This window comes from Arachis stenosperma, chromosome 6 (genome assembly GCF_014773155.1).
Source record: "Arachis stenosperma cultivar V10309 chromosome 6, arast.V10309.gnm1.PFL2, whole genome shotgun sequence".
NCBI classification, from domain to species: domain Eukaryota; kingdom Viridiplantae; phylum Streptophyta; class Magnoliopsida; order Fabales; family Fabaceae; genus Arachis; species Arachis stenosperma.
The window spans coordinates 1,548,423-1,668,876 of NC_080382.1; the positions used below are offsets into that span (position 1 = coordinate 1,548,423).

General features: G+C 34.9%; 12 protein-coding genes, 1 long non-coding RNA gene and 1 pseudogene across 18 annotated transcripts; 9 read left to right on the forward strand and 5 right to left on the reverse strand.

The window, feature by feature from the left end:
- Positions 1-2,550: 2,550 nt before the first annotated feature.
- LOC130936363 (arachin Ahy-3-like) lies at positions 2,551-4,730 on the reverse strand. The gene is made up of 4 exons (XM_057866427.1): positions 4,442-4,730; positions 3,901-4,196; positions 3,205-3,810; positions 2,551-3,129 (listed from the first exon to the last, which is right to left on the reverse strand). Exons 1-4 carry the CDS (start codon positions 4,728-4,730, stop codon positions 2,740-2,742), a joined length of 1,581 nt encoding a protein of 526 aa, XP_057722410.1. The 3' UTR covers positions 2,551-2,739.
- Positions 4,731-16,665: 11,935 nt separating this feature from the next.
- On the forward strand, positions 16,666-18,842 carry LOC130936352 (arachin Ahy-3-like). The gene is made up of 4 exons (XM_057866414.1): positions 16,666-16,954; positions 17,197-17,492; positions 17,583-18,188; positions 18,264-18,842. The coding sequence occupies exons 1-4, from the start codon at positions 16,666-16,668 to the stop codon at positions 18,651-18,653; spliced, it is 1,581 nt and encodes a 526-aa protein (XP_057722397.1). The 3' UTR covers positions 18,654-18,842.
- A 3,252-nt stretch (positions 18,843-22,094) lies between these two features.
- LOC130936568 (arachin Ahy-3-like) lies at positions 22,095-24,137 on the forward strand. Its single transcript, XM_057866659.1, has 3 exons — positions 22,095-22,383; positions 22,813-23,111; positions 23,196-24,137. Exons 1-3 carry the CDS (start codon positions 22,095-22,097, stop codon positions 24,135-24,137), a joined length of 1,530 nt encoding a protein of 509 aa, XP_057722642.1.
- A 2,844-nt stretch (positions 24,138-26,981) lies between these two features.
- On the reverse strand, positions 26,982-29,442 carry LOC130932427 (11S globulin-like). The gene is made up of 4 exons (XM_057861752.1): positions 29,124-29,442; positions 28,441-28,682; positions 27,959-28,366; positions 26,982-27,386 (listed from the first exon to the last, which is right to left on the reverse strand). Exons 1-4 carry the CDS (start codon positions 29,440-29,442, stop codon positions 26,982-26,984), a joined length of 1,374 nt encoding a protein of 457 aa, XP_057717735.1.
- A 5,423-nt stretch (positions 29,443-34,865) lies between these two features.
- LOC130936592 (uncharacterized) lies at positions 34,866-35,698 on the forward strand. Its single transcript, XM_057866684.1, has 2 exons — positions 34,866-35,093; positions 35,165-35,698. Exons 1-2 carry the CDS (start codon positions 34,969-34,971, stop codon positions 35,487-35,489), a joined length of 450 nt encoding a protein of 149 aa, XP_057722667.1. The 5' UTR covers positions 34,866-34,968; the 3' UTR covers positions 35,490-35,698.
- Positions 35,699-37,456: 1,758 nt separating this feature from the next.
- On the forward strand, positions 37,457-43,364 carry LOC130935620 (mitochondrial import inner membrane translocase subunit TIM44-2-like). Its single transcript, XM_057865448.1, has 14 exons — positions 37,457-37,678; positions 37,837-37,943; positions 38,423-38,506; positions 38,646-38,721; positions 39,071-39,115; positions 39,197-39,598; positions 39,690-39,758; positions 40,015-40,079; positions 40,203-40,271; positions 40,371-40,443; positions 41,236-41,340; positions 42,127-42,198; positions 42,314-42,376; positions 43,052-43,364. Exons 1-14 carry the CDS (start codon positions 37,604-37,606, stop codon positions 43,181-43,183), a joined length of 1,437 nt encoding a protein of 478 aa, XP_057721431.1. The 5' UTR covers positions 37,457-37,603; the 3' UTR covers positions 43,184-43,364.
- Positions 43,365-44,159: 795 nt separating this feature from the next.
- LOC130932438 (pentatricopeptide repeat-containing protein At4g01570-like) lies at positions 44,160-47,026 on the forward strand. The gene has a single exon (XM_057861763.1). It carries the CDS (start codon positions 44,160-44,162, stop codon positions 46,551-46,553), a length of 2,394 nt encoding a protein of 797 aa, XP_057717746.1. The 3' UTR covers positions 46,554-47,026.
- Positions 47,027-47,132: 106 nt separating this feature from the next.
- Positions 47,133-51,044, reverse strand: LOC130933437 (pre-mRNA-splicing factor SLU7-like). 2 transcript variants are annotated; one of them, XR_009067723.1, is made up of 11 exons: positions 50,845-51,044; positions 50,288-50,451; positions 50,056-50,168; positions 49,450-49,860; positions 49,206-49,341; positions 48,809-49,108; positions 48,405-48,621; positions 48,148-48,251; positions 47,793-47,861; positions 47,437-47,698; positions 47,133-47,354 (listed from the first exon to the last, which is right to left on the reverse strand). XR_009067723.1 is itself a non-coding variant. In XM_057863051.1 (10 exons), the coding sequence occupies exons 1-10, from the start codon at positions 50,858-50,860 to the stop codon at positions 47,621-47,623; spliced, it is 1,608 nt and encodes a 535-aa protein (XP_057719034.1). In that variant the 5' UTR covers positions 50,861-51,044; the 3' UTR covers positions 47,168-47,620. The 2 variants fall into 2 exon arrangements, 1 of the variants encoding a protein (XP_057719034.1); XM_057863051.1 differs by having other exon boundaries at positions 47,168-47,698.
- Positions 51,045-54,337: 3,293 nt separating this feature from the next.
- On the reverse strand, positions 54,338-57,122 carry LOC130933169 (uncharacterized; annotated as a pseudogene).
- LOC130933170 (uncharacterized) lies at positions 56,991-59,609 on the forward strand. Its single transcript, XR_009067632.1, has 3 exons — positions 56,991-58,131; positions 58,917-59,028; positions 59,109-59,609. It is a non-coding gene; the product is annotated as an uncharacterized LOC130933170 (long non-coding RNA).
- A 21,512-nt stretch (positions 59,610-81,121) lies between these two features.
- LOC130932790 (RING-H2 finger protein ATL3-like) lies at positions 81,122-82,310 on the forward strand (the record flags this gene model as incomplete). Its single annotated transcript, XM_057862206.1, has 1 exon — positions 81,122-82,310. A coding segment is annotated over one exon (861 nt), but the record flags the coding sequence as incomplete, so codon positions are not given.
- A 3,426-nt stretch (positions 82,311-85,736) lies between these two features.
- On the reverse strand, positions 85,737-91,928 carry LOC130936739 (pumilio homolog 23). The gene is made up of 10 exons (XM_057866882.1): positions 91,647-91,928; positions 91,216-91,579; positions 90,664-90,960; positions 90,153-90,320; positions 89,585-89,728; positions 88,531-88,650; positions 88,128-88,313; positions 87,168-87,316; positions 86,764-86,946; positions 85,737-86,426 (listed from the first exon to the last, which is right to left on the reverse strand). The coding sequence occupies exons 1-10, from the start codon at positions 91,793-91,795 to the stop codon at positions 85,991-85,993; spliced, it is 2,196 nt and encodes a 731-aa protein (XP_057722865.1). The 5' UTR covers positions 91,796-91,928; the 3' UTR covers positions 85,737-85,990.
- Positions 91,929-103,505: 11,577 nt separating this feature from the next.
- LOC130933469 (uncharacterized) lies at positions 103,506-111,703 on the forward strand. Of its 5 annotated transcripts, none has more exons than XM_057863102.1 (11): positions 103,506-103,819; positions 104,257-104,525; positions 104,734-104,835; positions 104,984-105,140; positions 105,242-105,421; positions 105,845-105,979; positions 106,190-106,272; positions 106,545-106,638; positions 106,731-106,828; positions 106,957-107,082; positions 107,547-107,786. In XM_057863102.1, the coding sequence occupies exons 2-9, from the start codon at positions 104,260-104,262 to the stop codon at positions 106,803-106,805; spliced, it is 1,092 nt and encodes a 363-aa protein (XP_057719085.1). In that variant the 5' UTR covers positions 103,506-103,819; positions 104,257-104,259; the 3' UTR covers positions 106,806-106,828; positions 106,957-107,082; positions 107,547-107,786. The 5 variants fall into 5 exon arrangements, with proteins under 5 accessions (XP_057719085.1, XP_057719086.1, XP_057719083.1 ...); XM_057863103.1 differs by lacking the exons at positions 103,506-103,819; positions 107,547-107,786 and adding exons at positions 111,310-111,383; positions 111,472-111,701 and having other exon boundaries at positions 103,830-104,525; XM_057863100.1 differs by lacking the exons at positions 103,506-103,819; positions 107,547-107,786 and adding an exon at positions 111,472-111,703 and having other exon boundaries at positions 103,830-104,525.
- LOC130933468 (pectinesterase 3-like) lies at positions 108,793-112,473 on the forward strand. The gene is made up of 2 exons (XM_057863098.1): positions 108,793-110,049; positions 111,472-112,473. Exons 1-2 carry the CDS (start codon positions 108,993-108,995, stop codon positions 112,152-112,154), a joined length of 1,740 nt encoding a protein of 579 aa, XP_057719081.1. The 5' UTR covers positions 108,793-108,992; the 3' UTR covers positions 112,155-112,473.
- The last annotated feature ends 7,981 nt before the right edge of the window (positions 112,474-120,454 follow it).

Here is a 120,454-nt window from a genome sequence, read left to right on the forward strand (position 1 = left end):
AATAATAATAACATAATATTAGAAGTAATTTTACACTATTAAAAATATTAATAATAATTAATTAATAATTAAAAATTATCAAATTTATTAGTTTTAATATTTTTTATAAAAAATATTAATAAAAATATCAAAATTTATTATTTTAATTTTATTTAATATATTATAATAAATAAATATTAAATATATTAAATTTAAGTTGTTTTGATGGATTGTTTTTGTTTTCCAATGTTGTTACTCACTTAAATAGTTACATAGTTGAATTTGAGAAGCATTATTGCTAAATCTACTTTTATACGGAAACCTTCACCGTTAAATACGTGATTTTTTTAATTTTTGAATTAATTCCAAGAGTTAAAGACTTAATTATTAAAAATAAGAATTGGAATCAGAATTTTATTTAAAAATTATTTTTTAAGTTGTTGCAGATAATATTTTGTCAGTCAAAATTCAGTAGAGTAGAGATAAATTGTAATAGAATTTAAACAAATTCAAATACTATAATACAGTTTTAAATTACAAAATTGACTATTTATTTCACCATCTGCCTTTAAAATTTTGTCCTACTTATATGCAACAGAAAATACCGTAGATTGATTTATGGAAGTTGACCTTATCTCACAAAATTAAGCTATTTATTTAAAAAGCTCTTCATGGTCGGCTTCTGGTGCTGGCATCCCATCTATATTGCCAATATGCTTTTGCTGTCATGAAACAACAGAAACAATCACTTATTGTTTGATCGATTGTTCTAAAATTAAAGAAGTATATATGGTCTTATAGTTATCTTCGTGACTGTCTTCCCCCTCAAAATTCTAACAATTTTTGGACATGGTGGGCTGTATCAACAGAGATGTTTAACCCGTTGAATAATGGTGGCCGTAATCCTCAATTGTTGAAACTGTTGGAAAAGTCGCAACTAACTAGTTTATTTTTTAAAGTTCTACTTCAATGTCGTCTGCTATTCTAGCAAGTTCTATCAAATTGTTCCATAAAATTCAAAGAACTCCCAATTTAAATAGTCATATCCTTGAAGCAAATTCTTAGTTTTATTCAATTTGACTTATTATTCTTTCTTTTCTAAGATTTTTTCTCATTTTTTAACTATGCACTATTGGATGAATACTTTTAATGTACTATTTTTAAAAATTCCCACATTTTATTATTCTGTTCTATTTTTAGACATTTTTTTATAATTAATAAAATATAACTTACTATCTCTCAATTTTTTTTTTAAGTTTTCTTTTACATATGTGTAGCCGTGTAGGACACAAACGAATTCTCAAGGCTTGATTATGGAACTTTATGCCGCTAAATTAAATCATTTTCTTCTTTTATATTCTTTCCTATCCTTTGCCCAATTTTGTAAATTTCCTTGAGTTTTAAGTGTGCTAAAATTTGAGATGATTAAAATTTTAGTGCCCACCAAAGTAATTAATTTAAAACTCTAAAAAATTGTAATTCTAAAGAATTTTGGAATGAGTATTAATGGAATCAAATAAAAGTATATTTGACTTTAAAATTTTTTGTTTTTGCTATGATAAAGTAGTGTAGTAATTTTTTGATAAATATTGTGATTGAGTAATGAACATGTACGTGAAATGATTTTACTATACGGTCAAATTTGATTTATTCATTTTTTGGTTAAAAATTTAAATTTAGTTAAATACTAAAATCATGATTTAACTATATATAATCAACCATTAAATCAAATTATAAATTAACTCTAACCATTGTATTCATTTTTCAGGTCATTAATGAATGGATGGGATTATTTATATATTTTTGAAGAGAGAGAGTACCAATATTGATTTTAATAACATTGCAGTCAATATTAATATAAGAAAAAAATTTAAAAATAAAAATATTTGAAATTTAATTAAAAGAATCTTTTAAAATTAAAATTCATACAAATTTATTTTTATTAGATTTTATATTTGATTTATTTAACAACTTGTTATAATATTCACCGATATTCACCGAAGACCATTGATTCTTTAGCATTACTCTTTTAACAATTAAAAAAAACAACCATTAATAGTAAAAAAAAAACCATCAATAGTGTTTTTAATTGATGTGCAATTATATCCAATAATAAAAGATTATTCGCTTTTTTTTTTTTTATAGTTAAGTGCTGACCACAAAACATAAAAATTGATGCCCTAAACTTTTTCATCTTTTATTTAGGCAATGCGAGAGAATTGGTCTCACACCCAACACTTGGCATCTAAAATGTAAAAATTGGATTTATGTGGGTAAGTTATCAATGATCATAAGCAAGGCTATATGTACCATATATGCATGCATGTTAAAACTGAATTGTCACGATTTTATAGTGCTTGACTAGAAATCCTAGCAAATCATCTGTTAATAAGTGTTACTTGGACATTCGGAGTTAATTCAAAATGTGAGCATATTGTGTTGTTGATATTCGTTTCAAGTTTGTTTTACCAAAAACAGAAAAAAGAAAAAAGGAGGAAACAAAGACAAATCTGGCTGCGTTAAAGCATCCCTTCTTTTATTCATGTTTTTCCCGCAAAAAGTTTTCTCCACATCGATGCACATACATTACATTTCGATCTTATAGCTTAAACAAAAAGGCATGAATGCCCCTTTGTATTCTTATTGACACTACAAAATTAAAACTACATTATTCTCGCTCGTTATTAATATGTATTATTCAGTAGTTGTGGCAAAAACACATAGATGTCACGCTTTCAAAAGGTACTGTACTGGCTGTTTTCAAGCCACAGCCCTGAGAGACTGTTGGGACGGTGGAACGAAGAACTTGAAGGGGTTGTTGTTCTTAAGCTGCCTTGCCTGCTCCCTTGGGAGGCCATATGAATTTGCAACCACCTCCTCCGGCAAGTTATCTATGATGGAGTTTTCACCGGCGAGGTTGGCTATGCTGGGCCTTGAGTCTGTCTTGAATGCCACGTATTCAAAGTTGTCGCTCTGGGACTTTCCAGCGACGGCGAAGTTCTGTGGCACCACAAGCACGTGACCTTCTTGAAGCTCCTCGTCGAAGACTCTGTCGCCGTTGCTGTCCACGACTTGCACGTGAGCCCGTCCCCTCAATGCATATATGATGCTGTGTGCGTTGGTGTTGTAGTGAGGGACAAACAATGCATTCTGCAATCACATTTGAATATGTAAATAAATGTCTAGTATATATTGGTAAAAAAAGAGAAAGTACAAACTACAAACCCTGTAGAGATTTCCATATTCAGCACTAAGTCCAAGCCACCTAAGGATTAGAAGGTTGAGATCGTTGGCAGTTTTGAGTGAACCAGCTTGAGGGTTGTAGATGTCTGGGGATCTGTTTCTACCAATGTTCTTTTTAACACTTGCGGTGCAGATCGTCTCTTCAATACCATTCCCCCTGCCACGCCTTCTCTCCTCTTCATCGTATTCATATTCATCTTCATCGTATTCCTCTTCTTCGTCGGCACGTCTCTTTCTATCTGGGCTCAAGATTCTGAGGCCTCCCCTCACTGTCACAATGGCTCCCTCTTCCTCACTCTCGTTCTCGCCTCTTAGGTTTTGCACTATCTGTCTGTCGTCAACCTGGAAGGCTTGTGCCAGGAACTCCGGCGTGAAGCCGCTGAAGATGTTTCCACCTTCGTTTTCTTCTTCTTGTCCTGCTCGTTCTCTGCGGCTGTGCTGTCCTCGAGGGCTAAATTCACGCTCTTCTTTTCTAGGCTGACTTTGCGGGCTGTATGGGCTATATGGTAAGCTTCTTCGTCTGCTTTGTCTGCTTTGTTGCTGGTATCTCAAGAACTCTTGCTCGTGGTTTCCAGCCAAATTGAATCTCTGTTATGTATTATTAAATGTTGCATGCTTTATTGATGACTCAATATTCATGATATATATGCAGATGCCAAAAATAAGGAATATATATACCCTGGGGAACTGATCAAGCTGGTTGTCGTTGTTGTTGGTGTCAGTAAGAGAAATAGCAACAACATCAGTGTCATGGTCGTTGTACATCCAGAGAGCAACACCGGTGGGAACTGCAATGAGATCACCCTCATCGAAACGGCGCACCTTCTGGTGACTATCCTGTTGTTGCTGTTGGCTTTGGTCTTCTCCTTCAAAACGTCTTGGTGCTCTTTGCGACTGATGACGGCGTCCTTGTTGTGCAGGCTCTTCATATGTGCTAGGACAACCAGGGAATATCAACCCAAAGTATCCCCTTCCTGTATGTCATCATTCAAAATGAAATAGGAAATAGGAAAAATATAGATATAAAATGAAAATATTTTTCATTTTATTATGTGTATAAATGATTATTTTAATATTAAAATTTAAATAGTTAATTTAAAAATAATGTATTTTTATTATAATTAAATACTGATATCTAAACTTTATTATAATTAAATTCAATTATTTGAGGGAGAATAAAAAATAAATGACAATAATAATATGAAAAAGTAGTAATAACCTTGCTGGATGAAGATCTCCTGGGGAGCATTGGAGTAGAAAGGCCTCCGAAGGGCGTTGCGGCGGAGGACTAAGCGCGAGAGGGCGACGCCGGCGCATTCGAACTCCTGGTTGTTTGGGTTCCAAGTCTCAATGTAACCGCCCTCCGATTCAATGCGGTTGTCAGGCCTCTGCGCATTGAGGCGCTGGAACTCGCACGCATTCTCCTCCGGCTGCTGCCTGAAGGAGATGCTGCTAGCTCCCAGAACTAGAAAGCAAAAGCAAACAGAAAGCGCCAGAAGCTTCGCCATGGCTGCTATTATTGTTATTGCTGTGGTTGTGATGAAGAGAAGAATGAGAAGCAAGTGATTTATAGGGACGAGAGGAGGTGAAGGAAGGGACACGTAGGAGAGCATTTGTGACACTCTTCAGCATGCATGGCTATGCCACCCTTCCTGCGTTACACCTCACGAAGCATCTCTATAAGATCATCATAAGCGTGCATGCATCTGAGGATTTCTGCACAAAGGGGACCACGCATGCACGGCTTCAATTCTTTTCTTTTCTTGCTGATGCCTAATTTTCCGGTTAGATGCATTGTTTAATGCAATGGAATACTCTGTTTCTCTCCAGCACCTGATGGGGCGCGTTACTAATACTTTGAGTAGCAAGAATGCAAATTGCATTTGGAAACGATATGGGTTTAGGCTTGCCCATTGCCAAAATTGAATCATTAGAGTACTACAATAATTGAGTAATTTAAATAAGAATAATTTTAGATAATTAAATTTTTTAAAATTATTTTATTTATTTTAAATTTTAAATTATAAATTTTTAATCTTATATCTTAAGTTATCAATATTAAACCTTAAAATTTATTAATGCTAGCTAGTTAATTAAAAAGTTAATTATTTATACTTTTTCTCAGTAGAATTACATAATTATTGTGCCTATCTATTTAGCTACCAATTCCTCTATTATTAATTAGGTCTAGTGTTAAATAATGCTTCTGATTTTTCATTTATCTATTTTCTCTTATTTTATCATGTTTAATTGAATAAATAAACTATACACAAAACATGAGATATTTGGCATAAAAAAATAAAAAATATTAAGTATATAATAAAATTAGTTATTAAAATTAATTATTATATATTTATATATAATATATATATTATTTAACTCATTTTTAATATATATGTTAATAATTTATTTTCATATACGCCTAATATATTTTATATTTTAATATATATTTTATGTTAATAATTTATTTTCATGTACACCTAATATGATTAAAAAAAATCATCCTAAATTTAGTTAAAAGTGTTTATTATTGTAAATTTACAAATCTTGATAGTTGATACTACTATTGAAATATTAAATTTTGACTAAAACAGTAAACTTGACATTTTGTTTGAATTAATGAAGTTTATTATTCTACTTTAGTATTATTCATATAAAAACTATTATTTGTATATGAAAATCAGTCGTTAAAATCAAACATTATATATTTTCAACCAATGTTACAAAACTAGTACCAAACGATATTGGTCGCTGACTCGATCGCTAATATAATCGGTCTCTAAACGGTGACCATTTTTTTTGTCGCTAAATTGGTTACTAAGAAAATTGGTCACTAAATAGCGACCCATTTTTCGGTCGCCAAAACGGTCACTGATAAAATTGGATGCAGAATCAGCCGCTGATGTCTAATTTGAAAATCTAAAATCAGTCACTAAATCGGTCACTGTTACTAATTTCTTAATTATTGATTTTTACTAATTTAACATATACCACTATTAAAACTTGATTTTCATAAATAATTATATTTCAATAAAATGTAAACAGAATTAAATATAGATCAATTTTTTAAATAAATACAAAAAATAATCACAGTATCTATATCGAAATATAGAAATTAAAAGAGACAAAATTCATAAATACATTAAATTTATGGTCCAAAATCCAAATTTACATTGATGGTTTTATGGACAATGGTCCCAATGAGCATATTATAAACTAGCAAATCAAAGAGGACAAATGTGTGAAGAGTATTACAAGAAAATAAGAGTTTTATCTTCTTGAGGATAATTATTAGTAGGTTTAATTATTCTGTTGGTCCCTATAGTTTTACGAAATTTTTAGTTAGGTTCCTGTATTTTTTTTCTTTTAATTGGTTTCTGCACCAAATTTTTTTTCAATTAGATCCTTCTTGATAATAATTGACTTAATTGTATAGAGATTGAACTAAAAAAAAGAAAAAATTAGTATAAAGACGACCCAAATAAACCAAAAAAAGTGTAGGGAGCCAATTAAAAAAATTTAGTACAAGAATTCAATTAAAAAAAAAATATAAAAATCTAATTAAAAATTTTACAAAACTATAACACTAAGAGAATAATTAAACCTTATTAGTATTACATGCATCACGAAAGCATTGTGCACATTGATCCAGAAAACTGAATTTTCTTCATGTTTCAACTTTCCAGGATTTACTTCTTCTAATCGACTAATAAGTAACCTGAAACAACATTAAAAATCAAAGTTCATGAAAAGTTAAGTTAATGAACTATGTACTATCTTTATTATTCATTGGAGGCCTGTATCCACGTGCCTTTTCTAGCGTGAATCTAATAACATACAGAAAAGGAAAACAACAACATCAATTTTATCATAAATCATTCTAGGGATATAGTGCCTGACACACCATCATTACTCAACAAGATCACCATTCTTTTTCGAGTTCTCAACTCATCATAACCATCATTAGCTCACAATTTTATCAGATTATTATCAACTATTATCAGCTTTTAAGTTCACTGAGTCATCACCAATATAATACTCTGCCAGCTCACCTACAACTGCAGAAACCTAAGTCTCCGTCTTCTAATTTCATACAGAAATTCACCTATTCAAGTAGTCTCTAACTCATCTTTAGTAGTATTAGGACCTAAGCACTAGATAGTATTCTTAAACGGCACTTAAAGAATGTTTGGAAAGCTCAAGAACCTTTGAAAACAAAGAAAAATAATTTTTCAGCAAAACAGAGGTCTCGCGTACGCAAGCCCCTGTCTTGCGTACACAACCACATGCTCGTGTACGCGAGTGTCCCAACCTGAATGGGTTGCTCGCGTCGCGTGTTAAAGTTCGCGTATGCATGTAGTGTCCGCGTACGCGAGATGTCCAACCCAAATGGAATAGCCACGTCGCATACACTGTGTCGCGTACGCAACCCTCCCCATACTTAGAAAATCTTCAAATTTGCAGAATTTTTGTTTTAGACACCAAACTTTAAACATTCGTAACTTCTCCTACAAAAATATATTTTTCTCAAATTTTATATCAATTTAAAGCTCTTTGAATCATCTTTAAATTAAAATAAAACCCAATCAATTTTGAAAATCGAAGTTCAAGTTATGATCCGCCAAAGTTAACCAAAAATATATTTTTACCAAATTTCACAAGGTTCTCTATTTTTCCAAAACTCAAAACCAAACCAAAACATTTACAACCATAATTCATTACCAAAACACTACCACAAATTTACCATTATTCCTCAATCATATCTCAAATATTTCCATGCCTAATCACTCAATTCATTTTCAATCCCTATTCGAAATTCCTCACTATGTTACCAAACCTCATAGTCCGCATCATTCAACAACACCACCACTATACACTACAATTTCTCATACATCCACATCATTAATCATGACCACTCATCATATTCATCAACATTCATCAAAACTTACAACCACCATAATCAACCACACAATCAATGCCCCTCCTCATTATCAACATTCAACACCAAACATCAACAATCACCATAATAATTCATCAAAATCATCATAATCATAAACAACACTAATACTCATCATATTATTATCATAATGCATATATCACATATTATAACATTCCATATCATCCTCTTCATTGTCAAACATAAATTCACATATAATTAATCATACACCAACATCATTCAATCCTATCTTAGGTCAACTAGCCTAAGATTCACGAAACATTATATACTACATAAAAGAAACCGAAACCATATGTTGGCCGATTTCCAATATGCACAAACACCCAAGGCTTGATTCCAACAAGATCAACAAGCCTCAAGCACCAACACCACTTCCAAAACTCACCAACTATCAAACTATACACATATAACATACCAAGAATCAATACTATGGCTAAGCAAAATATCAAACCACAAGAATTTGAAGGAACTTACCTTACCCAACGAGATTAGGGACAAAATCCAACAATATTCCAAAGCTAGATCACCCATAAAGAACCAAAACACAAAGAAACTCAAAAATCCAAAGCCATTTTTGAGTTTTGGAATAAGGCAGAAAACTGGAGCTAGAAAAAGCATTTCTTACCAACAAAACTTCATTAAAAATCACAGGCTCGACAAGAGTGACGCGTGGCCGTAAATGGCTCGTCAATCGGAGCACCATAACTTAAGTTATGTCTCAAATAAGGAGATAATGAATAGTGTCAATGGTGGACACTCTTCTCTCTCAATCTAACGACCCTCTATCCCTCTTGTGCTGAAAATGAGCTTTCTTGGTGGGCTTGGACCTAACTTGGGTCTGGTCCAACCGCGTAACGTTTTTGGTTCATTTGACCCAATTTTGAGCTAAAACCTTTAGAATAAGCGTCCAATTTGCTATTTTAAAATCTCTTCGAAGATTTTCTACTATTTTATTCTCTCTCACGCAGTATTAGACAGACTTAAGCTGGTTCTGCCAGCTAATATGCGTTTTTATGCGAAAATTTTTAAAAGATAACTTTTTTCCGCTTAGAAAAATTCACTAAATCCAAATCTCACAATTATATTTATAAATTTTTTTTATATTTTCGAACCTATTCTGGGCAATTAAATTATTCTATTCTACTTAAACGATTTTTCGTAAAAACTCCGATTCTTACACTTATCAATAAACAATAAGCCGGATTACAGTTACTATAGATTTGTTCACAAGGAGTTCAATTTGTTCCGTTATTACTATCAAATAACCTCCATTTATTCAATTTGTTCAAGCAGGTACTCTATTCCCTATTCCAAGTTACGATCCATTCTGTTAGGACTTTTTTACCATATATATTTTGAAATCTTCTGCAACTACATAAATCCACTAATTAGATTTTTTCACTAGAAGAACACATGAGCCTGCAAAAATAACTTACGATAATTTTTTTTGTTCTTGTTTCTTTTGCAAAAAAAAAAAACTTTAAATATACTGAGTTATTATGAAGCTTAAATTTGCAATAAGGTTAACCACAAAAAATGCCTCCTAATTATTCAAACACTAACAAAAATGCGCCTGAATTTTATTATTGTCAAAAATGTCTTTAAATAATTTAAAAATGCGACAAAAATATCCAATAATAAATATATATATATTTTCAAAAAATACTTTAGAGATTGAATTTTGATGTAATTTTTTTCAATCATAATTAAAAAATGAGATATTATTATACTTAAAATTTGGTAATTTTTTTAGGTATATATTTTTGTAATTTTTTAAAGTATTATTATTTATTAACAAAAAATTACTAAAAAATATATAATTAACGAAAAATCACCAAATTTTAAGGATAATAATATCTCATTTATTTAATCATGTTTGCAAAAAATTGTATCAAAAAATATGTTAGATATGTATTTCTCAAAAAATACATTAGAGATTGAATTTTGATGCAATTTTTGCAAACATGATTAAAAAAAGAGATATTATTATTCTTAAAATTTGGTTATTTTTTGTTAAGTATATATTGTTTTGTGATTTTTTTAAAGTATTATTGGTTGTTAACAAAAAAAATTATAAAAAAATATATACTTAACGAAAAATCACCAAATTTTAAGTATAATAATATCTTATTTTTATAATCATGCTTGCAAAAAATTGTATCAAAATTCAATCTCTAAGGTATTTTTTGAAATATATCTCTTTGTTATTTAGCTCCACATTTATCTAGAAGTTAGTTTAGCTAATGGCAAGAATAAGATTGAGATCTCTCTCTAGCTCTCTGCACATTGCAAAATCTTAAAGCTTCTTCTTTGTTCTTTCTATTCTCTCCTCACATAAGCTCTATTTTAATTTAGTAATTTATGTATTTGGTATTTAGTGATTTTGTGTTTTACATATCATTTTTTAATAACAGAGATTACTAGTTATAATTAGGGATGTCAATGGGGCGGGGCGGGGGCGGGGGATGCTTCCCTACTCCCCGTCCCCGCCCCCAGAATTAATCCCCGTCCCCGCCCCATTCCCCGTCATGGGGGGATAATTGTCCCCATCCCCGTTCCCCGCATTCCCCGCGTTCCCCGCGGGGCCCCATTCCCCATCTCCCTATGTTTAACATTCATATGGAAATTATAGTAAAAAATATCAAAAAAAAAACAAAAAAACAAACTAAAAAATATTATTACAAACACACAAACATATCTTATCTAAGATTATAAGTCCAGAAATACAACATAGCAAATCATAGTCCATAAAATAAAATCTTAAAATGAAACTTCCATTATAAAGAAAGCAATAAAACAAAGTCTTTAACATCAAATATTCTTTCATTGTCGGCATAAAACTTCCAACAAACATCTCCATGTTCTCTGTTAAAACAATAGAGACAAATATGTTAACATACAGTGACGAGAATGGAAGCAAACACGCAGACGCAGAAGTGGAGAGGAGAAGGACGCCGTGCCTGAGGAGCTGCTAGGGTGACGGCGCAAGAGTGGCCGGTGGCTAGCTGTGAGGGTTTTGAAGTTTGAACAAAGTGGAGAGTGAGTGAGTGACTGGAGTCTAGAGAGTTGGGATTTGGATGGGAATAGAGAATTAGAGAGGGCGCAGCAACAAAGGTGAGAAGGGAATATAGGGTTAAGGTTTTTTAATGGGTGAAATTACTAAAATACCCCCTATGTTAGAAATAAAGTAAGAGTATTTAAGTAAGTTTAACAATTCGGGGAATTATCGGGGATAGGGCGGGGATCCCCGCTCGGGTCCCCGCGCCTGTCTCGGGGGAATTTTGCTTCCCATCCCCGTCCCCACGGGGAAAATTCCCCACCATCGGGGCCCCATTTGGGGCGGTCCCCGCGGGGATCCCCGCCTGCTGGGGATTTTTGACACCCCTAGTTATAATAGATGAGTTTGAAGCATTATGACCTGAATTTAAACTCCTTAAGAACAAATTGAACAATTAGAAATAAATCCTAGTTATAATAGTTATAATATTATTCTACTCTCTTACTTTTTGGGGTCATTGCTTCTTTGCTACGTTCTCTCTTGTTTGTAGTTTTGCTAGGAGAAACCTTGAAGGCATGCTTATAATTTCATGATCTTAGTGCAACTTTTTATCATGACTCTTCTGATTTTTAATTCTATCCTTTTCAAAAGCTTTAATTTCAGGATCTTAAATGCTTCTTTGCTTTATCAGGGTCTAGTGCCTTTCTGAAAAAATCAACTATAGTATAATTATTATTAATGTATATATTAGTATGTGACTTCATAATTTGTCCCTTGTTAGATCTTTTTATTTTGTTATCATGATAATTATATTAAGAGAATTAAGGCATTTCTAGATAAATAAATAGAAAGAAAAAGAAAAGGTATTACTATTTACAACTTTCATTATATCAATGGAGTTCAGACTCTAATTAATTAGGGTACTGCGTCATTTCTTCTTGGCTTCTTTTTTATTTTTGTTCATCACTTTCATTTCTATCTATATATGAATGAATTAACACTTCATTCAACTCTTATTTTATCATTCATGCTTTTGCTTGCAGTCGTTTTTGGTCATCTATCAAAGTGTTCCTCTATCATATCCTATTTCAATTTGCCTCTTCTCTTTGCAATCATGCTAAATTTGGAGTTGAACGATTCTTATGATTATTTTGCAGCTCCGTGATGTGGTTTCCAAAGGCGCAATGCAGTTCAATACAATGGCTCATTATTGTCGATGCTCGTGTTCGTTGCTTGATTTATGTATAAGATGTATGTGTTTCTTAACCGGCTTCTCAAGAGTTATGTTTCTTCTTCGGTTCTCATTGTTAAATTTATTTTGCTTTATGAAGATCAGAATTGCACTCATCATTTGTTTTTGCAACAAGTATCCGTTAAGCAAGCCATGTTTAAGCATAACTGACACTCTTAGTTTGCTAAAGAATATTATTCAAGTTCCCAATAAAAACAACTGCATATAAATTTTAACTTACTATAAATAAAATCTTAATTACCTGTACTCCAGTGATTCCATTAACTTGAAGGAGTTCACCACCTTTGAGCAATTTGGTGGGCCAGTTTACAGGATTCACATAGAGTCAATAGAGTATCTGTACAATGTATATAATAGGAATTTAGGAATGTTCAATTCATTAGGATATCATATGTTTATTATTCCTGGTATTTGAATAGTTATTCTGGATAATATGAGTGTATTATGTTTGAGAAATTAGTAGTATTTTACCTTGAATATTCATTTTTTAACTTATATTGAGTCAAATAAGTAGTCCATTAGGTAGCGTTTGTTTGGAAGTATTGGGACAAAAACTGAGAGACTGAGAATCAGTATTATGTTTGTTGGCTCAGAAACTGGTACTTAAATTTCTGTCCCTAAAATTTCAGTATTTCAATACCTCTAAAAAGTGAGGACATAGGAGATTGAAATTTTTAGAGATAGAGACTGAAACTTTGATAATATTTTATACCTAAAATACCCTTATTTCAATTAATTAATTTCAATTTTACCTTTTGTACAAATTAAATTAGAATTTCATTCTTATTTTAATTTCTGTCTCTCACTTTGCACCAAACGGAATACTGAGATTTATTTCTATCTCTATCTCTTAGTCTCAATCTCTCAGTCTCAGTATTTCAGTCTTTGTCTCTCCACCAAACACTACCTTATACACATTATACAAATATTTTATTGGCTCTCTAGCGGGATTCTTTCCGAATTGATGAAGCCAGATAGATCTTGGAATAGTCTGCAAATTAAATTAAATGCACATGCAGATTAATTCAACCAATTTTACCCCACTACTTTGAATATACTATTTTGGTCAAACTCAATTTATGCAAGATTTATACAAACTTTATCATAAGAAATTGCACTTACATGAATTGTCTTAACTTGTATTTGCTTTAACTATCTGCAAATCCAACTTGGATTGTCTGCATTTATTCGTTGTATAATGCATTTCTGGTTTTACAAACATGGGGGTTTTGAGTTTATGATGTTTTTCCTTTTTCTTTTTTCTTTTTCGTTGCAGTATTGCTTCTTCTATTGCTTCTGCTTCTTTATGCTGTTATCAAATTTGCCCGACAAAAAATCTGCAGCAAAAGGAAGCCCGATTGATCGACACACATAGTGTTAAATACACAGCTCACATAATTAATTAACATCAGTCATTATAGATCAATAATAAGATGTATAGGGTAGTATTCTTATGTTGTTTCCATTAATGAATTAATCCTAAATGAAAACAGCTTATAGTTTAAGTTATTAGTGAAATTTTAGTTATTTTCCTTCTTGTTTATTTGACTTCTTTATCTAACTACTTTCACTGAATTTATATTGCAACAATTAGCATTATTATTCTAATATGGTGAAGGGAATCCAAATGAACACTTTTTTAACAATATCTCTTTTCTTTTCTTATATCTATCTTTAATCATAAATGATCAATTAATAAATGATCAATCAGCATTTATACAGTAAAATAGTAAATTTTTGTGCTAATGAACAATTAATATCTCTGTTCACGACTTCATGTTCAGGTTGAAGAGCTCGAAAGAAAACTTGAAGAGCAAGAGCAGAACTCAGAAAATTTGCTTCAACAAAATGTATTGAATTATTTTTCTCAATTTGACACTTTCTTTTAATCTATCACATGTTTTATTTTATAATTTATTAGATTCACGCTAAAAAAGGCACGTGGATACAGGCCTCCAATGAATAATAAAGATAGTACATAGTTCATTAACTTAACTTTTCATGAACTTTGATTTTTAATGTTGTTTCAGGTTACTTATTAGTCGATTAGAAGAAGTAAATCTGGAAAGTTGAAACATGAAGAAAATTCAGTTTTCTGGATCAATGTGCACAATGCTTTCGTGATGCATGTAATACTAATAAGGTTTAATTATTCTCTTAGTGTTATAGTTTTGTAAAATTTTTAATTAGATTTTTATATTTTTTTTTAATTGAATTCTTGTATTAAATTTTTTTAATTAGCTCCCTACACTTTTTTTGGTTTATTTGGGTCGTCTTTATACTAATTTTTTCTTTTTTTTAGTTCAATCTCTATACAATTAAGTCAATTATTATCAAGAAGGATCTAATTGAAAAAAAATTTGGTGCAGAAACCAATTAAAAGAAAAAAAATACAGGAACCTAACTAAAAATTTCGTAAAACTATAGGGACCAACAGAATAATTAAACCTACTAATAATTATCCTCAAGAAGATAAAACTCTTATTTTCTTGTAATACTCTTCACACATTTGTCCTCTTTGATTTGCTAGTTTATAATATGCTCATTGGGACCATTGTCCATAAAACCATCAATGTAAATTTGGATTTTGGACCATAAATTTAATGTATTTATGAATTTTGTCTCTTTTAATTTCTATATTTCGATATAGATACTGTGATTTTTTGTATTTATTTAAAAAATTGATCTATATTTAATTCTGTTTACATTTTATTGAAATATAATTATTTATGAAAATCAAGTTTTAATAGTGGTATATGTTAAATTAGTAAAAATCAATAATTAAGAAATTAGTAACAGTGACCGATTTAGTGACTGATTTTAGATTTTCAAATTAGACATCAGCGGCTGATTCTGCATCCAATTTTATCAGTGACCGTTTTGGCGACCGAAAAATGGGTCGCTATTTAGTGACCAATTTTCTTAGTAACCAATTTAGCGACAAAAAAAATGGTCACCGTTTAGAGACCGATTATATTAGCGATCGAGTCAGCGACCAATATCGTTTGGTACTAGTTTTGTAACATTGGTTGAAAATATATAATGTTTGATTTTAACGACTGATTTTCATATACAAATAATAGTTTTTATATGAATAATACTAAAGTAGAATAATAAACTTCATTAATTCAAACAAAATGTCAAGTTTACTGTTTTAGTCAAAATTTAATATTTCAATAGTAGTATCAACTATCAAGATTTGTAAATTTACAATAATAAACACTTTTAACTAAATTTAGGATGATTTTTTTTAATCATATTAGGTGTACATGAAAATAAATTATTAACATAAAATATATATTAAAATATAAAATATATTAGGCGTATATGAAAATAAATTATTAACATATATATTAAAAATGAGTTAAATAATATATATATTATATATAAATATATAATAATTAATTTTAATAACTAATTTTATTATATACTTAATATTTTTTATTTTTTTATGCCAAATATCTCATGTTTTGTGTATAGTTTATTTATTCAATTAAACATGATAAAATAAGAGAAAATAGATAAATGAAAAATCAGAAGCATTATTTAACACTAGACCTAATTAATAATAGAGGAATTGGTAGCTAAATAGATAGGCACAATAATTATGTAATTCTACTGAGAAAAAGTATAAATAATTAACTTTTTAATTAACTAGCTAGCATTAATAAATTTTAAGGTTTAATATTGATAACTTAAGATATAAGATTAAAAATTTATAATTTAAAATTTAAAATAAATAAAATAATTTTAAAAAAATTTAATTATCTAAAATTATTCTTATTTAAATTACTCAATTATTGTAGTACTCTAATGATTCAATTTTGGCAATGGGCAAGCCTAAACCCATATCGTTTCCAAATGCAATTTGCATTCTTGCTACTCAAAGTATTAGTAACGCGCCCCATCAGGTGCTGGAGAGAAACAGAGTATTCCATTGCATTAAACAATGCATCTAACCGGAAAATTAGGCATCAGCAAGAAAAGAAAAGAATTGAAGCCGTGCATGCGTGGTCCCCTTTGTGCAGAAATCCTCAGATGCATGCACGCTTATGATGATCTTATAGAGATGCTTCGTGAGGTGTAACGCAGGAAGGGTGGCATAGCCATGCATGCTGAAGAGTGTCACAAATGCTCTCCTACGTGTCCCTTCCTTCACCTCCTCTCGTCCCTATAAATCACTTGCTTCTCATTCTTCTCTTCATCACAACCACAGCAATAACAATAATAGCAGCCATGGCGAAGCTTCTGGCGCTTTCTGTTTGCTTTTGCTTTCTAGTTCTGGGAGCTAGCAGCATCTCCTTCAGGCAGCAGCCGGAGGAGAATGCGTGCGAGTTCCAGCGCCTCAATGCGCAGAGGCCTGACAACCGCATTGAATCGGAGGGCGGTTACATTGAGACTTGGAACCCAAACAACCAGGAGTTCGAATGCGCCGGCGTCGCCCTCTCGCGCTTAGTCCTCCGCCGCAACGCCCTTCGGAGGCCTTTCTACTCCAATGCTCCCCAGGAGATCTTCATCCAGCAAGGTTATTACTACTTTTTCATATTATTATTGTCATTTATTTTTTATTCTCCCTCAAATAATTGAATTTAATTATAATAAAGTTTAGATATCAGTATTTAATTATAATAAAAATACATTATTTTTAAATTAACTATTTAAATTTTAATATTAAAATAATCATTTATACACATAATAAAATGAAAAATATTTCATTTTATATCTATTTTTCCTATTTCCTATTTCATTTTGAATGATGACATACAGGAAGGGGATACTTTGGGTTGATATTCCCTGGTTGTCCTAGCACATATGAAGAGCCTGCACAACAAGGACGCCGTCATCAGTCGCAAAGAGCACCAAGACGTTTTGAAGGAGAAGACCAAAGCCAACAGCAACAACAGGATAGTCACCAGAAGGTGCGCCGTTTCGATGAGGGTGATCTCATTGCAGTTCCCACCGGTGTTGCTCTCTGGATGTACAACGACCATGACACTGATGTTGTTGCTATTTCTCTTACTGACACCAACAACAACGACAACCAGCTTGATCAGTTCCCCAGGGTATATATATTCCTTATTTTTGGCATCTGCATATATATCATGAATATTGAGTCATCAATAAAGCATGCAACATTTAATAATACATAACAGAGATTCAATTTGGCTGGAAACCACGAGCAAGAGTTCTTGAGATACCAGCAACAAAGCAGACAAAGCAGACGAAGAAGCTTACCATATAGCCCATACAGCCCGCAAAGTCAGCCTAGAAAAGAAGAGCGTGAATTTAGCCCTCGAGGACAGCACAGCCGCAGAGAACGAGCAGGACAAGAAGAAGAAAACGAAGGTGGAAACATCTTCAGCGGCTTCACGCCGGAGTTCCTGGCACAAGCCTTCCAGGTTGACGACAGACAGATAGTGCAAAACCTAAGAGGCGAGAACGAGAGTGAGGAAGAGGGAGCCATTGTGACAGTGAGGGGAGGCCTCAGAATCTTGAGCCCAGATAGAAAGAGACGTGCCGACGAAGAAGAGGAATACGATGAAGATGAATATGAATACGATGAAGAGGAGAGAAGGCGTGGCAGGGGGAATGGTATTGAAGAGACGATCTGCACCGCAAGTGTTAAAAAGAACATTGGTAGAAACAGATCCCCAGACATCTACAACCCTCAAGCTGGTTCACTCAAAACTGCCAACGATCTCAACCTTCTAATCCTTAGGTGGCTTGGACTTAGTGCTGAATATGGAAATCTCTACAGGGTTTGTAGTTTGTACTTTCTCTTTTTTTACCAATATATACTAGACATTTATTTACATATTCAAATGTGATTGCAGAATGCATTGTTTGTCCCTCACTACAACACCAACGCACACAGCATCATATATGCATTGAGGGGACGGGCTCACGTGCAAGTCGTGGACAGCAACGGCGACAGAGTCTTCGACGAGGAGCTTCAAGAAGGTCACGTGCTTGTGGTGCCACAGAACTTCGCCGTCGCTGGAAAGTCCCAGAGCGACAACTTTGAATACGTGGCATTCAAGACAGACTCAAGGCCCAGCATAGCCAACCTCGCCGGTGAAAACTCCATCATAGATAACTTGCCGGAGGAGGTGGTTGCAAATTCATATGGCCTCCCAAGGGAGCAGGCAAGGCAGCTTAAGAACAACAACCCCTTCAAGTTCTTCGTTCCACCGTCCCAACAGTCTCTCAGGGCTGTGGCTTGAAAACAGCCAGTACAGTACCTTTTGAAAGCGTGACATCTATGTGTTTTTGCCACAACTACTGAATAATACATATTAATAACGAGCGAGAATAATGTAGTTTTAATTTTGTAGTGTCAATAAGAATACAAAGGGGCATTCATGCCTTTTTGTTTAAGCTATAAGATCGAAATGTAATGTATGTGCATCGATGTGGAGAAAACTTTTTGCGGGAAAAACATGAATAAAAGAAGGGATGCTTTAACGCAGCCAGATTTGTCTTTGTTTCCTCCTTTTTTCTTTTTTCTGTTTTTGGTAAAACAAACTTGAAACGAATATCAACAACACAATATGCTCACATTTTGAATTAACTCCGAATGTCCAAGTAACACTTATTAACAGATGATTTGCTAGGATTTCTAGTCAAGCACTATAAAATCGTGACAATTCAGTTTTAACATGCATGCATATATGGTACATATAGCCTTGCTTATGATCATTGATAACTTACCCACATAAATCCAATTTTTACATTTTAGATGCCAAGTGTTGGGTGTGAGACCAATTCTCTCGCATTGCCTAAATAAAAGATGAAAAAGTTTAGGGCATCAATTTTTATGTTTTGTGGTCAGCACTTAACTATAAAAAAAAAAAAGCGAATAATCTTTTATTATTGGATATAATTGCACATCAATTAAAAACACTATTGATGGTTTTTTTTTTACTATTAATGGTTGTTTTTTTTAATTGTTAAAAGAGTAATGCTAAAGAATCAATGGTCTTCGGTGAATATCGGTGAATATTATAACAAGTTGTTAAATAAATCAAATATAAAATCTAATAAAAATAAATTTGTATGAATTTTAATTTTAAAAGATTCTTTTAATTAAATTTCAAATATTTTTATTTTTAAATTTTTTTCTTATATTAATATTGACTGCAATGTTATTAAAATCAATATTGGTACTCTCTCTCTTCAAAAATATATAAATAATCCCATCCATTCATTAATGACCTGAAAAATGAATACAATGGTTAGAGTTAATTTATAATTTGATTTAATGGTTGATTATATATATAGTTAAATCATGATTTTAGTATTTAACTAAATTTAAATTTTTAACCAAAAAATGAATAAATCAAATTTGACCGTATAGTAAAATCATTTCACGTACATGTTCATTACTCAATCACAATATTTATCAAAAAATTACTACACTACTTTATCATAGCAAAAACAAAAAATTTTAAAGTCAAATATACTTTTATTTGATTCCATTAATACTCATTCCAAAATTCTTTAGAATTACAATTTTTTAGAGTTTTAAATTAATTACTTTGGTGGGCACTAAAATTTTAATCATCTCAAATTTTAGCACACTTAAAACTCAAGGAAATTTACAAAATTGGGCAAAGGATAGGAAAGAATATAAAAGAAGAAAATGATTTAATTTAGCGGCATAAAGTTCCATAATCAAGCCTTGAGAATTCGTTTGTGTCCTACACGGCTACACATATGTAAAAGAAAACTTAAAAAAAAATTGAGAGATAGTAAGTTTATTTTATTAATTATAAAAAAATGTCTAAAAATAGAACAGAATAATAAAATGTGGGAATTTTTAAAAATAGTACATTAAAAGTATTCATCCAATAGTGCATAGTTAAAAAATGAGAAAAAATCTTAGAAAAGAAAGAATAATAAGTCAAATTGAATAAAACTAAGAATTTGCTTCAAGGATATGACTATTTAAATTGGGAGTTCTTTGAATTTTATGGAACAATTTGATAGAACTTGCTAGAATAGCAGACGACATTGAAGTAGAACTTTAAAAAATAAACTAGTTAGTTGCGACTTTTCCAACAGTTTCAACAATTGAGGATTACGGCCACCATTATTCAACGGGTTAAACATCTCTGTTGATACAGCCCACCATGTCCAAAAATTGTTAGAATTTTGAGGGGGAAGACAGTCACGAAGATAACTATAAGACCATATATACTTCTTTAATTTTAGAACAATCGATCAAACAATAAGTGATTGTTTCTGTTGTTTCATGACAGCAAAAGCATATTGGCAATATAGATGGGATGCCAGCACCAGAAGCCGACCATGAAGAGCTTTTTAAATAAATAGCTTAATTTTGTGAGATAAGGTCAACTTCCATAAATCAATCTACGGTATTTTCTGTTGCATATAAGTAGGACAAAATTTTAAAGGCAGATGGTGAAATAAATAGTCAATTTTGTAATTTAAAACTGTATTATAGTATTTGAATTTGTTTAAATTCTATTACAATTTATCTCTACTCTACTGAATTTTGACTGACAAAATATTATCTGCAACAACTTAAGAAATAATTTTTAAATAAAATTCTGATTCCAATTCTTATTTTTAATAATTAAGTCTTTAACTCTTGGAATTAATTCAAAAATTAAAAAAATCACGTATTTAACGGTGAAGGTTTCCGTATAAAAGTAGATTTAGCAATAATGCTTCTCAAATTCAACTATGTAACTATTTAAGTGAGTAACAACATTGGAAAAACAAAAACAATCCATCAAAACAACTTAAATTTAATATATTTAATATTTATTTATTATAATATATATTAAATAAAATTAAAATAATAAATTTTGATATTTTTATTAATATTTTTTATAAAAAATATTAAAAACTAATAAATTTGATAATTTTTAATTATTAATTAATTATTATTAATATTTTTAATAGTGTAAAATTACTTCTAATATTATGTTATTATTATTTTTATTTTACGGATTAAATATTAACTTTTTTTATGGAAAAGTTTAGGGGGTCAGCAGTTTTATTAAATTTTGGCCAACATATAACCAGTAGAGGAAGGTAAGCCATTGAATGAAATCTCACATCAATCTCATACCATCAAATCATCATTGATGGTTAGTTGATGGCTAACAATTACAAAAATTGCTGGCCCCTAACATTACTCTTTTTTTATTTATCAGATATTTCGGAATATGAATATGCTTAAGCAAATTTACATTCAGTGAAGTCGATAGTATCAAGGCATTTAACCGGTAAAGAAGCAAGCCATGAGCAAGAAAAGAACGAGAATTACTGTACATGTGACTATGTGAGTGCATGCGTGGTCCCCACCCTGTGCACCACCGTTTTCTGCCTTTTCAATATCTGCAGAAACGGCAAATGCATGCGTTCTTGCCTTCTTTAGATGAAGACAATCTTTTTTTTTTTTTTAATTTTTTGTATGGTTATGGAGATGCTGAAGGCTGAAGCCACCTTGCAGTATGATACTGTATTAGGTGTAACGCACAAACCCTTCCATAGCCATGCACGCTGAAGAGTGTCCCAAATACTCAGCACGCACTTACGTGTGTCCTCCTTCACCCTCCTCTCGCCCCTATAAATCACCGCGCTTGCCATTCTCCACTTCACAACCACAACAATAACAATAATAATTAATAAACATGGCTAAGCTTCTTGCGCTTTCGCTTTGCTTTTGCGTACTGGTTCTGGGTGCCAGTAGCGTCACCTTCAGGCAGGGGGGAGAGGAGAATGAGTGCCAGTTCGAGCGCCTCAATGCCCAGAGACCCGACAACCGCATTGAGTCTGAAGGCGGTTACATTGAGACTTGGAACCCCAACAACCAGGAGTTCCAGTGCGCCGGCGTCGCCCTCTCTCGCACCGTCCTCCGCCGCAATGCCCTTCGCAGGCCTTTCTACTCCAATGCTCCCCTCGAGATCTACGTTCAGCAAGGTCAATACTCTCTCTATATATCTTTTTAAATTTATTTTTTATATTAAAATATTATTATTTATTTTTCTCTCTGTTTACTAAAGTAGACATGATATTCAAACCACTTCATATTATTTATTTAATCCACCTATTTGTTTATTAAATATGTAAATTAATTAAGATAATAAACACCTTATATTATAATTATGAGATTTTGAATTCAAATTTTATAAATAACAAAATATATTTTGTATAAATATACATAATAAAAAGTATTCGAGATATTGAGTAAAACAAATTTATTAACTACATGTTAATTAAAAAAAAAAGATTTGGCCGCTTTAACTTTCTCAATTTAATTGGCCCTGTTTATATATGCACCTCTGACTGTAAAGTTCAAGTGGCACTTATGTCCCTTTTGTGTTGATAATATCATAATAATGAACACAGGAAGCGGATACTTTGGGTTGATATTCCCTGGTTGTCCTAGTACATATGAAGAGCCTGCACAAGAAGGACGGCGATATCAGTCCCAAAAGCCATCAAGACGTTTTCAAGGGCAGGAGCAGGACCCAAGCCAACAGCAACAGGATAGTCACCAGAAGGTGCACCGCTTCGATGAGGGTGATCTCATTGCAGTTCCCACCGGTGTTGCTTTCTGGATGTACAACGACCAAGACACTGATGTTGTTACTGTTACTCTTAGTGACACTAGCAGTATCCACAACCAGCTCGACCAGTTTCCCAGGGTAACATTATTATTGTTATTCCCAAATTGAAATATTAATTACACTCCAAAGTCCAAACCTCATTTGTTATTATTTAATTAATAGAGATTCTATCTGGCTGGAAACCAAGAGCAAGAGTTCTTAAGGTACCAGCAGCAGCAAGGAAGTCGTCCACATTATCGACAAATTAGACCAAGGGTACGAGGTGACGAACAAGAAGAAAACGAAGGCAGCAATATCTTCAGCGGCTTTGCACAGGAATTCCTTCAACACGCCTTCCAGGTTGATAGACAAACCATACAAAACCTAAGAGGAGAGAACGAGCGCGAGGAAGAAGGAGCCATTGTTACAGTCAAGGGAGGCCTCAGAATCTTAAACCCAGATGAAGAAGATGAGAGCTCGAGGTCGCCTCCCAGCAGACGAGAGGAATTCGATGAGAGACAACAACGTGGTAAATACGATGAGAACCGCAGACGCTACAAAAATGGTATTGAGGAAACCATCTGCTCTGCCAGTGTTAAGAAGAACCTTGGCAGATCCTCAAACCCTGACATCTACAACCCTCAAGCTGGTAGCCTCAGAAGCGTCAACGAACTCGACCTCCCAATTCTCGGCTGGCTCGGTCTCAGTGCTCAACATGGAACACTCTATAGGAATGCAATGTTTGTGCCTCACTACACCCTTAACGCACACACCATCGTTGTGGCATTGAACGGACGGGCACATGTGCAAGTGGTTGACAGCGACGGTAACAGAGTGTACGACGAGGAGCTTCAAGAGGGTCACGTGCTTGTTGTGCCACAGAACTTCGCCGTCGCAGCAAAGGCCCAGAGCGACAACTACGAATACTTGGCCTTCAAGACAGACTCAAGGCCCAGCATAGCCAACCTCGCCGGCGAAAACTCCATCATAGATAACTTGCCTGAGGAGGTGGTTGCAAATTCTTACCGCCTCCCAAGGGAGCAGGCAAGGCAACTTAAGAACAACAACCCCTTCAAGTTCTTCGTTCCACCTTTCGATCATCAGTCTATGAGGAAGGTGGCTTAAGAGCGCTACTTTTAGACACTCTATGTAGTCAATAATCAATAACAATAATGGTGTACTTAATGAATAAGAGAACAAAGGGTTTGAATACCTTTTGCGCGGGAAAACCATGAATAAGAAAAGCCAATTTCATTACACCGTAACTTTTGGTTCTCTGTGTCTTTATTCTGCTTTAGTTTTGACCTCTTCTAAACTAAGTGAAAAGAATATTGAGAACCATCCACAATGGTTTTTATAAACAACATGAATAACCAACTCTCAAATGAGCATAATAAAATAAAAACATACTACATTTTAAATTATTTATTTAAATTTTAATATTAAAATAACTATTTATATTCAAAATATTTATTATTCACATTAATTAGTATTTTCATTTTCTAACTATACTTTTCTATAATATATTCAACCTAACTTTCAATCTAATTGAACTTCGAATCTAGATACACATGATTATGAGAAGGGTAAGACTTGATGAAGAGCTAGCTCAGCTAGGACTAAAATTGATGAGCTAAGTAATAGGTACCTACCACAGCATTATTCTAGAAAATACTATGTAACTAATAATAAAATTTATATTTTTAAATTAACAGTTAATCAATACTCTAAATTTAAAATAATAAATTATAAAATCAAAATTTCAAATATTAAATTCTAATACTATAAAAAAAATATTGGCCAAATATTTCTCATTAAAAAATAAGAGCACATATGGATCGGAAGTACCAGGAAAAAAAAAGAAGACCCAATCAAAACATCAATCTCTTTGTCATGAAAGACCAAAAGTGTTTGTGTTGGTAAGTTGTCAACTTATATATACCAGAACGATAAAAATATAAACAAACAAATAAATAAAATATAATATGTGAATTATATTATTTAAATTACTATTTATGTTTTTAAAAATATATTATATTATTGTTGGCTTGAGGTTCTTCTTCTGTGGCATTTTGTTGGCACTAAACCTAAACCATGAACTTCTAAATGTGGGCGGTCATCAGGTGAGTGCCTCTGTCGCCGAATGGTTTTGTTTGTTAATAAATGATGAAAAGAAAAAGAAGAAAGGCCAAGCAGAAGCACGAGTGGGAGTTAGGGTAAGCAATGTTGTATCTATTGTCCTTTTGACATCGCCAAGACGCCAACACCGTAGTGATTATTTAAAGTTGACAGTGAGAGTCGTTAAATGATTTGACTGATTTGACTAAATTTTTATTTAACGGTTCTCAGATATCTATTTATCTAACTGCTCTTAAGTATTAACTTTATATGAAGTCGATTTCACCTGAGCTTTTACCATATTTAAAACTAAAAAATAATTGAATTTTGATATTTTATGAATCTAAAAGAACAGTGTGCGTCAAAAATAAAAATAGAGATGTTTAAACTTTTTAAATAAATAAGTAAATGTTTTTGTCTTTTTAAAATTAATTATAAAAATATTTTGGTATAATAAATAATATTATATAATTTGTTGGATAATATAATTCGTATATCATATTTTTATTTTATCTATATTTTTATAATATTGATAAATATAAATTTATTATGGTAGACTACTAAAGTATCAATTTCAATATTACGATACTTATATCACATTTTTGCAATTTATACTTTTACTCGTCATGGCTATAAAATATTTTTTTAGTTTCGTTATAGCTTTTTGAATAATATTTTGGTTCCTTTAGATTTACATATTTGTTTAGTGTAGTTTAAAATGAAGGCATTTTTACCTTTTCATTATAAGGGCTATATAACTTTTTAGTTTTTTTTTTAAGTGAAATATTATTAGATTTTTTTATCTAAATAAAATAAAAAAATTAATATTATATGAATTTTCTAACTCAAATTTAAATATGGAAATAAATTTAAGAGTTAGCAAAAATTATTATTTTTGGCCAATAATTTAATACTTTTAATCAGTTCAATTTTTTAATTTAATATTTTAATAATACATTTTTTAATTTATATTTTTAAATATTGTTAATTAATTATTGACTAAAAAAATTCGATTATAGGATAGCGTATTTATTAATCCGTCAACAAATTTGCTAAATCTAGAAAATAACATAGTAAAAAAAGATTAATCTCTACATATAAGTGTTTTGCGTTTACAAGCTTTATAAGTCTGAAGAGCAGAATCTTGAATAATATTTCTTCGTTTTTTCTTGTGATTTTTTATGGAAATTTGTATATTTTCTTCTTGATTTCTTCTACTCTTCGCGAGAAATTGAAACGTGTATTTTGTTTCGAATGTCGCTTGAATCTTGACGGTTTGCGTTTTGATTGAGGAAGAAGAAGAAGAGTACGAATCTTGACGGTTTGCGTTTTGATTAAGGAAGAAAAGGAAGAGTGCGACATAATAAACGCGTGCGTTGGACGCTCAATTTTAAAGGAATGATACGCGTGTTTTTTCTTAAACTTGGACTAACTTGTATAGCTTGTAAGCAAAAAAAAACTTGTATATGCAGGAGGCCTCGTAAAAAAATTAGAAAAATGTAAAAAAAATGTATTACTTTAATGTTAACCACACATGTATAATCATTTTAGTATAAATATTAGAATCCATGTTTTATTATTATCGGTATAAAAAAATAAAAATACTTAAGTTAAAAGAAAAAACAGTAGGTAAAAAGTTATTATTAGTAACATAGTGATGATGGCCACATCACATCATATATAACATATAGCCATAAGGCCTTTTCTTATTCTTCCCTCCATACATGCATATACCAAACTAAAAACTACTTACGGCATGCTAAACCTCTTGATACATCATTAGAGAAAGAGAAATTACTTTATTATAATTCATACCATGCAAGCACCATTCTTTTCTCCTTCAAAACATAACTAAGCCTTAGCCATTCCATCTGTCTCCTCCTCCTCAAGAGGAGGCAAGGTAAACAAGATTGCCTGATCTCTTGCCTCTTTGATCCTCTGAGCGTCTTCTCTGCTCACTTGATACATGTTTGCAACCACGTCGACTGGCAGCACCCTGATGGCCGATGATTCTCCGATCAAGGTGTTGATCATGGCGTTCTCCCCTGTTTTGAATGCTATCCACTCGAACCCTTCTTCCCCAGCATGCATCACCGCCACAAAGTTCTGGGGGATGACTACAACTTGACCCTCTTCCATCACGTTGTCGAAAACATTCTTCCCTTTGTTATCCCCCACCTGAACTCGACCACGCCCTCCCGTCACGTACATTACGCTGTGGGCGTTCAGGTTCCAATGTGGAACATAAACACCATACTGCATGCATACATATACAAAACATAAAAAAAAAAAAATCTCAAAACTCTTGAAAACAAAATAAATTAAAATTCAATTAGAAGATACATTTGAAATTCAAACTTAATAAGAAGTCATATTTAGTAAATTTTATACAGAATTTATATGATAACTTAATATAATATTAACTGAAATTTATTGTTTTAATATTAGTTATTAGCGTTACTCAAAATATAATATATATTATTTAAATTATTTTTTTATTAGTTTAATATTAATAGTAATTAATTAATTGACAATGTTAGAGAAACAAAAAAAGTTATTATTTAATTTAATATTTATTAATTATCGAAACAATTAATAAATATTAAATAAAATAAATTATGATTATTTTTTGTTAATTTTTTTTATCAAATATTTTCGTTAATTATAATAAAATACATAAAAAGTACATAAAATAAAAAAAAAATTATAGATACTTTATATACCCTTTGTATATTTCTATTATAATTAATTACCATCAAAATTAAACTAACACAAAAATAATCTCGATAACAATATATGAAATTCATCCGTCGAATTGAATTTCTTACCTTGTAAAGAACGCCTCTCTCAGCACTGAGTTGGAGATCAGCGAGAATAGGGAGCTTGATGCTGTTAAGAGTGGCGATCCGACCGGCATGCGGCACATAGATATCTGCACGTGCAGCACTGCCGACAGCCTCTCGGACCCTGAGGGTACATATAGTCTCCTCAAGGCCGTTAGCGTTGGCCCGTGAGCCTGGCTCGGGCCTAACAACATCAAGACCTCCCTCCACCATGACTATGTTCTTTCTCTTATCATCAGGGCCTTGTATCTTCCTCGCCGTCTCTACCCTCACACCAAACACCTGGGCCAACAAATTCACGTTGATTCCGCTGAACACGTTCCTTCCGCTAATGCTTTTCTCTCTTCCGCCCTCTCCATGTTCATCTTCCGTATTCCCAGCAATGTAGAATCTCTACAATATTCTTCATTAGTATTATCATAATTAATTTAGCAGAAAGGGAAAGTGATATAGTAATTGAGTTGTACTCTTGGGAGTGTGCCTAGCTGATTAGCGACGTTATTAGTGTGAAGGAGGATAACGACAACAAGGGGAACATCACCGTTGTTGTAGAACCAGTAACCTATTCCTGGAGGTATGGCTATGATATCGCCTCCTCTGATTTCATGCACCTTCTGATGCTGCTCTCTGTATTCTTGACCCGCTTCTTCGGGTTCTTCAAATGACTCGGGACATGAAGGAAATATCGTCATCCCCTGAATGCCACTTCCTTCATGCATCAAATTTTTGTCATTATATAAACAATATGATATACAAAGAAGAAGAAGATAAAATATATTTTTTGTTCTTAACGTTTGATAAAAATTTTAAAAATATTTTAAGTTTTATTTTATTTTAATTTTGTTCTAAAAATTTTTGATTTACATTAAATATATCTTGACAGCTAATTTTTTAAAAAATTTAAAATTGATTCAACAACAATTTCATAATAACAATTCCTCAATACAAACAAATTAAACATAATTTTTATGCATTATTGTTATTAATTTCTAAAAATATATTTAATGTAAATTAAAAACTTTTAAAATAAAATTAAAATAAAATAAAATTTAAAAATATTTTTAAAATTTATGAATTTGAGTACAAAAAATATACTTTACTCTTATTATGGTCGTACTTAAACTTTTTCCTCCGAGTAAGTATTAATTACCTTGGACATAGTACATAAGCTGTGGAGCATTAGTGTAGGATGGCAAGACGAGGCCACCGGGTTTAACGGTACGGCGAACGAGTGCGACGCCGGCGCAGCGGAGCATCTTGTTGGTGTGGTTCCACGACTCTGTCACACCACCTTCTGCTTCAATGCGGTAATAATCCGGTTCAATGGCTTCCAGGTCACCACATTCTTCCAAACTTAACTGCACTCGCTGCCCCATTCGCCTTTTCTGACTACGAATCGCCGCGCACTCGCTCACCAAGATAAGTGAAAGCAAGAGCACCACCAAAGGCTTAATAACTGGCTTGCCCATTTTGAAGGTGTAGGTGATGTGTAGTTGTAGAGAATTCGCATTAAGAAGGGGTTTAATTTATAGAGATTTGGGAACGAGACACGTAGAAATTCTGGGTGAGGAATTGGAAGACATGTGTGCAGGAATTGCATGGCGGAAGAACAACACCTCATATTGTGATTTAAGATGGTTTGAGAGAATGATATGATGAAGGAAGGGATCAGTAATAATTGTTTCAGATTCCTGTGTCATCTCTGAGACCATTAACTCCATACACCACACCTTTGTGTTTGTTATCACACTGTAAGGAATAAATAATTAATGAGTAGTTTGTTAGATATATAGTAAATGAATCTAATTAATTTATAGCTTAGACTCTATTAAAATGATGAATAATAATAATAATAATATAAATAAGCATATGAATTGGTGGAATAATGTGATATTAAATTAGGTAAAGTAGTGTCTAGTATGAGTGAAAGTGGTATAAGAAAGCGTGAAAAGATTATTCCATCCTGGGAATCAAACGCAGCACTTGAAGACGAAAGAACAGTAATAATGCAATTGTTGAATTGCACATATATTGGTATGTAGAATTTTTTTTTTTCCACAGTAAAGAGTATTCGAATTTAGTTCTTTTAAACTGAGGAAATTAATAAAATAATAAAATTAAATAATATATTAATCATTATTTATTTTATAATTTTTAATATATTTAAGTTTTATTATTTTAGCTTAAAAATAATTAATTTTTTAGTTTATTATTTTATTAATTCTTTTATTTTAGAAATTTTAATTAGTAAAATCCTTCTTTTTGAAAAAAAAAATATTAAATGATCATTAAAATTTATTAATTAATTATTAATATTTAAAAATATAAACTAAAAATATATTATTAAATTATTAAACTAAAAAATTGAGTTAATAATAATTAAAAATAATAAATTTTAATAACGTTTTAACATTTAAAAAAAAATGATCGGCATCTTGATTTAAAATGCAGTCCATTATTTGTGGCAGATGCCACCGCCCAGCAGCAACACTAGATCACACGACATTTTCTTATCTTAAATTAAGTATAGTAATTCATACTAACTCATAGAAAATGCAAAGAAATCAATAATATAGCAAAAACAACATAACTCCATTTCAAGATAAATATAAAAAAGAATGCTGATCACCTAATCTACATAACAATTGTGCTTGTTAAAGAAATTTATAATCTGTTTCCGTCAATTTCTGTTTTTGACAATATACTAAAAAAATATATAAATTAATGGTCAAATTGATCTCTAAAAAATTAGCCAGTCATTTTTATTTTCAAATAATTTTTTAATTAAATTTATTCTTAAAATATTTAAGTGTCCAATTTCATTTACTTGTCTACATTTATTTATCATGTCAATAGCTACAGGATGTGCAACATTTGCTTAAAGGGTCATAAATTAAACTAGGTTGTCATGATTGATAAATTAGTCTGATAATGAACAAGAAAAAATTTCTAAACACATTTATTAAATGTCAATAATACTTTAAGCTGGATCACTCAAAATAAGAACCTCACAATTTTAAAATTTAAACCATACCAATCACACCATCAATACAAATAAATTTCCTAGTTTACCAAACATGACGTACAAAGTATCTCAACTACTAAAATGACCACTATTACTCCAGCAAATATAAAAATAATCAACATTTTAAGTATTTTGACTTCAGCATCCAAAGTACTGTTGGGAATAAGACACCATTCCCCCTTGAGAAAACACCTTTGACAGAGAAATAAAATAGACACAATCACAACACAAGAATTTAACGTGGAAACTCCAATTACCGGAGAAAAAACCACGGCCGTTGTCAAATGACAACCAGAGAATATCACTATGTGAAAATTGTTACAACACATAGACTTCTTTCTCTCACCGGCACCCCAGTACACCCACACTCTCTCAAAGCAAATATCTAACTACACCTCACAACACTCTCTAATAAAAAAGTACAGAGGAAAAGAAAAATCAGATACAAGCTTAAAGTGTTTCCGACTGGTGCAAAAACAAATGGAGAACTTAGCCTCATATTTATAGCCTAGGCCACCCACTCCATTTGCTATCCTAAGCAATGTGGGACTAATTCAACCAAATCCTAACAATCTCCACCTTGATTGAAATAGTCACACATCTTCAGCTTCTATTGTCAACACCGACAATTCTTTGCTGCCATTGTCTATACCGACAATCATAGTTCAGAGAACTATCATACTCCACCATGAAAGTATACTCACTTGGAATTAGACCACTCCAAGCATTTCGCCTTGGTACAGATCGAAACCTTGCTGAAAATTCATGGTGCAACTTCCAAATTGGCTTTTCCTGGAAGTTCTTCAGCCATCGACCTAACTCCGCCACACACCTTGCATCTCAACGCCAACCAATGCCCGTGTGCAATTGTGGACCCGATTGCCACAACTTATCCTTATCCATGGCACTGCGACAATACCATGAGGATACTTCTCGTCTTCTAGAGAACATCATCTTCATACCAGAGATCTTCTCCTTCAACGCCTTGTGCAAACCTGATTGTATCAACACATCCTTGACTTGTATTTGCCACAAGCCAAAATTGATTCTTCCATCAAATTTCTCTATTTCAAGCTTCACAGCACTTGAATATCCTGACATTGTTGCAACCGTATACTGGAATAGTATAACTCAACTGTAGACCGTGCACTAGGAAGGGTCCCCTGCAACCGTATACTGGAATAGTATAACTCAACTGTAGACCGTGCACTAGGAAGGGTCCCCAGGAAAGAGAGGTGGGTCACAATGGACACACTTAAGTACCAGGTCTTTCCTTAGCCAGAACCTTTCCAAACTACACTCTTACAGTGTCCTTCCAGCAACAACAACAGCAACCAAAGATCAACCTCAAGCCACAGGACAAAATTCTTTTCTGATGTGGAAGGTCAGACTAGGCTGCAACCACAGAGCATACTAAGAATAAATCCCACCGAACCGAAGCTCTGATACCACTTGTTGGGAATAAGACACCATTCCCCCTTGAGAAAACACCTTTGACAGAGAAATAAAATAGACACAATCACAACACAAGAATTTAACGTGGAAACTCCAATTACCGGAGAAAAAAACCACGGCCGTTGTCAAATGACAACCAGAGAATATCACTATGTGAAAATTGTTACAACACATAGACTTCTTTCTCTCACCGGCACCCCAGTACACCCACACTCTCTCAAAGCAAATATCTAACTACACCTCACAACACTCTCTAATCAAAGAGTACAGAGGAAAAGAAAAATCAGATACAAGCTTAAAGTGTTTCCGACTGGTGCAAAAACAAATGGAGAACTTAGCCTCATATTTATAGCCTAGGCCACCCACTCCATTTGCTATCCTAAGCAATGTGGGACTAATTCAACCAAATCCTAACAAGTACCTATTCTCCATCTTAAGTTTACTTTTTAATTTTCATAGTCACTTTCAACTTTAAGATATGTTTCTGTCCCATTATTTACAACTTCAACTACTTTATATTCATTATCAATCCCGTTAAAGTAGTTGTAGTGGCTGCTTTTCTGCATATGTTAAACAACAAAAGTGAATTCCATATGAATGGTGAAGGAGTTGAAGAAATAATTGTTCATATCAATTTAAACTCATTTGGTATCTTTGACAAATATGAAACAACCTGGTTATATTTTTTAGGTATCAAATTTCTTAATTATAGTTTTCAGCCAACAAAATAGGTCTATCTATGCTCATTCTCCTTCCTTGCTTAAATGAACTAAATCCAAAGCTACCCAGCGATTGCGACGATAACCCACCACTTCGATTTCTACTAGGCCTCATGGCCCCTAAACCTGGTAATGACAGTGCATCACTACAACAACACTCAACAAGATGGATAAATATCTGTGTATTTTTGGAGCTAGGATTTATACAAATGGAGAGAGAAACTATTTTAACCTTAGATAATAAACATATCTTATTAATTTTCATTTGGACATATAACTATCAATTAATGTGTCTGTTGATGTTCCATGTAGATAATCATTAATAGAAATTCTTAATCTAGAAACAATTCTGCTAGGAACCAAGAGGGGGTTCAGCCAATTCCTGCCAACTTTTTAATAAGCTGGATCTCGAAACTCATATAAAAATAAGTTAATATACATGTATGTTTCTTCTGTTAAGTATCAGAATGTTTCTTTTTTATACCGAATGGATGTTCTTTTATATATTTTTCGAATTTTTTTGTATTGCAAATGTGAATCTCTCTATTTCTTTAAGAATTTCATAATTATTTTTGCCAAAATATAACTGGATATTTCTTTTGTTAAGCATTAGGATGTTTTTTTTCATATTAAATGAATGTTTTTTTATATTTCTGTAATTATTCAAGGACAATTCGTGCTCCACCACTGCTTCCTTAAACAATTCCTGAAACTGAACCAAGTTCAAGGTAGAGACTGATTTTAAGGATATCTACGTGATGTCTTTGACACGCACCTTCCCTATGGGCGAAGCTTCATATTCTTCGCTACCCGGAAAGGCCTTTGGTTCGGGATCTCCCATCTGACTCAACGGAGACCTTCAATTCTACTACTGCGACAGAGCTAAATAAGCTTACATGCATGGCATCCGAACTCTCATACACATTCCAACCACCGATGGCGTTCTTGAAATGGGTTCCTACAATCTCATCACTGAAAACTGGGCTCTCCTTCAATAAACCAAGTCCTTCTTTGGATCGCAACACCAGCAACTCAATGCATTACTACGTCAAAGTTCCAGAGTCTTGGATGATGGCAGAGATGGAGATAGCCTATGAGAGAGAGAGGTCTGTGTGGTTGTCGGAGGTGGGTAGGTTAATGTGAGAGAGAAAAGGAAAGTTTTTATAGGTTTTAATTAGGTTTACTTAATCAATTTTAAATTTTGAATTTAAAAAATTTAAAATTAATTATTAATATAATTATAATTAAGTTGTTCCATTGTTGGCTGATTAGGAGTTGGTTCCATATACTTTTCCATCTAGAAATTGTTAAAAATGACAATAGACTAATCTTTGGGACACTAATTTGATTTTTTTTTAATTTTAAGAGTCTGCTGCCGCTGGCCAATGAATTATTGCATGTACAAAACAGGATTCAAAATCCCAACACTTATTTAAGCGAAAGAGTGAGATGAGCACTCGACCAACCCAAGTTGGTTACCAATTTGACTATTAACAAAAGAAATGCAGATCCAATCGAATAGAAGTCCAAAACCCCTAAATTGGGCTACTTCTTTGGATCATGAGTTACACAAAATTGGGCCTTGGTCCAAAGATTCTCCAATTATTAGTCCAAAAATGAAAGAAAAATAAAATAAAATCACGTGAGTCCCACATAAAGAAGAGACAGACAAGAGACAACAGAAGAGTGCAGTGCAGGAGCAACGTTCAAAGTTCAAACCAGTAAAAACCAAATCAACAAGAAATCTCTAGCACTCAACTCAGCACTCAAAATCAGCACTTGCAAGTGCAACGAAGATGAAGACAAGAATAATGGCCTTCCTCGCAGTCCCTCTTCTCATTTGTCTCCTTTCATTGCCTACTACTTCTTCCCGCGTCCCTGGCTTTCTGTACACCCGCACCACCGGAAGATGCACTGCACGGTAAGATAATTAACAATTGGACTTGAATGAGTTATATGAATAGTTAGATGTTTTTGTACCGCGTGTTGTAGGTATTGGAGTGGGAAGAGAGAGGCGTGGCCTAGGATGGTCCCGGAGACATCAACGGTGAGAAAGGTGTTCGGGTCGAGGGTGTACGAACGGTACAGATCGGATCTGACGCTGGTGGAAGCGACGATGAGGAACGACGAGGAAGATAACCCCTTCGGAGGGTTATTGAAGGAAGGTACTGCGGCACTTTTGAACTCTTACGCGAGGGAAGGTTTTCCTTACCGTCCTTGGCAGGTCAAGACTCTTCTCATTCAAGCTTTGGTATCTGAAGCCGCAGCTTCTTCCCAAGCCAACCAATTCTCCCTCGCTAACCACGCTTGCTCCTAATTAATTATACATAGCCTTATTAATTTGACTTGTTAGGACTTTATATTAGGTAATGCCTGATTATTACAACTCGTTTTGCTTGGATTCCGTTAATTGACCTGAAATCACTTCTGTCTCGTGTGATTTTGGAAGATAAAATGGTGGAACACATGTATCTAATTGATATTGATATGCTATATATGTGACTGCACTTAGTGCTGATTGTATTATATTTACTGCACTCTTGGACTGGTCTTTATTTGGATTTGAATGTGGCTTCCTTTATTTTGCTTAATAGTAATTGGCTTGCAACGCATTACTTGCCTACCATACAAATTAGAGTTAAGAGTTAATACTCAAGATAACTTTGAAATTGGATCTTCAATTTAATTTAGCCTTTTAATTTTTAAATGATTTAAATTGTATCTTGAAATTTTAAGACATGACATCTAGTTGGTCCTTTTCTCAATTTTCATTGCCCTAGAGCTATGGCACGTTTAATTGACAGAGAACACCCCAAGAACGTGAAGAAGTTGTGGTATTCAGTAGTTCCCTCCTTTTTATCAAATATCTTGTAGACATAAACTTCCTTCACACCATCCTTCAACAATGGCGTCCCAATTTCCAATCTCAAATGCTTCACTAAACTTTTTAGGATATGCGTAGTTTTAGTATTATTTTATTATTTAGATTCTATTCTCATGAAAATTAAATATATTCGAAGGAAGCTAGAAATTAAAATGATGGTATTTTGATTTTTTGAAATTAAATTTCAAACTTTAAACCAAACATAAAAATATAATATTTTCAGTTTAAAATTTTTAAAAATTATTTATAATTTCTCTAACCACACACACCCTTAAACCTAGATTCGCCTCCACCTCGTTCGTGGCGGTGCTGCTACTTGGCCACCCTGTCTGTCACAACGATTGGGATGCTCTCGTAGCCCGCCACTGCCATAGCGCTAATTTGATCATCATGTCGAAAAGATTTCGATACCGTAACCAAATCGTCTGAGATTGAACGGATGTTCTTGAAAGTGGCTTCGATGAGAAATGATTGGTTTTATATACTCTTACAAACTGTCTAGCATCAAACTTTTTGTTCATTGGCTTTGTTGAGTTTGTTCTAACTCCTAATTTCATTTAGCAAAGGTACTAGATAGGTTGCTCATAAACATTGCTCTTACAAATTTATAGATAACTTATTTTCTTATTTTCATATACTCCTAATTTATTTTCTCATTTTATAGATGACAAATTTATCTGCTACGAAAGCAAATCTGTAAAGTGTGTTATTTTCTTAATGAGTTATGGCTTTGAAAATAAAGTATTTTCTTGAATGCTGGGGCGGATTCTCTTTTAACTTGTCTTTAACTAAAATAATCAGTTAAATGCTAAATACCACGGTATACACATATATTGTTAACTTCTGATTTTTTATTAAAATCTTTTTGTATCTATTACGACTTGTAAAATTATGCAAGATATGTATGATTCATATTGTGTGAATTTATGCAATACAATTCATCAAATTATTATAAAATAGTTTGCTATACAACAATTCAAAAGATTATTTCCAATTTATTTTTGTCTCTTAATCTTTTATTGCGTCTACAATTAGAGCAATTTTAACTTGTGAAAATAATCTATAGAATTTATCATATTATTTTCTAATATTTTGAATATATTTTTGTCTTTTTTATATTTTTGTTTATTTATTCTAGAATTTTTTAAAGATATGAATCTAATTATCAGTTATTTAATATAAAAGATTAAAATTGGAAACCATTGAAGAAGATAAAGAAATATGTACCATCCCATTCCAACCGAACATTTTACAATCTCCATGGGCATAATTCATGGTCTAATTCATTAATAATTAGGACAAGATAATTTTTTTTGGTATACTAAGGACAATTGGGCCCGTCCAAACTAGGATGAAATTAAACGCTCTAACCCTAAGCCCATAACAAGAAGAGAGAGAATCTTACGTGTTTCTTTCGCCTCCAATCTCCCCAATTTTCTTTTCTTTTTCCCCAAGAACTTCATTCCTTCATTCATTCTACAATACGCAACTGCAGCTCCGAACAACACTCCAAACAACCAGAAAAATAAATAAAATTACCAAGTCCAATGGCAAGCAGAAAGCTGCTACGTGATTTGTTACTCTCCAAGCGATCACTTTTTCTTCCATTCACACCAAACCAGGTTCTTTATTCCCTTTCATTCTTCTTTTTCCTTCTTTTTAATCCAAAATTCGTTTCGTTTCTTCTTTTTTTTTTTTGTGTTACTGAGGGTTTTAGCTGTAATTTGTTTATTTTTATTTATTTGTGTATTTATTTATTTATTTTTTGGGGGCACGACAGGGTTCGAGTGCGAGGTTGCGTCTGCTTCTGGCAGAGAGGGGTGAGAATGTTCGTAGGTACAGTGTCTTCGATGAGTTCTCTAAGAAAATTAAAGGTGAAGCTGAGAGGTATTGCTCTTTTCCCACCACACTCCATCTACTTGCTTTCTGCATTTTCCTCTTGTAATCAAATTGGAACCTTGGGAGATTGATTCTTGATAGTTCCCGAAATGAAAATCTATTCTAGGTTATCAATTCCTTGCGAGTTTAGGTTCTTAAAGCGAGTTTAACAAGTTGAGTTTATGATTAAGTTAACTCTTGAGTGTTATTACTTTTACTAGTTGCTGCTGCTGATATGCATATGGTGTGAATATGAAGCTTACTAGATTAGGCATATAAATCATCTTCCTGAAACAAACGGCAAGAATAGCAAGATTGTTCATAGTTGGAGACAACATAGGTTGAGTTTGAAATGCCTGTTTCTGCATTTCATGGGCTCATTGCCGTTCTTGTATATCATGTTCTCTTGATTTTTCTGAGGTTGCCTTTCATTGCACTCATGAGTCTTACTACCTGCTGCATATGTTTTGTTTGTTTGACAATTCTAGAAACCCAGAGTTCCAGCAGTCTGTTAAGGAGTTGAAGCAAAAAGCGGGCGAGCTGAAAGGGGTAAAAGAAGAGTTGAAAGAAAGGTAAGTTTAGCATTGTGGTCGCCATAATGTAATAATAAGCTTCGAATTTAGTTATTAATAGGTTGAGACATACCCTTGTATGTCAAGGCTTGCTCGGAACTTCAATGGAGGGCCTGAGATGATGAAATGGTGAACGCAGAACAAAGCAGAAAACTGAGCAGCTGTACAAAAAGGTGGATGGAGTGTGGACTGAAGCTGAAGCTGCTGCAAAGAAGGTACAGTTTATGGTCGTCTTTCATTATTGGAAATATTGGAAAAACGCCAGGCTAACCCTACTATAGAACAAATATGCACTGTAGCGTGTAATATAGAAAAGCTTCTAAACGACCCTACACTGATCTGGATGCAAATTGAAGTATTTAATGGTTTAAAATGGTGCTGTTATTGGGCATAGTACTGCTGTCGTTGCCCAAATTCTTTGCTGGTTATCTTGTGCAGCAAAAACTTTTGATTCTTCCAAATCAATTATTTTACACATCTGGTTGGGAACTGATGATCCCCTTGATCTGCTCTGAATAACCTGATGTGTTACCTGGAATTTGATTAATAATTATACTTGTTCAGGTTTCTTCCAATGTAAAAGAGAAGATTTCAGTGGCAACTGAGGAGGTTTGTTTCATGATTTACAAATACACTCATAAATGTGATTTACAATTGAAGGATTATTGATCTTATTTATGTGTACATTAGGTGAAAGAGACTTTTGGGATTGGAAAGCAGGATTCTTCTGGATCAACTAGTTCTTCAGCGGAGCAAAATGATAATGCAAATCAAGGTTCAAAAGCATCACCTAAGGAAGAGCAAAGCAAAACCTTTGAGTCAAGTAATTCTTCAGATTCTACTTTTGGCAAATTTAAGTCAACCATCCCCCCAAATGTTTCTGCTGCTTTCCAAAAATTAAAGGAAGCAAAGTTCGTAGACATAGCCAAGAAAGGTTATGACGTTATAAGAGAAGAGCTGAGTAGTAATTCAACCAAGAGAAGGCGTGTTCCTTTTGCATCGCCTGGGGAAAGAAGTGATAGAACAGAACTTGTTGTTGTGCCTTCTAAGCAATCTTGGTGGAGTAAGAAGTTTGATGAGTTCAAGGACAAGGTAACTCAGTTAAAAATTCTTGTGATTTGATATTTGGATAGTCTTCGAAACTTCTCCATTATTAAGTTATTTTTTCTACATATTCCTTTAGGTTAAAGCCCATCCTGTATCCAAGCGATTCATTAAATATAGTGACCCAGTGAAGACAAAAGGCCAAGAGGTATGTTTCACACTCTCTCTCTCTCTCTCTCTCTCTCTCTCTCTCTCTCTCTCTCTCTCTCTCTCTCTCTCAAGAAGTAAGTTTCTTTATTCTACCAGCTAATTTTTTAACCTGTCACTTTGTTTTATAATGAGTTATGTATTTGGCTATGATTGCACCCATAATTGCTGGTGTCCTGCAAAATAATGCATTATTCTTTCATTTGACTTAAAACTCATCTTATATAGGGTTCATATTTCACATGTCTAATTGACAGATAGTAGAGGACTTGCGGGAACGATATGAAACCAGCGACAGCCGCATTATTCATAAAATACAGGAGTATATCTTAGTTCCTCTACATTTTCTTTTTATTACCAAGTGACATTTTTCTGTAAATAGTAATGCATAGTGCATTTGTCTGGTTTTAGTATATTGCCATAATTTTCCACTCTCATTTTACAGTATCAATGATGGTTTGTTTCAAGAGTCAGATGTTGCGCTTTCAAACAAGGAAATACGTCAACGGGATCCGTAGGCCCTCATGCCATTTGTTTTTTTTTTCTCTTAGGCTTAAATTTGATTTTTATATTCCTTGACATCTCTTTCTTTTATTTTGATTACCTGAGTTAGGTATTTTTCCTTACCCGAATTTATGGAGGAAGTGCAGGAAGCAATAAAACCGGTTCTCAATGCTTATATCAAGGTTAGTGCTAACTGCTAAGCTTGAGCCAGAATGTTGGAAATGTATTATATTTTATGTGTAATGCACATGTCAATGGTTCCTTGTTTTGCACAAGATAAATCTATGTTTAAGATTCTATGCTTAAGACTTGGAATGGTGCTTTGCCTATTTGCTATCACATTCTAATAAGCAACAGCTGTCACTTTTTCAGCTCATCACTTATCATGCAATTTTCTTTTAAAACCAATCTTCAGTATCCTCTTTGTAACTTAAATGAATATTCTTTGTTCCAAGCCATGTGCTCAATTGCTTCCTTCGCATCAATCGTAAGAAAGGGAATACATGATGAAGATGAGAATTCATTGTATTGGACATGATGGTCAGAGAAACAATTCTGCGTTGGAGTTCGAGATTTGAGTCGTAGGTTATAGATAATTGGACAGTGTATAAATTTCTTAATTATTTTTTGTGTTACCTTAGTAGTAATCTTCAACCATCCGTTACAAGCCCTCTCTATTAGTAATTTTCTGAAAAGAAAAATGTTTCCTGTGGTGTGACATGTGGTTTATTGATGGTCTTTTATGTAGTGGGTTTCAAGAACGTAAACCTTTGTTAAATCTTGATATGTTCAAAGAATATCTTGAAAAAGAAAAAACAATTGTTGTATCCAATGTGAGGATTTGAATCTCACTGATTTAGAAAGTAAAGTTCTAAGCAATTATTTATGCTGGAGAATTTGGCTAAAGAAGGGGAAGAAGGTGGAAGCATTAATGGTTTCCAAGTCAGATTTTAATTATATATGCTATGGTATAGGGAGATGTTGAAACCCTGAAGAAGTACTGTAGCCCTGAGCTGATTGAACGTTGCAAAGCAGAGCACACTGCCTACCAAAGCCATGGTATCTTCTTTGATAACAAGGTAAGTTTGCAGATTTCTTGAAAATTTCTTATTGCTTTCTTTTCAATTGCATTTCTTATTCAATATGAAATTCTACCATGTTGGGGTTTGCTAAAGTGTTTGTCTCTTTTTTCCTAATAAGAAAGGTCTTTGCCTTTCATTTTATTTCTTCAATGTTGTGTTAAATTTGGTAGGGTTAAGTCTTACAAATTATTTTGTAAGGTTAAGTGAAAATAAAGTTCCTCTGTTGAAATTACTTTAAACAAAATTTGCTTGAGCAACGATTCTGATGAACTAGGTAAATTACGTGTCTTTGACATAGGTTGCCTTGCTTCCTTCATATATGAGTAACTAATAGGTACAGCTGAATGTGTTGGGAGTAAAGTTTAAAGAAGCAGGACTTTCCTTAGATCTATGTAAAGTTGTGTCCGTCTTGTCTTATCGGACAGTTTCTATTTTTCCATCCCTTAATAAGTTCTTAGTTATTTCTATTTTATCACATCTTCACTTCAATGATAAAAATGAAATGTGATTACTGGGTTATCTCTGGTCACATTATAGTATTTCTCAAATGGTGCAATTGTGTTAAATATTTCTCATTGATTAGGTTGTCTAAGTTAAGCATTTACAACACTCCTGTTATCTCAAAATTTGCAGGCAACGCATCTTTACAAATCACATTAAGATTATAGTTATGTATTTTATTTTGTGTGATCTTTTGATAGTTATTCCACAGCCTGGGCTTGTTTAAGGTGCTTGTCGCTATTAGGGTGTGGTATTTTATTTTAAATTTAACTCTCCCTGCAGATCCTGCATGTATCTGATGTAGAGTATAGAGAGACAAAGATGATGGGATCATCTCCAGTAATCATTGTGACGGTATGTAACTGATCCTTTTCCGCATGTAATCATCATATCTTACAAATTTTTTTGTCAATTTATTCTTATTCTGCAGAGATGATGTTATTCTGATTATTCGTTCAATGTTTTTCAGTTTCAAACACAGCAAATCTATTGTGTACGAGACAGGAATGGAGCAATTACAGAGGGAGGCAAGGTAAATGTGTTTTGTTTTTTTCCTTTTATAAACAAAAGTTAATTGTATTTCAGTAGCTACAATGTGGAGATGCTGCTGGTCTTCTTAAATATATCAACACTGATATCAAAATCAGTAAAAAGAAATAGGATAGTATACTTTTTGTTCCTAAGGTTTGTATTTTTTTTCAAAAATACCCCTAACGTTTAATTTTATTCAATTTTGTCCTTAACATTTTCGATTCATTCAATTTTGTCCTTAACGTTTTCGATTTGTTTCAAAAATATCCCTAAACATTTTCAATTTTATCCCCAACATTTCCAATGGAGCTAACATCCAAGGGTAATTTGGATACAAATCGAAAATGTTAGGGACAACATTGAATACAATTAAACTTCAAGGGTATTTTTGAAGAAAATCACAAATGTTAGGGACAAAAAAATATACTTTACGCAAAGAAATAAAATTATGTTACATTGCGGTTTGCCCGTGTTTGGCTTCTTTTCCCTTTTAATAATCATACAAATCTAGTTTACATGAATCTGTGTGGGGGCGTTGAGGGTCTTTTCTGTTGGTTTTCCTGATGAGGCTAACTATGTGCGACATTTATGTATAACAGTTTTCCTCTTTTGCTAGTGAATGAAACATTGCTTGTCAGGTGGTTAACTATGTTTTACACTTCCGGCTGTTTAATAGGACACGATCCACACTGTAATAAATGCTTGGGCTTTGCAACAAATGGAGCAAGATGAAGGTGGAGAAGATGGTATCTACCTAATGTGGAGACTAAGAGAGATGCAACAGCAAGGCATGCAAACCCTCATTTAGTGTTAGCTGTAGCTTTTCACATTTTTGCTGCCTTTTAAAGTTTTTGTATGGTTGAGGCGTTGAGCCAACTTGCAGAGTACCCCATGTGCGCACGGGTTGTATCCGTTGAAATGTTACTATTGTTAACAAGTATTATATATTCTTTTCACAAAATAAGAAAAAAAAAAGGTAAAGTCTATTTTGTCTTCATGCATTCTAAAAATCTAAAAAAATATTTTTGATGTTCAATTTGTTTCAATTTTATTTCTAATATATTTAATAAGTTTTTAAAATATCTTATACACTCAATGTTTCAAAACTCTTAATTTCAGACTCAAATTTCCAATCTCAAAATCCAACCCCAGTGATTATCCTAACCCATCATGTCCCCGTCCGGCCGTGCCCCTCAACACCACATCTTTTGCCCCACTCCACTACCACCACTTGCCTTCACCAGCGAAGAACTTTTATAATTAATAAAAAGTCAACAAATCTCGAGATGGAGAGCCGATTGAAGAGCAGGGAGCAATAACAGATGTAGAGGTGTCGAGAGAGGAAGGCGAGGCGGAGGTGAAGGCGAGGCAAAGGTAGTGGTGATGGTGTAAGAGTTTGTGTTTTTAACTTGAGGGGATGGGGGATGGTGGGTTAGAGTGGTTGGAATCGAAATAGGAGTTTTGGAGTTGCTAGGATTATAATTTTGGGACTAGAGATAATTAAAGTCCAAAATAAAAAATTAACTATTGATTTTAAAAAATTAACATGAATTTTCTCTTAAATTTATGAAATATATTAGAGTGAAAATTGTAATAAATTAAACATTATTGTATTTTATTTTATTTTTTTAAATAAGAAAATTATAGTGTACAGAGCAAAGTTTAAAGAGAATCTCTGAGCATATATTTGCTCATCCTTCAACACTCCAAAAATAATATGTGCAAATAAAATAAAACGACTTTAATCCTTTATTAGAGCAAAAATTAAAAAGTAGAAACCAACCATGGTGGATTTGTGGCAAAGAAACCGTGCATCAAAAAAACTGGGAGACATTCTCACTGTGGCCTCCATCACCAAAGCTCTCTCAGAATCAGGAGGAACACGCAACCTTCCTCCCTCTCTCAAACTCACTCATTCCATCGTCCTCAACGTCCTCTCCAACCCCTCCCTCCACCCTTCCAACAAGCTCCATTTCTTCCTCTGGTCTCGTTCCCATTCCTCCGCCCCTCCCCCCTCCGCCGCCGCCTACTCCTCCCTCTTCCGCACTCTCTCCCACCCCGCCCACCTCCACCATGTCCCCGCCCTCCTCCACTCCCTCAAACAAGACTCCCTCCTTCTCGATTCCCGCTCCTTCAAGCTTCTCCTCGACGCCTCCATCCTCTCCGCCAAATTTGATTTGGCTCTGCAACTCTTGGATTACTTGCAAGATCTTGGCGGCAACCTCCAGCCTCAAATCTACAACTCTGTTCTCGTTGCTCTCGTTAGGAAGAACCAAGTGCCGCTGGCTTTGTCCATCTTCTTCAAGCTTCTTGATTCCACCGATGATGGTTTTGATTCCAATACAGCCAATGAGTTGTTGGTTTCTCTTAGGAAAGCAGGAATGAAGCTGGAGTTCAAACAAGTTTTTGATAGACTTAGAGAGAAGAAAGGTTTTGCTTTTGATACTTGGGGCTACAACATTTGCATCTATGCATTTGGTTGTTGGGGTGATCTTGGTGCTTCTTTGACCCTCTTCAAGGAGATGAAGTTGAAGGAGAAGGAGAAGGAGAAGGAGTCGTTGGATTATGGTTCCGGCAGCCATGCTTGTTCTTCTGTTGGACCTGATTTGTGCACGTATAACAGTCTCATCAGTGTGCTTTGTAAGGTAGGCAGAGTCAATGATGCACTTAAAGTGTTTCAAGAGCTCAAAGAAGGATCTGGCCATGAACCTGACGAGTTCACTTATAGGATCCTTGTTCAGGGTTGTTCCAAGACTTACAGAGTACATAATGCCACCCTGATTTTCAATGAGATGCAGAATAATGGATTTCGACCTGATACGGTTGTTTATAATTCTATGCTTGATGGACTCTTCAAGGCCAGGAAGCTTACAGAGGCCTGCCAACTGTTCGAGAAAATGATCGAACAAGGCGTGAAGGCATCTTGCTGGACGTATAATATTCTGGTTGATGGATTGCTTAAAAATGGGAGAGCTGAAGCCGCGTATACTCTCTTCTGCGACCTCAAGAAGAAAGGCCAGTTCGTTGATGGTGTTACTTACAGTATCATTGTGCTGCAATTTTGTCGAGAGGGTCAACTTGAGGAGGCACTACAATTGGTGGAAGAGATGGAAAGCAGAGGTTTTGTTGTTGATCTGGTTACGATAACATCGCTCTTGATTAGCATTCATAGACATGGTTGCTGGGACTGGACGGACAGGCTTATGAGGCATGTGAGGGAGAGTGATCTGGTGCTTAGTGTTCTCAAGTGGAAAGCTGGAATGGAGGCTTCTTTGAAGAACCCAAAGAGCAAGAGAGACGATTATTCGCCAATGTTCCCTTCCAAAGGAGACTTTAGTGATGTCATGAGCTTCATAACTAATGCTCAGGACGCCACCCTTGATTCACAGCACGGTTCGAGTTTTCAAGACAAGGAGAGTTCCGGTAACAAAATTGATGAGTGGTCGTCGTCTCCACACATGGATAAATTGGCCGAGTCCTCGCTCAGCACTTCCCAGTTGTTTACTCCTTGTCGTGCGCAAAGAGTTCAAGAAAAGGGGCCAGATTCTTTTGATATTGATATGGTGAATACTTTCTTGTCTATATTCCTGGCCAAGGGAAAGTTGAGCTTAGCTTGCAAGTTATTTGAAATTTTCACTGATGCAGGTGTGGATCCTGTGAGTTACACTTTTAATTCTATGATGAGCTCATTTGTCAAAAGAGGTTATTTCACTGAAGCTTGGGCTATCCTGAACCAAATGGGAGAAAATCTTTGCCCAACTGACATAGCAACATATAATATGATAATTCAAAGCTTAGGAAAGATGGGAAGAGCAGATCTGGCCAGTGCTGTTCTTGATAGGCTGCTGAAGCAAGGTGGCTATCTCGACGTTGTTATGTATAACACATTTATCAATGCTCTGGGAAAGGCAGGCCGGATTGATGAGGCGAACAAGTTCTTTGAGCAAATGAAGAGTAGTGGGATAAATCCCGATGTTGTCACATATAATATATTAATTGAAATTCACAGCAAGGCAGGACGGTTGAAGGATGCATATAAGTTCTTGAAAATGATGTTGGATGCTGGATGTCCTCCTAACCATGTTACGGACACAACATTGGATTATCTGGGAAGAGAAATCGATAAACTGAGATACCAAAGGGCATCAATTCTGAGTGAAAGAGATGATACTTCTTGAACTTAGTTCTAGTTTTTGTTGATGTGAAATCACAGCAATCATAATTGAAGCTCAAAAGACAAAAATTCAGGTCTCCGATCGACTCACAGATTCAACACAACTTTGAAAGGTGTAATTTTACCACCTGTTTCATTCAGTTCGAATATCACCAATACCCAACTCTCGTTGTAAATAACTATTACTCAGCACTGGAGTAACTCCGACCTTTTGTAACAGAGGACGTTGGAACGCCCTCTCAAACCTTAGGATCAGTGGTAAACAATTAAATATATTGTTCCAATTGAATTTTTCTTTATAAGAATCAACGGGGCAGCAGTGTTCAATCTTTCCACCATTTTACGAACTTTCATCATCATATTATTGGATAGTCGTTTGATATTATAGCAGAGTTTGTAAAGAAAAAAAATTTGCGTTGTATCACAAGAATTTGTTTCATCCTGGTAAACTGTAACCTCAAATATTATAATTTTTCTTCATTCTATATCAATTATTGCTCAAGCAACTTCTTTTCTTTTGGATCACTGAAAAATATAACAAAAGAACACGAGCATAGAAACTAACCTATACTCACTGGAAACATAAGGATATCAATTTTTATAATATCTGAGAATAAGTTTGGGAAATCTCTCTGAAACATGAAACATTCAGGACAGTACAACTGTTTCCATCACTTTACAAAACCTTTGTCAAGTGGCCGGGGGAACATATACAGTTTTGCAGCGCCTATCAAGGTATGAAGAGGATGCTAACATATGAAGTCAGGGCGACCATAGCAAAATTGGTTGTCAAAGATGTCAAGTTCTGAAACAAATTTATTGAGCTTGGGATTCAGAAAGCAACAAACATATACATTCAAGCATAATATAATATTACAGTCTAGTACCCAATTCAATATGCATGCCCAGAACCCCAATATCTTCTCTTGCACCCCTCTTTCCCAGTAGCCAGTGATGGCGGAAAGATGTCTATAAAGCGTTTGATAATCCCATCTGCCAAATCCATGATGCAGTGAGGACCTGTGCAGACTTATCGCAAGGAGGCACAGATTTCTTTTTCCCTCTGCAAGTTCAGTTCAGGAAGTCTTTCATTGGATCATCATGGTGTACTCTCTTCATCCTGTATGCCTCCATATCCTCAGCCGTAACCTATAACATTAAGAATATTTATATATATGCAAAAGGGGGCAATGTATTTTTATAAACGCAATTCTTATCCAATGGAATCTTAAAATAATCATACCTCATCATTCCATCTGACATTATATTTACGCTTCCTCTCATCTTTCTCTTCTCTCTTCCTTTGATCCTCCTGTAAAACCAAACTTAACAAATCAGGCACCAAGATAAAACACTAATCTACATTTTTGAAAATTTTCACCTGGACAGACCCAAATCCCCAAATAGGGGAAGAATAAAAACGCCTAACAGATCCCCTTCTTTTATGTGAGAAAATTCGGAGTCTAAACTAGTGGGTGACTCCATTCATGGTTTAGGTCAATAACCTTTATCAGGACAACACAAATAACTCATTCTACAGAAGGAAGAAAACATAAACATTGAAGAATTAGAAATATGAATAAGAGACTTGCATTTACCTTTTTGAGGGCCTCAGCTAGCAACTTGTCATCCAGGACTAGATCATCAGGGACATCAGTTCCCCATGTAGCAAGCTTTTTCTCCTCTGTAGGTGTAGGATCCTCTACACAGTTATACAAAAAAGATCAAATTCAATTAAGAGAATGTCAAATATGAACAAACGCATCAAACAGAGACAAAAAGATGGCAATAGAAAAGGAAAAATGAGGATAGAAGCAAAATTAAATCTAGGTCTGGTGTATGTCAGTGTACAAACCTGCAGCAGCCTCCTTACGGGCAATATTAGCCTTCATAAGATCACTTGCAGCCTCAGCAGCCTCTATACCGGCAGCACCAGTGCAATAGCTATTACGTATGGTCTGCTTGCAGCACTTATAGCCCCATTGGTGATCCCTCCACCATGAGCCCCAAACAGTAGTATGGTTGTTAATGTAAACATCCTCCTCATACTTGCTTCTAGGAAGTGCAGCCTCCTGTTGACAGCGTCAATTATAAAATAAATACATAATCAAAAGAGACATGACGTCACTAAACAAGAAGCGATATATATGTGAGAGTGTATTTTAAAACAATACAAAAGCAAGCATTATTTTTAAAGGTTTAGAAGTAGAATTTTAAAGTTCGGCAATAAAAATTTATGGTTTATAATGCAAAATTTACCTGTCCCTTGATAATTCTACCAGCTCGATCATACTCGACTTGCCTCTCACTTTGACCAAGAAGGAGTTCTCTTGGAAGTTTGTCCTCATCAGCTGCATTGCCATACTTCTCTACAATGGTGTCCTTTGTTTGAGATTTCAGTTTCTCCTTCATGACCTTAAAATTCTTATAGAGCAATTCAGCTTGTGATGGAGCTGCTTGCATGTGAACATCTTGCCCCTTGTCAAATGCTTCCCAAGCATGGATGTTTAATTCCTTAAATTCTAGAGCTTGACCACTATTTCTATATTGGTTATCACCCTACAGAAAAATAGTAGATTTAATCATATACAAGATTAGCATACATACAACATAAAAACAAGAGAGGTTTCTATAAATTCAGATTCTAGATTCTTACCCCATAAAACTTCTCATTTGGATCTGCATCCGGAAGAGGATCTTCACGCATAGACCTGGTCTTGGGATCGTAGTGTGCAGAATTGACTTCAAGATTGAGAAGGTATTTGGCAGTATCCTCTCGAATACGCAGGTTCCTAAAAAATATATTTCAGCCCCAATTCATCTAAGATAAACCATGAAAGTGATGCAGGACCAATTATTGTGGCCCTAGATTATCGAAAAGGATGGAACCTAGGAATTACCTCACAGTTCCTGTACTTCCACCACCTGTTGTACGCACACGCTTCTCAACCTTTGCAAAGTCCATTTGTTTGCTTTCATCAACCTTTGCTTCATCTACCCTTAGGTCATCTTCCTCTTCATCCTCATCACTTGCAGCATCCTCCTCCCCATTTTGGTTGCTCTTCTCCAACTTCTTAAGCTGTTGTTCCTTTAAGTACTTCTTTCGAGCTTCATCTCTAGCTTCATACCTCTCAATGACTCGAGCATAAGTTGAAGCATCATACCCATTCCACCTGTCCCGTTTGCCATCATAGTCAAGCTCAAAAGTTTCTATCTTTTCATCAGGGGCTATGTGCTTGTTTGTCCATTTTGCTCCCACTCTCCTTGGTCTTTCCATGCATGACTTAGCATCATGTGTCATAGCTCCACAGCTAAACAATAAAATTAATATTAAGCAATAAGTCAATCCACTATAAGAAAATGACCAGAAAAAGTAAATAAAAGAAGAGCCAATGCTTATGCAAAGGGTACTAAAATTCATGATCCCACCGAGAAGATAGTCAATGAGAACATTTACATCAAGACACACAACAAAAACACACTAGAGTGATAGATAGATTACTTACTTTTCACATGCACCTTTCCTGTACTTGTCAGCCTGGAAAATTTTAGCACCTCTATCATACCATGATTTGGTGTAATTGGGATCGGATTTCCACTTCCTTTGATGTTTTAAACTCTACAAAGGCAAAGAAAGTACAATTCAGAATAACAAGTCCATTATACATGAATAATGTCTCGAATACCAAAATTTCCTGCAGATTTAAAATAAATAAATAAATAAAAAATAATACTTACAGGTCTCTCAGCGTTAAGATACCAAGGTGCAGATGACATATACTGGGGAATGTGAGGGTTAATTTCTTTACCATCTTCATCCACCTCAGCTGGGGCAAGCCCAGCTTTACGTGCTTCCTCTAACTCAATCTGTTTGCGATGGTCCTCCCTGGACTTGAATGCCACTGCAATCCGCCCCACCCAAAAAAGAAATAAATTATATAAGTATTGCAAGAAAATTCACTAACGGCCAAAAAATTAAGCTTTGAATTGGAGCATCTCTGATTTTTCAATCTCAATACTTGCCCAGATATGAAAGAACATTACAACGCCACCTCCCCCCTCTCTTCTCAAACCTCCACAGAAAATCACTCTCCCCCCCCCCCCCAAAAAAAAAAAAAAAACGAATGGAAAATCCCAATAGGACTGAAGAAATTTTATTTTTTCCGAAACAATTAGCTACAGAAAAGTAAACAAATACTGCAAACGCTCAAACTATTAAGAGCCGATAGCATAAACCCTAGGGTACGAGAATTCACGAGAAAAGGGATCGAAATTGAATGAAAGGAAAAAGGTACCTGAAGCGGTGGCCATGTTGTGAACAACTGAAGAATCAGTCGGAAGAACGAAGAGATAAACGAAATGAACAAAGAAGCAGAAGAGAGACGCTGATTGTGATTTGGTGTTGTGTGATTTACGTGTTCCAAGCTTTCTCTCTCTGATTTATTATAATAATTGTGAAAACCTGCAATTTTTTAGATAATGGCGGTGGTGCTCTGTTTGTTGTGATTTTGGTATTGATGGCGGTTAAAAATATAAAAACCCATGATTTTTGGGCTGGGAAAAAAAATTTTGAAGCCCAACTTCGGCCCATTTTCCTTTTTTGTTTAATTTTTTCATATCTATTATTTAATTTTATCTAAAATTTATAAGGTGAATGCTACAGTGGATACAGTAGTTTTAAAACTTTAACAGAGTTAAAAGGTATAGATAAAATTAAGGTAATATTTTTTATTTTCGAAACTTTTTAATTTAATCACACTTTTATTTTTAATTATTTCATATTAAAAATTGTCAAATAAATTGACCTTAATTTTTTTAAATTTTATTAAAGTTTTATAACCATCATAATCCTCATAACCATAGTCACCATAAGATGCAACTAATGATAAATTATTAGATCTATATAAATTATATATATTAAAATTAAATTTGAAAAATAGTCCACTCATAGATGAAATCATCAGAAAGAAAAAAATTGAATTGATTTTTTTACAAGAAATCTTGACAATTATCTACGATCCAATACAAGAAAATATGATCTATTGGAACCCTTTCTTAAGCCACGTTACGAAAGTTTGGCCGTTAATTGTTCAACGCTATGTTTTGTGACATTTTTTTGCTACACTTTTCATTGTACGCTTGTTAAACGTGGTAATAGAGTAAGGTTACTTTAGAATGTGATAAAGTTACCAATATTTACTTGCATTCCTTAGTCTTTACTAGTAGTAGATTTTCTTATTTGAAAAATCTCATATCATCAGCTAAAGACCAATTGTTTATGTTAAACTTAAAAAATCAACCCTAATTTCCTTTGAAAGAGACCGAAATGGATACTAGTTAGCAGTTAAGTCATGGACACCATCCTTCTGTCCTTGTGAGGAATCGTTCGGATCAACACCGGTATGGATTCGAATAGCAGGTTTGAACATCTTATTCTATCAAGCGCATGCTACAAAATGCATTGCTTCTGCCATCGGTGCTCCGATGAAGGTTGACTAGGCAACAATGGAAGCTGAACGTGGAAAGTTTGCACGTGCTTGTGTTCAAATTAATCTAGGACTGCCGGTGGTAATATAAGGTAGAATATAAAAACTTTGAGTTAATTTGTGATCGTTGTAACTGCTACGGACATGAGTCAGTGGTGTGTACTCGTAGTGAGGGTAATATGAAGGATTCTCCATCACAAAATTTGGATACTAAGAAAGATCTGGTGGACGCCGATAAAGGACATGGTGGTGAAAGTGCAGCCGTTGTGCAGGAAGATTCAAAAATTCAAAATATTTTTGAATTTGGAAAGCCTCCGCAAATGAAGGAGAATAATATGCATAGTGAGAATATTGCAGAATGTAATATGCATGGAAAAGATATGCATGATATGGTGGTGAATCAATTAGAGGAAGGATGGATTAATGTGTCTTCAAGGAAGAAAGGAAAAAAGGAAGTAGGCCCAAGAAACGATGAGGTAGGTCCATCAGGAACTAAACAAGTGAAATTCAATGTCAAAGTTGGGTTTGTGTTTAAAAATCAAAAGGTTAAATTACGCAGTTATTCCCTACGCTTTAAGTAAAATTGTAAATTGGTCCCTACACTTTAAAAGTTTGTAATTAGGTCTCTAAAGAGAATTAAAATTTGTAATTTAGTCCTTGCTGGTCAAAAAGTGTTGATTTAACAAAATATTCTCAGTTAAAATAGAGAATATGTTGAGAATATTCTGTTAAATCAAACACTTGTTGAACAACGGGGACTAAATTGCAAATTTTAATTCTCTTTAAGAATCCAATTACAAACTTTTAAAGTGTAGAGACCAATTTACAATTTCACTAAAAGTATAGAACTAACTGTATAATTTAACCAAATCAAAACAAAAAGCCTAGTGTTGTTTCTGGCACGCTGAAAGCAACTAATAAGTCAAACAAGAATCATGGCATGAAGTGGGTCTATGCTCCTCTAAAAAAACAAGATGTCGGTGATTATGAAAAGACCCTAGCTAAAACATCTAATTGTAAAAGGTTTCGACCCAATTTTCTTCAGAATTCTCTAGTTAGTGATGTTCAAGCTAGCGATGTTGGCATTGCGGAAGAAGCTCCTTCTCACAAAGAGGTAGATTCTAATGGAAACTAACTTGGTTGGACTCTCTCCAAGCCGTGGGGTAACTTTTCTTTCTACTATTTATTTTATGGATAATAGCAAATTTAATTTATTGGCTCGGAATATTCGAGGAGTCTCTAATAAAATGGCTCATGTTTATTGTAAAGAGTTTGTAAAAAAAAATCATCCTACTTTTTTTATTCTCTTAGATAGTCATGTGATGTTTGATAGGCTTAAAACTTTCTGAAATGGTTTAGGTTATTCTGCTATTAGTATTACTAAACTAAAGCACAAGGTTATAGTGGTGGTATTTGATTTCTTTCTTCTCCATCTGCTAGCCATTGCAGGGTCATAGAGGTCATTAATTAGTGTGTGACAATTGAGATTAATCTATCAAACACCCTAATGTGGCGCGCCGTTAGGAATTGCAGCATCACCTTACTGGATTAGCTGCAAACATTGTTCTACCGTGTATACTGGTGGGAGGTTTCAATGAAATACTCCATGCCGGGGAAGTCAAAGGAAAGACTTTTAATGAGATGCGAGTTGATGTTTTTGCTGACACTTTGGATAGATGTTGTAAGAGTTCGGATTTTTTTCAAAATTAAAATATGAATTATTTGAGACTTTGAACTTTGTTTATGAATGACAATAAAAATATTTAAAACGAAAGTTCGAGCACTTATCTTAAAAGTTTTTGTCTAAGATAGAGCCAACGAACCAAAAATCACAAAAAGGGCCTATGTTAGGCCCAAAACCCAAACCCAAGGCACAAAATCCCTTACCCTTAGCATATTTCAGCCTCCTTTGTATTAGTGAGAGTGAGGAAGTAGCTAAAAGAGAGAAGAGAGGAAGAGAGTCAATGTCCTAAGTGTCACTATTCATCATCACATTCATTTGCTCATAACTTCCAAACCGTAGTTCCGAATTGACAACCTGTTTACGTATTTGTCTCGACTTTCTCTTCGTTTCTATCTAAACATTGTGGTAAAAAACTGTGAAATCCTTACCTCATTTTCTGTTTCTCTTCTGAATTCGCAATTTGGGTATGTGGTGTTGAAATTTTTGTGATTTTGGTGTTTAGGAGAAGCTTAACCACCAATTCTAGAGAGATTTTGACCCAAGATTATGTGGTATGAAAACTTTTTTCCCTTCAATTTTCCCTATATGTGCAAGAAAAAAAAAAAGTATTCCCGATTTTCAAAGAAAAGTTTATACGATTTCGAGTAAAGGCTCTTATTTTATTATTATATATGTATGGAAGTTGTCGTAATATCCATGCTATCATAGTGGTGCAGCCGAAAGCGTGATATTCTGGTAGTAAGGATGTCACATATGTGGCTTGATTGATATAAATGCTTCCGACAAAGAGTTTACTTGGTATAGAAGAATTGTTGGCAACAGAGACATTGCTAAAAAGCATGATAGAGCTCTTTTTAACCAGGATTGATGTCTTATTTTTCCAAAAGCCTGCACGAAGGTGTTGAGTAGATTCCATTCCGATCATTGTCCTCTTTTAATTCGTTGTAGGAGACCAACTAGAAGACGGAATGATAACAAGTCTTTTAGATTCCAAGCAGCTTGGACGACTCATCATACCTTCTCTAGGGTAGTTAAGGAGGCTTGGAGGAAGGGAGCACTGATAGTGCTGGATAGCCTCAAGAAGGTTCAAAAGGATGCTCTTAATTTTAATAAAGAGGTGTTTGATAATATTTTTGTTAAGAAGAGACGGCTAGAAGAGCAGATTTGTAGCCTTTAGCGGAGCATAGATACTTCTGGAAATGCTAGTTTATAGTTGAAGGAGAAAGCTCTGAATGAAGAGTACAATACTATTCTTCTGCAGGAAGACTTTTTTGATACCAGAAATCTAGAGAATAGTGAGTCAGATGTGGTGACCAGAATATTAAATTTTTTCATCTTCAGACGATCATGCGATGTAAGAAGAATAAGAGACATGGTATTTTCATTGAGGATGGTACTTGGTCTATGGGATTAGGGGTGTTCGCGATGCGGTTTGGTTCGGTTTTTGAGGGAAAAGTCATCCGATCCGATCCGATCGTCTAATTTAACTGCGGTTCGGTTTGGTTCGGTTTTTTGTCAAGGCCATCCGAACCAAACCAACCCAATTAAAATCGGTTTGGTTTGGTTCGGTTTGTTCGGTTTTTTCAATCAATTCAAGAAAAATACTACCATACTATTTCGCAAAATTATAACATTGAAATCGACAAACACAAATACACAATAGCTAACAAAGTCTTAATCTAATGAAATTGAACGACAAAAAAATTCAAATACGACAATTAAAGAAGTTTAATAGTTCAACAGTCAATACAACTGAACAAGTTGGATACAAGTATATATGTCTGTCCCCACTACTATCTAGTTCACATCATATTTGTTTCTTAATATATCCTTTCTTCTATGTACTTTAGTAATGTGTGGGCTCCTAGCATAATCTTTTTCATCCAAGGATCAGACTATATATAATAGTATTGGCTGTCTTTTTAGAAAGTACAGCAGATAGCTTCAATAATAAGTAGTTATCTAGACACATAAAAGATTTCTTAACACATGCAACACACACATAAGTAAAAAGTACTTTGAGTTAAACTTTAAGCTTCCTCTTACCTGGACGAATGCACCAGCTTGAATAATAAAGATCAACTCGTTTAGGTTTGTTGTGCCTTGGCATAGACGGACAAGGGACACCCTAAACAAATTGATATAAGAGATTAGAAATATAATATAAATTCTCAATCCAAAAGAATGAGAAATCATATCTAGCTAAGAATAAGATCATTATCATATTTAGCTACAAGCTATTCCATGCCAAGGGAAATGACTTATTGAATCCCAATAACTTCACTTTAATATTGCTACGAGGTTGAATAAACAATAAGGCAGCACACTTCACAATACTAGTGACATGGATTTGAAGTCTCTCCGTACTGATGAAGCTACAAAAAACTAGTGTGTAAATATTTGCAGACAATGGAAGAGAAAGGAAAAGGGTATGTTTTGACACAAATTATGTTCCTAGAATGGATAATCAAGATGAAACAACATAAATTTTTTATGACAATAAGACAGTGATTCTTTTGAGCTGAAGTATCCTAGAAACTTGATAATAGTCAAATTTTCAACTAAAAAACTGAAAGCTAAATTGCAACATCATAAGTCTTTGTTACAAAGCCATCACCATTTCACACTATTAGACAGCAGAGAAAACATTTACAAACCTTTGTTACGCAGTAGTAAGCTTGTCCAGCATCCCAAATTCTTCTACCAATGATATATTCTCTATCACTAAAAAAGAAGGGGAACTGCAGCAAGCGAGAATTGCAATTTGCAACACATTAGAATATGCCAAAGGCAGTTGCAAGAAACATCTAAATCCAAAAGGAAGTTGAGATTGACTCCGGCGTCCACTACTTACCTTGCGAACCCAATGCACCATCATAGTCCCAGTAACAGGGCACTCTTATAAGGTTGAAGCATGTATAAGCATGTCATCCCACTTCAACCGAAACTCGTCATCCCAGAAGAAATCCCTCAACAGCTCCATATTGACTTGGGAGGAAGGCTGGGTGGGAGACTGGGAGGTGCTGGGTTGAACTGATGATCGTGGCCAGAACCCAGAAACGCTGCTGGCCTGCTGGGTCAGTGGGTGGCGTGCTGGGCTGAAGAGGAAGGCTTCGCGGTGGTGGGACTTGGGAGGATCTCTGCTCTGTCTGCGAAGAGGAAGGCTTCGGCATTGGGATTCGAGGAAGGCTTCGCAGTGGTGGGACTTAGGAGGAACGTGGGTGTCGCAGGTGTGGAGACTCAACGACGTGGGTGGCTGGCTCCGTGGCTGGGTGGTGGGTGCGCAGAGGGAGAGATTTGGAGAAGAGAGAGCTACTGAGTACTAAGCTAGGTTTCGATTGGGGATTTGGGGGTTAGGGACGCTCCAACACTGGACACACACTCGCGCAGCACTGCAACAGCACTCGATTCATTCGTTTGGGGCGTGGGGGTCAGGGGTTAGTAATTTTTAGGGTTTTTTTTGCCGAACCGGTTCGGTTCGATTCGGTTAGGATTTTCAAAGTTAAAACCGAAAACCGAATCGAACCGCAAAAAATAACAAAACTTTTTTTTTTTCGATTTTTTCGGTTATCGATTTGTTCGATTTTCGGTTATTTCAGTTCGATTCGTCGATTTAGTTCGGTCCGGATCGGTTTTAAACACCCCTATATGGGATGATGTCATCAGTGCAAAAGCTAATAAATTTTTTTAGAGACTTTTTTGTTTCAGAGAGAATGTGGATATTGATACATTAGGAGATATCCCTCTTCCTCATTTAAGTCAAGATGCTTGTAGGTCTCTTACTGCGCCGGTTATCTTGGAAGAAAAGGATTGTTGTCATGGGCATGAACTCTTTCAAGGCCTCTGGTCTAAATGGTTTTCAGGCTTTCTTCTATAAGAAATTTTGAGATATTGTTGGTGAGGATATACGACAGATTGCGAGTGTGGTCTTTACTGGGGTCATATTCATCCTTCTATTCAAGAGACTCTCATTATGCTTATTCCCAAGGTGAAGTCTCCCACTTTGTTTAAGGGGTTTCGTCCTATTAGTTTTTGTAATGTGGTTTATAAGATTACTAGTTTACTACAAAAGTTCTTGTTAACCGCCTACGCCCTTTCTCACTGAGATAGTAGGACCTCTTCAAGGAGGCTTTATTCTTAGCCGAGGGGCCACTAATAATATTATTGTTCCATAAGAGATTTTGCATCATATGAAGATAACTAAGTAAAAAAAAGGCAAGTTAGTCTTTAAAATTGACTTGAAAAAGGCTTATGAAAGGGTTGATTGGAGGTTCCTTGAGCATTTCTTGTGCAGTTTTGGTTTAAGCTACATGGCCCATCTGATTATGAACTGTGTTTGCTCCTCTTCCTTTTCCATTTGTGGAATGGAAATAAACTGGACAGTTTCAATCCACATAAGGGTCTTAGACAAGGTATGTCTCCGTATCTGTTTGTTTTATGTATGAAAATACTTGCTTGTTTTATTGCCTATCAAGTTTTTCATGGTGTTTGGGAGCCAGTGGCGGTATTTAGGGGTAAATTTAGGGTCTCTCATTTGATGTTTGCTGATGATCTGTTCCTTTTTTACAAAGCTAGAAAAAGCCAAGTAGAACTAATCATAAATGTCCTTAATACATTTTGTAAAGTTTTAGACATGAAGGTGAACTTTGAAAAATCTAAAATCATGTGTTTAAAGTATGTCTTTAATGCAAGGAAGGAGCTTTTTACTGGCATCTCATCAATTCGTTTTACTCAGAATTTGAATAAATACCTTGGAGTTAATTTGGGCCACTCTAGGGTCACTTGTAAGTGTGCTTTGGATACCATTGATAAAATTCAAAAAAGATTTGTTAGTTGGAAGGGTTGGATTTTAAACAAAGCTGGAAGGTTATGTCTTATTAAATCAGTTATATCTTCTATTCTTATATATTAGATGCATGTCCACCTCCTTCCTTCTTATACATGTGATAAGTTAAATTCTATTATGCGAAAATTCTTATGAAATGACCAATCTATATGAATGATGGCAAGTATCTTCCTCTAGTTAAATGAGACACTTGTTATTATTCCAAAAAGAGCAGGTGGTCTTGGGATTAGGGATGCTAAACTGGTTAATGTTGCAATGATTAGAAACTTGTTTGGCAAATTTTAACTTGCAAAAAAAAGCTCTAGGTATAGGTTATTTCTGATAAATATTTCAAATCATCCCAATCCTTAGGGTTTAACATTCCTGGATATTCTTCAAGCTGCTGGAGGAATATTGCTTCAATTTTTATTTGATTAAAAGACGGCTTTTCTTAGAGTATTGGCGACTTGGAGCAATCTTTCTGGTATGATTTGTGGTTCCCTTGTGGCAGACTGTGCGAGCTCCTTTTATATATCATATCTCTGATGTTGATTTGGTGACTAGGGATGTTTGGGAGAATGGAGAAATATATTCCTGGTCTGTGTGTCGGTCTGAGATCTTTGCTATCTGGAGAGGCTTGGTGCTTATTTGGGAGTGTGACTTGAAATCAATAGTTTGTGAAAGTGACTCTAGATATGCTTTTCTGGCGATTCAACAACCTCTAGGTGCAGCTCATGGGGATAGCACAGATTTATTGATGAAGATTCATGATTTGTTGAACAGAGCGTGGGTGGTTTATTTTAATTTAGTTGTAAGGGAAGCTAATTCCATTGCAAATTGTTTGGCTATACTGAGAGCTCGTGATAATGATGAATACTTAGAATGGCTACAACCTTAGACTTGTTTCTTTGTTTTTTTTTATTGTTTATTTAGACAAAAAAATGTGGTAATAGAATGAAATGGATGTATTTTTAAAGTGTGAGTATATTTGTAAATTTAGTCTATGCTTTATAAACATGGTCTATTCTATTTTTATTTTGTAATATTCCATAAATTAAAGTAAAAAACTTACATGCAATTGTTTTTATTTAAAATTAATAATTAAAAATTATTAAATTTAAAAAATTTATTTAAATTAGTGCACGTGAATTTTTACCTCTTCTAAGTTAGTGCTCCCCAATTTTTACCTCGTAAATTTCGAGAAAACAAATTAAACGCACAGACACACATAAACCCTCCTTCTCCCTCGGCAATAGAACCCTTAGCCATAACCCTCCCTCCCACTCTGGATCGTTAACGCCTATTCGTGTGACTCACTTTTCTCACTCCCATAACTCTCTCTTGGCAAAAGTCTTATTATTCATAATACTATGAGTAATAAAGCAACTTTAATCACAATCAGAAACCACATTAAATATCTTGAGAGGGATGATTAAATATCTAATGGGTTAGGCCTAATTGAGAAACATTGGGTCCAGTTATAATAGTTTGTATTATTCCTATATTACTATCGTAGATCTCTTATTTAACGCTAATTATATAATAACAAAAATAATTAATTCAATGTAGCACAAATGCTACTTTATTATGTTCTCTTTTTCTGGGTTAATATTAGCTTTGCTTTTACCAAGGAGATAAAAGTAGCGGCGAGTACTGGTAACGAGTACTCGATTATTTATCCGAATCCGAATCGAACCAATTATATTGGTTTTAAAATCAATAAGTAATTGGATCCAACCCAAACTAAATTAGTGGCCTTTGTTAGTGATTAGTTTGGATATATATCGATTCTAGGGATACAGAATCCGAACCAACCCGTGAATCCAATAATATATTAATTAAATAAAAAAATAAAAATATATATGGTTTTTAGTGACTTTTAGTGAGATTATTCACTATTAATATATTTGAATTTTAATGATTTTAGTTTTTAATGTATTTGGTATTTAACATGTTTAGATTATTTATATTAATATTACATGTTTATTGTACTTGTTGAATTTTTAAGAAAAAAATTTGGTTTTTTTAATGAATTTTAAAATCATCAGATACCCAATTATCTGAACCAAACTAATCCGTTCTTAATCGGTTTAGTTTGGTTCAAGTACATGCACAAAAAAATGTAAATCCAAACCAAAACGAACTAATTACATTTTGATCGATTCGATTCTAATTTCACCTTAACACCAAACCAAACCGACCCCGTGCTTACCCCTAAATAAAGCACCTTACAGTTAGACGTAATAAGTACAAAAATATTTTTTACTTAAAAAAAAAGAAAAACACGACATGTCGTTGCTGGTTTATTTGACGTGAGGCAATACGATTGATTTCTTTGAAGTTTCTTGTAGTGTAAGTGGAATTGAATTGGTACGGTGCAAGTGTGGAATAATTGGATGCCTTGTGCTTGAGGCTCAAGGAAACGAACCCAACATGAAGCATGTGATCTACTACTATAGGGGTCTTCGCGTCTATGCTTTGATATTTGAATGGTGTGCCCATCTTATACCCTCAAACCAAGTCTTCATCATATGAAGTCCTAATTGTCAATCAAATTATCGTTTTCAAGAATTTAAGAACTCGTTGACTCATTGTTTATTTTGACTAATAAAAATACCAATTATCAAAGAGAGAACGTTTAAGAAAATTAAATGAGAAAAGAATGAACAAACTTTGACACAACTTGACCCTAAAAATATAAAAAATAATAATCTTTACATCTATTTTTCTTTTACATTTTTATGACACAAAAATCATTTTTATCTTTTTTTTTCAATTTTTTTGTCATTCACTTTAATTAATACTAAAAACAAAAGTTATACAAATAAATTATATAAAATTAGTGAAAATAACATTCCTCAAAAATATATATAATTAAAGATGTGTGAATATAAGTTACACAACTAGAAATTTCATTCCAATGAGCCAAATAAAAACAAAATCTCATCTATTAAATAATTATACGTTAAATTATGTTCTGGCCAAATCCAATAAAAGTTAGAGATCTATTATGTGGACTACTGACTCGACGAGTCCTCAACCCGTACGAGCTAAAGTGACCCACGTGTCACATCAATTCCTGAAAAAGACTTAGATAGCTAGCATAAGTTTTCAAGTGAATGGACCCAGACAAGAGGGTCCACCTGAGTACAAAATATAAAAGGGAAGGAACTTACCCCTCTCCCAAAGTATGTCATCTTTTACCCTAATTAGCTGCCTCATCGTACGAACACTTACTTTGACATCAAAGTGTCCTTGTAGGTGGACCCATCTATCGACCCACCAACGACCGTGGCTGCACTTCCCATCACAAAGCTCGCGCCCAGGTCCAGATACCTTACACCCCCAGTTGCTCTTGATTAGCCGCCCGACTGACATCACATTCCAGTGAGCAACCGAACATTGGCATTGTTTGTGGAAACCTGATGTGAGTATGGAGCTTATTCCTTGTACGGATGAAATATGTGAGGAGGGTAGAGCCACCGAGCATTTCAGAAGCCACCTAAGTCCGATAGTAAATCCAACAGAAATATCACCGCCAACGTATGACGCTAAATTCAACGATAAATTTGATATTATCGAATATTTTTCTTATAGTGTTTAATTTAAATCATTTGACAGTCTAATTATTTCTAAAGTTTCCAATTAATAGTTGATACGTTACCTGTATCCTCGGTCGCCCGGCATGCTCGGCATGCGAATACCTGAGGCTAACGTCACATTAAACAAACTCGGAACAAAAGCAGATAAGCTCGGCCTCACCCAATCAAATAAAAAGACACGTGCATTATAAAACTCGGTCCCGTATCAGCCGTCCGAAAAAGCCGGCACACGATCAGGACCGAAGCAGCATCACCCAACGGAAAATAAGAAACGTGCTCAACTGGCTTATAGCACCAAAACCGAATATCTTAACTAATCTATAAACTAGGACTAATCCATATGAAAACGGTAAAACAATCTCTATAAATCCGGACTAATAGTCTCGACTGAGATCAGGTTCTATCACCCTCAGTCTCTTACCTTTTACTCAAAACTCACTTAATCATTCTCTCTCTCTTCTGAGATTATTACTAACTTCAGCGTCGGAGTATCTTTTGCAGGTATTCCCGCCGCGGTGTTTGATCTTGGCCGACGTAAAGCTCTTCCTCACGGCTGACGACTTGCTCGGAAGTGCTTAAGCTCGGCCTCCCAGTGTTCGGACGAATCACTTGGCGCCCACCGTGGGGCCCGGAGTACATCTAACCCCACTTTTTTCTTTGTTTAGTCTTCTACCCTATTTTGCAGGATTCTCGATCCTCGAACATGGCTGACAAGGAAAGTCCACAACTCTCACAGGATGACCTCCTAGCTCGAATCGCCGAGCTGCAGGCGGAAGTACGAAGAATAGCCGAGTTGTCTACGCCGAACAATGGAGAAAGCTCCAAAAACTCGGCTCAAGGTGCTACAGATCCCTTGAACATCGCCCCGCCAAAGGAGAAGCTCACCCTCGACAACCCCTTCTCCGAGGAGATCACAAATTATCAGATGCCAAAAAACTTTACTCTCCCGACCGCACTGGAACCGTACAAAGGGTTCGGCGACCCCCGAGCCCACATAAAGAAGTTCCAGTCAATGATGTTTTTCAACGGCCCTAAGAACGAGCCCGTCCTTTGCCGAGCATTCCCAACCTACCTCGACGGTGCTGCATTGCTCTGGTTCTCCAAACTCCCTGAAGGATCAATTTCCTCTTTTGAAGACCTTGCCAGATCATTCATCGATTACTTTGCCGCGTCAAGAATCTATGTGCACGGATCGGACTATCTCGGCACCATCAAGCAAGGCCAGCATGAGAGCCTGAAAGACTACCTGACCAGGTTCGCTGACGCCACCATGGAGATCCAAGACTTGGACCCAGCCGTTCACCTGCACGCCCTCAAAGCCGGACTCAGACCTGGTAAATTCTGGGAGACCATCGCCATAACAAAGCCGAAGACCCTGGAGGAGTTTCGAGAAAGGGCGGCAGGTCAAGTGGAAATTGAAGAACTTCGAGAAGCCCAAAAATCTGACAAACAACCAAATCGAAGAGACGAAGAAAGAACTTTCAGATCGCCAGTCAACAGGGACAGTAAGAAACCCTCCAAGCCTACTTCAAAGTACAACACGTACACCAGATTCAATACCAGAAGAGAAAACATTATCAGAGAAATCCTCAACGCCAAAATCATAAAACCACCAGCCCGAGCAGGAAACTACCAGGACCAAAGGTTCGTGGATAAGACAAAGCATTGCGCTTTCCACCGAAAATTCGGCCACACTACGGATGACTGCATCGTCGCGAAGGACCTCCTGGAAAGGCTAGCACGCCAAGGACTCTTGGACAAATATATCGAGACCCGAAAGGGCAGAGGAGGAAATTCGGACAGAATAGAGCATAAGCAAGCAAGGGCCGACGACAAAGAAAAGAAGTCGATGCCTGATCCGCCACGAGGAGTCATCAACCATATATCAGGGGGATTCGCAGGCGGAGGAGAGACAAGCTCGGCCAGGAAAAGGAGCTACAGAGCAATGTTGGCAATCGAAGGAACCATACAACCGAGGATGGACAAAGAACCAGATGCCACAATATCCTTCACCCAAGCAGATTTCAAATCGGCAAGCCCTAACCTCGACGACCCCGTGGTGATTTCAATTCAAGTCAGAGAACTGTTGGTAAGAAAGACATTATTAGATCCAGGTAGTAGTGCTGATGTTTTATTTTACTCTACCTTCACAAAAATGAAATTATCTGAAAAATTAATACGACCTTCCTCTGGAGAGCTAATTGGGTTCTCCGGAGAGAGAGTCCCTATCATGGGACACATATGGCTAAAGACCACAATGGGAGAAATCCCTATGTCAAAGTCAATGGATATTCAATACTTAATAGTAAACTGTTACAGCCCTTACAATATTATACTCGGGAGACCTGCCTTGAATATATTCAGGGCAGTGGTGTCCACATTACACTTGTGTGTCAAGTTCCCAGTGCAGGAAAACAAGATCGCTACAGTACACGCCGATCATCGAGAAGCTCGGCAATGCTACAACGCTGGTTTAAAACCAGTCCAAACAAAGCAGGAAGCTCGGCCCCAAGTTCAAGCAATTCACACGTCTGCCAGCTCGGCAACATTAGCCGACCTAGACCCTAGGGAAGACCTCGGCAAAAGACCTCGGCCAATGGACAACCTTCAACAAGTAACACTAACAGCAGACGAGAAGCAATGCACATATGTTGGAGAAGCGTTAGAAGGGGCAGAACGAGCAAGACTCATTCAAATACTGCGTAAGAACGCCGACCTTTTCGCATGGACACCAGATGACATGCCCGGGATAAACCCCGAAGTCATCTGCCACAAGCTAGCAATCGACAAAACAGTCCGACCAGTCGCACAGAAGAAGAGGAACCTCGGAGAGGAGAAAAGACAAGCAGCACTTGAAGAAACCCAAAAGCTCCTCAATGCAGGTTTTATAAGAGAGATTCGCTTCACCACATGGTTGTCCAACGTGGTAATGGTAAGGAAGAGTTCAGGTAAATGGCGCATGTGCGTCGACTTTACAAATTTAAATAAAGCCTGTCCTAAAGATGCATACCCATTGCCTTGCATTGATAAATTAGTTGATAACGCCTCTGGTTTCAAAGCTTTGAGTTTTATGGATGCATACTCTGGCTATAACCAGATTCTGATGCACCCAGAAGACCAAAGCAAAACGGCTTTTATAACAGAACATGGAAATTTTTGTTACAAGGTAATGCCCTTTGGCCTAAAGAATGCAGGTGCGACGTATCAAAGGCTAATGGACAAGGTATTCCACAAACAGATAGGCCACAATATGGAGGTCTATGTAGATGACATGGTAGCAAAAACACCTTTGCAGGGGTCGCATTGTGACGACTTAGTAGAAATCTTCAGGCAACTCCGAGCATATAACATGAGACTTAACCCAGACAAATGTGCGTTCGGAGTACAAGGAGGGAAGTTCCTTGGATTCATGTTAACATCTCGAGGCATCGAGGCCAACCCAGAAAAATGCAAGGCCGTACTGAACATGACAAGCCCAAAAACGGTGAAAGAAGTCCAGCAACTTGCAGGACGAATAGCTGCCCTGTCACGTTTCCTGCCTGCAGTGGCAAACCGATCTTATCACTTTTTTCAGACATTCTCTAAAAGCAAGAAGTTCAACTGGACAGACGAATGTGAGAACGCTTTTACCGAACTTAAACAACACCTCACATCACCACCAATCCTCCAAAGACCAGAGACAGGTAAGCCGCTGTATTTATACCTATCAGTATCTAACCATGCTGTAAGCTCGGTTTTAGTAACAGAAACAGGAAGAAACCAAAGCCCAGTATACTTCATCAGTAGGGTGCTACAACCAATAGAAACACGGTACCCGAGGATAGAACAACTGGCGCTAGCACTAATCACAACAGCAAGAAGACTGCGGCACTATTTCCAGAGCCACACAATCATAGTACGAACGGACCAACCACTAAGGCAGATACTAACCAGACCCGAGCTCGCCGGCAGATTAATAAAATGGTTGGTCGAGCTCTCCGAGTTCGACATTCAGTACGAATCAAGGAAAACACTGAAGTCACAGGTGCTAGCCGACTTTATATCAGAAATGACCAATGACACGCATAATACAGAGGTCAGTTGGAGCATGCATGTGGATGGAGCCTCAAACAAAGAAGGCAGTGGAGCAGGAATTCTACTAAAGGAAGGAGACAAAGTGGTGGCCGAGCAGTCACTACAGTTCCGTTTTAACGCCAGCAACAATCAGGCAGAATATGAGGCCATACTCGCTGGATTAAAGCTCGCCCTACAACTGCAAATACCTCGAATAACAGCCTACTGCGACTCTTTGTTAGTGGTACATCAAATAAAGGGCGAATTCCAGGTAAAAGATCCTTTGTTAGAGAAATATTGGCTCATAACAAAGGATCTGATTTCAAAATTTAAAGAATTTGATATTATTCATGTAAACCGAGAATGAAACACCAGGGCCGATGTGTTATCTAAGTTAGCCACAACTCGGCAAGCCGAAAACACATCGGCACTGTCCCAGCTAACACTTGATAAACCAAGTTTTGAGCAGGATACAATTCTGAGTATTACACAGGTCCCAGATTGGCGAGCACCTTTTTTCGATTACATCAATACAGGCACCATTCCAAATGATGAGCCAAACTTGCCGCTCTTCCGAAGAAGAGCAAGTTTCTATACAGTGCTCGGAAACACCCTATACAGACGAGGACATTCACAACCATTGCTCAAGTGCATCAGCAAGGAGGAAGCCGAGGAGGTTACGACCGAAACACATGAAGGAGTCTGCGGCAACCATATCGGTGGCCGAGCATTAGCAGCAAAGATCCTGCGAACAGGATATTATTGGCCGACGATAAAACGGGACTGCATCTCCAAAGTCAAGGCATGTGATAATTGTCAAAAGCATGCCACCCTCTCGGAGACCCCAGCCGAAGAACTCCATACCACAGAGGTAAGCTGGCCTTTCGATAGGTGGGGATTAGATATCCTCGGACCTTTCCCGAAAGCGCCAGGCCAGGTAAAGTTCCTTTTGGTTTCAATAGATTATTTTTCTAAGTGGATAGAGGCACAACCACTAGCACACATAACGGCAGAAAAAGTGCGATCTTTTCTATGGAAAAATATCATATGCAGATACGGTATCCCAAGAGAGATAATCTCGGATAACGGGAGACAATTTACAGATCATAAGCTCGCCACCTTTCTAACAAACTTTAACATCAAACATCATTTCAGCTCAGTAGAGCACCCGCAAACTAACGGACAAGTTGAATCGGCTAACAGAATTATCTTGCAGGGGTTAAAGAAAAAGCTCGGCGACGCTAAGGGAGAATGGGCCGACCTCATTCCAGAAATTCTATGGAGTTACAATACCACCATTCAATCTGCAACAGGAGAGACTCCTTTCAAACTGGTATATGGCGCAGAAGCACTTATCCCAATAGAGGTCAGCGTCCCAACATTAAGGACCGAGCTTTATGATGAAACAAATAACCTACAAGCTCGGACAGCCGAGTTAGACCTTGTAGAAGAAGAAAGAGACATTTCCGCCATAAAGCAACGAGCCAGAAAACAATATCTAAAGCAGAGACACAACAGAAAAGTAGTTCACAGGTCTTTCAACAACGGAGACCTCGTACTCAGACGCACAGAAGAAGCCCGGAAACCTCCGGCACATGGCAAATTGGCGGCAAACTGGGAAGGGCCTTTCCGAGTTCTCCAAAGTCTCGGAAAGGGGGCTTACAAGCTCGAAACCCTTCAAGGAGATCAACTTCTAGGAACATGGAACATCTCCTCCTTAAGGAAATATCAGTCATGATGTAATCTGTAATTTGCGAACGATGGTACTCTTTTTCCCCTCTGAAGGTTTTCTCCCAAAATACATGGGTTTTACTCGGAGAGGGTTTTAACGAGGCCGGACGCAACAAATCATTGTACTCATACAACCTATCGAGCAATCAAAACGATTCACATTTTGACAATTAAACATACATTTCAGGTAATCCGAGCATAATCCTCGGAACCCTAACATCACAATCCGAGCTTACTTCTCGGATTACCTCCACCACAAAAGCAAGTCAAAATTTTTCTAACAAACATAACTAATCCGAGCTTCATACTCGGAATTCAACATGCGCATGCCGAGCATAATACTCGGACAAGTACACACCAGCATTTTCAACATTGGTCCCTACCTTCTAACAAATGAACATTTAAAATTAATCCGAGCTTAATACTCGGAGAACAACGCGCGCATTCCGATAATAATACTCGGAGAAGCACATGCAAAATACAACAAACAAGTTATTCCAAGCAAAGCCTAAGGGATAATCAAAACAGTACATTAAAGCCGCTACTATCAACAGACCAACCAAACAAAGAATGGTTTAAACCACCATCAGTAAACACAAAGCATTCGTCTTTCCCATAACGGCACACCAAATAGGGTCTAACCAAAATGCATATCACATCAATCAAAGCTATTTGTTTCAAACCAAGCTATATACTCGGAACACAAAACATCACTGTTAAACATTCAGGAAAAAGTTCAAAAGACAAAATAGCAGCAAGCTCCGAAGATACAACAAGCATTAATAAGACAAATACTAAAAAACTACTCTATCTTATCGCCTATGCTGGATCCCTCACTCTCACTTCCAGCAGCACCTTCATCTTCCACAAGTTCATCATCAACAACAACCTTCATAACATCGAGCTTTGAAGGGTCAGCCTCAGGATACAACACCTTGACTTGAGAAACAGCGCGGTCGAAACCTTGGGCAAAGGCCTCATAAACCCCGCCTTCTAACTCTTTGATCCGAGCAGACAACTGATCGACCTCAGACTTCATGTTCTTCAAAGAAGCCTCGTGCAGTTTCCGCTCCTCAGCAAATTCAAGCTCTCTCTTCTCAATGGAGGAAGACAGCTCAACAATTTTCTCATCCCTTTTCTGGATAATTCCAGATAACTCTTCAACACGAGTAGCCTCTTTTTCCTCTCGCTCTAAAGCAAGTTCCTGAGATCGACCAATAGCAACAATGCGAGCGCCAATCACCTACAAAATAAGGAAATAAATAAGTAAACACCAGCTAGAATTCAAAAAGAACAACAAAGTAACCCATACCTGCAGAAACCGACTGACACCTGCTCGACCAACATCATCAATCCTCTTCATATCGTCGGGAAAATAGCAGAGCTCGTCAGCCATGACACCAAAAGGATACAGCTTCGCCCATAAAGATCTGCCATGATCATCCTCATCATACCCATGAAGCTTCTTCTGCGATTCGTAAGCAGACTCCACCATTTGTAGTATTAGCGATGACTCACCCTTACCATCCAACACTTCAGCAAGGCCACCTTTGCCTTGTCCCCTCTTTCGCTTCGACCTCGGCCCAGGACCATACTGGGTTGCCACAGCAGCAGCGCCCTTTCCCACATTAGAGGAATCCTCTTTCTCACTCTTTTTACGCTGATTGAAATAGGACTTCAACCCGGCAGTGGTGATGGCAGGAGCCTTCTCGGCTACAGATTGAAAACAACCAGGTCAAGACACAGCAAAATAAGCAAGAATACAAAACAAACATAACAAAACACAATTACCTATATGTTTATAAACTGCTTGCCTATTGGTATCCCATTTCAACATCTCAGCAACTGACAGTAAACCCTTCGGACCCAAAGATTTAAACAAAAAATCCATAACAATGTCATCATCCGGTAATCTATCATCTACATCTAGGGCTTGGTAGGGCTCGGCACACCAGAAAAGGGGAAACCTCTCAACCAAATGTTCATTTAAGTAGAATGGAAAATCCTCGGGAACACTCCTAACCTTAACAAACATTGACTTAAAATCCTTAAATGAAGACTTGTACAGACCAAATACCGCCCGACGAGGATAGCTGCTAAGGTTAACCCACAAACCTCTATTCACCCCTTTCGCTTGAAACAAGGAGAAAAACAATCTAAGGGATGGCGGACACTCTAAAAGCTCCATCAAAATTTCAAAAGCTCGAACAAAACCCCATGAGTTAGGATGCAATTGGGTTGGGGCGCAGTTTAACCAGTATAAAACACCACATTCAAAATCGGTAAAAGGAAGCCTTACCCCTAACTCTGTGAAAAGACAACTATACATGTAAAAGTAAGACCAATCATCTAACCGATCATAGACACGGTCGTCCTTCCCACAAGGTAACAACTCAATCTTGATATCACTACCAGACCTTACCCAAACACTCGACCCCAACAACTTCACAGACTCTTCATCATCAAACTGAGACTGACGCTCTCTTACCCTAATGTCAACCCAATCATATGCACTCCCCACATTACAGTCCTCCATCTAAGGCAAGGAAAGGAAAAAGCAAAGTAGAAGAAGGCGAGTGAAGGAAGGAATCAAAACTGACCTTGCTTGCTCATTTTTTCAGACAAAAAATCCCTATCCCAGAACACAGCAGTTGGAAAGAGAAAGAAACACAAATGCACATAAAACCCCACAAAGGAAAACGGTTACTAAGCCCTATGCATTTACTTCAGGTTGACACGGAAGAAGGAAGCATTAAAGCCACTACACAAACCAATGGACAGGGGTGCCTAGAGAAGCGGAGCGGTTTTTCACATCAATCATGTCACTGGCGCGAAGAACGAAGCCACTCGCAACGCTCTGTTTTCCCAGACAGAACCAAGCCGAGCTTGGGGGCTACGAAGACCATGCGCGACAAAATCGGCAACCGAGGATCCAATACTCTTGATCCGAAAGCTCGCCTTAGTCCTGTCCACACCAAGGCTAGCTTGGGGGCTATGATACGTTACCTGTATCCTCGGTCGCCCGGCATGCTCGGCATGCGAATACCTGAGGCTAACGTCACATTCAACAAACTCGGAACAAAAGCAGATAAGCTCGGCCTCACCCAATCAAATAAAAAGACACGTGCATTATAAAACTCGGTCCCGTATCAGCCGTCCGAAAAAGCCGGCACACGATCAGGACCGAAGCAGCATCACCCAACGGAAAATAAGAAACGTGCTCAACTGGCTTATAGCACCAAAACCGAATATCTTAACTAATCTATAAACTAGGACTAATCCATATGAAAACGGTAAAACAATCTCTATAAATCCGGACTAATAGTCTCGACTGAGATCAGGTTCTATCACCCTCAGTCTCTTACCTTTTACTCAAAACTCACTTAATCATTCTCTCTCTCTTCTGAGATTATTACTAACTTGAGTGTCGGAGTATCTTTTGCAGGTATTCCCGCCGCGGTGTTTGATCTTGACCGACGTAAAACTCTTCCTCACGGCTGACGACTTGCTCGGAAGTGCTTAAGCTCGGCCTCCCAGTGTTCGGACGAATCAATAGTAAATAAAGAATGCGAAAACCGGTTATTAAAAGTGGGGTATTAATAAATAATTATCAATTGGTATAGGATGATCTATAAATAGAAATTTATGCAAATAATACAAGGAGTCTAGGTTTTTTAGAAAATATTTAAAAATTTAAAACATTTTCAATCTTTAGCATCATAGAATAAAAATTAAAAAACTTAAATAATTTTTCTGAATTTAAACGCTTATAATATATTTTTTTAAATTTTTAAATAAAATTGTTTTGTTTTTATATGAAATTTTTTTATATTTGTCTTTTTTTTTTATCTTTTTTTAATTTTCTGTTTCTTTCAATTTTTATAGTTTAGTTTTATCTCTGACATTTTGCATTTTTTTTCTTTTATCTTCTAATTTCGTCTATTTAATTTTTGTTGACACCACAATTAAAACATTAAAATACATACATTTTTTGATAAACATGGAATAAAAATTTGAGTAAAACACTAATATTATAGGAAGCGTTTCTGGTGAGCCAGTGTACAACACTGGAAGACCAGTACACCACGTACGAACAAGTAGCGCGGATGTCATTTGTCGTGGAGTGATGGTTGGAATGACCAACGTACCCTAAGATACCGTCGAAAAGACATAATTGGACAGCTTCGCGATTGGAAAAAAATTGCTCAACAGCTGGCTTATTATTCAAAGATGAAAGTCGAGTGGCTTGAAACATACACTGTTATAGATTTATAGTTCCTATCCATATGAACAGTCAACCGAACACACATGGAGAGGGGAGGGCGGGTACATAGTGGAATAGAAGATCATCAATCTTCATCCCATAAATGGAGATGGTTCTGTATTATTTACAGCCGTCTCAAGCATGCATATAGACGGAGAGAAGGCAAGTATGAACTCCATGGAATTTAGGATAACAAGTGCTGTCAAGAAGGAAAGCAAATTGAAGGAGAGACCCCATTGTAGCTGTATGGCTTGTTCCATACTAGTGCAACACATGCAGCACATCATACATTAATAACACGATAGAGGGATCTTTATGGAGAGTGGGAGCGGAGGAGACTTTGGATGTAAGTTGCAGAGTAGAGAAAACATTTGAACTAACAAGAAGTCGTAGCGATGAGCGTGCGAAGTGGAGGAGATGGGAAGGGGTGAGAACGGCACAACGAAGCAAGGCGGCCATGGACGACGGCATTCTAGTGGCCTGAAGAACCATGTTTTAAGTCAGGAGCAGAAAAAGAATCTGGGTTTGGGGCGGTTAGGTTGTTGGGTTCCGATAGCATTAAAGGACTTAGTCCAAGATAAGAAAAAATATCAAAACACAAATGTTAAAGTACAAACTAGATACCTCTACGCGTTTGATGGTTAGCTTCTGGCGAGGAAGATGTTCATTGTGCAATTTGGGCGAGGAAGAAGATACGTTATTAGTACTTACATTTGTTTTTGATGAATCTATTAATGCTTACGTTGTGTGAAGTGTGTTAGTGTTAGATTGGGTTTCCATTGGATTCTATCGGGTAGGCCCAAATCTAGAAAATATACAAACTAAAAAAAATTTCACATTGCATTATTTGATCTCTCCTTCATATCCGTTATTTATTCCCTTATTTTCTTCTTTAATTTCAATTAGTGCTTTTCTTTTTTTTCTTTTTACGAATTCAAGAAGTCACGTAATCTTTTTTTTTTTCAAAACAAATATCACTTTAGAGTTTCAAATATAAATATATTTTAAAAAATAATAATTTAAATATAATTAATATCTAAATATATTATTTTTAGATGTGTCAATTTGTAATAAATAAATAAATAAAACTGAAACAAGATTATTTAATAATACAACACTCATTATTATTATTATTATTATTATTATTATTATTATTATTATTATTGATGAAAGATGCACTAATAACGAGGGAGAACATTTTTTCTATTTTAAAAACTCGAATTTTGGATGCCAACATAATGCCTGCTGGGCCCATTATCACATTAGCTTGGCTTACCCACAATGGGTATTTTCACATAATCTTACTCCGCAACGTTCTAGCCGGTGAAAAGTCCAACATACACCCTCCTATCTTAATATTCACCATACCCATCTTACCTAGGATCTAAACCATTCAAATATTTAATAATAAATCTGAATGCTGAAAAACACTAGAGAACTGAAACTCCAATAAAATACAATGGAGTACCTGAAATGTTTCCAATATTATAATAACTACTAAAAACTTATTAAAAATCTTATGGCCCCCATGTTCCGCCTCTGTTGAAAATATACATAACCAGCAGAGATAAGTACAGAAACCATAATTTGCGACGGCAGTTATAATCAACCTTGTTCTGCTATTAAAAAAAAATCAATAATGTTAAATATATATAAAAATCAATACTAATATAAAATATATATTAAAATATAAAATACATATTAAAAATAAATAAAATAACACATATATTTATTTTATGGTAGTTGATTGTGATGTATAAATAATATTTTTTTTAAAAAATCTCTAAAAAAGTAATAATACATCTTTAACAAAAATACAAATATTTAAAAGATAATACAAATTAATTCAAAATAAATAATCTAAAATTATTTTAATAAGTACAAATATGAGATTATATTTAGTTATTAATAATTTAATTAAAAATAAATATGAATATTTACTAAAATATGAGATTATATTATATTTTTTATTTTGATAAATACAAATTAATTTTAAAAGTATTTTTTTGAGAGTTGGTAGAAGTGTACATGGAAAAAGATAACCTTATCTTCTAATGATATTATAGATGAGGAATTTGACTTGTAAATATTGTTGTAGTAATTATATATATGGTGAGTATACTCTACTACTTAATTCAGTTAATTGTTAAAGCTTAAGTATCAAATGTGCAATTTTCGGTTTCATTAACATTTTATTTAAAGCAAAAAGATCTTAACAGCATCTTTTTAAAACCCTCTTACCCCCACCAGGCCACCACTTAAAAGAAGTTAAAAATGATGCCATCATGGGCATAGTTAGCTTTAATAATGATATATTATTATTTTCACTTAGTATTCTTTTTACTCATTGAAAAAGAAAGGAAAAAATAAAAATAACATAGGTAATATTTCAGTCACCAATTGAAGATGGAAATTATATGGCAGAAAACGCGTTTGAAATTGTACAATGTACGCATTCATGTGTTATATAGCGACGGACCAACAATTTTAGTACGGATACAAAAATATATTACAATAAATTATTTTGGGCATCAATATATTTATAGTTAGAAATTAGAATTATATACATATAAGTATTAGAAAAAAACTACACTGATATGTAAAACGTATATTAATCTAACAAAGATTAGTTTATAATGTTTTTTTCTTCCTTACTTTTAATATAATTAAGTGTTTCTTTATATGTTTTTTAATTTAATTTTGGTATTATAAAAGTTTAAAGAACTTCTTTACATTCTAATTACATATTATCATATAAAAAAAATTACCTGTGAATAATCATTTAAAATAATAAATATAATTAAATAATAAATAAAAATTTATATTATTAACAAATCAAAATTAAACTATATATTCTTAACAATTATTCTATTATATATTTAGAATTATATTCTACATACAAACGTTTATACAAGTCTTTATAAGTCATTTATATTTACGCATTTTGTGTTGTTACTGTACGTTATTCTTCTTTTTGTTATTGCACGTTTTTTTCTTTTTCTTTTTTTTCTTCTTGCACATTCTTTTTTTTTTCTTTTTCGTTATCGTCATCATCAATACCACCTATTCCTCTTTCTTTTTTCATTGGAATTTCTTCTCCTCTTTTCTTTTTCTCTTTCTCCTCCATCATCAGTTATCTCGTTGTTAAAGATGATGAATAATTCAGGTTCAGATTGTCAAATGAACCAGAATAAAATTGATTATTGTTTTGAATCCAATCAAGTGGTTGAGGTGTGGTTCAATTCAAAAGAAAAAATGTAACGTCAGAGAAAATATTTTGGGTGTAACACAAAGATATTTGGATATATTTTAAGAATTTTGGGTGTATTTTTATTCTGATAAGTTCTGCATAATTCAAAACTCTTCCTCTGCCTCTTCCTCATCTTCTACTTTTTTTTTCATCATCATCACCATCTTCTTCTTCTTTTTTTGTTATTCATCTTTTCTTTTTTGTTTTACCTTCTCAAGTTTTTTCTTGTTTTACTCTCTTAATAAGAACAAAAACAAAAAAATCAAACAAAGAAGAAGAATAAATGCATAATGCTACAAAATTACTTAGAAGATGATGAATTTATATTTATTTAACTAAAAAAAAGAAAGAAATAAAGAAAAGAAAGAAGAAGAAAAAAATGCAGCATTATATGAAACATTTTTCTGTATTAGCAACAAAATTGGGTGTAACACGAAGATATTTAGGTGTATTTTAAGAATTTTGGGTGTATTTTTATTCTGATAAGTTATACATAATTCAAAACTCTTCCTCTTCCTCATCCTCATTTTCTACTGTTTCTTCTTCCTCGTCTTCTTATTTCGTTTTCTTATAATTTTTATTGGGAGAAAAAATCAAACAAAGAAAAAAAATACATAATGTTGCAAAATCAATAGAAAGAGGAGAAGAAAAAAAACGTAGTAACAATAACAACAATAAAAGAAACCACGATGAGGATGAAACGCACGAAGGTGAAGAAAAAGGAAGAGAAATGCAAAAAAGAAGGAGAAAGAAGAGGATAAAGAACGTGGAATACAAACGTTGAAAAAGAACTATTTTTTATTTCGTGCTATTCAAAGTTGAAGAGGCATGTGTTTACACGCTCTTTAAATTAAGAGTTATTTTTATTGAACTTCAGCTAATTTATATAGACTTGTATGTCAAAAAAACCTTGTATACGTAGCAAATCTCATATATTTATTATAACTATCCAACTTCATTAACTGCCAGTTAATTAGAAAGTCCATTTTTTGTGATATTTATGCATAAAATAACTTTTTCAATCAATAAAATGACGGCAAATAAAACTATTTAGGATTTAAAATAAAAAAATATTAATTAATAAATAGATAATAACTTTTTATTTCAACTAATTTTTTTAAAAATACTAATAATTTCACAAAGTATATCATCATCACCAATTGGTGATTTACTTATTGAATTGATTTTCTTATTTTTACTTATGATTATAAATTAAATTTAATAAGGTAATTCTTGTTGCATATATTAAGTTTAATAGAATAAATTTTTATAGTTGACTTGGTTAACATACCAGAATTGTATTTTTTTTCTTATGAGTTTGTAGGATCAAATCTCATCCTCAACAATTTTTATAATTGTTTTCTAAATTTTATCTTGTAATATGGAGCTAATTTGATAATTTGACTAATAAGTGTCGTATTTATAAAAATCTTTAAAGAATAAAAACTTTTTATTAAATAACTAAAAAATAAGTGTTAACGTATATATTAAAGAATAATATCGTCTTAAAGAATTTTTAGTTGGATAATTTAATTCATAACAAATTTTAGTTAGCAAATCAATCTATAAATTTTTATTTTATTAGACATATCATCAATTCTCACATTAAATTTTAGTAAAAAATAAATTAATTTATGTTATTATTTAATAAAAATATAATTATTTCTAAAAAATTTTAACATTTTTATATTAATTCTTTTATATAGACGAATAATTTAATTTAAAAACTGATTTATATAATGAAACAAAAGTTTAAAGACTGATTTAATAAATAAAATTTGTTAAGAACTAAGTAATCAACTAAAAATTTCTTAGAGATTATTTTAGAGTATCAGTAGCTCATTCATTAAATGAAAAGATTAACAAATATTTTTAACCAAATTTTAATTTAATTTTATTATTATATATTTTGTATTAGTTTTTTTTTTTTTTTTTAAAGCTCCGCCACTGCTTTCTTTCTTTTTCTCTTTGTAACCCACGTTTCGCCTTGGTATCACTTAATTATAAGATGAAGCTGAAAATTTTTAGTTTTTTTTTTTTGGGTTTGGTTGAAAATTTTCAAAGATGAGACAGAAAATGTACTCCAAGCTTTTGGTTGGGAAAGGGAGAGAATGGTGGGGCTAATTTTTTTTTGTTATGGATATAAAAATGGTGATATATTTTAAGGGCGGAGTTAAATTAACTTTTAGGGAGGGGTAAAAAAAAATTATAATTAACAAAGAATAAAATACAAATTTTAAGGGAGGCTAGATTAAAATTTATGTATAACTTGTAAGGAAAACGTGATAATTAGGAGAGGTTATTGTCCCCTTATTTTGTAGGTGGCTCTGCCTCTGATATATTTTAATATTATAATTTTTAGTGTTTTTTAAAATTGTAAAAAGTATACAAATTTGAGGGTTTAATTTCTGTACTTCAAAATTTTTAATTTTTTTAATACAAATTGAACGGTCTGATTTAGGTACCTCTCACAAATTAGATAGTCTGATTTTTATACTTCTACAAATTAAACGGTCTGATTTATATACCTCTATAAAAATTAGACAGTTCAATTTTTGTATTTTTAATAAATTAAATAGTCTAATTTTTTACTTCTCTGATTAAACAATTTTATATATAAAAATAACACTCTAATAATCCATATTTTAAAAAAATAATACTATCACTTCAATATTAAAAATAAAAAGTTCAAATAGGGGAGCCGAATGAAGGTAATTAGGCAAGTAAGTTTGTGGTTAACGTTTTAGGCTTTGACGTGTAGACTGTAGTGGGGAAAATGATGGCTCATTGTGAAACGATTCTCTTTCGGCGCCTTTTCCTTTTAGCTTGAAAAAAAAAATCCCTAACAAATTAAAAACTACTGCTTTTTCGGTGCTTTTTCATATGAAAGTTCTGGTAGATTAATATAGAGGTGCATATGGCCCGGACAAGTTTAAAGATTTGATCTGTATTAAATATTTTAGGGATTAATTTAGTATGATTTTATCAAATTTAAAATTAGATAAAGATTTTAATTTTTAAAAATAGATTTAGTCATTATTTTGGATTGAGTTTAAATCAAAGTGAAGTTGACTTCATTCGATTTATGTGTACTTTAAAATAATTAAAAAGAATATATATTTTTTAAATTAATTTTAATATTATATTATATTAATTATAAATTTATTGTTTTATTTTTAATTACACTCGTTGAATTATAAAATAAATTAAAATTTAGTCACCAAAAAAAATAAATTAAAATTATGAACAAATTCAAATTTAAATATGAATATCAACTTTTTTATAACAATTTTTTTTATAAATAATTTTTTTTTGTAAATTATTGTTAAAATTTTAAAGATCCAGTTTAAATCCGATATAGTTGTGATCCAGAAATATTTAGATTTCATCAAATTTAAATCCGGATTAAAATCTAAAAAATAGATCCAATATATATTTAAGATCAGATTTAGATCAAAACAAGCCCAATTTTATCTGACCTGTAAACATTTCTAAATTAATATTCATATAAAAATAAAATTATATAATTAATAAATATTATTTTTTATCGTCAATAATAATTTGTACTTATATTTATAAATATTTTATATATAAAAATATATAATTTACACTTGCTGCAATTTTATACATATTAATTAATATAATTGATTTTTATTCATATTTTTTAAAATTAATTTAATATTTATATTAATCAAATATTAATAAAAAAATACTAAAAATTGTTATCCCACAATTTTTTCTAATGTTTTAACCCTTTGCCATTTCCGGCTCACTTCACTGTCAGGCTAACAACCTTTTTGTGGCAGGAGCATGGATTTGGATTAATTTATTCGGTGATTATTCTAATAAAAATTTTATAATTGTCATTATACGAAGATATTTTATTTTAATTATCGGATGATAAATTGTAGGACTTAATTTTATTTAAAATAAAAATATTATCTTTATTTAAAATGTTACTAAACAAATAAATTACATTTTTAAACAAAAATTATCATCAAAAATATTTTTAGTATCTTTATTAAAATAGTTGTCAATTTATTTTAAAAATATTTTTATAAAAAATTATATTATATAATAATATTTTTAATAAAAATAGTTAGTTAATAAATTTTAAATATAATAATTTAATTATTTGTCAAATAATATAAAATAAAATTTTAATTATTTTATATTTTTATATTACAATTAAAAATATTATTTTAATATAATTTTTTAATATTATAAAAAATTTTGTATAATAATTAATTTTAATAAATAAAAAATATTTAAATATTTTATATTTATATATTTAATTATTTAAAAATAAAAAATTCTGTTATCATTTAAAATATTGTATATTAAAATATTATTATTTAAAACATTTATTTATGTACTGTGATATTCTGTATTTCGTAACACATTTAATAAGTATATAAGTGTTGAACTCATTTTAAACATATCCATTCTGTAATAACTCTTAATTAATCATGAGCCTAATCCACCTTGGCGTGCATATAATCGAATTTATTAGTGTTGTGTTACAGTTACACTTGCAGTGCCAAGATATGGTTCTTCTTTTCTGGAAAGAAACAGAGATGATATTTTAGTCTGTATTTCGTTTTCTACGTGGTTGATACGTTGAATGATCTGAATTGGAGCGTTTTAGGGCAAAATCGTTAGAAGAAAGAAATATGCGAGTCATATATATATATATAATTTCACATTCACGGTCAACACGACACAAGACAAAGCACCGCATGGATGGCAGGAAAAGGGACTTGAGTGGTGGCTTCACTTTCAACTTTTAAAGGCGTCTTCTAATGTTATGGTATTTTGGTCAGCATCACATAGCATAAGTAATTAAGGATTATAACAACTAGCAGTTTAGCACTATTTACTATTAGAACAACCATTCAAATTAATCCCTAATTTTGAAATTATATAATTTGATCATTATTTTTAAATGAATACTTACGGCTAAATTAATAATTGAGAGATGTTAGATAATAATTTAGTCAAACATATTAAATTATTTAACAATTTTCAACAAATAACTTTATATAAAGATACATATAAATTTTCATTTTATTTTTATTACTTTAAAATTTTTGAGAATTATATTTGTCAAATACATTAGACTTTTGTAGTTTTCAACCAATTTTTAATATGTATTTTAGATTGATAATTTTTTAATAAATTTTATTAAAGACATTCTTTTAAAAATATTATTATAAAATAAATTAATTTAAAATTATTTCTTTTAAAATATATTATTAAACTATTAAATTAAAAATGATGAATTGTTAACTAAAAATATTGGTCTATAATTAAGATAGTTGGCTCTTAAGTTTTTAACTTAACCAAAATACCCAGTGAAATTCTTTCAAGGTTTATGTTGGATGTTTACTTTTTTATTAATTAAGCTTTGAATGGCGTAATTCGTTAGTTTTAAAAGTCCAAAGTTCAAAGTCCATTGTGGAGGGTTGTTTCTTCTTCCTCCAACTTGCGTTGATCTCTCTCGTGTACGCTTCTTCCTTAAACTTCATTTTCAACCTTCTAAACCTTCTCATTCAAAAACCAAACCCAACTTCCTCTTCTCTTTGCACTCTCTGCATATATATATATAAATTAAAAGTTATAAACAAACTAACCTTCCCTCATTCCCATCGACTCTGCAACTAGCTGCTAAATTTAAACCTCTACTTTCCGTGTTCTCTTTCAGCAAGTCGCGATGGGTGACTCGTCGGTGCCAAGTGACAAGTTGGGCGATTCTCCGGCGGTTGAGTTAACGGGCAAGATCATGGTGGTGGCCGTAATAGTGTTGTTCATGGTGGTTGTGTTCGTGCTGTTCCTCCATCTCTACGCCAAATGGTTCTGGTGGAGCATTGGAGAGAGCAACATTCCCCAACCCAGAAGGCGGCGGCGGCGCTTTGTGTTTGCTCCTGGTCAAGACCCGGCCAGCTCCGGCGGTGTCCGAAGAGGCCTTGAGCCTTCTGTGCTGAGATCCCTGCCGGTGTTGGTTTTCCAGCCGCAAGATTTCAAGGAAGGAATGGAATGTGCGGTTTGCCTTTCGGAGGTTGAAGAGGGGGAAAAGGCGAGGCTGTTACCAAAGTGCAATCATGGCTTCCACGTGGATTGCATTGATATGTGGTTCCAATCCCATTCCACTTGCCCCCTCTGCAGAAACCCTGTGACCTCTGCCACCGAATCTTCTTCTGATGCAGCTTTCCCCACAAATGTCTTCGTTTGGGGGAACCAGGCCCAAGTGAGTTCTTCTTTGGAAGAAACTACTACTTCTTCGTCCTCGTCATCTTCAGCTAGCAGCAGTGACAGAGTTCATCATCATGGCGGTGGATCGTTGGTGATTGATATACCAAGCGAGATCACTTCATCTTCTGCAAGCAGGTTTGCAGAAGAAGATGAGATGAAATCTCCCATTACAGGGAGACTGAAATCATTGAAGAGGCTGTTAAGCAGGGACAGGAGGATGAATCCTTCTAGTCCACGTTCTATAGACCTTGAACATGCAACGGGATCAGGGCAGAGCTCTAGTTAGCTAGGAATTTTCAGGGATGTTCGTTCGTTCTTTCTTTCTTTCATTTTTATGTACATGGTGGAAAAATTTGTTTTTATATTGTAAAAACTATAAGTAACATTAGAGTAGATTAGTAGGCTCATAAATGACCTACTTTCATGAACTCAATTGTATTTCTTTTCTATCTTGAATTTCTTTAGCCTTTAGGAAACCCCTTTCAGCCATCAAAATTGTCTGAAACATTTACAGCTTCTTTGCAGAGCAAGACTGTTATTTGGATTGATGAATGCTTCTACGAATATGAATACGAATACAAATTCAAATTAATGACAAAATAGACATTTCATTCTTCGTGGCATCAAAGAGAAAAAACGGAAGCTATAAAACTAAAGGGCGGCTTCTTTATATTCTACCTATGAAACACGAACACTTCATTGAGTTGTCATGTCTGCGTATGGGACCCATTTTGGATACGACACTCACCGATACTCGTCTGACACCCGTGTCGTGTCTTAATAAAAAACGAAAAATTCTTTTCCGGATACGGACACACCTAAATATCATCACGTGTCAATTTGTCTAATCTTATTCTTAACGTAGATTTTTAAAATAAATTTAGATATAGTATATATTATTATTTATTAAAACAAAAAATATTTTAAATATTAAAATAAAACATTAAAAATAATTAAAAAATTTAATTTATATTTTATATGTACGCATGTTTTCATGTCATGTAAGATTTTAAAATTTGCGTGTTGGCTTGTCTCATATCAGTATCCGTGCATCATAGTATTCTACTATTTTGGGCGACAAAAAGGACTAGATATGTGAACTTCCTTTCTTATCTTAAAAATCGACTGCATAATAGTCTTGCTTAATTTTAAATTATTATTAACAAACAACTACGCATTCCACCATCAATATGGACTGAATCAAACCTATTAACCTATATATTGGTGGAGTTTCATTAACTACCACCCTTAAGAACACTGGTTGTTTTTCATTTTCTATAACTCGTTGCCGCCATTTTTAGTTAGTTTTATATCACACTTGCATTGTCGTTTTCTATGTCTTCGAACTCAATGACTTTGTTTTGTACTTCTACATGTTGATTTACGACTAATTCAAAGGACAACCGCTTTGACTGAATATTATAAACAAAAGAAACAAATCATTAGTAAGACATCTAGCATGGGAGTTACAATATACAGATAAATCTGACATGTCCTGCTGCTACTAGTAGAGCATTAGTAGTGGTATTTACTACTTGGGGGAGAAACAAAAGTGGATGGGTTTGTTAACAACCAACAGTAACCCAGAATACAGACCTCAGGAATTTCTGAACACATCATAAGATTCATGCATGCAACTTAAAGAATATATATTTATTGGCAGATATAGCAACCTACACAGAGTAGAGGAGTAAAATTAGCTGAGATCATATAATGCAGCCTCCAAACTAAGTTCATCAATTCCAATACAAACCCCGGCATGACGAGGAAAAAAAGAGTAAATGCCCTTTCCGGTCACTAACTATTTGCCCGATGGACTTCCCACTCTCTAAGATGGATAAGAGTAATAACATCAATTGAAAGCAAGGGAGGATTTTGCTAGATGCTGCACGGCAGTCATGGTGTTCACACTTCCGGTGGTTGGACTGTCGTCCATCTACAAAAAAGAAATCCGCCAATTGCCAAAACCAGAAAAGTAAAACACCAGACCATGGTAGACTATCAAATACAATGAATTGATTAGTAAATTGCGTTGTGCAGAAAAGGAGTGTCAACAAACAAGAATGTTGAAAAGGAGCATTAAGCAAGACAGAATAAATGCTTTGTGATAAAAGGTATGAAGAGGAAACTATAATTTCATTACGATATGGAAAGTATAAAACACACTTACCATGAACCAAAGGAAGCCTGTAAGTATGCTGCATTCATATTCCATAAATTAAGCACCATCCAATTGACATTCTTTTGAAAGCTGTCCTCTGTTTATCATTTCTTTTCAAACAAAAAATTCCATGTGAATTGATTGATGCAGGCCAAGACAATCCACTAGTCATAGACTCATAGCAATAAAGATAGCACCGTGGTAGACTATCGAAGATGGAGAACCAAAAAAAAATATTACAAGATAAATTAAAAAATTTAAAATATATAAAAACAGCGATGTATAAAGTATAAACTTTGGAAAAGCACGATAGCCATATGACTGTAAATCGACATGGAATGGAACTATGGAAGCAACCAAAATGTGAACATAGAAAAATAACAACACAATCTTAGAGAGAAGAAATATAATGTACTTTATAAACAGAATCAAGCTAGAGTCAATAAGCGCGCACATAATTTAGTGAGTGTAGTAAGCTGTATGGTATGCCTGCATGTGATAGGAGAAAACCAAAATCAGAACTTCATCTGCAAAGAATTATAGTCCCTCCAACTAAACAAGCACAACTCAACTGAAACGGAAACCAACCTTGCTTTCGTTGTTTCAAAGACCATTTTAGCCTTACCAATCCAGACAATGAGAGCGGTTTTCAAATAAACAAATAAAGAATCCCCATAAAACATTATACGGTCATGAGGAGGAGGAGGACTCCCACCAACTCTCTTGCATGATTATTTTAAATTTAGGAATGTTAAGAGCACGATTGGCCTTTGATAGAGAATTGTAATCATGGCATGGAATACGCAACAAAACATAGCCATTCAAACCTCATACACTGAATATTTTCTTCTTTTGTTTCCGCGACTAACGCATGAAACTATCACCTAAGATAATCATTTGCTGCTGCCTAATGCGTCCATCGGATTCCTGGTGCCACTGCCACCCACTAATAAATATTTAATATCATATCATCTACTACACTTACAGTTACAATAACATCACGTGGCCGATCACATGACCTTTCTGAGATATCTGTCTCCGTTTTCACCAAATCCAAAGGCTACACATACTACAATACAAACAAGATACAGCGGTCAAAAGTTGAGCACATGATCCCACATGTTCCCTGTAGCCTCAGACAATGAATGAATCGCAATTCCCAAATCCCACCCATAATAAGATTCAATACTCAAAATGCAACAACCACAACAACCATAACAACCAAGATACCCCTCACTACCATGAAGGGCTGGTCCCTGCCACTTGCTACTCTTGCTCTTGTGCTATCACTCTTATTATCAGCCTCTTCTAGGGCCAAAGCTGAGGTTCCCCCATCCCGACAACTGCGCTTTTTGTCATTAAGCAAAACTTCATCCTCTCCTCAACCTCCAAGAGATTTGCCACCCAGGAAGAGTCGTTCCAAGCAGCTGGATTCGTCTTTACGAAGAATTCCACCAAGCAAATCAAATCCCACACAAAACAAGTAACTCTTACTACTAACAGTTTCTCGCCATTCGATTATATGCTGCTGCCTATGATTGACAGAAACACCGTATTTCCATCGCAGGTTCAACCCTCCCTCAGATGGTTGAGAGACAGAACAAACACTGCAGCAGTGCCAAACACATCCGTTTTTCTTCTCATGTCTTTCATTTTCTTCTTGTTTCCATTTCTAAGCAAACAGAACAACTGTTAGTCTACAATGGTGTTTTGCCTTCCAACTGCCAAGTGTCAGTGATTATATGTACAACAGTTTATATTGTATTTCACAGTTTTGCTAACCAAGCTTGTTGAGTTCTGATACACAATATATGATATTAGTATTCTTAAACATGGATTTATCTCTGAAGTTTGTAGCAAAGCATTACATACATACAGAAGAACACCAATGATATACTGGAGTCAAGGAGGACATGGGAAAGAGAATATTTGGGGAAAAGAATTTTATATTTTTGCAATAATTACCTTTTGACACACAACGCGATTGCTCTTTTCAGTTACAAAGTCTAGCTGATATTATAAATGATACAAAATCGTAAGCAAAGAGAAAGTCATCCAAATCTATCATACATCAAATGGTATGCCTTCATTTTCTAACAAAAATAAAAAAGTCATCCTCCACTCTAATCAATGTTATGCCTTCATTTTCTTGAGAGAAGCTTCACGTACATCATCTCTTTGCCGTTTCTTGTTAGACTTTCTAGCTGTTGCCATAGCTGCAGTATCATCATTCTTATTCCCAACCTTTTTCTTGTTGGACATTTTCTTTCCCCTTCTAAAGTTATTATTGTCATCACCAACTTTGGCAATGTTCTTACCTTTCTGCTCTGATTTTCTCTTGAACTTCTGCTTGCTCAGAAATGCTGCAGCAGTACCTAGGGATTGGTTAATCTCTTTCCTCAATTCTGTCACTGTTTTTGGATTTGATTTATTGTTTGAACTTCCGGCAAGAAACCGATCTTTTCTCCTTGGCTTTGTATCACTGGAGCCAAATGTAGAGGAAAAATCTTTATAAGCAAATTCTTTGGAGGCTTGTTTTGACCTCCAACGATCAGGATGGGAAGCGAACCTGGAGAAACAAAGCAAAGGCATGAATCATTACAGAAAAATTTTATAAACTCAAATTTACAAGCAAACAACAATTCAGAACTACAGCATTCCTTTGGATGCCAGATTAATGCATAGATTTTGATGTAAGAATGCTAAACCCTCCAATAAAATGCATGCCTGTCTTTTTCTCTTTTTTTGTGTGTGGCAAGATGGGGGGGAGATAAATTCTTGGTTCGTGTACTCTTTAGTAGAGGGCAGAGCCAAGGGATTCTGGAGGGGGGGGGGGGGGGGGGGGGGGGGGAGGGGATGGAAAGTAATAAATTGAGCCATTCCACAATAAAAAGCCAAAAGCATACCAGTCAACATCTAGTTTCCTTAATAGGTGAGAGCCCTGCTTTGTCTTCGAGAGCTCACTCCGCACAGCCAATAACTCAGAAACTATAGACTCTCTTAGTGACAGATTACAGGCAGTGAAGCACTTTTCAATCACGAAAGCACCCGATGAGTGAGCTGCTACCTTTCCAAAATGGCTTTCTAGTCTACAAATAAGTAAAAAGAAAACAAAGTTACTCAATAAAGCAGTGATTTTGCATTCTATTACATAAATTTTATTTGTTATTTCAACTTGTAGTGTAGAGAGGTTGTGGTGTCTTTAATAAATAAATAAATAAACCCTAAAGACAGAGTTTACTGAATTTATTCCTTTAGCATAAATTAGAACTTCCAAATAGACATAAATTCAAGAGATATGAAGACACACTTTTTAACTAATCTGCATTTCTCTTTTTCAGAAGCACTTGAGCTTAGAAAGGCCTCAATAACGTGTGATCCCTTTGCATCTCTCACTGCCTCAAGAACATGAGGTGTTTCCATGGATGTTATACTGATGATATAAGGTTTAATATATTCCTGCGAAAACAGAGTAGGACAACATGGGCAACAAATTAATACAACTTTACATAAAAATAAAAATTTATTAAAAAATGACTTCTTATATATATACCCAAAACTAGCACATCATGGTATATACGTTTCCATTGACTCCAGATTAAGCATAAAATAACATCATAATGACACCAAAAGCTCACCACACTACCAGTATCTGAATGTCCATTATTATCTCAGGTAAAAGAAACTACATAAAGAATAACCCATCTCTAAAAACTGGGAGAACCTGTCCCCAAGCACCCGAATATTAATCTTCCAAAATCCTACAAGGCTACAAGAGGACTTGGAGATGATCATGATTTTCATAATTAATGGTGAAGACTGAAGTTTTTTATTTACAAACAACAAATGGCAGGTCTGCAAGCAACGTATAAGTCTAGTTTGGCATTCCTTTTGACTTCAGGATCATTGACATTAATATCAGATCAGGAAGCGATGAGTAACACTTTTCTTAACCCTAAACCCAAAAAAAGAATTGGAAGGAATCCGGATGCAATCCCTCTTTATCCTTTTCCTATAATAGATCATCTTTTCCTTTCAATTACTTTTCAGCCAACAGTGCAAAGCATGCTCTACATAACAATGCCCATTCCCAGAGTAGAAACAATTCTAAAATAATGCAAGATCTCCTAACAATTAGGAATCCAATGGTTCCTATGGTTACACTTCAGAAGCATCCACATATGTTTGTAACAAACACTATGCAGGGGGAGAACCCTAACCCTTTTATGAATTGTGCCACAAGATACCATTAAAATTCAAGTTTGCTTACACTTTTAAACCGGAATATTGCCTGCAGAATCAGAGAACCCATGACATGCATTTTATCTCCACTTTGCCAGCTCCAATTGGACTTGTCTTCATAAGAGAAATAGCTATCAAGAAATAGTAGCCGTGGAACAATACATTTTGGAGACTCATCCGCTGAGCATACTGTTTTGGCAAGGAATTGACAGCACTGCCACAAATTGACAAAAAGGTTATGAAGTTTATACAAATATGAGCACCAGATTTATGAAAGTAAGATGTCTTCAGCATGCAACAAGTTAATAGTGTTACACCATTTACTTTTGAGCTTTGACTGAAGATTTAGAAGCAAAGAACTTAGTCTACAATTTCAAAGACAAATATATAGATCAATTGACTCATCTTGGACTAGCAACAAAATTGCAAACCTTGTGTTCATTAAAATGAAGCCTCTCACTGGCAGCAATAAGTGCAGCAACAACTCCTGACCTTCCCATTTTGAAAAGATCCTCCATATTTGATCCAAGTTCATCCCAGATCAGCCTCATCTAGAAAAACAATTAAAGGGATTCAAACAAACATGACAAATGAATTTAGAAAGATGGAACTACAACACAAATAGGCATTTTAAAAAACGGTGATGCTACATGTACAAGCGTTTTTGTAACCAAGTCTAACTAAGTTGGCACAAGCCCATGGAAAAAAAAGAAACACACATGCATCATCGATCCTCCTTCTCCGCGCTTTCCAGCACAGAAATTTTTGTTGGTGAGTCCAGAAACTTATTGATATAGCACAAAAACTTTTTCACATAGCACAAATTTATCAATATAACAGAAATATTTGCACATAGAACATAAATTTTTGCTGTGAATGTATTTTGTTGGTTGGGTGAGACAATGTTCTGGACATGTGGTCTTTCAATAATTTGTGTTGTGCTCCAAAATTAATGTTTTTTGCATATTTTATTGGTTGGGTATCAATGTTTTGGACATGTAAATCAAAATTTTTGTGCTCAAGTTTTCTAAACATACAGAGAAGAAGACGATGACGAAGACGATGATGATGATGATAATGAAGGAGGATGAGGAGGAGGAAAAAGAAGGAGGAGAAGAAATCAAACAAGAGAAGAAGAAAAAGACATTGAAGAAGACCTTGAAGAAAAAGGAGGAGGAAGAGGAGGAGGAGGAGGAGAAGGAGGCAGCGACGATGACGACATTGTTGAAGAAGAAGAAGACAACGACGACAAGAAGTTGAAGAAGCACGTACAATAAGTGGACTTGGTTCAAAAAAAGCTTGGCTGCCCAGCTTTATTGTTTAAAGAATATATGCTAGAGAGTAGAGACAAGTACAGTGTGTGCAATATCAAGCAACCAATTTTACACTTAGAATAGATCACCCCCTCTACAAGTAGTGCAAAACATCCGGTATCAATAAGATTAAAGAGATTCAATCATTCAGAGATATATATAGGCGTAATACCAGATCTTGATTGCTTGTATGGGAAATCAATGCTTGTACAACAAAGTTCCCGTGTTGATGAGATGATAACTCAAACAATGAATTCCTGAATACTTTTGTAAACAATTCATTGAACAAGGCCTCAGGAGATACTTCCAAAACAACCTGCAAAAGATTTAAAAGACTTGCTTACCTCCAAATGTTATAGAGAAAGGATTTCATTGATGCCTCCATAAAATTAAAGGCAAAAGAATAAAATTATTAGAAATGGACCCCGTAAAACATCCAAGATTCAGACCACTTTCCACTAAGACATATTTTAAGGTGTAACTTTTGAAACCTTTTTAGGACTATACTCATGGAAAGGTTAAATGAGAAAATATGCATTGGTTCTTTAACACCAAAAAGCCATGGCAAAAATTCAAGTCTGTTGTAGAGATTTTGGAAAATTCAAACTTCCAAAAATCTCTTACAATAAGATTTAACAAATTATGTGTAGGATTTTAAAACTCATCTCTGCATTATTCACAAGCTCAAGCGCTAATATAGCTAATTATAGACAGTTTCCCCTCATCTATATTTTTCTCACCTCCATTAGATGGCTAAATTCAGCTTCTTTTGACAACTTTATGAGCTCTGCAACTACTGTATCTTCTAAAAAACTGCCCTCTGGATTTCTCTTATCTTTGCAGCCAAGAAGGATGGGAATCACATGTAACAACTCTTCATCATTGCCTGCCAGAACTCGTAGAGTCGTCTGCCATTAAATAAAGAAAATCATTTAAGATGATAGGTATGAAAGTGTAAAATGAACAAGAAGCACATAAAGGCAGCATAGAAAATGTTTTGACCCAAGAGGTTACCAAGTCAAGATGAAATCCTAGAATCTCTTCAATGTGTGACAGAGACAGTTATAAAGCAAACAAATCCAAAGAAATTTTACTCAAAAGCAGGCTATAATATCTCACAGAAGCTTCATCATATCATCAACCACATTTAAGGTTCCCCTTTAACATGATATTAGAAAAGGCCAAACCAAGTCTGATGCTGTATCCATTAAATCAACAACAACAACAAAATAATATATTTGGAAAACGTGCCTGAAAAACAAAACTGCTGAATGGGTCAACTTGTAGGGTCTTGATGCTTTTCCCAGAATTCTTTAACATCTCCGACACAAATAACTTGAGCAAATTTGGAAATCCAGACTGAAAATTTGTTGCATCGTGTTTCTTCGAAACATTCAAATTCAACCGCCCTGCCAGTACAGTTGCCGCTTTTGAAAAGTAATATTCAGACTTATCTAGTGGTACTCCCTTGCAAAGGCAAAGTAGAGTGCGAAGCACATGAGAACCATAGCAATTACGCATCACCTCAACAGAACTAGCTGCCATGACCTGCCAAGTGAGTAGTACACGTATAAGAAGAATTCACATCTGCAGCAAAGCTAGGTATAACAATTTGACATCATGATTCAAAATATGCATGTGCAACATCAACTAATCTTTTTCGCCGGCTAATCCGTCTACCTAATCAATTGAAAACATTAAAGCAAGAACCAGGAATCACAAAAAGGTATTATCTAAGAGTCAATGTAGTATTAAGAACTGGTTGTGCTGTTAGTGTAACTAGTAGAATTAGTTGCGTTGCACCTTGCATACTGTGGTTAAAGCCTCCTCGAGCTGAGGGCGAGCATCCTTGTCTTGAACACGAGTTGATAAAGACTTGAGAATTGCCTCAGCTACATGAGAACCGGACCTATCCATGGCAATAGCAGGGAAGTTATCGGCACACCTTTGAAGGAAAGCACAGAGGTGTTCAACATCAGATCCCTGAATGATGGTTTCCAAAGTGTGGCTTAGAATGTAATCAGTTGCGACCTCAAATTCGAATCCCTTAGTCTCTTCGAGAGCGTTCCCACATATGAGAGTGCGTTCCTCCAACTCAACCGCATTACTTTCGAAAAGGTTAGCGATTTCTAACAAGTATTTGGATATTTCAGGATCAACCTGTTTCCTGCGAATAGCGTAACGTTCAGTTTCAGGTGAGAAGGAACCGAATAGGGATAAGGGATAAGAAATACCTGATACGGGATGGTTGAGGAGCGGTAGAGCCATGGCGGTTGAAGGTCTTAGTGTCTTTCATGGAATGTTGCGTGTGTCCATGCCCTTTGTTATGTTGCTGCTGTTTCTTGTTCTTTCCTTTTCGTTGGTTGTAGTGATGCTCACCCATTGAATAGAGCAGAGGAAGAGAGGGGGAGGCAGCTGTTAAACTGTTTATTGTGGAATGAATGACTGGTAAGTAGCGGCGGCGGCTGCTGCTGTGGTTTTGTGATGGTGGCGCGCTACTCTGCTCGCTTATTGTAGTTTTCTAAGCAAGTAGCAACTGCCAAAGCCTCAGAGGGAACTCCAAAACGCGCCGTATTGTGTCTTACCAATACCACTACCTTTGCTGAAGAAAAAGGTTTAGGAACCAAAATCGCTTTAGGCCTTTAGTCAACTAATTAAAACATAATATAAAAACATTTTAAATTAAAAATAATAAATTATATAAACTTTAAATAAAATAAAATTTAAGAATTAAAATTTAAAATTTATTATTTAAGTTTTAAAATTTAAAATTATGATTTAAAATTTAGAATTTATGATTTAAAATAGTCCGAGTAGTTAGTGGTAGTAAATAAAATTATAGTGTTGGATAAAAAAAATCTAATAAAGAATAAAAAAATAGTTTCACTATACATGGAAATCTTTTTGACAATTAAGTCCAACCCAATTAATCTAAACTCAATAAGATCCTACACACTTCTTTTTTAAATTTTTTTCTAAAATAAAATAAAAAATTATTATTTTTCAAAACCCTATTTTTCAACTTTAATTTTTCAAATACGATTTTTTTTAAGTAAGTTTGTCACACTCTGGCGAACTCTATAATTTTTATAAAGTTCGCCTAACGCCTGCAAACTCCACTTCAATTTTTTATAGAGTTTGCCAGAGTTAAACGAACTCTGTAAAAAATATAAAGTTTCCAACAGGTGCGGCCAACTCGCCCTAAATAAAAAAAATCTTATTTCGGAATTAAAGTTAAAAAATGAAATTTTTGAAAAATAATAATTTTTTATTTTATTTCAGTGAAAAATCTCTTCTTTTTCTTCTTCATGTTTCTTCTTTTTTTTCTTTCTTGTTTCTGCCTCCTCCTTTTTCTTTTATTGGTGGGATTGTTGCTACTTTTCATTTTTATTTCTTCTTTTCCTCTTCTTCCTCATGAGTTGATGCACTTATTTCTTATTCTTTATTTGATTTTTTTTTTGTTTTATTTCTCTTAAAAAATAAAATAAAAAATTAAAGAGAAATGTTATAATAAAATTTTTGTTTTTGTTATGTTTCTCTAATACATAAAAAAAAATATAATTTAACTATTCCTCTTAAAAAATAAAATAAAAAATTAAAGAAAAATGTTTACAATAAAGTTTTTGTTTTTGTTATGTTTCTCTAATACATAGAAAAAAAATATAATTGAACTAATAACGTTATTAACATAGGTCACTCGCTTCGTTAACTATTTATGTCAAATTTGACGGTAGAACAATATTAAACTCGTTTAAAAATTTTTGAGATAAAAATAATACGTTTGAAACATTATAAACTAAATTAAAAATTGACACAAACTAGAGATGGCAAAACTTCCAGAGACGCGGGGATCCTAGCCCTGCCCCGAGACGGGGAACAAAATTTCCCCGAGGCAGACGCGGGGACCCGAGTGGGGATCCCCCTATCCCCGCTAATCCCCGAAGTTTATAAATTTACTGAATTATCCTTATAGTTTATTTCTCATGTATGTTTTTTAGTCATTTCACACACACATATATATAGAAACCCAAAACTCCTAATCCTCATTTACATAACTCTTTTTCAATTCAGAAATCTCTAACGTTGTCCATACTCCATCCAACCTCTCTGCAGCCACCCTCTCGCCCGCTCTCCTTTCTCACCGCATCGTGCTCTCTATTTGCAGTGTTCATTTCCGTAACTTTGTCGTCATGTCCATTCTCCTCTCTGTTGCCGCGTCTCCCACTTTGTCCACTTCTCTATCCTCTGGCTTGCCATTGCATCCCCCATTGCGTCATTTCGAAAGAAGTCACCATCTTGTTGTTTAGACATTTTGTATAAAATCTTGTTATTTTTTTATAGAATGAATACTTACACCTCTATTCATATGGAAATTAATAATTAGTTAGATCTATCAGATAAATGGAAAATGGGGTTTCCACGGGGAATAGAGCCCTGTGGAAAATAGGGATGGAGAGCAATATTCCCCCACGATGGGAAACAGGAGCGGGAACGGGGAGTAAATCTGGGGTGGAGATGGGGAGCAGGGAGACACCCCGTCCCCGTCCTGCCCCATTGACATCCCTAACACAAACATTGAGTACCAAAAATTAGTACTTTACCCTATTTAAATTCAAATTCAAATTTTTAGATAAATTATTTTCAAATCTTTTAAGTTTATATTAAATTTTTTTCAGTTTTAAATTAATATTTATTAATTTAAAATTTTTAAAGCAAAATATCTTTCCAAAAACCAAATACACATCATTAACAATACAAGTACATTACATGGCTACATTTTTTATAATTTGCGTAGTTACTAGTTAGCGTATATTACTAGTATTAATTAAATTTAAAATAGAACATAACAAATATTCTTTACACTATATTAGAAATAGATTCTCTTAATTTTTTTAATTGTTTGGTAAATTATGATCTCTTATCTTACATTTTTTAAGTGAAACAAACAAAATATATTAAAAAAATATTTAATAGTAAGAGATCATACTTTACCAAATAAATAATTGATACTCACTGGTGAAATTCTTAATCATATAGGGGAGTGGATCCTCTCCAGTGAATAAAAAATTGGATGGTGTGCAGTATTTAATCTAATTATTCATCATACTCTCTCTCTCATTTATTTTTGGTCCCACTATAAAAATTAAAGATGAGAGATTACACTATATTTTATCAAATGTTGAAAAAATTGAAGAGGATCCATTTCCATCATTCAGCAACAATCATTTACGGCAACTATATCACTATCCATATCGAACAACGCTATCGCACTCAAAATACTACAACCGGTCCCTCTTTACAATCTTAAACAAAATATAATCCGTCATTTAAAATAAATAAAGCAACACATTACTTCTTACATCAGTCATTACCATCAATAAAACTTATAATAACTATATATTAACCTCCAATGCACATCAAATTCACCATTTTTATAGTTGGATTTCTAAACCTTAAATATTAAATTCTAAATCTTAAATTATAATTCTTAAAACCTAAATCCTAAGTCATAATCCCTAAACTCACAAATCATAAATTCTCAATCATAAACATTAAATCTTAAACTCTAAATCCTAATTCTCAAATTCTGAATTCTAAACTCCAAATCTTAAACCTTAAATCTCAAATTCTAAACACTAAATCCTAAATAAAAAATTCTTAACCATAAATCCTAGCTCATAAATCCTACTCTCTAATTCCTCAACTTTAAATGTTAATTTCTTAACCCTAAACCCTAAAACATTCACAGTAAAGTACTAATAAACATATTTTGTATCACTTTTCTTTTAAAATGTTCATTTTTATGTAACCCTAAATACTTAATGCTTTTTTTATTATTTTGAAACCCTAAATATATTCATTTATTTTTCTTTTCTTTGGACATGATTTGCCTTCCAATAAAAAGCCTCTCCATCCACAAAAAATATGACACCCCAAACATAGCCTACAAAAGTCATAAAATAAAATCATACAACATAATAACTAACCAAACTTTTGACACGAGATTTAACGACAAAAAAAAATTACAATATAACAACTAATCATGAAAGGTTCAACCGACAACACAATAAAAGATAAAAACTAATTTCCCTTAATGTTTGGAAACTCGTGGATTTTTGGAAAGCTTGAATCATAATACTCAACTTGTCAACTCATAAGAGTTTACTTTCAGACTTGATTTGGGGCCTAAGCTTGTAAAGTTACAAGTTAACTCGAGAGTTTTATAACCATATTTTGGATTCATTGTTGTGAGTTGTGATCATTTTATTTTTCTATATACAAAATGCTACACATTGACAATGGCCGAAGGCATTAGATTTTTGTCAAATCTTTTGTTTGGCTGCAAATAAAACTAAGCATGCAGTCTTGTAACTCAATCCACCAAATTGTCACTGCACTAATATATGCATATACATTTGTTCAATGCTATTTTTTAACTGTTACATCATGTTGGGAATAAGACACCATTCCCCCTTGAAAAAACACCTTTGACAGAGAAATAAAATAGACACAATCACAACACAAGAATTTAATGTGGAAACTCCAATTACCGGAGAAAAAACCACGGCCGTTGTCAAATGACAACCAGAGAATATCACTATGTGAAAATTGTTACAACACATAGACTTCTTTCTCTCACCGGCACCCCAGTACACCCACACTCTCTCAAAGCAAATATCTAACTACACCTCACAACACTCTCTAAAAAAAGAGTACAGAGGAAAAGAAAAATCAGATACAAGCTTAAAGTGTTTCTGACTGGTGCAAAAACAAATGGAGAACTTAGCCTCATATTTATAGCCTAGGCCACCCACTCCATTTGCTATCCTAAGCAATGTGGGACTAATTCAACCAAATCCTAACACATCATTACATGCTTTTCGAATTTTAGGAGTTGGTGCCGGAGGCGAAGAGCAAGATACGGCTGCTCTTCCATTTTCCAGTTTCCACATACCATGTCTGCATTTGTTTTCATCATCTTGTTTGTAGGTACCTTGTCTAATGAAGAAACTACTTTGATTTTCACATGCTTTTATATTCCAAAATATTCAACATTCACAGTTTTGCATTTTAGCGAGAAGTCCTTTATATCACTTGATTTTACAATAGTGACTACCTTATGAGGAAAGGCATTTTGAAAGACAAAATCATGTTATTATCTGGAAAGTGGAAACCTGCACATGGAGTTGCTGCAAACTCATACCGAGTCTTGAATGCCGTGCAATAAACCCTTATTAGTGGCATATAATTGTGCACAAAGTTGTATACATTTTTCCTAATCATTTTTGTATTTGTACTATCCCTGTTAGGCCTCTTGGAATGAATTGAATCAATTATGCTTCTCTTTTCTTTATCTGGTAGCATTATCAAAGACAATTGGTTATTAGAATTTATAATCAAATAATCAAAACTAACCAACAAATTAGTAGTGATCACTGAATTTGCAAATAGAATCAATGTACTAACTATGAATTTACAAACAGACTAAAAAAATCAAACTGCAGTAACAAATTAATTAGAATCATAATAGAATCATAAACTTAAAAAATTATATTGATCACAACAAATTATGATCAAGGAAATAGAATAAAAAAAAAACAAACTAAAAAAACAGAATCATAACAAACTTACAAGCATAACATCACAAATCAGAATTCTAAACACAGAATTTGAAAATAGAATCATAAAAACATAATTAAAAGAAACCCCTAATAAACAGAACAAAAAAGGAACAAAAATAAACAAAACAAAAAAAAAAAAAACTGAATGAAATTAATGAATCATATTCATACCTGAGGCTGAGGCTGAGGCTCCATTGGAACTCTGGAAGATGCAGCGATGAAGGGGAGAGACTGAGAAACACGAAGCACCACGGCGGCACGGGGTTGACAACGATGACGATGCTGACTCACTGAGAACCACGCCGCTGCTTCCTACTGAGAATGAAGACGCTGAACGGCGAAGGACCGAAGCGGGTGCACCACGGGGATGGCAGAGAGAACAAACGACGCGGAGAGAGACTGAATGATGGCGGTTGCTGGGCTGGACGGCGACGACAGAGACGAGAGAGGAGTAGAGGTGGAGAGTGCAGCGTTTGAGTGGAGTGCGGCGTGAATGAGTGAGAGACAAGGAGGGAGGGAGGGAGTGAGTTTATCAAGGGTAGTTGAGTAAATAACCTTTTTTTTAGTAAATACTCTTTTTATCTTCTGTCCTTTTAAAAATTAGACTATTCATCTCCTAACTTTTAAAAAATGTTAAATCGGTTCTTATCTATCTTTTTTGTCAGACAAATAAGCTCTTTCGTAGGTGTCTCTGTTTAGAGTCGTCGAAAAAGATGAGGTATAACATTTAAGGTGTGACATGACATGGATACATCCTACGTAAAATGCTGCTCATTCGTTGGGACCATTAAACTCTTACACAATCAGCAAAACGATGTCATTTTGCTTAGAAGTCATTTTGCATTTTGATGTGAAATCACATTCTCTTTCTTTTTTAAACCCTAACACTAGCAACAATCATAAGCAATCTAGAACAATCTTCAACCTCTCATACACGTCGTGGTTAGAGGAAGACTATGGTGGATTCGAATAGTAATGCAAGTAAGGGGAAGAAGGCCAAGTTCCAGCACCCTAAATGCAAGCGTGAAACTTATGCAATCATACAAGAATATGGGACATCGAAGAACCTAGATAGGATCTTCCTCAATTGTTCCTATTATAATGTAAGTGTGCTTTCATCTTCGATTGATATATTCAACTTCTTGTGTGTTTTAACAAGTTGTATTCACAATAATGACAATTGCAGATGGAGACCTCACAGCAACTATTTCGTTTAGCTGGATGAACTGATTTCTAAATATTTTGGACATGAAGATGACAATGATGTTAAAGAAAAAATGATGATGTTGGAGAATAGATTGGAGCATATAAGATTGAGTTTGGAATGGAAGAAAAATCAAAGAAATAGAGAAATCAGTCCAGTGTATTAATTATGTTGGCAATGTTAATTGCATTAACAGCAATTATGTATGTAGTATTCTAGAATATATTGTGTTGCAATAAGTGATGTATGGACAATATTAATACATGAATTAATATGTATTGTAATTGCAGGTTTTATATAATAGAATGTGAATTTTTTGCAAGAATTCTAATTGTGAAACCATGATAATTCTAGACAATAATATAATAAAAAAGTATAATATTTATATTCATACTGTTAAGCACAAAGGCTTACTTTAGTTTGTTGATGTATTAGTCAAAAACAACATCATATATCTGAATTCACAAAACAACAAAACATCATTATCCAATTGTCTATCATATTCCATAACATTAGACAAAAGTCTATTACATATTCTAACTTACTTAACAATAAAAAAATAATACATCAAAATATTCATAATCTTCATAACTATGGAAATGAGTATGTCATTTCTGAAGTCTTGGTGCCCTAAAACTATATGTTTGCTTGAATCCAAGGGGTGCATTTAGGCTTGGTGTGGAAACAAACTTGAAGGGAATTGTGGCAATCTCTGAACTAGTTGCTCCATCAGTTGTTTGTTGTTGCTGACTTGGTGGTGTTGTGGTTGGGGTTCTGGCTTGCTGCAAAGGATGCTGAATTATAGGGATTGGTGGCCTAGTTATTATTTGCTTGGGTATGAAATTTGCTCCCTGATTAAGTGTAGTTAGGTTAGTAAGCACTGAAGGTCCAGTGTTGACACCCACTCCCTAAAGCAAATCAAAACAATAAAATTCAAGGTCTATGCTAATGGGCTAAAATATTTTGAAATGTATAAAAGAATCTGATAAATAAAATTATCTCTGTAGGTAGTGGGGCAGACTATGAGAATTGGATCTCAACTCTTGCCTCTTCTTGGACTGAAATAGGGGTTGATCTTTTTAGAACTTTTTTTTTCGCTTTAGCCTGCTAAGTACACAAGAGAAGTAAGTTGTTAATCCATGTAAATGTAACTAGAAAGAATCACTAACTACAAAATGTAAGACAGTGGGATACTATTGGGTCCAGTAGTATGGAAACAACATTATGTGTATCATTTGGTTGAACTCCTTCTGTATCCTGTGCAAATAGAAAACATCTCAACTTCTTTCATGCATATAAACAATAACTAGAATATAAGTTATATAACATAACAAATAATATTCTTTAACCTGTTCTGGAGGTTGATCTATAGGTGCCTGTGATTATTGCTTTTTATTTTATTGTTGCTTTGCCTTCTTTTTCTTTGGTTGGTTGCCAATTTGGATTTACAAGTGCTCCTTTGCAAGTCTTGTGGTAGTGTCCCTTCTGTCCACATTTATTGCATGTAATTTGAAAAGACTTTTCACCTTATAATCTTGTGGTAGCATTTAAGACTCAGCCACCACATCAACAGTCCCTTTTTTAGTTGGTCTTCTAGGGGTCTCTTAATTATTGGTGCTTCTGAACGTAGCTTATTTTTCTCCCAAAACTCTTCAGAGTTTACTGGCTTAATTGAATTCCCATAAGTAGTCCTTATGGCATCCATTGTAAGTCATTTGTGTGCAAAATCCTCTAGCTTCAGATTTTGTTTCCTTAGTCTTGATATAGTAGCTACTATATGTTTGCATGGCAACCCTATCACAAAAAAATTATCAACAATTACATCATCTACAATACAACATTATAAGATAGAATTAGCAACAAAGTGTAGGATTAAACCTGTTAGTTTTTAAAATTGGTTTGGCCCTGTACTCCACGATTTTGGCATTCCAAACTTTGCACATATTGTTGGTTATATTGTCTACATTATAGGACCATGACTAAAGTAAGCCTTGCTCCATATACCAGGATCAAATTTGCTTAGATACTCCCAAGCATCCTTATTCACTTTCTTCACAAATTTCATTGAATCCTTGAATTTTCTCATTATTGTGCTCTTGGTAGCCTTCCAAACTAGTCCTTTATTTGCTTGTCTTTGAAGTGTTTGACAAAGTTTTTTCATATGTGTAGGACACAGTTCCTATGATGAGCTTGTAGCATTACTTCATACAAAGCTTTAGCCAAACTCTGAAAATCAAAACAAAAATAAAATCAAATTATAAATGACATATAAAAAGGCAAAAAACTAATGCAAGTTGCCTTTTGTTGATCCGACATGAAGTTTCGCTCATTGTTAGCCACTGGACCAAGATTATCTTGTAAGATTGAAAGAAACAATTTTCACAAATCAGTGTTCTCAACTTCAACTACAGCAAATACTATTACAAAAAAATAATTATTGACATCCTGTCCTATAGCCGACAAAAGATTACCACCGAAGTACCTTTTTAGGAAGTATCCATCCAAACTAATTAGAGGGCGACAACCAAACTTGAGGCCCTTTTTGCAAGCATCCATGGATATGTACAACCTATTAAAAAGTGGACGACCTTTTGGTTGAGGAGTTACATCAATCATTCCAGTAGACCCTGGATTGCTTATGTGAATTTTATGCAGGTAGTCATAAAGTTTTTCATATTGTTCTCGCTCATTTCCAATTGTTTTCTCTCTAGTAGCCTTCATACCTCTAGTAATCATCTTGTAGTGTATATGGACATTATAGTCCTGATTCATGTGGTCTAGGGTATTCTTTGGAGTTATTAGCGGTTGAGTTAGCAGCCTCTTCACCAATTTGTTTGTTACCCAAGTTCTGTCAGTCATGTTACTGCTCAAATTTTTGCCACAGTTGTGCTCTCTAGTAAATGTGTTGATTTGAAAACACAGACTCTGACTATTATAGGAGTAGAATACAAGCCATGGACACATCACACTTTGCTCTAATCCTCTTTGGCTCATTTTTTAAATACATCAACTCTTTATCCTCAAAGATAAAGTAGTCTTTTAGTACTTGCTTAAACATTGTCATAGTAGTCAATTGTTGTCCTGTCTGAAACTCAATCTCACCATATTCAGCCTCCTTATTGAAGTCAGGATATCTTGGGTGATGCTCATCATCTGAACTGGAAATTGGAGAGTTAAATGCTTCAAATTCATATTAATAGGGATTGTCCAGGTCTGAGTTGCTTCTTAACCCACTGGATCTGAATTGGGCTATCCCTTGCCTCTGTTGTTGGATCCACCTCACCTGGCCCATTACCTCCTTGTCCACTAAGTCCATTGTTTAGTCCATTGCCTCCTTCTTATTGAGAAATAATGTGTTTCTAGCTCTTCCAAAATACCTTTTTTATTTCTTCTTTGTAGTCATAGGAGACATGTCTTTATCATCACCTCCACCAGGTGACATATTCATCTTCTTTTTAGGTATTTTTTGTCTAACACAAGTCTTCATCTTAGTACACTTTTGTTCAGAATCCATTGCTTCCTTCTTTCTCACACTCTTTTTCTTTACATTAACTTCTTTACCATTACTATTGCTATCAGATTTGAATCCAGGTGGGGGGTTTGTAAGGCTCATCTTCAGTGGTCTCATATCTATTATTATCATCAGAAGAAGAAGAATCAACTTCAACAATATCCGAAAGAACTTCTGATTGACTAACATTGTTCTCAAAATAGATAACTAGCAAATCTAAATCCACATTCTCCATCTTTTTATCGCACATCTCATTAATCTCCTTATCTCCCTTAAGAACATGTAATTTAGACTCTAAATTAGGGACACTACCATCATACTAATACATCTCTTTATAGCTTGTATATTCTAGACCCTTGAAAATTTTTTCCAAATCTTTGAAATTAACATAATCTATGTCTAATAGAGAAAATGTCTTAAACTTCTATCATAGTAGTATAATACACCATTTTCGTCCCTTTTGAACCAACTCCTGTGGTGAAAAACAGAGACAACTTCACATGACATTTTTACAATAATAATGTGCAATAAATAAAACTTAGTAAACTACTTTAATCAGCTTTCAATTATTAACAAAATAATTTTTAGACTATAAATGGAATGATCACTAAATGACAGTTTCATTAAAAAAAACCATATTTAACATAAAAATTTCTAGCAACACCAACTAAGAAAGCTGCCAAAGTAGATAACGACACTAACTTTAGCAGCATCGTCGGTTGCTCTGTCTGCAACATCGCCACCACCTCCTCACTAGAAGTCTCTGTTAGCTTGCCTTGGAGAAAACGTTTCACTTTCTTAAAGTTACTTCATAATTTTGTGTTCCAAATGAGGGTAGTGTATAGTTTCTGAAATGTGGAGAAGGAAGAGAGTGGGATTTCACATCAAAACACAAAATAATTTCTAAGCAAAATGTCATTGTTTTACTGACTGTGTAGGGACTTAACGGTCCCAACGAATAGGCAGCATTCTGCGTAGAATGTGTCTAGGCCATGTCATATCCTAAAGGTTACACTTTAACTTTTTTCAACGACTCTGAACAGAAACACCTAAAGAAGAGTTTATTTGTCTGATGAAATAGATGAAATAATTTTAAAAAATTAGGGGACGGATGGTCTAGTTTTAAAATGGATAGTAGGGGTGTTCGCAAATCTGATCCGATTCGATTCGATCTGATCCAATTTCAATCGGTTTGGATTAGATTGGATTTGCAGTTTTGTAAATTAAAAAAATTAAATACATATAACAAGTCTCAACATCAAATTTTAAATAATCAACAATGACACAACAAATCTTTAACAATATCTTAAAAAGCAAACGATAACATAACAATAGAAATAAAATTATAGGTTTGTTAAAATAAATAAATAAATAATATTTTAATCATAAAATATTTATTAAATAATAATAATACATGAATAATAGAAAAATGTATAACAAATTGAATATGTTATAAGTATAACTATAAATATAATAATAAAATAATAATATTATAGTGCATTATGCGGTTTGGATTGAATTAAATCAGCTATGAAGAATAGATCAAAAATCTAATATAATCTAAACAAAAAATAAAATCCAATCAAATTTAAATTAATACAATTTTAATCAATTTTTAATTTAAATTAAATTGAATGAACGATTTAATTTGGATTGATTTGGATTTGAACGCCTTAACCTAGGATAGTAACCGAAAATGGTATGTACTCGAAATTGGACGAGTGTCTGATATTATTTAAAAAGAAAAACAAAAAACAAAAAACTTCTAATTGAACGGCGCTCCCTCCCATCCGGCGATGCCCGGCCTCGCTGACTCTCTCCCTCTCACAGAACACACCACACACAACGGCTATCAGCTTCAGGGCCTCTCACCTCTGTGCCTCCCTCAGCGCCACGGCACGGTCACCAACTCGTCTACGGGCCTCTCGCCGACTCCTCTGCCTCATCTGTGCACCGCCAGCCTCTGCTCGCCTATGCTTCCTCCGCGCCCCTCGCCTCCGTCTGTATCGTCCCGGCCGTCTTGGCTCTGCCGTGAGCCCGTGACTTTGGTTCTGCTTCTGCAGTGTAGAGGCGAGCTTTCTATTTTTTATTTTTTAGTTATTCTATATTAATTTTTAATACTTGATTGTTGCTGTTTTAATGTAGGTTTAGAATAGTTAGATTGATGCTAATTGTATTTGTATAGAATGGCACTTGAAAGCAATTTTTGAGTTAGTGAGCATTGGTTTATCCCATGGGATTGGCTCAATTTTGTTGTGGTTGGCTCTCTTTTGATGCTAGTGTTGTGACTAAGGGATCATTGAACTATTTATTTTGTTGCACTTAGCTAATAGGTTATGTGATAGTGTGATTAGATAATAGGTTCAGTCAATCTGACAACTATGCACCCAACACAAGAATTCAAATTTGTAGATATGACCTGTGAGTATGCATACTGGAGAAAGAGAGAAGAAAATTTGTGAGGAAAAAGATTAAAGTGGAATAACAACATCGTCGTTGAAAAACAGAAAATGGCTGCATCAGTGTCTCTGCTTCGAAAACCTAGGAGCCTCCCTCTGTGTGCATGGTTTGGGAGCAGGAGAAGGAGCTTGCATTCTGATGCGGCGTTGGAAGCCATAGCCAAAGCTTCAGAAGACAAAGTTCCCAACTTGGTTGTCTACAACTACCCTACCTTCTCTGGAGCATTCTCCACCCTCTTTGCTCACCTCTTCCACATTCGTCACAACCTCCCTGCCCTCATTTTGCCCTTCTCTTCGGTTCCATTTCTCTCTCTCAGGTTCTCTGTCTTCTTCTGTTCTCTAAATTTCCTTTCTTTTGTTGATGGAGGTGCTCTGTTTCCTTTTCTGGTGGAGCTTTTTGAGGTCTTAGGGAAGTTCTAACAATTAAGTACTTACCTGATTTCGTATTTGAAACTTCTGGAATGTTGCAAAGTTATTGTTTTGAATGTTGGTTCCCTCATAACCTGCATTGGATATTGTTGATAGGGTTGAAGATTTGTGCATTGAAGGCCTTGAGACCTGCTACCTGCTTGATTTTATTCCACCAAAAGAATTTATTTTCAAACTTACCAAGCAATCAAAATGCAAGTAGGTTAACATTCAAGTTCTTTTATTTTATTACCAATTGGTTAGTTTTTTAACTCATCCTATTTTCTGTTTCCATGCTGGTGCTAATGTGCTATGCATCGTTTCATTTTTCATGTGCATATTAATTTACTCAGCTTTGTCTATCTAGGATTATTGGGTTTGATCACCGAAAATCGGTGCTTCGTAATATTCCCTCTGCTGACGATCTTGCTGAGAACATTATGATTCATGTTAACCATGAGAAGAGTAGCTCAAGTGCTGTTTATGAATACTTTTCGAGAAAAAGTGCGGACATGAATTCTGATGTAAGTAGGGATTTATATTATTTAACATACTTTATTTCTGAAACATTTAACATACCAATGGTTGAGAACCTGAAATATACGGATGATTGAATTCCATTAAGGGTGTGGTTCCAAGTTTAGTGGACTCGAAAGACAAGGAGCATTTGGAGATGATTCTTAGCTATATTGAGGATGGAGATCTTCGCCGATATACCTTGCCTAACATTAAGGCCTTTAACATTGGACTGAATGAATGGCGGGAAAAGCTTAACTACATTTCCAATCCGAACATGTATAAGCAGGTATTGCTGATCATAGTTTAAGTTCCTGCTGTGTTTATTCTTATTGCTGCTAAATAAAAGTTTAGAAATTTACCTAGATTCATATGAAAAAGTGGATTAAAGACAAATGGATATGAATCCATAGCATTTCTTGCTTCTCAAGAGTCTAATTTATTTGAACTAAGTCAAAGAGTGTAAGTTCAAAATCTATTTCAATAGAAATTGTAGCAAAACAGCTTCAGGTGGTTATAAGGATACATTGCGCTAATTTGGTGTGTGCTATGTTATCTTTGTTTATTTCTCTTACATAATGATGCACTAGTACTTAAAACTCCAGGCCTTAGAACCATCTTTCTTTACAGTTCTTGATGCAAATTGTTGTAAATATATCCACCTTTCTTGTGTTTGCTGAATATTGTGTCTTTCGAGATATGTACATTGCAGTTGCTGGAGTTAAGTGCTGAAGGTTTAATCGCTAAAGGAAACTCACATGTTTCATCTCGCCAGAATGCTGCAAGTAAACTGCTGCAAAAGGTGTTTAGGGTTCGGTTGGGAAGAGGATTTTATGGAGAGTGCCTGGTATACTTTAGTACATAATTCCTTCTTTTCCATTGTGGTTCATCTTTAGTTTTTCGGTTCTCCTTCCTATGTTCTCGTAACTACTAGAGAGATTCAAAAGTGGCAGTATATTTTAATGCTTACTGCAGTTTATTTTAATGCTTGCCATAAAAAATAAAAATAAAAAATCTTGCTACCTGTGATTTTGTGATGAAATTCTTGTTGTTTTAGGGTGTTCCGGCAGATGGGAACTCAAACTTAAGTGATGAAATTGGAAGACTCCTTAGTTTGAAAAGTGCTGCTGCTGGTTTGAGGTGAGGAAATTTAATTAGAAGAAAGTTATGTTGAGTTTATGTTTAATTTTTTCTTATTATTATTATTATTATTATTATTATTATTATTATTATTATTATTATTATCTTGTTAGAATAATGCTATTCCCTGAGGTCAGCCAACAGCAGGAATACTTTCAGATTTTAATAGATTCTCGTAGACATGAATGCTTGCCAGTGATTTTTAACTGTACCAAAGATTTATTGGATTGTTTAATCTGATCAATTTTATGTATAATGTATCACCAATATAGACCCATAGGAGCTGTGATATTCATGCAACGGAATAATCTCAAAATGTGCTTGCGGAGCATGGATAGGGTCACTGATACCTCTGAAGTTGCAAGGGTATGCCCTACTTTGTTCTATATTTATTTTCTTGCAACATTGTGTAATGCTTTGATATGCATTAATGAATTTTCTACTCTTTGAACTTCAAGGCCTATGGTGGAGGTGGTTCCCCAAGTTCAAGTTCCTTCATAATAAGGATGGATGAGTACAACCAATGGATTTGAGTGAATTGATCCTGAGCATTCCGGTTTGAATATCTAACCTAGGATTTTACGTAAATATATATATATAACAAAGCATCTACTTCTATTAGACTATTACCACACGAAGTTCCTCTTCCGATTTATTTGATTAAGTTGCTTGTTGCCTCTACAGGTTGAGATCAACAGTGACAGTATGATGGCTGGTTTACTTGATGTAATTTTGAGATCATCTGGCACGATTAATGAGATCCGTTTACAAGACAGACGATGCTTTGACAGGGACCTTTCGAAGATGATAGTAAGTGTACGACTCTTAAAGGATAAAATTTTATCCTAATCAACCAAAAGCATGTCTCTATATAATTCGAAACAACTCTATTCGAACTAAAAAGTTTAGTAATTCGAATCAACCCTGTTCGAATTAGTGAGGCAGTTTGCAGTCTTAGTAGTTCGAATCATATTGATTCGAATCATGTATGGGGAAGTTCGAATCACGCTGATTCAAATTATGCATGGGGAGTTCGAATTTAGCTGATTCGAATTAAGAAGTCCCAGACGTGTGTAAATATGGTGTGAACGTGAGTTGAGTTTATTTGAGTGAGACAAAATGGCTAGTGAGGAGAGATTTGTAGTGTTGGTGCATTATAGAGGATCGATTAAGAGAAAGACACACTCCATGTGAAGTTCACTGATAAAGATCCTCTGAGCATTTTTATGAGACTTACGACGACATTCGATGACTTCTTAAATTTTATAATACAGAAACTTGGTTTGCATGGCGTGAAACGGGTTCCGAAACTATTCTATCGCATTCCGATCTCAGTGCTTAGAGATGATGTGAAGTACGATTCTTTCGTCATAGGGAGTGACGAGGATTTGCAGGTCCTGTTCCATTGTCTTCGCCAGTTTTTCAAGGTCCGGACACCTGAGCTGTTGGCAAAGTTGGTTGATGTGGTATCTAGCTCGGGAGATTTAAACCGGAATACCCAAACTCTAGGCACCGTAGCTAGTTCTAGCTCGAGACCCATTGGTGCATGTTCGTCCGTGCCCGTGAATGCACCTAGGGACGAGCCTGTCGCGTCCTCGTCGTTCGCCGTTGATCTCAACTGCAGTGGTGGCGGAGAGGTTGGTATCATGGAGAGGGTGCTGATTTCTTTGCAGTGCGGGACACCGGCTGGGATCGGTGATGCATTGATGGATGATGATGGCGATGATGATGTGGAGCGTGACCTCATTGCTGATGACAATGGCGATGACATTGCAGCGAGTAACCCAGCTGGAGCTGGTGGTGGTTTTAGCTCTGGGACTCAGCAGTACCCTCCGCACTTTCATCTTTCGATTTGGATGCCATGAGATAGGATGTGGTTCCTGTGGAACCCACTGGATTTGTTGCTAGAGATACCCAGGAGACGAGGGGTCTTACAGAGTGTGTAATTAGTGTGAATACCCATTCGAATTAGTATGTATAATTCGAATCAGGGTGATTCAAATTAGTGCTTGAGTGCGTGCGTATGCAATTCGAATCAGTATGATTCGAATCACTATGAATGTGTAATTTGAATTGCACTAATTCAAACTATATATAAAAGTGCTTTTGGTAAAATTTTGAAACGTTTTTTTACTTTAGTGGAATCATGTACATATACCCAATACTTGGTTTATATGCATTATTTGCCCTAACTGTTATTTGTATACACTTCTTTTTATACGATTTTTTATAGTATAAAAGACAATTTTGTTTTTCTTGTTATCAATCATTTCTGTGCTAAAAAGGAAAAGTGTACAAAAAAGTAATGTATATAACATTACTCATATTTTTCATATGTATAAACAATTATAACATTACTCGTATTTTTTATATGTAGAAACAATTTTTTTTATTTTGTATTTTTTTTAATTTTTACTTTAAATGCACAAAATAAAAGGGAAAATAATACAAGTAACTATAAATCAACTGTACAGAAACCGTGTCTTTTATTAATTATATCTGTCTGTATTTGTGAAATGAATAAATTCGTTGACTGGATATAGTCATAAGTCATTAGCCATAGGGAAGAAGCAACGGTGAAACAAGCAAAGGAGACTTGTGTTGTTTTAGCAAAACTACACACTATAAATAAAGCAGCGAGCCAATGATACCTCTTCTCCTATTCTAGAATTGTTCAGTTTTCATTCTTCACTTGTAAACACCAACCAAAGAACTGATTAATGGATTCGATAAACTCGTTCAAAGGGTATGGCAAAGTGGACGAGGCAGAGCAGCAAGCCTTCCAGAAGAAGACTCGCAAGCGCCTCATCATACTCATAGTCTCCTCCATAGTCCTCATCGCCGTCATCATCGCCGCCGTCTTGGGAACCGTCCTACACAGCCGCCGTTCCTCTTCCTCTGGCCCCTCAACGGAGCTATCCCCGGTGTCCTCTCTGAGGGCCGTGTGCGAAGTCACCCAGTACCCAGAGTCGTGCATGTCGAGCATCTCGTCCCTTCCAGACTACTCCAACACCACCGACCCACACCTCCTCTTCAGCCTCTCCCTCCGCGTAGCCATTAACGAGCTCTCCAACCTCTCCCATTATCCTTTCAAGCTCCGTTCCTCCATCAAGGAACCCCGTCTCCAGAAAGCCATTGATGTCTGTGCTACGGTCCTCGCCGACGCTGTCGCCAATTTCAACGACTCCGTCTCCACCCTCGACGCCGCCGGCAAGCTACCATCTACCACCAAGATCAGTGACATTAAGACCTGGGTGAGCGCCGCCATCACCAACCAAGATACCTGCTTGGACGCCCTCGAGGAGGTTAATAACTCCACCGCCGCCAACGCCGCCCTCGAGGACATGAAAACCACCATGAAGAACTCCACGGAGTTCTCTAGCAACAGCCTGGCCATCGTGACGAGGATCCTGGGGCTGCTCTCCCAATTCAACAGCCCGGTGAACAGGCGGCGGCTTCTGGGGTTCCCGGAGTGGGTGGGGGCGGCGGAGAGGAGGATGCTGCTGGATAATGGGAACACCGCGACGCCGGATGCGGTGGTGGCGAGCGATGGGAGTGCGCAGTACAAGACGATAAAAGAGGCGGTGCTTGCGGTGAAGAAGAAGAGCGAGAAGAGATTTGTGATATATGTGAAGGCAGGGACTTATGTTGAGAACATTGATTTGGATAAGGACACTTGGAATGTGATGATCTACGGTGATGGAAGTGACAAGACCATCATCTCCGGCAGCCGCAACTTCATCGACGGCACTCCCACTTTTGAGACTGCCACTTTCGGTAATTTTTTCTTTCCGTCCATTCATGCCTTAGGATTACTGCTCGATTGCATGCTTCTAGCTAGAAATTTGACAATTAAGCCCTTAAGTTATCCTTTTCTTGTACTAGCATTAAGTTTAGGAATAATTAAACAGCATGCATTGTTGTTAGAGTTATGGTAAGTTAAGTTTGGACTTTGGCAAATAGATAGTGGTTGTTTCCATTGTTGAAGTGGAATAAATTGAGTTAATTTACAAGAAATTTTGAAAGGAAACAAGTTTGGGGCATGTGCCATGTGAGTGGAAACAATCAGAAACATTATTATAAAACAGAAATGCTTTTTAATTTGTGTGCATCTGCTAACCTATACTGTATGATTGTCACCATGTGACATTGTGATCTTGATCTCATCTCAGTCATCTGCACCCTCTTGTTTTTCTGGGGGGCCAACAGTTTGGTCCGCCCAAATCACTAGAACATCCTGTAGTCGCTAATGAAAAAAAAAAAAAACCGATCCTTTTCATCACTGCATGTTTGATGGCCTACCATGTGCGCATCTAATTTTTATCATAAATGATTATGATCAATACGCCGGCCTTTTGAGTCATCCACTTGTTTCGGGGGGAGAGAGTAATAATTAATAAAAAAGATTTGTCCAAATTGATGTATATCAATAGAGAAAAGTATATTTATATTATATTTGTGTATGATTTTTTGAATTTTATTATTTAATTTTAATATCAAAAATAGAAGCTATATAAAAAATACACAGAAAAATATAGCGCGTATAATATTTTGCATAGTAATAACAAAGAAGAAAAATATGATTCAAATATCTTTATTGACAAAGCAACGGCGGTTTGGTTGTACAAAACTACAAATAAGTAGAAATTCACTGTTATTGAATAATAATATTAAATTATTTAATAATTTTTAATTATTAATTGTGCATAAGATGTCACCGAATGAATTAAGGCGGTAGAAATGAAATTTATTAGGAAAAATATAGGGTAATAATATATTATCTGCTAATTTATTGTCAATAATAATTAGTTATTATATTTTAAATATATATATAAAAAAATACATTTAAAAAATATATTTTTAAAGATATTTTTATTAAATATAATTATAAAAAAATATTTTTATTAAACACATCTATAAAAATACTTTCATTAAATATAATTATAAATAAAAGTTAGTAGATGTCGGAATAAAGTAGCGGAGTTGTATTAGTATAGATGCGTGTAGAGCTAATGTGCAGCTGACCCTGTCTTCCAGCTGACCCTGTCTTCCAGCTAGATGCTCTTGCTTCCATCTGTATATGAATGATATTGATAATGACAATTGATATGGTAGTATAGCTAATTCACCTGTTATTTATGAACAATACTTTTCAATTCATTAATTAGTTGACTAACAAATATATTATGATAAATGCAGCTGTGAAGGGAAAGGGTTTCATTGCAAAGGACGTAGGGTTCAAGAACACGGCAGGCGCAGACAAGCATCAGGCGGTGGCACTGCGATCAGGGGCGGACCAATCAGTGTTCTACAGGTGCTCCTTCGAGGGTTTCCAGGACACACTGTACGCCCATTCCAACAGGCAGTTCTACCGCGACTGCGACATCACCGGCACCATCGACTTCATCTTTGGCAACGCCGCAGTGGTCTTCCAGAACTGCAAGATCATGCCACGTCAGCCTCTCCCCAACCAGTTCAACACCATAACCGCTCAGGGAAAGAAAGACCCCAACCAGAACACCGGCATCGTCATCCAGAAATGCTCCTTCTCTGCCTTCGCCAATGATCTTCAGGCCCCTACCTACCTTGGCCGCCCTTGGAAGGATTTTTCCACCACCGTCATCATGCAGTCCGATATCGCCTCCTTCTTGAAGCCCGTGGGCTGGATAAGCTGGGTTGCCAATGTCGATCCACCAAAAACTATATTTTACGGTGAGTACCGCAACACTGGGCCTGGATCCGATGTCTCGCAACGGGTTAAGTGGGCTGGCTATAACCCCTCTCTAACTGAAACTGATGCTGCCAAGTTCACAGTGCAGTCCTTTATTCAGGGCCCGGATTGGTTGCCAAATTCTGCTGTAAACTTTGACTCCACTCTCTGAATTCCAAGTTAAATTCCAAGTTAAAGTAAGTCGTCTTGACGTGAAGTTAATACCTGAGACTTATTAGATGATTTGATTAATTTTTTATCTAACAATTCTCAGATACCAATTTCACGTAAAACCAATTTCATCTAAAAAAACACCTCAAAGTAAAGTCCTCCCAAATTTCAATCTTTGTTGTAACTAGTATTATTGGCTTAGGTTATTAATGTATGTATTACAGTAGTAGTAATTTATTACGCACAATAGGGTAAAGGTTATTATTGGTTTACTGTAATTTTTGGAGTCCTTTTGAATGAAAGTGCGAAATTCCTTTTTAGTTAGTTTCACAATTTAAATAAGTATTTCAGTCAGGTGTGTTCAAAAGTAATGTTATTCATGACAAAAGGCCACTACTGAACTTTAAAATACTAAACCATTTTCCTTACCGAAAACTAATAGTATTTATCCTTTTTTTAAATATATTTTTTACTCTCTTTTTCATATACATATATTGTTTGATTAATAATGTGAAAGTGTTCAACATATCTTGGAACGAACAAGTAAATGGTTGACATAAATATTTGAAAAAGAAAAAAAGTTTCAAGAATCAATAAAATTTATCATTTTTAGTTAATATTTTTAATTATTAATTTAATTTTTTTAATTTAATAATTTAATAATATATTTTTATTTAATATTTTTAAATATTATTGACTAACTACTAATAAAAAATATTTTTGTTAATTTTTTAAATGTTTTTGAATATTTAATATTAACACTTTTTCGGTCAAAATTAGTTAATCATATTCTCTTATATATTTTGTCAATAATTCTTTTATATATTTATTAATTTTGCTATACATGTACGTTATTTAAAAATTCAAAATCTTAACTAATTACATATATTTGTATTTGTATGGTTAAATTATTTTGTTATTTTTTATAATTTTATCAAATTTATAATTAAATTTTTATATTTTTTAATTGGTTCTTTAAATTATTTTAATTTATTTAATTAGGTCTCTATTGACAATAAACGTTAAAAAAAATCGTTTATAAGTTGTAAAATTATTATTGTACCTATTGCTTTCCAAAACATTCATACTTGTTTGAACTTGATCACCTTCACTCTTTTCCTCTTTTCCACCTTTTCTATTTGCTTATGAAGATTTGTTAACTTGCTTCTAAAATTTACTATCATATACGATTTATTCTGCACTAGGTATTATATGGTGGTTATAAAATTTAACTAGTATTTTAGTCCATTACTATTCTTCCGAATAATAATGAAGGATTGATAGAGGGAACAAATTCTTTTGTTTCCATGTTATGATTTAGGATAATGTTCAAGTCCATCCTAATAGGAATTGGAGGTACACCCAAATCGGCTCACTTCTCGTGAGGATATCCGTAAGTGAGGATTTGGATAGTTTTGGACGCTTTCAAGTATAGAGAGTCCAAATAAAAAAGTCCATTCGATAACTACAGATAAAAAGAGGGGAATTTACTCTTTTCTAAATACATCATCCTTTATTTTAATTAGCCGTCTCATTATACAAACACTTACTTTAGCATCGTAATGTCTTTGTAGGTAGTCCCACCCGCCGATCCACTGATGATTGTGGTTGCATTTCTCCTCACAAAGTTCGCACCCAGGTATAGATACCTTACACCTCCCAATTGCTCTCGATTAGCTGCCTGATCGACACCTCATCCTAGTGAACAACCGAACATTAGCACCGATTGTGGGGAACTGACATGAACATGGAGCTTATCCCTCGTACGGAGGAAGTATGAGAGGAAGGAGGAGCCATCGGGAGTCCAGGGGACCGCCTTAGGAGCAGAGTGAGTTCGAAAATATTCTGAGAACGTTGAGGGTCCCCCTCTCACCAAGGTGACTCCCATACCCGATCTTCGGAAAAGCATTCGTTTGGCAGTATCGACGGTGACAGCTCTCGAATTATGCAGGAACTCATACATAGGGTCTAGAACATGGAGAAGGAATTGGCGGCGAGAGACCGTTATCATCCTAAGTATAGTCGGGATTCTCGTTCACATTCAGAGGCATGTCCGAGCCTTTCATACATCCGATCTCCGTCGAGGAAATTAGAAGATCGTCAACAAAGCACAAGGAGGGACGATGGGTGCGATCGAACTAACATTCACTCTCTCACCTACACCCATGGCAGATCGGAAGCCCGTGGAGAGCGAATGGGAGATTGGATGAAGAAACGGTGAGATCCCATTATAATGGAGGCCACTTTTTTCTACCCATCCATCCCCAAGGTTCGGCTGTCGAAGAACTTCGACAAGTCAACGGACATGAGGTATAATGGAACTAAGAATCCACAAGAGCACATATCGACCTTTGAGGCCAGAATGAACTTAGAAAGCGTGGGTGATGCCGTTAGATGCCGAGCGTTCTCCGTGACCTTAGCAGGACCAGCAATTTGTTGGCTCAACTCCCTTCCACAAGGGTCTATTACGCTTTTGCGGATATCACGCAGAAGTTCCTAGCACAGTTCACAACCCGAATTGCCAAAGCGAAACACTTGATTACCTTGTTGGGAGTGACACAGTAGGTGGGGGAACCGACAGGGAAATACCTTGATCGATTCAACAACGAATGTCTGGAAATTGACGGACTCAGTGACCAGTCTGTGCGTTACTAACGGTCTGGTAAAAGAAGACTTTAGGAAGCACCTCACTACCAGACCAGTTTGGATGATGCAGGAGATTCAAAATGTGGCAAGGGAGGACATCAATGACGAAGAGGTTAGCCAAGTGGTAGACGCCAACAAGTGACATTTAACTTTAGTGAAGCTGATGCTTAAAAACAATTCTGTTGGCAGTGGCGTTATTGCTACAGTCTTTGGAGCAACTGGGAGATGTTCTATTTTGTTAGTTCTTCCTCATTTTAGTGTTGTGTTTAATATGTAATTTTTTTGTTTATTCGGTTTGATATTTTTTTTTTATACAAATGGGGAAAAGGTATTAAGGATCATATACTGTTATAAGTGTGATTAGTTCAGAAACCCGACGTGGTGGTATTTATCAATTAATTTATATTATAAATGTAAATTGGAAATGAACAAAAAGTCCTTCAATTTTTCTTTCTTTTTCCTCTTGTATCTTCTTTTTCTTGGCATACCATTATCTTTTTTATCTTGTATTTGAGTATTAATGTATAAAACAATTATAGAAAAAAATTATATATGTCACTAATTACTATTTGATTTGTCTTATAATAAAAAGTGCATACTATATTTATAGGTTTGGTAATAAAAAGGACTGAAAATTTATATTGTACAGTGATAAAGGTAAAGTCAAAAAATTAAAAAAGTTTTTTTAAAGGGTAAAGTATATTTTTGTCCCTGATGTTTGTTAAAAGTTTCAAAAATATCCCTAAGTTTTAATTTGTTTCAATTTTATCCTTTAAATTTTCGATTTGCATCAATTTTATCCTTATTATTAATTTTTTTTATAATTAATATTTTTCTTTTCAATTATACCCCTCCCCTATCCTATCATCATCATCATCATCATCATCGTCACACTCCTTTCTCTTTCTCTCTCTTTCTCTCTGTTTTCCGTTCTCACCATCATCTCCACCACCATCATCATTGAACAACCACTACTAATCTCCTTCTCCATCGTCGCCGGCCACACCTCTCTTTCTCCTTTCTCCTCCGACCCTCCATTTCCACTAGCGTCGACATCAGCCGTAAGACCTTCCGCCTTGAAAATTCGTCCAATACTTTAACGCACTCCAAGCCCTACACAAACCGCACATCTCCTCTGATCTCGACTTCTTTCTCTCTGTCATCCCCTACGGCAGTGAGGGAGTCTATTACTTCATCGAACAACTCGTGTGGCTCACCAAATCGGGACTCATCAATCTGAAGTAGTCACGTTCGTTCAGAGGAGGTCCGAGAAGATAGGCGAAGATGAAATAGGGTTAGGAGCACTGAACCCTAACGGAGCTCCGAGGAGGATTTGGCGTTATGTGAGGAGCAATAGGGTTAGGGAAAATCGTGGAGGTGGTATGATTTTTCGAAATTTCATGTCAATTTTTAGTTTAAATCAATGGAAAATTTTTTTTTCTAAAATGGTCATTGATGGTACAAATTTGAGCTTGAACATTGACAAAGATAAATATTGTTGTAGCTTGTGATGGTGGAATATTACATTTATTTTTACAATTTTGTAATTAGCACTAGCAGTGGCCATGAGACAGAGCATGAATTAGAAAAGGGGAAATAATGCTTATTCCAATATTCCCTTGTACTTAGATTGTTTGATTTGTCTTTAGATAATCTCTTCATATTCTATGAGAACTTGGAAAGAAATGTTCCTATGTTAAATACAATTGGATGGGTACTCTTACATAATGGTCGTGATGGGGAGTCAGAGGAAAAAAGGAAAAAGAGAGGTATGGCCGGCAATGATAAAGGAGGTTGATAATGGTTGTTCAATGATGCTGGTGAGGACGGGGAAAGAAAGAGGGAGAGAGAAAGAGAAAGGAGTGTGATGATGATGTTGATGATGATAAGATATGAGAGGGGTATAATTGGAAAGAAAAATATTAATTATCAAAAAATTAATAATAAGGATAAAATTGATGCAAATCGAAAACTTAAAGGACAAAATTGAAACAAATTAAAACTTAGGGATATTTTTAAAATTTTTAACAAACTTCAGGGACAAAAAATATATTTTACCCTTTTTAAATTTGATAAGGCTATCGCCATACTTTAAAAACGTGGCCGTATCTCTCGCTATTGCGTATATCTTGTTATCGCCACACTTTAAAAGCGTAACAATATCTTTCGCTTTTTTAACTTTTCGTCATGCTTTAAAAGCGTGGCAATAGACGTATTTTCTTGTAGTGTAGATCAGAAAGACAACCTGTAATATAATCCAATCCTTAAATTAAAAGTGTTTTTGGTGATAGAGTGAACAATGTATTACTTACTAAGTTTCTTTTTTTTATTAATATAATTGTTATTAGGTATTTAGTGTCTTTAATGTATGCTTTAATGTCATTATTTGACAGTTTCATGAGTTAATAACTTTATTAGCCTTAATGACTTAGTCGTTATCTAGCAATGTAGTTTTCTCATTTATTCATATCATCAATATGTAATTCTTACCTAGAACAATGCTTCAACTCGAATTTGTTGACTTAATGACTTTGTCAAGAATATCTGAGTTTAATGGTCCAAGCCCAAATAAATTTTTGCCTTTTTTATGTTGAGTGCTAAAAATCCATGAAAAACTTTTTAGTTTCCTTGAAACAGTTGCTTCTCTCAATTTTCGATCGATTAAAAAAGTGAAAGGTCAGTTATATTTAATGATAACTTATCTTTTTAGTTTCTGACTTTATTACCTTTTTACTTGTTGTTTCCTTATTTTTAACTTAACAACTTTCTCACTTCCTCTTTTTCTTTTATCTAGCAGTTGAGATGACTAAAAACTTGAAATCTATGATCTAGAAGAAAAATCTCCTACCAATTCACCAAAAAAAAAATTAGCCACAAAACAAAGGAAAACACCATATTGAGCCATCTAGGGTCATTCTCCTGACCTGCTTTAGTTACATTCTGGAGAAAGACTTTCATTTTTCTGAGTTCATGAACTCATATCTTATGATTAAGACCACCAAATCGGGACTAGCCAAGATGCTCCTTGAATATATTTTGCCTTGAGTTTAAAGCATGCTTCTTTGCTTACCTACTTTTGTTAGGGATACCGAGATGAAAATTTCAAATTTTCATTCTGAATTTATGGTAAAGGATAAAGAAATTAACAATGCCAGCACTGAGATTTAGAGTTCTAAATGCAACTTTGAGCTCTCTTCAAGAGAAAAATACCACTCTTCAGGCAAAGTTAAAAGCTTGGAAGAAGCGATGACTTCTTTTAATACAAAAGTTGAGAACATGAAGAAATAGGTTGCCAAGCTCATGAAGGAGGTCAAAATCCTCATTCAGTCAATCACAAAAGCTAAACGTGCTGATGTAGATGGGTTGTTCAATGCTGAACATAACATGCTTGAACAAATAAAACTCTTAATTTTTGACTTGGACGTCTCTGAAGTAAATGGTTTTAAAAAGGTTGTTAATGGAAAAGTAGTGGAGATCTTGTAAAGATCTTTATAAATTTTTATAAGTTATTTGTACTTTAAGTTTTTGCACTTAGTACTTTTTATTTTCCTTTGTAGACAAGTTTTTTTATTTGTCTTTGTGGACAAGTTCTTTTTCTATTTTTAGGAAGCTTTTTAGCTGTTTTGAACTTTTGTTTAGACAATTAGGCTAAGTTGGCTTGAAACTTTATTGCCTTTAAATTTTATGATTACTCTCTTACTTTTTGCCGTTTCTCAATATTAGTATTAACTGTGCTTTATTACCGTTTGGTGCGCGAAATTGTGAACAATACTTTTCACAACTCTCATAATCCCCGGTCATGAACTCCAAAAACTTGGTAGTTCAATTCCATGGCATTACACAACTCCGCACAACTAACCAGCAAGTGCACTGGGTCGTCCAAGTAATACCTTACGTGAGTAAGGGTCGATCCCACGGAGATTGTTAGTATGAAGCAAGCTATGGTCATCTTGCAAATCTTAGTCAGGCAAACTCAAATGTATATGGTGATGAACGAAAATAACATAAAAGATAAAGATAGAGATACTTATGTAATTCATTGGTAGGAACTTCAGATAAGCGCATGAAGATGCCTTCCCTTCCGTCTCTCTGCTTTCCTACTGTCTTCATCCAATCCTTCTTACTCCTTTCCATGGCAAGCTCGTGTAGGGTTTCACCGTTGTCAATGGCTACCTCCCATCCTCTCAGTGAAAGCGATTGCATATGCTCTGTCACAGCATAGCGGAATTCAGCTGTCGGTTCTCGGTCAGGCCGGAATAATATCCATCGATACTTTTGCGTCTGTCACTAACGCCCCGCCTGCTAGGAGTTTGAAGCACGTCACAGTCATTCAGTCATTGAATCCTACTCAGAATACCACAGACAAGGTTAGACCTTCCGGATTCTCTTGAATGCTGCCATCAGTTCTCGCCTATACCACGAAGACTCTGATCTCACGGAATGGTTGGCTCGTTTGTCAGGCGAGCACTCGATTGTCAGGCGATCAACCATGCGTCGTGCAATCAGGAATCCAAGAGATATTCACTAGAGCCTTGGTTGCTTGTAGAACAAGAGTGGTTGTCAGTCACCTTGTTCATAAGTGAGAATGATGATGAGTGTCACGGATCATCACATTCATCAAGTTGAAGAACAAGTGATATCTTAGAACAAGAACAAGCGGAATTGAATGGAAGAACAATAGTAATTGCATTAATACTCGAGGTACAGCAGAGCTCCACACCTTAATCTATGGTGTGTAGAAACTCCACCGTTGAAAATACATAAGCATAAGGTCTAGGCATGGCCGAATGGCCAGCCTCCCAATGATCTAAGATAGCATAAAACGAAGATAGCTACCAAAGTCCCCTAATACAATAGTAAAAGGTCCTACTTATAGATAACTAGTAGCCTAAGGTTTACAGAAATGAGTAAATGACATAAAAATCCACTTTCGGGCCCACTTGGTGTGTGCTTGGACTGAGCAATGAAGCAATTTCGTGTAGAGACTCTTCTTGGAGTTAAACGCCAGCTTTTATGCCAGTTTGGGCGTTTAACTCCCATTTGGGTGCCAGTTCCAGCGTTTAACGCTGGGATTTCTTGAGGTGACTTTGAACGCCGGTTTGGGCCATCAAATCTTGGGCAAAGTATGGACTATCATATATTGCTGGAAAGCCCAGGATGTCTACTTTCCAACGCCGTTGAGAGCGCGCCAATTGGGCTTCTGTAGCTCCAGAAAATCCACTTCGAGTGCAGGGAGGTCAGAATCCAACAGCATCTGCAGTCCTTTTCAGTCTCTGAATCAGATTTTTGCTCAGAACCTTCAATTTCAGCCAGAAAATACCTGAAATCACAGAAAAACACACAAACTCATAGTAAAGTCCAGAAAAGTGAATTTTAACTAAAAACTAATAAAAATATACTATAAACTCAACTAAAACTACCAAAAACATACTAAAAACAATGCCAAAAAGTGTATAAATTATCCGCTCATCACAACACCAAACTTAAATTGTTGCTTGTCCTCAAGCAACTGAAAATCAAATAGGATAAAAAGAAGAGAATATGCAATGAATTCCAAAAACATCTATGAAGATCAGTATTAATTAGATGAGCGGGGCTTTTAGCTTTTTGCCTCTGAACAGTTTTGGCATCTCACTCTATCCTTTGAAATTTAGA

What these genes read in the sequence shown, in the direction of transcription:
- LOC130933469 (XM_057863102.1), top strand. Translation starts at nt 104,260, where the DNA reads ATGGCTGCATCAGTGTCTCTGCTTCGAAAACCTAGGAGCCTCCCTCTG. An exon ending in ATCCGAACATGTATAAGCAG is followed by an intron (nt 105,422 to 105,844) that starts GTATTGCTGATC and finishes TGTACATTGCAG; the next exon opens with TTGCTGGAGTTAAGTGCTGA. An exon ending in AGTGCTGCTGCTGGTTTGAG is followed by an intron (nt 106,273 to 106,544) that starts GTGAGGAAATTT and finishes TCACCAATATAG; the next exon opens with ACCCATAGGAGCTGTGATAT.
- LOC130936568 (XM_057866659.1), top strand. Translation starts at nt 22,095, where the DNA reads ATGGCTAAGCTTCTTGCGCTTTCGCTTTGCTTTTGCGTACTGGTTCTG. An exon ending in CGAGATCTACGTTCAGCAAG is followed by an intron (nt 22,384 to 22,812) that starts GTCAATACTCTC and finishes TAATGAACACAG; the next exon opens with GAAGCGGATACTTTGGGTTG. An exon ending in AGCTCGACCAGTTTCCCAGG is followed by an intron (nt 23,112 to 23,195) that starts GTAACATTATTA and finishes TTTAATTAATAG; the next exon opens with AGATTCTATCTGGCTGGAAA.
- LOC130936363 (XM_057866427.1), bottom strand. Translation starts at nt 4,730, where the DNA reads ATGGCGAAGCTTCTGGCGCTTTCTGTTTGCTTTTGCTTTCTAGTTCTG. An exon ending in GGAGATCTTCATCCAGCAAG is followed by an intron (nt 4,197 to 4,441) that starts GTTATTACTACT and finishes GATGACATACAG; the next exon opens with GAAGGGGATACTTTGGGTTG. An exon ending in AATATGGAAATCTCTACAGG is followed by an intron (nt 3,130 to 3,204) that starts GTTTGTAGTTTG and finishes ATGTGATTGCAG; the next exon opens with AATGCATTGTTTGTCCCTCA.
- LOC130932438 (XM_057861763.1), top strand. Translation starts at nt 44,160, where the DNA reads ATGGTGGATTTGTGGCAAAGAAACCGTGCATCAAAAAAACTGGGAGAC.
- LOC130936739 (XM_057866882.1), bottom strand. Translation starts at nt 91,795, where the DNA reads ATGGGTGAGCATCACTACAACCAACGAAAAGGAAAGAACAAGAAACAG. An exon ending in AATTTAGCCATCTAATGGAG is followed by an intron (nt 89,729 to 90,152) that starts GTGAGAAAAATA and finishes AATCTTTTGCAG; the next exon opens with GTTGTTTTGGAAGTATCTCC. An exon ending in AGGAAACTAGATGTTGACTG is followed by an intron (nt 86,427 to 86,763) that starts GTATGCTTTTGG and finishes TTGTTTCTCCAG; the next exon opens with GTTCGCTTCCCATCCTGATC.
- LOC130936352 (XM_057866414.1), top strand. Translation starts at nt 16,666, where the DNA reads ATGGCGAAGCTTCTGGCGCTTTCTGTTTGCTTTTGCTTTCTAGTTCTG. An exon ending in GGAGATCTTCATCCAGCAAG is followed by an intron (nt 16,955 to 17,196) that starts GTTATTACTACT and finishes GATGACATACAG; the next exon opens with GAAGGGGATACTTTGGGTTG. An exon ending in AATATGGAAATCTCTACAGG is followed by an intron (nt 18,189 to 18,263) that starts GTTTGTAGTTTG and finishes ATGTGATTGCAG; the next exon opens with AATGCATTGTTTGTCCCTCA.
- LOC130936592 (XM_057866684.1), top strand. Translation starts at nt 34,969, where the DNA reads ATGAAGACAAGAATAATGGCCTTCCTCGCAGTCCCTCTTCTCATTTGT. An exon ending in ACCGGAAGATGCACTGCACG is followed by an intron (nt 35,094 to 35,164) that starts GTAAGATAATTA and finishes CGCGTGTTGTAG; the next exon opens with GTATTGGAGTGGGAAGAGAG.
- LOC130935620 (XM_057865448.1), top strand. Translation starts at nt 37,604, where the DNA reads ATGGCAAGCAGAAAGCTGCTACGTGATTTGTTACTCTCCAAGCGATCA. An exon ending in TTGATGAGTTCAAGGACAAG is followed by an intron (nt 39,599 to 39,689) that starts GTAACTCAGTTA and finishes ATATTCCTTTAG; the next exon opens with GTTAAAGCCCATCCTGTATC. An exon ending in CAATTACAGAGGGAGGCAAG is followed by an intron (nt 42,377 to 43,051) that starts GTAAATGTGTTT and finishes GCTGTTTAATAG; the next exon opens with GACACGATCCACACTGTAAT.
- LOC130932427 (XM_057861752.1), bottom strand. Translation starts at nt 29,442, where the DNA reads ATGGGCAAGCCAGTTATTAAGCCTTTGGTGGTGCTCTTGCTTTCACTT. An exon ending in GCTTATGTACTATGTCCAAG is followed by an intron (nt 28,683 to 29,123) that starts GTAATTAATACT and finishes TGATGCATGAAG; the next exon opens with GAAGTGGCATTCAGGGGATG. An exon ending in AGCTAGGCACACTCCCAAGA is followed by an intron (nt 28,367 to 28,440) that starts GTACAACTCAAT and finishes AGAATATTGTAG; the next exon opens with AGATTCTACATTGCTGGGAA.
- LOC130933437 (XM_057863051.1), bottom strand. An exon ending in ATCTTAACGCTGAGAGACCT is followed by an intron (nt 50,169 to 50,287) that starts GTAAGTATTATT and finishes TTGCCTTTGTAG; the next exon opens with AGTTTAAAACATCAAAGGAA. An exon ending in TAGCTGAGGCCCTCAAAAAG is followed by an intron (nt 47,862 to 48,147) that starts GTAAATGCAAGT and finishes TTGGTTTTACAG; the next exon opens with GAGGATCAAAGGAAGAGAGA.
- LOC130933468 (XM_057863098.1), top strand. Translation starts at nt 108,993, where the DNA reads ATGGATTCGATAAACTCGTTCAAAGGGTATGGCAAAGTGGACGAGGCA. An exon ending in TTTTGAGACTGCCACTTTCG is followed by an intron (nt 110,050 to 111,471) that starts GTAATTTTTTCT and finishes TGATAAATGCAG; the next exon opens with CTGTGAAGGGAAAGGGTTTC.